Source organism: Tursiops truncatus, chromosome 8, assembly GCF_011762595.2.
Source record: "Tursiops truncatus isolate mTurTru1 chromosome 8, mTurTru1.mat.Y, whole genome shotgun sequence".
In the NCBI taxonomy this organism is placed as follows: Eukaryota; Metazoa; Chordata; class Mammalia; order Artiodactyla; family Delphinidae; genus Tursiops; species Tursiops truncatus.
In genome coordinates, this window is record NC_047041.1 from 4989862 (window position 1) to 5132155 (window position 142294).

Below are 142294 nucleotides of genomic sequence, written 5' to 3' on the forward strand. Positions count from 1 at the left end.
TGTATGTGTGGGGTTTTTCTTTTTTTTTTTTAGATTCCGGATATAAGTGAGGGCATATGATATTTCTTTTTCTGTCTGACTTATTTCACTTAGCACAGTGCCCTCAAGGTCCATCCATGTTGTCACAGATGGCAAGATTTCATTCTTTTTTATGGCTGAATAATATTTCATTGTGTATATATAATACGTATACCACATTTTCTTTATTCATCCATCCATCAATGGACACTTAGGTTGCTTCCATATCTTGGTTAGCGTAAATAACACTGCAATGAATATGGGGGTGCAGATATCTTTTTCTGAATTAGTGGTTCGGTTTCTTCAGATAAATACCCAGAAGTGGAATTGCTGGGTCCTATGGTAGTTTTATTTTTTTGAGGAGACTTCATACAGTTTTCCAATGATTGTAAATGTTATTCATATCTAACTATCTTCACAGCAGCATGTAAACTGGTTTTTGACCAAACAGCTGGGCACTGTAGCTTAGCTAAGTTGACACATAAAATTAATCATTACAGGGTCTCACTGTTGTTCATGTCCCACATATCAAACATTTATGCAGCACTTACTTTGGGGTTTTTTGTTGTGCTTTTTAATTTTTAAAAGAATTTTATTGAAGTATAGTTGATTTACAATGTTGTATTAATTTCTGCTGTACAGCAAAGTGACTCAGTTATACATATATATTCTTTTCCACAGTCTTTTCCATTATGGTTTATTACAGAATTTTTTGTCATAATTTTGGACATTGCATATTTCCAGAAAAATTTATTGCTTTTATTTTTAAAAAAAAATTTATTTTATATTGGAGTAGAGTTGATTAACAGTGTTGTGTTAGTGTCAGGTGTACAGCAAAGTGACTCAGTTCTACATATACATGTAAATTCTTTTCCCAATCAGGTTATTACAGAGTATTGAGCAGAGTTCCCTGTGCTATACAGGAGGTCCTTGTTGGTTATCTATTTTAAATATAGCAGTGTGTACATGTCACTCCCAAACTCCCAGGACTTACTTTGCATTAGGCACTTTTCTAAGCACTTTACAAATCTTCATAACAATCACTGAAGTATTTACTATCATTATCCCACTTTTCAGGTGAAGAAAGAGTGCCCAGAGTGTTCAGGTTGTACAGCTAGGTATGCCAAAGATCCCCCACCCCTTCCTCTTTCTTCTTCTCAACGCCTTGAAAAAATAAAGCCATTCTTAGCTTGCAGTCTGTAAACCGATGTCCAGGCTTCCCCCTCCAAAGATTTTAATCTATAGGTGTGGGTACCCGACTGTGACATGTGCTTTAACTTGCCCCTTGGTGACCCAGGAGCATCCCAAAAGTTGCAGGGCAGCAAGAAGTCATTCCTTCCTTCCTTCAGTCGTTCAACATGTATCTATTGAGCTTCTGTTTGGGACACACAGAGTGAGCAAGGCAGACATGATTTCTGATAGGCAGAGCTTACAGCCTAGCTAGAGACACAGACGAACCAGTGCCTTAAGTTCAGAGAAACCTGGAGGGCCTTATTTAGTGAATAGACCTGGAGCTTCTCGAGAACAGTCATGGGAGAGGAAGGCTTTGTCCAAGCAGTTGCATTTCTAAGGTGTGCAGATCATCTCCAGGCCAAAGGGATTCCCTGTCTTCCTGTTCTCTGCATATGGACCCTTCTGGCTTTCTGCTGCTCTCCCATTGGCTTCATAATGATTTGAATCTACTATTTTAATACATTTTTTCCTTTCAACTTTTCTCTTCGACTTAATCTCAATTTCAATTCCTGCCGTAAGCTTGAAAGTATCATGGTATAATTTGAAAAGAATTCACTAGGAAGGAAAAATAGTGAAATGGCTATCCCAGTGAAGTCATAGAAAATGTAGAATTTAGAATTGGAAGTGCCGCATTTCTCGTCCTGCAACTGTGTTCACTTCTGTGCCTTTGAAAGTCCTTATATTCTCATTCCTTTTCTTTTGGTTTTGAACAAACCGGGTAAAAAGACACACCCCAAAGCTCTGGGAGGGCCTCGTAAACTGGTATCTAGGCAGAGTAAAGCAGTTCTGCTTTCCGGGTATCTGGTTATGAGTTTCTAAAGCTCTTGCTTCACCCAGTCTACTCTGATGCTCAGGTCTCTAGAGGCAAGCTTTGAAAATGACCTGCTCCTTTTATAGTACGTGGCCCATTTTTAATCAGGTTGCTTGTTTTCTTATTACTGAGTTTTAAGAGTTTGTTGTATATGTCGGATAGCAATTCCTTATCAGGTATGTGTTTTGCAAATATTTTCTCACAGCCTGTGACTTGTATTCTCATTTTCTTGGCCGTGTCTTTTGTAGAGCAGAAGTTTTAAATCTTAATGAAGTCCAGCTTATCAATTATTTCTTTCATGGATCATGTCATTGGTGGTGTATCTAAAAAGTCATCGTCAAACCCAAGGTTATCTAGATTTTCTCCTATGTTTGGAATACTTCTCAGCAATAAAAAAGAATAAAATATTTATGCCGAACATGGATGGACCTCAAAACAATTACCCGCGTGGAAGACAGGCAAAAGCAGAGTACATCTTTTTTTTTTTTTTAACATCTTTATTGGAGTATAATTGCTTTACAGTGATGTGTTAGTTTCTGCTTATAACAAAGTGAATCAGCTATACAGTACATCTTGTATGATACCAGCTATATAAATCTTTAGAAAACACAAACTAATCTACAGTGATCGAAGACAGACTGTGGTTGCCTGGGGAAGAGAGTTGGGGGGGGGGAAGGGACTGGAGGAGAGGATTAGAAAGGGGGTGAGGGGACCTTTTGCGGGGTTGGATGTGTTCACTATCTTGATTGTGGTGATCGTTTTACATGTATATACATGTGTCAACACTTGTCAAATTATATAGTTTAAATAGGTGATGTTTATTGCATGTCAATTATACCTCAATAAAGTTATTAAAATAATACTTATGTGATAGATGCAGAGTTTAAAGAAGAGGGAATGAGAAGGTCTGATCTATATGGTAAATTTTTCTAAAAGTTGGAGGTGGGGCATCTAAAACACAGGTCAAAGCAGTTTTATATACAGGTAGGGACACCCCTTTGGTCACAGGAGGGAGAAAAGAGAGGCTGGGGAGAGATGCCATTTCCCGCATCGTGAATCTCTTCAGCTCCTCAGTTACTTCTTCTTCCTCTTGTCTCTCTTCGTCCTTTCTCTGGGCCTCCAATCCCATCAGGTCTTCATCAGTAAGCCCCTCATGTTACACAGCAAGGAGTTCAATGAAGTCGTCCTCTTGCAGATCTAGCTTGAAATAAAGATACTGTACTTCTGTACTCTACACAGTACTGCACAGTAAAGTGCACAAAAGCACAACCGCTTGTAGAGATGCACGCACGTGACAAGGTACGCCAGACACGTGAACCAACTTACGTGATTGGACATACGAACACACGTTCGCATCTTTGAAAGTTCGCAACTTGAAGGTTCATATGTAGGGGGCTTACTGTAGTTGAATTAAGAATGGGAGGAATTGTGATCAGTGATCAGAGAGCAGAGAGTAAACGCTTGAACTAGTTACGTTCAAGGTAGATAAGCTTTGGATGGTAACTAAGTTCATGGTGTGATTGTTGAGCTGGACGCTGGGGGCCTTGGAGTGGGAACTTAAGAAAGTCTATGTGGATGTACTATTGGGAAGGTTGTACTACTGGGAAGGTTGTACTATTGGGAAGGTTGTCTGGATTTTGCTGATTGCCATCACTGGAGCATCATTTAACATGTTCTCTCTTCCTTTATTTTCTGTAAATTGATATTTTGATGTAGAAACTTAATCAGGTTCAGGTTTGTTTGTTTGCTTTTGTTTCTTCGTTTTTTTCTTTTTTGCAAGGCTCCTTCACAGGTAGTGGTGTGTACTTTTATCAGGACATATGTGGTGTCTGGTTGTGTCTCTTTCTGTGATACTAGCATACGTTGGTGATCTTCACCGAGATTTGCTTATTTTGAATGGTGACGTTCTAAATCAGTCATTCCTTGTTCACTTACTATCTTCCATAAAGAGAAAACTCCCCTCATCAATTATCTAGTTACCTGAAGATTCAGTTCATAAGGGGTAAATGCTTGATGTTTTTCCTTTATTTACTAATTTTCAAAATCATGAGTTGCCTTCCTGGCATCCCTCCAAAGGTGATGAATTAGTTTTATTTTTAAAATTCTGAAGACGTGGATTTATACATATTTGACGTGCTTCAACCCATTGTAGTTTTTATTCTTACCAACACTTGCTTGTCCCGCTTCCGGTCAGTGGAAGCCTCTTCAAGTTAGCTCCTGTGTCCCTTACATCCTCGTCACATGACCTAGTGGCGTTTAATAGTTCCACTGCCTTCTGCAACAAGCAGACATTCCAAGACAGACTTATGTAGTTCCCGCCTCACACCTGGAATGAGCCGTTTCCAAGGAGTCCTGATTCCTTTCAGTGGGAAATAAAATATAGAGACCATCATCTAGGTGCCTGGAGTTTCCATTGCCACTGGGTTAGCCACTGTTTCTTGGTCTTTTCCGAAGGCAGAGCTAGGAAACACTTTTTTTTTTTTTTAAGATAAAATACATCATGAATTCATACTGATGTCAGTCACTTTAGCATTCATGGAAACAAAGCATCCAATTTACAAATAAATTGCAAGTTTGAAAAAAGAGATGGAAGGGAAACCTATAGATACAAAAAGACTTAAGGGATATGCCAGCTATGAGAATGTAACCCCAAATAACTTTAAATTAGTGCTTTTTGTTTCAGCATATGTAAAATAATATGTAAAAATGTAAAAGATACATGGAGCATTTTTTGTAAATCTTGAAAGAAGTGAAAAATGCGGTAAATTGAACATTGGAAACTCATCTGAATTGAGCGCATATACATTCTCTTATGCTATTTTTGTGAATACTTTTTTTCACCTTTATGAATAAAGCTAGCTTTGAAGCAAACTCTGTGTCAACCAGTGTTTTAAACAGTTACAACCTGACACTGGGTCTAAAACTGGCTTGATTCTGGAAAGTAAGTCTTGTACAGCTACCTCTGTGTCAAGAAGCTTTTTTTTTTTTTTTTTTTTGCGGCACGCGGGCCTCTCACCGCCGTGGCCTCTCCCGTTGCGGAGCACAGGCTCCGGCCGCGCAGGCTCAGCGGCCATGGCTCACGAGCCCAGCCGCTCGGCGGCATGTGGGATCCTCCCGGACCGGGGCACGAACCCGTGTCCCCTGCATCGGCAGGCGGACTCTCAACCACTGCGCCACCAGGGAAGCCCGTGAAGAAGCTTTTTAAAGAAATACGCACTCACTGAATTCTTTGATTGCCATGACGATACACTGGTGTTCCAAGGTCCAGACAGGCACATAGCCTTGATAGTGAAAGCAAATATTTGCCAATCCTTAGAAAGCAATAGAAAACAACCAGCTCCAGCGCATCTCAGGCGTTCGTGTGTGTGCACGAATACTCCTCCTTGCATGTTGAACGTCTGCTTTGATTGTCCTTGTATCTCTGTAGCTATGCTTTGATTCACAGTGACTTTCTCAAATAATGGAATTTATTTGCATTGAACACATACTGCAAATAAAAAGGAATAAATGGCTGAAGGAGAAGCCAAGGAAGAGGATAGGGGGGAACAGGAAAAGGAAGACTAGCTCTGGGACCTCTGAGGGCCAAAGCATGATGATCTGGGTCCAGAACCGGAGCTCCAAGGCTGGCCCAGACCTCAGGGTTCACCCAAGACTGCCAAGAAAGAGCAGCGCCCACGTCCGGAGCTCAGCACCGCAGGCAGCTCCTACCGAGGGTCTCCCAGCTTCTCTGCACCACTCCCACTTCTCTGCTTGCCACTCCATAGCGAGGACCGGTGCTGTCACTGTGCGTCAGATGTGACCCCTCCCACCGAGCTTCCTCCAAATGCTAGAACCCCTTTCCAAGGTCACTGCTAATGACAACAGACCCCCAAATCCCTACTGTTCCTAAGCTTCTGGAAACACAATAGAAGAGGTGGGAGGAGGACTGGCTCTTTCCCAGAACAGGTGGGTGGATGGAGGGCTTGATCGTTCACACTCGAGGGGCAGACTGAGCTCTGTTCTCTGCACCCCATGCTGCGAGGGCATGCTGAGACAGGTTACCCCAGTGACAGCTGTGGGAGGCGGGGCAAGGGCACCGGCAGGGGAGGCTGAGGACACGGGGGTCTGCCCACCTCAGATCAGGTTCAGTCACCTCAGCCCTCTTAGCAGCAAGCCCAGTTTGGTGGGGGGAGAAGGACCCACAGCTGTGTTAGGGAGACCTCACCATGTTGGCCCAGCTTCCCTGTCTCTGAGCAGAGATGCTAACAGTGCCAGCTTCACGGGCTGCTGAGGTGTTAGGTGTGATGATGTAAGTGGTCCTCACTGCGGGGCCCGGCGTCTGGTCAGAGTGCATAGAGAGACTCGGACCAGGGTCTGCTACTCTCAGCAGACCTACCTGTGTGTTCAGGGAGCTGGGTGCTTGGGAAGGGATGCCGCCCGGAGGAGGGGAGCCCCGGCAGCACCGGCACGTCGACCGAGGATCCCCGAGGGGCAAGGACTCGCCCGACAGGCCTTGGGGTTCTTGGAACCACTTGGGGCAGGTGCACTCAGCTGAGACAAAGGGGTGAACGCCAGACCCCGCAGTCCTGCCGGCCAGACGACACCCGTCTTGACGGACAGGGTGAACGTGAGGCAGCTCCCAGGCCCTGGCTGCATTCTTGAGCTGCAGGAGAGGCCGCCTTTGGGTTTCGGGTCGTTCAATGACCCGAGGCCCTACTTCCTCGTCCTCTCCTCCCCCAGTCCCTCCCCACCTTCTTGTTAAAACTGTTTCAAGGGTTCTGTCAGTGAATGATCTTATTCATAAAGCAGGGGTGATGACAGTTTGCAGAGCTAAATGGGCACTTAACTGTGTGTCTAATAAATCTGCAACCAAAGTAAACAGAGGGAAGAGGGTTTGGGAAGGAAAGGAGGTCAGGTATGAAAAGAGCCTGTCACAGTGATTTACCAGCCCTCGCAGCAGGCAGCGTCCACCCTGCACCCTCCTGGCCACCGCGGGCCCGGAGCAGCAAGGGACGGATGGTGCACGCGGCTGGACAGGCACACACAGATGGACGGGCACACACGGCTGGACGGGCACACGCGGCTGGACGGGGGAGGAGGTGGGGAGGGCCGCGCATCCACCACCCACTGGAGAGGCAAGTGCAGAAGGAGACTGGGAGGCCGAAACATGCTGGCGCCGAACCCCATCCTTTTCAGGATCCGCACCCGGATTACAGCTGTTGTTACCAGGACCTTTCTGCCGCCCCAAACCACCCTCCACCCAGGATTTGGGTGACAGTCTGGGATTAGAGGCATAATTCAGGTGACTTACCAAACACCTGTTGTCCCAGCGCTAATCACCCTCCCAGGTGCACAAGGGGCCAGCTTAACCCTCTCTTAGCGGCCCAGCCTGGGGAGGACATCGTGCGGATGCATCTTCCATGAGTCACCTTCCTTGCCCAGAAAGAACGCCAGCTCACAGGGTAGGGGCAGGGGCAAACACCACAGAAATCTACCTGGAGCCCCTGCCTTCGCTCTGAAACTCACTGAAGTATAAGTGTCTCCAGCAAGATGTTCGCTTATTTGAGGGCAGAGACATATTCCTTGGCCCCCTCCTGCCTCCCCTGCCCTGGGCAGGCACAGGGGAGACACTGAGGAAGCACCTGCTGACGCTGGTGGTGGCCCTAGAAGCCCGGGCAGCCGGCTTTCTGAGGGCAGAGGATGCCCCTGGCTTCCCACCTGGCTGCTGGAGCCTCTCTCAAAGGGCTGCCATCTCCCCCAGCCTCCCCCAGCCCCTGCCTACTAGTAGGAAGGGTGTGTCAGGCTGCTGCCCACCCGAGGCTTTAGAAGGAGGCGCCATGCTTGGAGCTGAGCCCCGGGTGCAGCTGTCACCTTCTGCCCTTGACCCGCCCCAGCCCTGCCCCATCCTCCAGGACCAACTCAGCCCCCTTCAGCCATCTCTGCACAGCACCTTGTGCGCCAGGTGAAGCCGCCTCTCACCCACCCACCACCAGCTACAAATATGATTTTGGTCTAAATAGGATTTAATTAACTTGTTTATTTCACATTATTTTTTACTGTGTATAAAATATTTATGTTACAACTAACTGCTGAACAATTATCGACAAGAAGACACTGGAACTCACCAAAAAAGATACCCCACATCCAAAGACAAAGGAGAAGCCACAGTGAGACGGGATGAGGGGCGCCATCACAATAAAATCAAATCCCATAACCACTGGGTAGTTGAGTCACAAACTGGAGAACACTTATACCACAGAAGTCCACCCACTGGAGTGAAGGTTCTGAGCCCCATGTCAGGCTTCCCAACCTGGGGGTCTGGCAATTGGAGGAGGAATTCCCAGAGAATCAGACTTTGAAGCCTAGCGGGATTTGATTGCAGGACTTTGCTAGGACTGAGGGAAACAGAGACTCCATTATTGGAGGGCACACAAAGTAGTGTGCTCATCGGGACCCAGGGGAAGGAACAGTGACCCCATAGGAGACTGAACCAGACCTACCTGCTAGTGTTGGGAGGGTCTCCTGCAGGGACGGGGTGACTCACTGTGGGGACAAGGGCACTGGCAGCAGAGGTTCTGGAAAGTACTCTTTGGCATGAGCCCTCCCAGAGTCAGCCATTAGTCCCACCAAAGAGCTTGCAGGCTCCAGTGCTGGGTTGCCTCAGGCCAAACAACCAACAGGGAGGGAACTCAGCCCCAGCCATCAGCAGACAAGCGGATTAAAGTTTTACTGAGCTCTGCCCACCAGAGCAACACCCAGCTCTACCCACCCCCAGTCCCTCCCATCAGGAAGCTTGCACAAGCCTCTTAGATAGCCTCATCCACCAGAGGGCAGACAGCAGAAGCAAGAAGAATTATAATCCTGCAGCCTGTGGAACAAAAACTACATTCACAGAAAGATAAACAAAATGAAAAGGCAGAGGACTATGTACCAGATGAAGGAAAAGATAAAACCCCAGAAAAACAACTAAATGAAGTGGAGATCAGCAACCTTCCAGAAAAAGAATTCAGAATAATGATAGTGAAGATGATCCAGGACCTCAAAAAAGAATGGAGGCAAAGATCGAGAAGATGCAAGAAATGTTTAACAAAGACCTGGGAGAATTAAAGAACAAGCACCTAGAAGAATTAAAGAACAAACAAACAGAGATGGACAATATAATAAGTAAAATGAAAAATACTCTAGAAGGAATCAATAGCAGAATAACTGAGGCAGAAGAATGGATAAGTGACCTGGAAGACAGAATGGTGGAATTCACTGCCACAGAACAGATAAAGAAAAAAGAATGAAAAGAAATGAAGACAGCCTAAGAGACCTCTGGGACAACGTTAAACGCACCAACATTTGCATTATCGGGGTCCCAGAAGGACAAGAGAGAGAGAAAGGACCTGAGAAAATATTTGAAGAGGTTATAGTCAAAAACTTCCCTAACATGGGAAAGGAATTAGCCATCCGTGTCCAGGAAGTGAATAGAGTCCCAGGCAGGATAAACCCAAGGAGAAACATGCCAAGACACATAGTAATCAAACTGACAAAAATTAAAGGCAAAGAAAGATTATTAAAAGCAACAAGAGAAAAATGACAAATAACATACAAGGGAAATCCCGTAAAGTTAACAGCTGATTTCTCAGCAGAAACTCTACAGGCCAGGAGGGGGTGGCATGACATATTTAAAGTGATGAAAGGGAAGAACGTACAACCAAGATTACTCTACCAGGCAAGGATCTCATTCAGATTTGATGGAGACAAGCAAGAGCTAAGAGAATTCAGCACCACCAAACCAGCTCTACAACAAATGCAAAGGAACATCTCTAAGTGGGAAACACAAGAGAAGAAAAGGACCTACAAAAACAAACCCAAAACAATTAAGAAAGTGGTAATAGGAACATACATATCGATAATTACCTTAATGTTAATGGATTAAATGCTCCAAAAAAAGACATAGGCTCGCTGAATGGATACAAAAACAAGACCCATATATATGCGGTCTACAAGAGACCCACTTCAGACCTAGGGACACATACAGACTGAAAGTGAGGGGATGGAAAAAGATATTCCATGCAAACGGAAATCAGAAGAAAGCTGGAGTAGCAATACTCATATCAGATAAAATAGACTTTAAGGGCTTCCCTGGTGGCGCAGTGGTTGAGAGTCTGCCTGCCGAAGCAGGGGACACAGGTTTGTGCCCCAGTCTGGGAAGATCCCACATGCCACGGAGCGGCTGGGCCTGTGAGCCATGGCTGCTGAGCCTGCGCGTCTGGAGCCTGTGCTCCGCAACGGGAGAGGCCACAGCAGTGAGAGGCCCGCATACCACAAAAAAAAAAAAAAAGGAAAATAGACTTTAAAATAAAGAATGTTACAAGTGACAAGGAAGGACACTACATAATGAACAAGGGATCAATCCAAGAAGAAGATATAACAATTATAAATATATATGCACCCAACATAGGAGCACCTCAATACATAGCTATAAAAGAGGAAATCGACAGTAACACAATAATACTGGGAGACTTTTTTTTTTTTTTTTTTGTGGTACACGGGCCTCTCACCGTTGCGGCCTCTCCCACTGCGGAGCACAAGCTCCGGACGTGCAGGCTCAGCGGCCATGGCCCACGGGCCCACCCGCTCTGCGGCATGTGGGATCCTCCCGGACCGGGGCACGAACCTGCATCAGCAGGCGGACTCTCAACCACTGCGCCACCAGGGAAGCCCCTAATACTGGGAGACTTTTACACCTCACACCAATGGACAGATCATCCAGACAAAAAAATTAATAAGAAAATACAAGCTTTAAATGACACAATAGACCAGATACATTTAATTGATATTTATTGGAGATTCCATTCAAAAACAACAGATTACACTTTCTTCTCAAGTGCACATGGCACATTCTCCAGGATAGATCACATCTTGGGTCACAAATCAAGCTCAGTAAATTTAAGAAAATCGAAATCATATCAAGCATTGTTTCTGACCACAGCACTATGAGATTAGAAATAAATTACAGGGAAAAAATGTAAAAACACAAACAAATGGAGGCTAAACAATACATTACTAAATAACCAAGAGATCGCTGAAGAAATCAAAGAGGAAATCAAAAACTACCTAAAGACAAATGACAAGAAAAATGACGATCCAAAACCTATAGGATGCAGCAAAAGCAGTTCTAAGAGGGAAGTTTATAGCAATACAATCCTACCTCAAGAAACAAGAAAAATCTCAAATAAACAATCTAACCTTACACCTAAAGGAACTAGAGAAAGAAAAACGAACAAAACCCAAAGTTAGCAGAAGGAAAGGAATCATAAAGGTCAGAGCAGAAATAAATGAAATAGAAACAAAGAAGGCAATAGCAAAGATCAATAAAACTAAAGCTGGTTCTTTGAGAAGATAAGCAAAATTGATAAACCTTTAGCCAGACTCATCAAGCAAAAGAGGGAGAGAACTCAAATCAATAAAATTATAAATGAAAAAGGAGAAGTTACAATGGACACCACAGAAATACAAAGCATCATAAGAGACTACTACAAGCAATTCTATGCCAATAAAGTGGACAACCTGGAAGAAATGGACAAATTCTTAGAAAGGTATAACCTTCCAAGATTGAACCAGGAAGAAATAGAAAATATGAACAGACCAATCATAAGTAATGAAATTGAAACTGTGATGAAAAATCTTCCAACAAACAAAAGTCCAGGACCAGATGGCTTCACAGGTGAGTTCTGTCAAACATTTAGAGAAGAGCTAACACCCATCCTTCTCAAACTCTTCCAAAAAATTGCAGAGGAAGGAACACTCCCAAACTCATTCTACGAGGCCACCATCACCCTGATACCAAAACCAGACAAAGATACTACAAAAAAAGAAAATTACAGACCAATATCACTGATGAATATAGATGCAAAAATCCTCAACAAAATACTAGCAAACGGAATCCAACAACACATTAAAAGGATCATACACCAGGATCAAGTGGGATTTATCCCAGGGATGCAAGGATTCTTCAATATACGCAAATCAATCAATGTGATGCACCATATTAACAAATTGAAGAATAAAACCATATGATCATCTCAATAGATGCAGAAAAAACTTCTGACAAAATTCAACACCCATTTTTTGGTAAAACCTCTTCCAGAAAGTGGGCATGGAGGGAACCTACCTCAACATAATAAAGGCCATATATGACAAACCCTCAGCAAACATCATTCTAAATGGTGAAAAACTGAAAGCATTTCCTCTAAGATCTGGAACAAGACAAGGATGTCTACTCTTGCCACTATTATTCAACATAGTTTTGGAAGTCCTAGCCGTGGAAATCAGAGAAGAAAAAGAAATAAAAGGAATACAAATTGGAAAAGAAGAAGTAGAACTGTCACTGTTTTTGGATGACATGATACTATACATAGAGAATCCTAAAGATGCCACCAGAAAACTACTAGAGCTAATCAATGAATTTGGTAAAGTTGCAGGGTACAAAATTAATGCACAGAAATCTCTTGCATTCCTATACACTATCAACGAAAGATCAGAAAGAGAAATCCAGGAAACAATCCCATTCACCATTGCAACAAAAAGAATAAAATACCTAGGAATAAACCTACCTAAGGAACTAAAAGACATGTACTTGGAAAACTATAAGACACTGATGAAAGAAATCAAAAATGACACAAACAGATGGAGAGATATACCATGTTCTTGGATTGGAAGAATTAATATTTTGAAAATGACTCTACTACCCAAAGCAATCTACAGATTCAATGAAGTCCCTATCAAATTACCAATGGCATTTTTTACGGAACTAGAAGAAATCTTCTTAAAGTTTGTATGGAGACACAAAAGACCCCGAATAGCCAAAGCAATCTTGAGGGGAAAAAAACAGAGCTGGAGGAATCAGGCTCCCTGACTTAGACTATACTACAAAGCTACAGTAATCAAGACAATATGGTACTGGCACAGAAACAGAAATATAGATCAATGGAACAGGATAGAAAGCCCAGAGATAAACCCACACACCTATGGTCATCTAATCTATGACAGAGGAGGCAAGGGTATACAATAGAGAAAAGACAGTCTCTTCAGTAAGTGGTGCTGGGAAAACTGGACAGCTACATGTAAAAGAATGAAATTAGAGCACCCCCTAACACCGTACACAAAAATAAACTCAAAATGGATTAAAGACCTAAAGGTAAGACCAGACACTATAAAACTCTTAGAGGAAAACATAGGAAGAACAGTCTTTGACATAAATCACAGCAAGATCTTTTTTGACCTACCTCCTAGATTAATGGAAATAAAAACAAAAATAAACAAATGGGACCTAATGAAACTTAAAAGCTTTTGCACAGCAAAGGAAACTATAAACAAGATGAAAAGACAACCCTCAGAGTGAGGGAAAATATTTGCAAATGAATCAACGGACAAAGGATTAATCTCCAAAATATATAAACAGCTCATGTAGCTCAGTATTATAAAAAACAAACAACCCAATCCAAAAATGGGCAGAAGGCCTAAATAGACATTTCTCCAAAGAAGACATACAGATGGCTAAGAGGCACATGAAAAGATGCTCAACATCACTAATTATTAGAGAAATGCAAATCAAAACTACAATGAGTTATCACCTCACACCGGTTAGAGTGGTCATTATCAGAAAATCTAAAAAATGCTGGAGAGGGTGTGGAGAAAAGGGAACCCCCTTGCACTGTTGGTGGGAATGTAAATTGATACAGCCACTATGGAGAACAGTATGGATGTTCCTTGAAAAATTAAAAATAGAACTGCCATATGACCCAGCAATCCCACTACTGGGCATATACCCAGAGAAAACCATAATTCAAAAAGACACATGCACCCCAGTGTTCATTGCAGCACTATTTACAATAGCCAGGTCATGGAAGCAACCTAAATGCTCATCGACAGACGAATGGATAAAGAAGATGTGGTACATATATACAATGGAATATTACTCAGCCATAAAAAGGAACGAAATGGGGTCATTTGTAGAGATGTGGATGGACCTAGAGACTCATACAGAGTGAAATAAGTCAGAAAGAGAAAAATATCATATATTAATGCATATATGTGGAATCTAGAAAAATGGTACAGATGAACCAGTTTGCAAGGCAGAAACAGACACACAGATGTAGAGAGCAAAAGTTTGGACACAAAGGGTGGAAAGCAGGGGTGGTGGTGGGATGAATTGGGAGAATGGAATTGACATGTATACACTAATATGTATAAAATAGATAACTAATAAGAACCTGCTGTATAAAAAATAATTTTAAAAAGTAAAATATGTTGCATAAAACATTTATTTACTTTTGGCCGCATGGCTTTATTTTTATTTGCCATGGCTTGTGAGATCTTCATTCCCCGACCAGGGATTGAACCTGCACCCTCAGCAGTGAAAGAGCAGAGTCCTAACCACTGAACCACCATGGAATGCCCTAAATAGGATGTTAATTCTCTTTTAGACAAACGCTTCTGTATGCGTCTTTTTCCCAGGCTGCTGGCTGCAACCCCGTCTGCGATCTCCTTGAAGGGGAATCTTCCGAGGGCATCTTCTTCAGAGCCCCATCAACACCTTCTCCCCCAAAGAGTTAACAAGATGGGGGTGAACTGACCCTTGGCCTTGCGGGCCACCAAGTTGGGGCTCCCCGTCACCCCCTCCACCCTCTGTCCCTGGGGAAGTGGCCTGACACTGCTTCCCTTGGCAGACGGGACTGTTTCTGCAGACGACAGAGGTGTGTTGCTCTGCCTTCTCTCTTGTCTCTGAAAAATGCTGGCACCCCCCAGCCCTGCAGCCAGCGAGCGAGGCCCGAACAGGGGTCAGTGCCCGGGAGAGCTGCTTCATGGCCAAGAGCTGGACCTTCCCTCCTGCTGAGAACTCAGAAGCTCTGGGCCAGGAACGGTGTCAGCAGGACACCAGGAGCATCTAGATCCTCCAGGTGCCTTGGGAGTCTCAGTGCAGAAAAAGAAACTCTGAAAAACAGCCTCGAGGAATTTACGTTCTAACAGGGAAACAAAACAAATCCGTGTGCTCTTTGGAAGTATGGCAGGACCACAGTGATGATGACAAACGATGCAGTTAGAGGAAGCAGCGAGAGAGGAAGGAACAGCTTAGACTGGGATAGAGGTGAGGTTATTGAAGGGACAGAAGAGGTGGCTTCAAACTCATGCTGAGGAGGGTAAGGGAGCAGAAGCAGGGCGGGCAGGGAGAGGGCATTGTCTCCTGGGCACAGAGCAGCTGGGGCGCAGCCTCACAGAGCAGGGCTGAAGGATCAGAAGAGGAGGGAGAAGCCTCTGGAGAAGCCTGGAAGGTGCAGCACTCGGTGAGGGTGGTGGAGAGGAGAGAATCGCAGGGGACGTTTGTGTATACACAGCAGCAGCCCCCGGTGCTCTAGGCAAACAGGTAACTCAGTGCATAGAAATCCTGAGAAGCAGGTGTTCTGTGTGTGTGTGTGCAAAGCACAGTTCAGCTTTCTAACCCCAATACTTCCTGCTCTTCAAATAGGATGGGGGTAAGGTTTCGGCAGCACCTACAGAAAATTACCAGTGGATCCGGCAAATGCCTAGAGGCTGACCAGGGCTGCTGGGGAAGCCACGGGGACAGTCTTTAACCCGGTCCTGCGAAGTCCCAGCTCATTTTCTGCTGAGACAACAACACGCGACCAGGCTGACAGAGCACAGCTTCTTGAGGAAAGAGCTTCGTGCCCTGCAGTCCAGCTCCAGCCCAGGCGCGGCCCGGGCATGGGGCAAGGCTGCGTGGAACGATGTTGAAGGGTGGTGAGAAGGGCAGGGGAATCTATAAACAACTCTGAGGGGAGGTCACTGAGGTCTCCAGGCCCCCTCTCTAAGACGGTTCTAGAACCGACCAGTCTCTGAGACAAACCTGAAACCAGCCCAGTTAAGGTTGGTTTCTGATAGATCTTTCTGGTCCAGTTTGAGGGCCAGAAGCGTGAGACCCACTGGGGGCGATCGTCTGAGTCAAGCTGGGTGAGTGTTGTCTCAGCAGACCTTTGTAGACTGTGGAGAAGGGGCGTGTAGGCCAGTCGGGGGCGCCGTGACCCAGAACAGGAGCGCAGTGCTCGGCAAGCACCCCTGGGCACTCTGGGAGGCTGGGACCTGCCCCAGGAACCCAGGCGGTGGAGCAGAGGCAGGGAGGCCTCCTCCAAACCCCTGCTTTAGCACGAAGCTAAGTGCAGGGAGCCTGTTGCCGTGGAAGTTTTTCCAGCCCCTGAAAAGGCGCAGGCGGTTTCCAGTGGGGGAGAGAGGGCACGCTAACCGTGAAAACCCTCTGCAGGGACTCAGGCCCCCTGGCTTGGTTTTCAGCATGGCCCCCGACCAGCTACACGACCCAGGGTTAGACGCTGAACCTCGCTCTGATGAATGGGGCTTCCTGTAAAACTGGAAGCAGCGGCCCATTTTGCAGCCTTAGGGGCAACACCAGCTAAAAGCGCGTGTAAAGAGCCTGTCGCGTCCTCACAGGGAGGCCGGGATGCCGCGTGGTCAGCTTCCCTCGGTGGTCAGTTTGCCTCGGCCCTCTCCCTTCCTCTGGAAAACAAAAGGCAGCAGGTGACCGGACTCTAAAATAAGACCCTGAACCCTCAGGGGTCACCATCCTGGATGCCGGAGAAGGGAGAGAATGCTTTTGTTCAGCACGGTCCTCAAAGGTAGATGACTGTAGGGGAACAGATGTCCAGAGGCCTCTGAGAAAGAAGGTGAAGAAGAGAGGAAATGGTCCCCCGTAGGGACCTGTGGAGCTGGTTTCCGGGTGCCGGTCACAGGGCTCGGGAACTGGAGGGAAAAGGGAAGGATGGGTGTGGAGAAGGACCAGGGCGTGGCCCCAAATCAGTGCCCACCTGCGCCGGAAGGGCCTCGCTCAGACCCATCTTTGATCCACGGGGCTGCGCTCTGCCGAGCTGTGGCTGGAGGATAAGCCCAGGGCTTGTCAGTGGAGGTGACCTTGGGCTCGGGGCTTCCAAAACAGGAGGAAAGATAATCCAGGCTCTTCAGCTCCCCACTCATCCCTTGAACCCTTAGGGCCAAGAAACAATACCAAAGATGACAGGCCAGGAACTCAGGGCTGGAAGTCAGAAACAGGGCCCAGAACTAGGCTGGGGAAGACCGAGTGTGTGTACGTACATCTGTACCTGTGCAATGGCAGTCACCGTCAGACACCTGAGAGAAGGACTGTGAGAGTCCAGACCCAGAGAGCAAAAACCAGCCTAAGAAAACAGTGTCCAAATGATGGCCTTTCTGGGGTGGGAGGGCAGGACGGAACAGTTCCTCAGGAGGGAGAATAAGCTGGCACAGACTCACCTGCTTGCTTTGGCCACGGTGACACCACCTGGTGGGCAGATCACAAAGCCGTGTGTGGGGTGGGCCGCAGGTGAGGGAGCTTCCCGCAGGCACGGAGCAAGAAGCCCTGCCGGCAGCTGGGGCGGGCTACACAGACTGGTTCTCAGACGCCAGACCCTTACCTCGTTGGTGTATTCACAGAGTAAGAAAGAGACTGCTTTCTCTTTGTTGATCTCAATAGCCAGGGGAAGGAAGGTGCGGCCTTAAGCAAAGTCGAAATGGTAGTCACTAGGCGGCTTGAATCCATTCCTGTCCAAAGGAGTTGTATGTTATAAGCTCTCAGGCTTATGAGTTTTTGATATTTAAATTTTAAACAAAAGCCACCCTGAATAGTCACCACAGTACCTGAAATTTTTAGCACTAATAAAAGATATAAAAACATGTCAAAAAGAAAAGCAATTGAAGTCACTGTCCATGTAAATGGAGGGAAGCAGGAAGCCAGATTATTAAAAACAAGCAGATATTCCCGTTTAACTTTTTAGAAAGAAGTATATGATTTGTTTTACAGAACTAGTGACAGGCTTTACTTCCTAGTTGAGGCAATTATTAAAGTCAGTTTATATTTCCCCAGCCCACAATCGGGAATTACTGAGTAATTAATAATTGGGGGTCCATAAAAGGGGCCCTGTGCCCTGTAGGACATCACACGTGAACATGTCAGGGGAACGGTGACACAGCCCCTGTGAGATCAGGCCTCAGGCCCATTTGCAGGATAGTCAGGCAAGAAGCAGAGTCAGAGTTTTCTCTTTCGGAAGCCTGGAACCCACCTCTTTCCTGGTCTTATTAAAAGTAGGACGTGATTTTTTTTTTATATATATAAATTCGTTTTATTTATTTATTTGACTGCGTTGGGTCTTTGTTTCTGTGCGAGGGCTTTCTCTGATTGCGGCGAGCAGGGGCCACTCTTCATCGCGGTGCACGGTCCTCTCACTGTTGCGGCCTCTCCTGTTGCGGAGCACAGGCTCCACATGCGCAGGCTCAGTAGTTGTGGCTCATGGGCCCAGTTGCTCCGCGGCATGTGGGATCTTCCCAGACCAGGGCTTGAACCCGTGTCCCCTGCATTGGCAGGCAGATTCTCAACCACTGTGCCACCAGGGAAGCCCTAGGACGTGATTTTAAGTTTAAAACCACAGAGCACATCTAGCCAAGTAGTTCTCAGTTTTTCTTTTGTTAAAAGTTGTAGAGCCCATCGTTCAAATGGCTACTTACTATAGAAAAATACACAAGAACCAGTAAAAACGGTTCCCTGTAGCAGGTGGGGGCATTGGGTGGAGAGGGTGGGAGGGAAGCAAGACTTCTTTTCATATAGCTTGACTTTTGAAACCTATGAATTTATTGTCTCTTTGAAAAAGTAAAACACTTTTTGAAAGCTGGACGCTCATCATGTAAAGTGGCTACAGCAGAGCCCCCTGGGCAGGAGACGGTGGGAGGTGAGGGGGGCAGAGGCCCTGCTCCCGTTTCTCTCGTGCTGTTTCCATTTGCTCTGCACTTGGACACCAGTGGGCCTGGCCTAATCTTACATGTTCCTTCTGGGGAAATTAAAGCCCAGGGAGCCAGGCCATCTCTCCGTCTCTCTTTCCATAGGACATATTCAAGAAGGGCTAAGTAGTACTCCATTGTGTATAGGTACCACATCTTCTTTATCCATTCATCTGATTCAATATCCTGTGATAAACCATAATGGAAAAGAATATGAAAAAGAATGTATATATATGTATAACTGAGTTGCTTTGCTGTATACAGCAGAAATTAACACAACACTGTAAATCAACTATACTTCAATTAAGAAATAGATTAAGAAAAAAAGAAGGGCTAAATACACTCCCCAGAAGAAAGAATACACCCAATCCTTTTTTGAAAGATTTCTTTTTAATTAAAAAATAAAAGTTATCTTAACATATCTGCATTGCAGCTTCAGGGATGGAAACTTAATGAAGCCAGAAAAACAAGGTTTATCAGTTCTTGGGTCACCTGACCACCTTACAATGGATACAAAGGCACACGTGTCTTCAAACAAACTTTATTCTATTAACTCAGAACTCCCTTCCCCCAACTCTTACTTGCCCACCCTCACCAACCCCGCCCTGCCAAAAAAAAAAAAAAAAACAACCAAAAACATTAAATTCTCTTTTAAAACTACAGAAATAAGTGCTGAGTCAGCAAGGAACCTGGGCATGCTGCCCACTCCTGCATCCCGCTCTGCTTTGACGGCTGGCTGTCCAGAGGCTGGCTGGAGCATCCTCTACCACACCGGGGGGCTTGGACCCGGACAGCCCCACGGCATCACCCCAGCTGGGGTCGGCAGTTCCAAGGCACTGTGTCCCTTAGTCAAGGGCATCCGTGGTTAAAGCAGCCTTTCAGGAAGAGCAGGCCAAAGGCAGCAAGTCTTCCTCAAAGTCTCGAGGTGAGACCTGTGGGCAGGAGGGAGGGAGCCGGCGGTGGTCTTCTCCCCCCAAGTTACCGGCTGTCGGAAGCTTTCCTCTCCCTGGTCTCCCTGCATTCTCTCTTTCCCTTCTTCCCAGTCTCCCCCTTCCCGCTCCTCGCAAGAGTTTTATTTTAGCTTGATGGTGGGGGTTCCGAAGAAGCTACTGGCAACTCCTGGGGCTGGTCTAGGGGCTCAGCCACCTCTGCGGGGACACCGTGCACTTTTGGTTTCTGCGTGTCACAGAGCCCCTCCTGGCCCTGGGAGGGCTCCCAGAGCTCCTTGCTCTGGGCCTGGCTGTTCAACTTCTCTTCAGCTTCAATCTCTTCTGATGTGGGGATGGAGTTCTTCTTGGGACGACCTTTGGGTTTTGTGGGCGCTTCCTGTCCACCTTTAAGAACCTACGTGGGAGAAAAACAGTCATCAGACCTGAGAAATAACTCCTTCCCTCCACTTTCCCACTCCCAAGGCCTCTAAACCATTCCTTCCCAGCAGTGAAGTCGCAAGTTATGGCAAAAAGTATTCTCCACGGGTCACCTGCAGTCTACAAAGACAGCTGCATCCATGAAAGACTCAATGCACTTTTAGTCAATATCACTTCTATTGGTATTAAATACGATGATCATAAGCACAGGAAAAAATCCAACTTCAACGACGGGGAAGGAAATGAAAATTAAAATATGAATGTGGTAAGTTGACAAGTTATAAGGAAAAGACAATACTTGTAGCAAACAGGAAAATTAACACGCATATGCTAGTGTAAAAGTGTAATTGGTACAGCTTTTTCAAAAGACAATCTGAGACTGCAAATCAAAAGTCTGAAAACGTTCATACCCTTTGACCCAGAAATTCCATTTCTAACAATTTAGCCTAAGGAAGTCATCAAAGACTGGGACAATGACTGATGTGCAAAAATGTTCATCATAAAATTGGTTATAATCGCAAAAATCTGTTCTAATAGCAAAAATACTCTAAGGTTTCCACCCTATGGTTGAATACATAATCATAGTACATGGCAAAGACAGAACACTCGAAAACCATTACAGCCATTATATCGGAGAATGTATAACAACATGGGAAATATTATTAATATATTTTTGTGAAAAACGGGTTCTAAACCAGCATAATTTAATTTGATTGCTAGACAACTGCACACCACCCTGTTTGTAGTCTCAGGATCATGGATAATTTAAAATATTTTCATTGTTTTTTTTTCTGTACTTTCTAATTTTTCAGCAATGCTCATGTATAAGTATTTCTGAAATCAGAAAAAAAAGACGTCATGAAACATGGTTTTGTAGTGTTCAAAGAGGCAGTAGTGCACAGAAGAGAGTGTTCTAGCTTTGAAAGTGGAATAACTAGATTAAATTCTAACTGTGCTCCTTATCCACTTTCTCTCTGGGACAGTCCTTGAAAGACTCTGAGCCTCAGTCTCCTAATCTGTAAAATGGGGATAAGCATACTTTCCTGCACAGGGCGATGGTGAGGGGAACCAACAGGTAATGTAGGGTAAGGGCCAGAAGTGTTCCTGAGTGTTCCGGAATCTGCCTCCCACCCTCCTTGCCTGGGTGACTCCACTGAGACAGTGCCTCTCCTGGGAGCCTGACCGGACCTCCCAAGTCCAAGTTAAATGCCCTGTGAGCATCCTATCAGAGCACTTTTCAGATACGCCTGTCACTGCATGTTTACTTGCCTGTCCCTCCCACCCAGTCCCTGCACGCAGCAGGCGTTCAACGGCTGTCATCGAATGAACTAACCTTTCTCAACAGGCCTTTCCACAGAATTGAAGAAAGATATAAAGTAAGCAAAATAATGATAACCCAATGGCCTTCACTGATTGCAAATGACTTGCACATTTATTATCCCAATTCGTGACTTACATGACAGTCCCATGAGGTAGGCAGGGATAATTTTTAAAATATTTTTATTACTTTGGGTTATAACAGGCACTCCTTCTTCCACTGGCTCTGCACTCTGGCTGGTGCAGCTGTTGACCTGGGCAGCTCGTGAGAAGGGCTTCAGGAGGACCTGGATTAGCAGATAATCAGAAGCGGGATGTACTTTCGCTACTTCCACGCCTTTTGTGATCTCAGCTTCCTCATTTGAACAGAAGCTCTTTGAAGGTAACTCCTGCATCTGTCCCTTGCTTTGTGCTCCAAGCATCTAACTTGCACCTAACTTTCTATGCAGTTGTTAAATATTTACTGACTGTATCTCTTTGCTCTAAGAGCAGCAGACCTCCGGGTGCTGAATTGTAAGAATGAATGTAGTAACTTGATAAACCATAAATTCTTTTTTTAGAAAAAGCTTTATTGAGATAGAATTCACATACCACACATTTCATTCATTTATAGTGCACAACTTAGTGATTTTTTGTATAGTCACAGAATTGTGCAGCTCTCATCAGAATCCGATTTTAGAACATTTTCATCGCCCCCAGAAAGAAAGCCCGTACCCGTTAGCAGCCTCTCCCCACTTCTCCCCTGCCCCCCAACCCTAGGCAACCATGACTCTGCTTTCTGTTTTTCCAGATTTGCCTGTCCTGGGCATTTCACATGAAGGGAAACACACAACGTGTCGTCCTGTGTGACTGGCTTCTTTGACTTACGTTTCCAAGGTTCATCCATGTTGTGGCATGTGTCAGTACTTCATCCCTTTTTTTGGCCAAATAATATCCATGGTATGGATATACCACAATCTGCTTATCCATTCATCAGCTGACGGCCACTTGGATTGCTTCTGCCTTCTGAATACTGTGAGTAACGCTGCTGTGAACGCGGGTGTACGGATACCTGTTTCCGTGCCTGCTTTCACTTCTTTTGGGTATATGACCAGAAGTGGAATTGCTGGGTCAAATGGTAACTCCGTGTTTAACCTTTGGAGGGATTTCCAGGCTGTTTTCCAAAGCAGCTGCCCCCTGTTCCATTCCAATCAGCAGAATATGAGGGTTCCAGTTCTGCTCATCCTCACCAACACTTGTTATTATGTCTTTTTGATTCTAGCCATCCTAGTGGGTGTGACGTTGTACTGCATTTTATTTTATTTTTTTAATTTTTTTATTTTTTTGCGGTACTCGGGCCTCTCACTGCTGTGGCCTCTCCCGTTGCGGGGCACAGGCTCCGGACGCGCAGGCTCAGCGGCCATGGTTCACGGGCCCAGCCGCTCCGCGGCATGTGGGATCCTCCCGGACCGGGGCACGAACCCGTGTCCCCTGCATCGGCAGGCGGACTCTCAACCACTGCGCCACCAGGGAAGCCCTGAATTTTATTTTTTAATGGATGGGTTGGTGTCTTATGGTCGCATCTCCATTGCCTGGTGAAAGTAAGTGCTCACGAGATGAAATGAAATGGAGTCTTGTTTCCCAAAGGGGCCTGAATCCGGTTGGCCTGTGGAATGCTCTCTGAAGTTAAATGTGCGAAGTTACTTCCATTTTGTTTCATACGACATTGATAACCATCGACACCCCGCCCACGGCTGCGCCAGCAGCGCAGTGGCTGGTGGAAAACAGGTGACGTCAGAGGCAGAGGCACACGTGTCCCCCACGGGCACCGGGCGATGCTGGCACAGATGGCAGGCTGTCAGTTCGTTCACCGTCTGACGCATGAAAAGGTCGTTGCTAACCAACTTAAACAATGCCTCTGCCACTCAGGAGACACTGATTTCGATGATAATGATGGACAGGGAAGGAGGTGGGTGGTGGAACTTGCACAGAAAGCAGTGAAGGGACTTGCCCAAAACCAGCCAGGGAGGGGCACGCCTGGGAACACGGCCCAGTGTTGCCAGCTCCCAAATCTGGTTCCCTTAGAGATCAATTCCCCAAAAGGTTTCATGGGTGTCTTAGCAGTCTAGAAGTTGGGGAGCAACAGTATATTTAATTGAATCTTATTTATCCTTCAATTTCACCTTCTCCCTGCAACCTGGCCCAATACCTCTCCTCTGGACTCTTATGGGGTTCTAAATCTATAAATAAACAACCAGCACTTAATTACAATGTGCTCCTTTGCTGCTTCCTGGACCTTGCTTCTTCAACTGGATCATAAATTCCCGAAGACAGGGCTCTATTTTGTTCCATGACTTCCTATAGTGCCTAGGACGAGGCGTGGTTCACAAGAGACACTGGATACGTATCTGTTGATGCATGCAATGTATGTGTGTTTGTACATGTGTCTGGCGTTGCCGCGTCACTGGGAGAGCATTCATGGGCCAGGCCGCCTCCATCTGAAAATCCTTCCACCTCGGGGGCAAGTCCCCCAGAGGAAATGATGAAATTTGCCCAGGAATTTTTTTCTAGGGATATAACAAATGCTACCTTGGTGGCTTTCTTCCCATTTCCATTAATATTCATTTGCAATTTATTTATTTAGTCTTCTCTTTCTTAGCAGGCAATAGCAAGAACTAAAGTTTTCAGAAAAAAAATATTGGACAGAAACAAAATTGAGAAAACTCAAAATCTATTACCTATTATCAAAAAACACTAACTTTTTTTTTTTTTTTCTGAAAACTAGGTGGTAGGGGGACCTTAGTTATTTGGTAATTGTGAAAAAAAATTCATATTCCATCCCTTGAGACACCAGGAAACATGGCTTGTGAGCAGATGCCTTAGCGAATTGGAACGTCATGCAGGCAGGCCTGAGCTCCTGAGAGGAGAGGGGGCCAGTGGCATCCAGCGAGGATGTGCAAAGGCCTGGGTCAGAGGCCGCGGTGCACATGGTCTCTAAAGAATCGGAGCAAGGCTTCTTCCCACCCTCATCCCAACCCTCCTCTTTTCTCTGGGCTTTGACCTTGACCCTTGGGGTTTACGAAACTGGAAGTGAAACCCAACTACTTTGGATTTAACTGTGCTTTTTCAGAAAAAGAGGGGTGGTAAACCATTATGAAATAGAGTTCCTCAAAATGCAGAGATGTTTATTCTTTTTTTAAAGAGATGTTTATACTAATATAAGTTCATTTAAAAACCAAATATGGAAGAGCTCATCAGCTAGGCAGAAGAGCAGTATTAGGGAAACCAGTCACTATACCATGTGTATCAGAGGAACCTGGGTGCTGGTTAACACCCCCTGTCCTGGGAACAGGACAGGGAAGCAGAATCCTGGAGGGGCCTCGAGTTCTGCATTTGTACCTGCCACCCAGGTTACTCTGACCCCGCCCACTAGAGCTGAGAATCACTGCATTAGGGGGACACACAGCTACAAGAGCAGATGTGCCCTGTATATCCTCTAAACAAAGAGAACTGGCTTCTAATTCTTAGCTGTTGGTGGGAGGTGGAAGGAAGTTCTTTGAAAAGTCTAGCAGGTGGGGTTAAAACCCACAACTGAGAAGCTTGGGGGCTTTCTTTTTATTTTATTTCTAATGAAACTGTGAAAAAGAATATCCTTCTGGTCAGGAAATCCAGGTCAGAAAGAAGGGCTTATCCTATTAATTCAAACAGCCTCCCTCCTAGCCAGCATCTTAAAAGGCCTTCCAATCTCTGGAGCTCAAACCACCAAATGGTCCTTCCTGCCTTCTTAGCAGCCCTGTAAGAAGAATTTCTCGTGTCACGATGGGCCCGTGGTAAGACCTACTCTCTTTCTTACCATTTTCTTCCATTTCATCCTGCGGTTCTGGTACCAAGTCTTCACCTGCAGTTGAGTGAGTCCCAGAGACTGGGCCAAGTCCAACCTACAAGGCACGAGAGACAGAGGAAGGATGAGGAAGAGGGGAAAGGGCAGCAAAGGTGGGGTCCTGTTGGCTACCTCTAGGCACTGCTACCAACGCGTGGACCTCCCCATTAAACCAATTCCTCCCCGAAGAGCTTTGCTTTCCTTCCAAGAATCCTATGGAGGAAACTCTGGGAAGCTAACAAACAGATGCCCAAGCCCAAGGACTGTCTACACTGGAACCGAAAAGCATTTCTGAGCCTTCACTGCAAAGCCCTCTTCCTGACCCGACAGGCTCCTTACTCTGATCCTGTACAAAAGGAAGGCTCTGCTCCAAAATCCAAACTGGGGAGAAAAGGTAAAGCCGTATTTTCCTTATCAGAATCCCGCTCATCACTCAGTCTGGCTCAAGCCCCACCTCCCGGGGGTGAGCCTGCTGCTGCCCCTCCCACCAAGCAGGTTGCCTCCTCTACCCAGGTTACCCATCACCCAGGTGGCTCTGAGTTCTCGCCGGTCTCTGATTGCTTCACATGAGTTATTTCTGCCTCCCTAACTGAACTGCAAGAGTTGACTTCCTAACTCAACTGCTGCTTTTACGGTCGCGAAAGTGCCGACCGCACTCTGAATCCAGAACAAGGGCTCACAAATACCTTTCGATGGATTGACTCATCCACCACCGCTGCCCTCAACTGTTATGATGCCAGCTTCCAAAATAAACATTACACCCGTAGCGCCGCCTCCTTCCCATTTCACGGCTGAGCGTGGTCCTGCATTTCTCTGTAGCCTCCTGCAAAGCCCTGAACGTCAAAGCCATTCCCGGGGAAGTATGCAGTTGGAGCTAATTCTAACAACACGGCACCTGTTTCCAGAGCACCACCACGTCCCAGGCTGTGTGCAGAGCCCCTGACATGTACCACCTCGTTTCTTCTTTTTTTAACATCTTTATTGGAGTATAGTTGCTTACAATGGTGTGTTAGTTTCTGCTTTATAACAAAGTGAATCAGTTATACATATACATATGTCCCCATATCTCTTCCCTCTTGCGTCTCCCTCCCTCCCACCCTCCCTGTCCCACCCCTCTAGGTGGTCACAAAGCACCAAGTTGATCTCCCTGTGCTATGCGGCTGCTTCCCACTAGCTATCTACCTTACGTTTGGTAGTGTATATATGTCCAGGCCACCCTCTCACTTCGTCCCAGCTTACCCTTCCCCCTCCCCATGTCCTCAAGTCCATTCTCTACGTCTGCGTCTTTATGCCTTTCGTTTATTCTTTTCACGTCTATTCCTTCCTGCTGTGAAGCAGGTATGATTATTCCCATCTTACAGGTGAGAGATCTGAGGCTCAGAGAGACTAGACTCTCTCGGCGACCACGGCGAAGTCCTGTCCACCACCTGTTTTTTGTGAATAAAGTTTTATCGGAACACAGACACATTCATTCGTTTACATATTGTCTGTGGTTGCTTTCGTGCTACAACCTCAGAGCTGAGTAGTTGTGACACAGACCGCATGGCCCACAAAGCCTAAAATACCTACTCTCTGGCCCTGCACGGAAAAACTGTGCTGACCCCTGCTAGGTGGTCCTAGAGAAAGAAGTGGAGGTAGGGCTCAAGTCTGCTGACGTCTGTGTGCCTCCCCCTGTACAGGGGCTCCCTCCACTCATCGGCCTTTTGTACGAGATAGGTCTGTCGGAGGGAGGCTCTCGCTCAGGCCTTCGGGGACGCTGCATCTGAAGGAGCCGCAGACAACCCGAGCGGAGCATATGAAACGGGAAAGGGAGCCAGGCTGAGGTTGTCCACCTCAGGCCCTGAGACTGTTGGAAGTGTTGACCTGTGTTTACTGATGACAACCCCAGGTCCACCTGAGCACCCGCTGGAAGGACCACCTCTGGCTGGAAGGAGCCCACACGAGCTGCGCCCCCCCCACCCCCCGCCAAGGTCCCAACCCTGGTCCCTGGAGCAGCGTGGACTTGTCACGCAGCACCCCTGACACAGCTTGAGCAGGGACCACCACTTTGGGAGGCCCCGGGGTATCTGAGGGTTGAGCTGTGGATGTAACGTCCACCATCTCACAGCAGCCTGCACAGCCGCCAGCCTGGGCTGCGGGGAATCTCGGGTGCGAGTCCTCAGCTGCAACTTTCTCTAAGCTGAGGAGTAACGAGCGACATCTCACCATCAGGGAGACCAGCAGGTACAGGAGTGAAGGTTCCAGGTACAGCTCCTGGCACTCCAGGTGCAGCGGCCCAGCCCCCCTGCTGTGACCAGAGAGCCCAATTTCAATCTCCGATAATAAAAACCGTGTTCCTTCCAGCAACTTCAGCTCCTGGCTTCAGTCAGCATTCACACATATCTGTTTGTCCCAGTAAAAGGGCCACTGGAAGGTGACAGTTTTACTGAAAGTGATTAACAGACTGAAGCTAGTAAATTCCCAGTGCCAGCAGCCCTTACTCTCCCCACTAACGAAGCCCTGCTTCCCAAGGAGCTGTTCGTTAAAGCATCAAGAGCCCAGGGGGCCATCCCACAGGTCTCCCAGGTCTCCCCCGGCTCCCCCCGTGCCTTCCCGGCCGGTTCACCTGAGGCCATCAGGTGCATTAGTGAACGGAAGGTTCAAGTTCACAGCTCTGCCACCGCATGAGCAAACGAGGTGAGCTCACTTGGGAAAAATGCGCCCCTGACTCACTCTGGCTCCAGAAACATGCTTCACTGTCATCGGCCTCCTCTCATTACCTGCCACCCTTACAAATTCTCACTACCCTGCATATTCGCTTAGATGGGGTCACCCAGGAAACCGGAGAAACAAACAAAGGGGAAGAGGGAGTGCACTGTGGGAGGAGGGCGTGCTCATGGCCCCGGTCACGTATGAGGAGAGGAACAGCTGGCAGGGTGGCTCGGGCTGCAGCCTCCACGCCCACCAGAGGGTTCTCCTACCCCAGCAAGTGGATGAAGCCCGCGTAGCTCACCTGAGAGGTGCCTGGGCAGGTATCAGGAAGCCCCAGGAGGTTTAATTAGAACAAACGTTTCTGCGAAAACAATTTGCTGACTTCCAAAGTAGGCCTAAAATGTCACCTGAGCACGCTGATTCTTAAATCGGGGTGCCCACCCTTCCTGGGTGACAAGTACATGAGGCTCTCCATTACACGCTCGGGGCATCAGAGTAGCCATTCGATACCTAGAGGTCCCGTTTATTAATCCCCAATTCACAGCCCTGTCTCCGCTGTCTGCCCGAAGGTGCCCCAAACTGCTCACGTCCGAAATAGAACATGCTCCCCTCCAAACCCACTCTGTCCTCAGTCTTCCAGCTTCAGATAATGTTTGTCCCCCTTACCTGGTGGCCCATCCAGGAACCACAGAATTCTCAGCTCTCTTCCTCATGCCAACATCTGTCTGTTCCAGCCTCAGAACTGTTCTCCGATCTAGTCTCTCCTCTCTGCTCCCACTGTCATCACCTTATTTCAGGTGGTGACATTCAGTGACCCTCCCTGGACTCTGTCCACCTGCTTTCCCTGCTCCATCTCTTCCCTAACAGCCACCTGTGGTGCTACCAGTGTGGGAATGTGAAAAGTAAATCTGGCCATGTTGCTTCCGGCTCTTCATGGCTGCTGACGCACGGCCTACATGACAAAGTCCCTAATCTTTGGCCAGATGTACAGGGTCCTTCCTGCCTCTGCGGCCTCATCTCCCACCATGCCCCCCCCACACACACACCTGAAGCTGGAGACGCCCGACCACCTGCAGGGCCCTCAGCACGCCCGTCGAGCCCATCTGTGCCTTTTATGTGTCGCTCCCTCTGTGGAGGGCTCTCTCCCTCCTGGGATGAAAGCTCTTTTGAAGAGGTTGCCTCCTCCGAGAAGGCTTCTCAGCCCCCGCCAACATGCTCAGCAACACCTCTGTGCTCCTGCAGCCCGCGGGAACGTGCCGGCACCCACACCCGGCGTCGTGATGTCATTACCACAGCCTCGTCCTTCCCCGTGACCTCCTCTAGAGCAGGTCTCTTGTCTGCTACTTTCTGGACCCATAATCCCTGGCACAGTGCCTGGCACACAGCCGGTGGGTGCTCAACTAACTGAATCGGTAAACAAGTTCCCTTCCAGTCAGTGATCTGCAGCCTCCTCTCTCACTTAAGTTTTGATTGAACAGCTAATAAAATAGCTTAAGAGATGCATTTGAGTTTCCTTCCCTTCTCTTTAACAGGAGTAGGGTCAAGCCTGATATGGACAAGGCAGTGAGCAAAAGAAGGGAAAAAGTACCTGCAAAATCCTCCCAATAAACAGGATCACACATTAGCTCAGCCATTCCAGAGTGAGTGTGAGGGACAAGGTAAGACACACACTCTCGCAGCGTATTTTTTTGTTAAGATGCTGAACTAAAGAAAGCGGAGAGGTATTGAAGCCTGTGAGTAAAGCAGGGGTCGCAGCTGCCCTCGCTGGGATCTCAGAAGGGTTTAAAGAAGGGCCCCTCTTCCAGGTCCTCTTAGATCTCAGCCAGATGCTTCTGACTTGCTACCTGTCAGATCTAGCGAGACACCTGACAGCTCCACAGTCCCGTCAATCCGGCGCGTCCAGGCAGGAGCCGGGCCGACCCACTGAGCCAGTTGGGGGTTGGAGGCTGGGGAGGGGCCTGAGGAGATCAGGGACCCCAGTTGTGGGTCCAGTCCCACTGCATCTGACCCTAAGTGCAAGTGGCTTTAAACACCAAACCTGTTTCCCAACGGAGAGCCTGGGTAAGCACTGGCTAAGCTTTGCTTTGCTGGTTGTACTGGAGAAACTAATATACAGGGATATAGGGAGAAGTATAAATTCAGTAGCAGGCAGGGTCCCGGGCTGAGATGAATGCACGTGGGCTGGCTTCTGTTAAACCCAGGCTGAGGTGGCACGAGCCGAGGGATGGACAGATTCCTGCCATACTGTCCTGCACAAACTCTAGAACAGTCCTGTGGCTCTCCGTCCCATGCCAAGAACCAAAGGAGTCCCCCTGCTCAAGGGCCTTCCCGGCAGACAGTCCCCTCCCCGTGTCCTCACCTGTCTGGGGTGGACAAGTACTTCTGCTTCTGGAACTTTTTCTCCAGGCCCATGAGCTGCAGCTCGGTGAAGATGGTGCGGCTCCGGCGGGGCTTCTTCTGCCGGGGCGTGGGCTGCTCCGTCTCCGACTCGCTGCTGCCGTGGTTCTCGCCCGCAGCCTCGGCAGAGGTGGCCTCGGCGGCCGGGTGGCGGGACAGAGCCTGGGCGACTCCCGGGGTGGCGGGGACCAGGTGGGGGATGACTGTGGGCTGTCGGGTGATCACCGAGAGGAGAGGATATGCCCGAAGGGAAGCGGGGCCTGGAAGACAAGCAGGGAGGCAGGTCGCACAGGAGCCGTGGGGGAAGGGGGCCAGAGGCCCTCAGAGGACCCCGGGCCGAGACCCATCTGTCTGGCAGGGCCTCCTGTTCACAGGGACGTATAAATGGGGGAAGGCTGGGTGGGCAGGGCACACGCAGATTTGCTCAGCCTGGTCTAGTTTGAAGTGAACCTTTCCCCATCTCTCCCGTTTGAACCCCTAAATGCTGGTTTCAGAGATACGGGTCAATGGCACTGAGCAGATGGGAAGAAGTACTCAGATATAGCTAGAAACACATACTTAAGGAAGCTGAAAAGGATCTGTAATATACAGTGCACCTGAGAAGCACCTCGGGTCTTTATAAAAATACGTGGCTGTAACTATAAATTCTCCCTGAGAAGTCTACATACCTTGAATCGTAACATTTTTCAGAGCTGGAAGGATGCTTAAGGGTTATTTAATTCAACTCCCTCATTTCAGAGACAAAAAAACAGCCCCAGAAAACCTGAGGGACTTGATGGTGTCACAGAGCTAGGAACAAGCAGACTCAGGAGTCAAACCAGGTTCTGGCTTGAAGTCCAGGGCTGTTACCACATCATGAATCACACGGATGCATCACTTAGAAGAGGAGGCCAAAAAGATTTTAATTCACATGAAAATTCAGATCCATTACACTGGCTGCCTCTGGCACTGTGTTAAGGAGGATTCTCAGGCTGGGTCGGAGCCTGGCTGAAGAATTCGAGCTGAGGTTGATTAGCGATGTCTGTCACGGGTGTGCAGGGGTAGGGGTGTGGTGGCCTCCACCCTAGTTTTGTGCCTCTTCTGCTTTAGGAATTTCAAGGCAAGAGGACTTTTCTGTCCAAGAATCTGTTCTGTCTTTTGTCGACTGAAAAAAATTGCACAACCTAAAAGTTGAGAATTATGTTTTATATTTTTGGACTTTCTGAGGACTTCAAGCCAGGGAGGCAGCCTCTCAGATAGCTCTGGGGGACTGCTCTGAAGAGGTGAGGGGACACTAGGATATACAGGAGTTTTTGCAACAAAGACCAGGTGGTCAGAACATCAAAAGATTAATTCTGTTAATTAAACAGAACCATGGATAGACCTAGAGACTGTCATACAGCGTGAAGTAAGTCAGAAGGAGAAAAACAAATATTGTATAATATCACTTATATGTGGAATCTAGAAAAATGGTAGAGATGAACTTATTTACAAAGCAGAAATAGAGACACAGATGTAGAGAACAAATGTATGGATACCGAGGCGGGGAGGGAGGCGGTGGGATGAATTGGGAGATTGGGATTGACATATATACACCACTTTGTATAAAACAGATAACTAATGAGAACCTACTGTACAGCACAGGGAACTCTACTCAGTGCTCAGTGGTGACCTAAATGGGAAGGAAATCCAAAAAAGAGGGGATATATGTATACATATAGCTGATTCACTGTGCTGTACAGCAGAAACTGACACAACATTGTAAAGCAACTATACTCCAATAAAAACGAAAAAGAAAACAGGACGTCTCAAGTCAATGAATTTAGCGCTTTTCTATGTATGAGAAGAAAGAGTCTGGGCTCATTGAAATCATTCCTTTGATGTGCACCTCAGCTCTCTGGGGCCAGTGTCCTGTTCCTTCCCATCCTGAGTCCCCTCAGGGGGCACCGTTGGTGGGGGGGGGGGGGCGGCTGCAGTGGCCGAGGGCTTGGCAGCAGGCAGCCAGGCAGCCCATTTGTCTCCACCCTGAGTTCCCTCAAGGCTCACCACCGGGGTGGAGATAGATAGTGGCTGATGGTTGATGGCTGCAACATCCTTTGTTTGCTGATACTTTAAAGTTCAAGTGAAAAAGCTCTTCCTTTTCATTGTTCCATAGTATTGGGTTTAAAATGTCACCATCATTACCTATGGAAACAGTTTTATCCCTCTGGGGCTCAGTTTTGTCATTTGTACAAGTGTGTAAAAGTAGGTAACTTCGAAGAATTTTTCAAACTCTAATATACCGATGTCACAAAAGCACATCATCCCAAGCCCATCTTGATATCTGATGAAAACAGAGAAGATTCTGTGGCTGCCCTTTGGGACTCAGCCCAGACCTGACAGCTCACTACAAGGGCAAGGTGAGCGTTGGAGCCAAACATCACTCACACTCGTCCCGGGTTAAAACCAACCAAGGTCACAGAAGCACCCAGGTGCTACGTGTAAGCTCTCTCTCCTCTGGGTTGGCATTTCTCTTCTTACTCATTTCCATGCTTCTGTTTTGGACCCCAGTCATAGTTATTAAAAGAGATAACTTCTCTTGTTCTTTGACTACATGTCTAGTAAGGCCCAGTAGAAACCACAAAGCTATTAAACAATAAATCATGACTTCCATTGACTCTCCAGCCAAGGCTAACACTTGAGGGTTTTTGTCATGGATTCTTTTAACGAAAAAAAATGATATTTTATAATGAGAAAATCAGGATACCTGGGACAGTAGTTTTGGATCTGTATACATTATGAAATGCTACTTTTCCAAAAAAGTATGTAGGTCTTCCCTGGTGGCGCAGTGGTTGGGAATCCGCCTGCCAATGCAGGGGACACAGGTTCAAGCCCTGGTCCAGGAAAATCCCACATGCCGCGGAGCAGCTAAGCCCATGCGCCACAACTACTGAGCCTGCGCTCTAGAGCGTGCAAACCACAACTACTGAGCCTGCGTGCACAACTACTGAAGCCCACGCGCCTAGAGCCCATGCTCCGCAACAAGAGAAGCCACCGCAATGAGAAACCTGTGCACCCCAACGAAGAGTAGCCCCTGCTCACCACAACTAAAGAAAGCCCGCGCACAGCAATGAAGACCCAATGTAGCCAAAAATAATAAATTAATTAATTAATTTTAAAAAGAATAAAGTTATGGGGCTTCCCTGGTGGCACAGTGGTTGACAGTTCGCCTGCCAATGCAGGGGACGCGGGTTCGTGCCCCGGTCCAGGAAGACCCCACATGCCATGGAGCAGCTGGGCCCGTGAGCCATGGCCACTGAGCCTGTGTGTCCGGAGCCTGTGCTCCGCAACGGGAGAGGCCACAACAGTGAGAGGCGCAAAAAAAAAAAAAAAAAAAAAAAAAGAATAAAGTTATAATATATTTTAAAAAGTATCTAAAAGCTTCTTATACTGCTATTTTGTTTTCATTACCAAAGTAGCACAATTTCTTATAAAAAAATTTTTAAAACAATTCAGAAATATATAAAATAGAAGTCTCCCCTCCCAGTTTTCAATCCCAAATCTTAGAGGTAGACTTCCATAATTGTTCCTGTGTATATACAGACATATATATGTTCCAAATCTAGTAATAAGGTATTCTAATCTACTGAAACACATAGTTACAAAGTGTTTATTTTGTAAAGTATAAACATGTCACTTTATTTTTTCTAAATGGATAGCCAACAACCCCCAGACCCTTTATTGGGGTTTATTTAACCCCATGACTTAAAATGCCGGCCTTAAGGTACATTAAGTTCCCAATGAAATGAAGTTGGGAATTTTTGTTTATCAGAATTCTGAGCGTCTACTGGGGAATTTTAGTCACCAGAAGTCTGAGAATCTCCTGCTTTCTAGACAAGCAGCCAAACTGGGACAAGAACCACCCTTCCCAAGGGCTGCCCTCTGTCGGGATGGTTATAAATAGGTGAGGTGCCTCTACGTGGGGGCAGTGGGTGTGCGGAATGAGGAGGCGTCGGGGAGAGAAGAGTTAGGAAATCAGGTGGATCAGAGAGGGGGGGCAGATTTTTTTTGAGGCCGCCATGAGTCTGCAACTCTGGGGAGAGTGAAGGCTACTTTGAGAGGATTTCTGAAAAACATTTTAGGGGTGTACTGGGTAAAATCCTTGAATATATTCCTTTAAGTAAAACTAAAGATCTTCCCATTCAAGGCTTCTGTAATCAGATTTCTGTTGTCTTTGAGTATAATTCTATAGATACTGGGCCATATGGGGCCCTAGAAATAGCTGGGTTACGTCATGAATGCATGTGTCTGTTTCTGGACTCTATTCTACTGAACTAATGTGTCCTATGATAGGACCATTCCACTTTTATTATTGTAGGGTTTAGGGAGTTTTATTATCTGGCAGAACAAATTTCCCCTTTTTATCTTTTCTACAGAGTTTTCTCGGCTATTGTCATTAATTAATTTTTCCAGTTGAATTTTAGAATCAACTTGTTAGTCTCTTAAAAAGCAAATCCCACTGAAAATTTATTAGACTTCCATTGACCTTATAGATTACTATCAGGAAAGATGATTCTTTTGATGATCCTGTTCTCTGGTAGGTTGAAAGAAATTGCTAGTAATTAAAAATAGCTTTTGGAGATTTATGCCACTTGGTTCCATAAAGCTTAAACCCAATGAAAACCTTCATTAAAAACCAAAAACAAAACAAAAAACTTCAGAAGAATGGTAGTGATTTAAGGCAACATTCCAATCACCAAAGTCTGTAGTTTCAGGAATCCTGACCCAATGTTCTGATGCAGATTCAGTGACAAAACTGCACCTCTCCCCAGGGGCAGAGAGCACCTTCTGATGTTGGAGATGCACCCACAAGGCCACTGGGATGCTGATAAATATTTGGGGGATTCAGGAGGACCATCACTGTAGTAAATAAATACAATTGCCGTGAAGCACTGTGTTGAGGTTTTAGTATTTGACATGTGTCCCTAAGGAAGGAACAAGTGTGGCTGGACCAGGACACAGGGTGGGTAATGCGTGTGCAGCAAAGCACTGCGTCTCCTGAGAGGCAAACCAACGGGACCAGAAAAGTGGGACCAAACATATTCTCGCCAGCTGCTCTATGTCTTTCTTGTTTTAAAATACGACCCGATTTCCAACAAAATAGGATCGGCCCAGAGCTCTCATTTCACAGAGCACTTACACACCCACATCTGATATTCTCACAAAAGCACTGTGAGATACTCCAGCCATCTATTTATATTTTGGCTAAAAATCAAATTTAGATTTTAAAAATAGGGGGGAATTATAACTTAGCTCATACATTGTGGGGTGGGGGACTTGGGTTACTGAGAAGGCAAGTAATGTATAACACTATGTATTAAGTATGTCTTTCTCTTTTCCTGAGAATTATCACTATGTGAAAACGTGGACTAAAGACAGCTGTCCCGCCACCCTGGCTCATTTACATACACTTGTGAAATTCAAGCACATTATCTGCTACTGAGAGGGAGTCATGACTGTCATGAACCAAAGACTTTGTTTAAACATTTTTAGTTGACAAAAGGAGTGTAAACATGACCACAGTGAATGCATTTTCTAATAGCCGCTTTCCTTCAACCCATCCCCCGAACCAATGTTTGGCTGTGGGATGGATATCACATAACCGCGTGTATCCTATACCTAGAATAGCTGCCTGCCAAATGTTTGGCCGTCTTGAGAATCTGTTTTTGGATTAGAAAACCTGAGCACATTCGTGGTAGGCTGATGCCCAGGGACATCCCAGGGAGCCTGGGGAGATGCAGACCATTTGGGAGGCTAAACAGAATTTTCCGTCACGTGGATTCTGCAAACTGAGTGTAGATCACGCATACGAACGCACTTGGGCCAAGCATGGGCACGGTCCAGGGTGGCAGATTCCAGGCACATCTCCCCAACATAAGTCCTCCTTCCCCGCGGAGGCCAGTCGCCCCAGTTACAGCTGGACGTGAACCCCAGAGCAGAGTCCCCAAAGCACAGTGTTGGCTTCCACACACCTCCTGGGCGCTCCTCTTCCATTGCTCCAACACGCCAGTCCCCAAAATGGCTCTCCACGCCCACTATTCCGGTTGACACAAGCGAGGTCCAAATGTCTGAGTGGATAAGGATCTCTAAGCTGCCTGCTTTACTGAGTTATGTCCCGGGAATGTGTGACCTGTATACCCGCAGAAAGCTTCCAAGGGACAAGCAACACACACAAAGCCACAGGTAGAGATGGTATCCCTGACGGTTAACCTGAAAGAAAGACTCAGTGGAACAACTGGGTAGCTCTGGCTGAGTGTCCTGGGAAAAATCATAAAACCACCCACACCGAAGTATTCCCATCGGCTCACGTCCCTGCAGACTGGCTGGTAATTTGGGGCAGTGGAAAGAACAGGACCTCACTGACTTGTGGAGTGAACTTGAGCAGGTTATCAAAACTTTCTTCATTTCAATTTCCTCTTCTGTAAAGTAGGGCTAATAACAGTTCCCCCTGGTATCTTACTGGGAAGATTAAATGCATTAGGGTATGTGAAGTACCTGGTGGGAATTTCATCACTGTTAGTTCCCTTTCTTTTCCTCTTTTCACTTTAGTGGTTTGGTGCTCTGTGAATGAGCCAAAAGAAAACAGATGGATTTTCGTATCAAGAAAGCAGACCTGCTTGTGAACTATGCAGGTGCATCTTCTTACCCTCCGTGCATTCGTATGCAAAGTAAGACGAAACAGCACTAGAATCTGCTAGCTTCTCTTTGCCACATGAGGGTCTTCAAATGCCCTGACAGCAACAAGAGAGCTAAAGGATATCAGTGGGAGGGCTAACCAGGCCAGACATCCCCCTAAAATCATCAAGACTCCAGAAATAACTACTGTGGTTCTGCAGACCTGTATAAACAATTCACAGCCCTTCCCAAGATTAGTCGTAGGCAAAGAAGGATGAAGTTAGTGGGACACAGGACTGTACCCAAAGTCAATTTCTGAACACTGCAGAGAACACAGAGATGGGGTGGTTAAAATGGACTTGCCTGGTCGTATGCTGAAGGTGGATTAAGGAAAGGCTGAGCTGAGGGTAAGTAGCAACCAGACATGAAAGTTCAGTGCTTGTTTGTCTATGTGCTAATCTGTAAGAATGTCAAGGAAGGGAGGAAATACAATGGGGCTGAGTGGCCTTTTAACTCTGTGATACACTAAGTTTCTAGCCCAGTAAGAGTTAATGGAATACGTGCCCCCTTTACAGGTTATGGCTTTGTATGACTAAAGAAAAGAGAAAATGTTTCAAGAGGCCAACTCAAAGGCTGACAAAACATCTTAGCCATTAATTACCTCATTAAAAAAGAGCGGGTGGGAACGTTGATGAGTTAAGTGTAAATGAATTAGAAACATGTGAAGTAAAGTTATTCCAAAATCCACACACGACTGCCATAATGTAGACTCTGGAATAAGGATCTAGTTAAATTAAAAACTGAAGAAGGTTCACAAAGGTTGATGGATAAAGGGATGAAAACATTTCTGGGGATTTGGAAAAATGAAGATTTGGGAAATAAAGAGGAGACCAGAGCAATGATAGTAGGCTTGACTGCATCACGCCATCTTTTCAGAGTCTTGATTTTGCAAAGAGACAAGCTCCGTCTTACCACGTTCAACCTGCAATGTCATCAAAATTATAGACACCCACAAAAACGCTGGGCTGCACTGGGATCTCCGTGAAATCAATTAAGCTAGCCTGGCAGATAGGTTTATGGTCCTTCCCACGCTGCCTAAAATGCCCTACCGCCCAAACGTGGTCATCATCCCCCCTCTAGCCATCACCACTCCACATCTCCCTCCGCCAAAGAACACACTGGAAATGGCACTGTCTTTCTCCTCCTGGCCATTCTGTTGTCTCCACACACCCACACCTGCTTTCAGCCATACCTCATAACCACTCACGGACAGAAGGCTTCCAGAACAGCTGTTGTTCAGTACAGAGACCGAATTAATCACTCCCACCTTCATGCACCCCCAGCTTTGTGTTTGTGTCCTTATTCACCCTTACTTAATTCAAACCTTGGAGCAAGGGTTAATGTGTTTACCCATTTATTTCTCACTAGACTGCAAACTTCTTTAGGACAGAGTTAAAAAGTGCATCTTCCTAGTGAAAACTCCATGCCTGACTCGAACTGATTTTACCTGGAATCAGAAAACTGGGGCTGGAGATGTGGTTCTGACACCTTCGACAACTTTGGGCTCCGTGGCCTTGCTTAAACCATACTTCCAAACTTCTGCTTTCTCTTCTAAAAAAAATGACACTAATAATACTTCTCCCAAGCTTGTTGAAGGATCACATTGGATAATGAGTATAAAAAAATTTTTAAACAATGAAGAACTATACCCAAAAAGGCAGTAATTTTTTCCAGCAATCAAAAAGCACTAACTTTCCAAATTTTAGAGACGTCTCTATTCACTAAGAAACCATACCCCTGCTTCCTGTGCTAACGTAAACCATCGCTTTGTCTCGTCCCTTATCCTTCATAATTTCTAGTTAAGGTCCTATTGTCACAGGGACAGAGGCTACACAAAGCTGACCAGGAGAAATCTTCTAGTTCACTGTCACCATCATCTGTGAACTCTACCAAGTAGCTACTCAGCTCTGTGCTAACTGCTAGAGACGGGAAGAGAAGCGATTCCTCATCTCTGTCCTCAGAAGCTAGTTATCGCACTGGAGACATGAGACATTACAATAAAAGGTAAATAAGAGAACAAAGAAGTTTTTCTGTGGCAAATGCTGAGTGGCAGAAGACCTACAGGAATTCAGGATGGATTGCTGCGCTCCAGAGCGTACAGTGCCTCGTTGTGAAAAGAGGAGCCGGGGTTCTTCGGGGAAAGGAAGAACCCACAGGACCTGGAGAAACACTAGAGTGCAGTGGGAGAGGCGGGCAGACACACAGAAGGTGCCAGAGGACTCAAGACTCCAGCAGTGTAAGCTGGGACGAAGTGAGAGAGAGGCATGGACATATATACACTACCAAATGTAAAACCGATAGCTAGTGGGAAGCAGCTGCATAGCACAGGGAGATCAGCTCGGTGCTCTGTGACCACCTAGAGGGGTGGGATAGGGAGGGTGGGAGGGAGGGAGATACAAGAGGGAGGAAGATGCGGGGATATATGTATATGTATAGCTGATTCACTTTGTTATAAAGCAGAAACTAACACACCATTGTAAAGCAATTATACTCCAATAAAGATGTTTAAAAAAAAAAAAGACTTCAGCGGTTAAGTGCTGGGATCGGAGCACCTCTTCCTCTGCCCAGTGACAACGTTCGGGTAGAAAAGATAAGGCTCGCAAAGGCTTATTTAATTTGCAGTAAAATCAGACAGTGAAGTGATGATTCCTGGCAGGCCTGGACGGTCACAAACTAGGGTTCCCCGAAGGACTCTGAGATGGGTCTGTGGATTTTACACAGAACAAGAGTTGAAGGGTTGAAAGCAGAATTTGTCTCCCAAGAAGAAAAACTTAAGACCAACAGAGGATGAAAGACTGGGTCTTGGGGTACATCTTCATCAATGGAGCTGGAAAAGGAAATAAGACCAATAAACCAGGCAGACATTGTAGCCTAAGAAGCAAGTAAGCGCACAGGGTCAATGAAAATGGTCAGAGAATTTCAAGAAGGATACACTTTCAACAAGGTTACTCACTAGGAAATCTCGTGACGTAAGTTTTGAAAATCTCCCCCCTTCTCTGATACTTCCAGACCTGTCTTCACGGTATAGGAATCTCCACAAAGCAGGCTGGGAAAATGGGCGTTGTGCCAGGGCCCGGGGTGGTTTCGAGGAAAAGCCACAGGACATTACTTTCTGCAAGTGGCCCTGTGGGTCCCAGGCAAGCTCTTGATTACCCAGGAGGAGAAGCATCCACCCAACTCAGAACTTCTCCTGCCAAAATGTAATTTTCTAAATTCAAGTTAATTTCCCTTGTCTCCCTATGCATCCTAATTCTGGCTTAAATATATTCTCTGTAGCTTGCCTTTGGTTGCAAAGAATTAGAAACAAAGTGGGATAAAAGAGAGTAAAATTCAATTAAGTTTAACAAATTATGGAACACTTAGTGTAGACACTATGCCAGGAACTGGGGATAAAAGAGTACACAAGACAGACTGGGTCCTTGCCCAGCCCAGCTGATGGACAGCGGACAGTTAAGGAAGAAGTACTTCAGCAAGAGGATTTAATCAAGTATAGGTGGTGAGGATCCACCTGAAAGAGTGTCATTTAAACTGAAGGATGACGTTAGCTGAGATTCTAATCAGAGAATAAAAAGAAACAGGTAAAAGTCTACAAATTTGCCAAATACTAACTGTGAAAAGAAATTTGTTTTTTATGTATGTATGTATTTATTTATTTATCTATCTATCTACCTATGTTGGTTGCACTGGATCTTCGTTGCTGCGCGTGGTCTTTCTCTAGTCGCGGCGAGCAGGGGCTATTCCTTGTTACAGTGCATAGGCTTCTCATTGCGGTGGCTTCTCTTGTTGCGGAGCACGGGCTCTAGGTGTGCGGGCTTCAGTAGTTGTGGCACACGGGCTCAGTAGTTGTGGTTCGCGGGCTCTAGAGCACAGGCCCAGTAGCTGTGGCACACGGGCTTAGTTGCTCCGCAGCGTGTGGGATCCTCCCGAACCAGGTCTCGAACCTGTGTCCCCTGCATTGGCAGGCGGATTCTGAACCACTGCGCCACCAGGGAATTCCCGAAAAGAAATATTTTTAAGCAAAACAAAAAACACAGGATGAAAAGGCATTTGGGCCTTACTGAAGAATATCTACAGAACTTCTGATGTCGAAATTGGCTCTGCTGAGTGTGGACAAGTGGGAAAATGCTCTGCTGGAACGTGAAGGCAGAACAGTAAACTGGAGGCCTCTCAAACAAACCAGTGTCTGGTAAGGCCCCCAAGTACTGTCAGTGACCAGAATATCGCCCTCTGCTGTGATGACCAGCATAATGCAGGCAGTTTCCATCAGGATGCCTCCATGTCATGCAGACAGTCATGTGATTTCGATGGTTAAATCTCTTCTTCCTGGTACCCCACTATTTTCTTTTTTAAAAATTTTATTTATTTATTTAGTTTTGGCTGCACTGGGTCTTCGTTGCTGTGCGCGGGCTCTCTAGTTGCGGCGAGGGGGGAGCTACTCTTCGTTGTGGTGCGCGGGCTTCTCACTGTGGTGGCTTCTCTTGTTGAGGAGCACGGGCTCTAGGCACGTGGGCTTCAGTAGCTGTGGCTCACGGGCTCTAGAGCGCAGGCTCAGTAGTAGTGGTGCACGGGCTTAGCTGCTCCGTGGCATGTGGGATCTTCCCGGACCAGGGCTCAAACCCGTGTCCCCTGCGTTGGCAGGCGGATTCTTAACCACTGTGCCACCAGGGAAGTCCCCCCATTATTTTCTGATAAAAGTGTGCCCTTAAAACTTATGCAGATAACTCAGCCCAGGGGCACAGAACTATGTTGCAAAATGGACTCAAACTCTGGAGGAATGTACTTATTGAAGATAGGAGGATGGAGCACTGTACTTGGGGGAAGGCTCTTGTTGGAGAGAATGAAAGAATTCCTCTCCTTTCTCTTTTACTCAAGGTGTTAAGATTGAATGGCAACGAGTGTACCTCCAAACAGTAGCGGGAAAATTATACCACAGACATCAATATTTATGTGTTTGAGTCTTGCTCTTGTAGGTAATAAGGGAAAACAGTAATAAGGAGTAGTAGTAGGAATAACAGTGACAAGACTCTGCAACACAGTGAATGTGAAGCATATGGACCATGGTACCCAACTGTCCAACCAGGACCAAAGACAGTTGCTCCCTGCAGCAAGATGCCCCCTGCACTGAGCCACGTCCTGTCTATTTAAGATCCAACTCTACCCTCAACAACGCCATTCAGCTTGCTTTAGCTTCAGTCCACAATGAGGTCTCTCTTTCTCTGAATTTTCCTCATCAGTAGATGGGGGAGTTGGCTGGGTTTTAAGGTCCCTTTTGGTATCAAGATGCAATGACTTTATCAGCAATATCACACTCAGACACAGTTGAGTCTCTCTTACATTTCTCAACTCGATTGTAAAGTCTTTGTCTTATATTTCAGTTTCCCACAATGTACTTCCCATACTCTGCAAATGGTATCAACTAAACAAATATTAGCTGAATTTAACGAGTGAGCTAAGGGAAAGAGTATTAATGCCTTCCTGCACGTAAACCTCCTCAGTACTACTAAATCTTGTCAGTTCACAAGGGAGTAGAGTGATGAACTAATTACTCATCTGATATCCTCTTAGGGGATCCAGATCTAATTACAAAGGCAAAAGACTATCTTTGCATAAGTCTCACTAGGCACAATTAAGACTTTGAGGCTATGTGATTTACAGCGAATGACACAATGAATAACAAAACAGAGAGATTATTTTTTTCTAACCCAGGCTTTGCTGGGATAAGGTGTTAAAGTCACACAGAAGGTCCACGTCTGAACTAGGAGCAGAGCGATTCACTTCGTTACGCAGCAGAAACTAACACACCACTGTAAAGCAATTATCCTCCAATAAAGATGTTAAAAAAAAAAAAACCTCCAGAGGAAAGGACAAATGTGCTGTTCACGTCACTGTACTGTGTTTCTAGGCAAGGGCCACCAAAATGCTGAGTACTGTTTGGCCTCAGGTAACTTGTTTTTCCTCATTCATGTGGTCTATTTCTTTTAATGGTTAACTCTTTCAGTCTGCAACCCAGTGTGAAAAGCACTATGATTTAAATAATCTGAGAAGACATGGTAAATATTAACCTTGGAAGTTTCTGGGCTTTTGCAATTTCTCTCCTTTTCTTTCCAGCTTTACTGAGGCCTGATTGATAAATAAAAACTGTATATAATGAAGGTACACAGCGTGCGATTTGATGCATATATATACATACGCTATGCAATGATGACTGCAGTCCAGCTAATTAACACATCCATCACCTCACATAGTTACCTTCTGGTGTGTGCTAAGAGCCCTTAACATCTACTCTCGTAACAAATTTCAAGTATACAATACAGCACTGTTGACTGGAGTCAGCATACGGCACATTAGGTCTCCAGAACATATTCATCTTATAACTGAAAGTTTGTACCCTTGGATCAACGTCTCCCCATTCACCCCCACTATCAGCTCCCCACAACCACGCTTCTGTTTCCGTGAGTCCTACGATTGTAGACTGCACCTATAACAGGAGGTCGTGCAGTCTTGGCCTAACTTATTTCACTTTGCATGATGTCCTCCAGGCTCATCCATGCTGTCACAATGGCAGGATTTCCTTCCTTTTCTTTTCGTTTTTCTTTTCTTTTTTTTATTGGGGTATAGTTGTTTTACAATGTTGTGTTAGTTTCTACTGTACAGCATAGTGGAGTTCCCTGTGCTCTACAGCAGGTTCTCATTAGTTGTCTATTTCATACATATTAGTGTATATATGTCAATCCCAATCTCCCAATTCATTCCACTCCCCCTTTCCCCCACTTGGTGTCCATACATTTGTTCTCTACGTCTGTGTCTCTATTTCTGCCTTGCAGACAGGTTCAACTGTACCATTTTTCTAGATTCCACATATAGGCATTAATATGATATTTGTTTTACTCTTTCTGACTTACTTCACTCTGTATGACAGTCTCTAGGTCCATCCATGTCTCTACGAGTGACCCCATTTCATTCCTTTTTATGGCTGAGTAATATCCCATTGTATATATGTGCCACATCTTCTTTATCCATTCGTCTGTCAATGGACACTTAGGTTGCTTCCATGTCCTGGCTATTATAAATAGTGCTGCAATGAACATTGGGGTACATGACTCTTTTTGAATTATGGTTTCCTCAGGGTATATGCCCAGTAGTGGGATTGCTGGGTCATATGGCAGTTCTATTGTTAGTTTCTTAAGGAACCTCCATACTGTTCTCCATAGTGGCTGTATCAATTTACATTCCCACCAACAGTGCAAGAGGGTTCCCTTCTCTCCACACCCTCTCCAGCATTTATTGTTTGTAGATTTTTTGATGATGGCCATTCTGACCAGTGTAAGGTAATACCTCATTGTAGTTTTGATTTGCATTTCTCTAATAATTAGTGATGTTGAGCATCTTTTCATGTGCCTCTTGGCCATCTGTATGTCTTCTTTGGAGAAATGTCTATTTAGGTCTTTTGCCCCTTTTTGGATTGGGTTGTTTGTTTTTTTAATATTGAGCTGCATAAGCTGTTTGTATACTTTGGAGATTAATCCTTTGTCCGTTGATTCATTTGCAAATATTTTCTCCCATTCTGAGGGTTGTCTTTTTGTCCTGTTTATAGGATTTCCTTCTTGTTCAAGGCTGAATAATATTCCACTGTGTACAGAATAGTTATTTATTTATTTCACATTTCTTTTTCTATTTATCTGTCAACAAACACTTAGGTTGTTTCCATGTCTTGGCTGTCATGAATAATGTTGCATTGGACATAAGGGTGCATTTTTCCTCTTCAAGAGAGAGATTTTATTTCCTTTGGATATATACCCAGAAGAGGGACTGTCAGATCATATGATAATTCTATTTTTAATTTTTTTAGGAACTTCCATACTTGTTTTCCATCATGGCTGTAATCATGTGGTCCATTTTTTAGGAAGCTTGAGCATGTTAGAGATTAACAGCTAATAATCTGATATTTTAACAGCCAGCCTGAAAGACTTCTGCTTGGAAATTTTTCCTAAATTGAACTAGTAGATGTTTAAGAGGGAAGGAGGAAGTAAGGGTAGACCTCTGACTATATTACAGTTCAATGGCCCACAACATTGGCATTGATTTGTTCCTAAAAAAATAATAAGTCACCCTACGGTAAGGGTCTGAGAAAGGGTCAATCTCTCCAAAAGAAGAGAGGCTCAACAAGCTGCTAAGTCAATCTCATGTCCCTTAAATTCCACCCATAATCTCAAGGCGATGGACTGACGGAAGGGACAAAGGAAGGAAAGCTTACTGCGCGCCACCATGGGCTAGGCTTTGCACATACCGTACCTCTTTTACTCCTCACAAAAATTATCCAATGACGAGGGCACATATCTGGAATCTGAATAGAAATCTGTTTGATTCATGGCCATGCTCATAATTATATCATGCTACCTTTCAAAATCCTAAAATACACCTTCCCAGGGACTTTCCTTTCTGACATTCTAGTGTTCCAGACAGTGGATGTACATTCATGCACCATTCAAACCCACCGCCTCTTCCTGGGTGTGCTTGTGACTCAGGTCCTGGCATTGGCTCACATGGCATAAAAATAGTAAGACCTCATAATTTTCATGACTCAGCACCCTATTCCCCCTCCCCAGAAAAGACAGGCAAAGGATATAGTATTTTTGTTTCTTCTTAAATCACAGTAATTTTTTCCCAATAGAAAGCAACATGTTTCAACGTAGAAAATTTAAAGCTACAGAAATATAGACACCAAAAAAGGTTGTGTACACTCCCACGTACAGAAAAACCAGTGAAGCGCACAGATTCCTGGAAGATGTAGGAGGTCCTATTTGGAGAAGCTGTGCTTTGCCCGGAAGAAAGATGGCATCGTGGTTTTAGTCCAGCAAGAAAAAGAGGACAAACAGTTGTGTTTCCTGGGGAACAGCTTGGGTTGAAACAAAGTATGAGTATTGTTGGGTTGAAACAAAGTATGAGTATGACATTCTGAAATTCATCTAACACAGAAATAATGGGCCTATTACCAAGACCAAAGAACTGAGCCAAGCCACACACATGGGCAGAGAACTCGAATTTGTAGCCAGATGCCCAGGTATTTTCTAATTTTCCATGAGCCATTTCCCCACTGACCATGTGAGAAGTAGAGAGGCATTTTTATAGAACTTGCAACTACTCCTAGAGATACATATCAATACTGCTTCTCCCAATTAGTCAAATTTACTTCCCCAGCTGGTAGCAAGTTAACAAATGCTGTGGACAAGTTGTACAAACACAAATAAATACTGCCTCTCCTCACTAGATTCTGAGCTCAGGATTATCGGTTCAAAAATTGTCATTCTATTAACAGAAAAAAAAATAAGGTCGATAAATAGCAGTGCAGAATTTTACCAAGATTACTTCAAAGCACAGATATTTTTTAAACTGAAGTAAATTTACAAAAACACAGATTTTTAAAATAAGCATATGTAATTCAACATCCTGAGATAAACCGTAACGGAAAAGAATATAAAAAAGAATATGTATATATGTATAACTGAATCACTTTGCTGTACAGCAGAAATTAACACAACGTTGTAAATCCACTATACTTCAATACAATAAATAAATAAATAAGGATGGATATTTTTTTAAATTAGGATCTTTTCTGCCTATTTAATAAGATGAACATTAGAACGAGATTTTGAAATTTAATCAGAAAATGGAAAATTATACAAATGTCAATGTAATAATTGATATATTTCACTTTAAATACATACTATTATAAACTGAAAAGGGCAATACACCTGTAGGCTGATAGCATCATCTGGCCGGGACCCCTGGGAAAGCACAGTCCTTCCCAGAACATCTCCCTTCCTGCTGTCAACACTACAGAACCCAAGCAAAGCATAACTAACCACCAGCGCAGACTCAGTGCGACTCTGCAGCAGGTCCACATCCCTCCAACAATCGGAAAGTATTCACCTCTGCTGTTCGGATTCAGCACAGAAAAGACGATTTTTGACCAAAGCAACTTCTAGGCCCCAATGAGAAGAGCTTAGCACACATGTTGTCCTGCAGGCATGAGCTCTCTTCGGGCCCAACCCCGAAGGCCCTGTACCCAGCACCCCTAGGTCCCTTTTGGAGGCCAGATCCTGCCTCCCCTCTCTCATCACGCATCTGACAGCTGAGGTAAGGACTGCCCCAGGGAAGCATCTTCCCCGTCCAGGAAGCGGAGCTGAGAGTGAGTCAGAGCACAGCGGGGTCCGTCTCTGGTCCGCTGTGTCCACATCACTATCCCACTGCTCAGCAGAGGACTGGCAGAAGGCAGGAGTGTGGCAATGTTGTTCAAAGTACAAATTAAGACATTGGATGGGTGTACTCCCAGGACACTGCAAAAGCCTCCAAAAAGCCTCACACAGCAGCCAATCTACACCCCACCAGTATCTCAGTGGCAAAAGCATCCATTCACAGAGGAGAGGAAGAACCGCAGTTGGTCTTTTATATTTTGAGGTCTATAGCGAAATTATCAGCGTCAGGTTCGAGCTGTCACTCTTCTAAGGTAGCAATTAAATACAAACAAGCGGTGACGCTTGTTAACGCGCTCACTTACTGATTAGGGCACCTGGCCGGTCAGAGTTCAGAGGGGAAATAATCAGCCCCAACACGCCAACTCCAAGTACAGCTGACGGGCGCTACATTTCTTCTTATTCTTAACGAGCAAGGATCTAGAGGATCCTTAGTTTCAAAAATCTCTGGGCATTACATCCAAAGAGAATCCTTCAGAAACACTGAGGCAGCTCGTTTCTCCTGAGGAATTTCTGAGAACGTTCGTGTAGGAAGGGCCTGTCCTGACAAACTTCTCCATCCCCAGCGCTGTTCTTTCTACTGTCCACACACTCACGTTTGCTGCTGTTTCTTAACCAGCTTTCCTACCTCCGCCCCTAGCCACACCCAACTGTCCCTACACCAGCGTTACGTCCTGTCAAGGCTGGCAAGCAATGTAGGACCCAGACACGGTATGACTCCCAAGCGCTGAGAGACACGAGGCCCAGCTCAGAGTCACACGTGAGGATTTAAAAAGCACCTCCAGCCTTACCCTCTGTGCCAGCCCTGGCTCTGAACCCACCTGCAGACCAAATGGAGTATCCACGTGGAGGTCAGCCAGCCCAACTACTCCAATCCTTCCCGCAGACAAAGATGAAACGAGAGACAGGAGATGTGCAAAAAACCCACATCTCTGAAACTGGAAACTGGGTGTGGATTCAGCCTAAGAAGGGAGAGAAGAGCCCCGGGGAGGTCGGACCCCGGAGCAAAGAGTTTCCAGAAACAGCATCCTTGGACGATTCAGGGAAATTAGTGGGTCTGCAGCCATACTTTTACTTCAAAACCATCTAAGGTCAGCTAAGGCTTCAGAGAAGACCTAAAATGGCCTGTTGGCCTCTTTCCTGCAGGAGGAGGAGAACAAAGAAAAGTTGGGGTGAGGGGAGAAGAGTTTATTAAAACAAGTCTTGATAAATGCCTTGTCCAAACGTATCTTGTGCAATGAAGGACATGGTCCTCCTTAGTTTACAACTCTTTGAACAATTTGGTTACAAAAAGGAGACAAAAGATTCCAAGAGTCAGTGCTGTGCGATCTGGGAAACGGTTTGCAAGCATCTGGTCTTTCTTGAGGAGAAGGGAGAGAGGCCGAAGGTGATGGGAGATGCACTTAATATACAAGTTATGAGAAATGGGCTCAGCAGAGCAACAAACACTGCTCATCTGAAATCTCTGGACAGCTGGAGAAAGGGAAGCTTGCTGCCCGGAATAGTTCCGTGGGGCACTTCCCATGACATCCTGGAGGTTTGCCTAAAAAAGTCAGGTGAAAGGCGTTTCCTGATGCTCCTGGATCTCAAAGGGGAAAAGGGCTCCGAGGAGAACAACTGGCCGGCCGGCCCGACAACATGAAGTCCCAGAAACATCAAAGGGTCGGTCTTACTGGGCGATGCTAGCCCGCTGATAACTCATCATCATCTCCAACACCATCAAAACGCCTATTAGGACCCTAATGATGGGGCCTGTCACAGGGAAGGAACTGAAAAACTCACAAAGCACCAAAATCATTCTTGCTTGTAATGTTTACCATGGGGTGGGTGTGGGGGATGGAATCATCTAACTTTCTAATGAAAACAAAAGACTTGATATTAAATTAAAAGTAAAAGAAATGAAAAGTAAAACAACTATTAAATAAAGGTATAAATGAGCAATACTGTACTTGTCATCATGACTTAAAATGAGAGGCTTAATGCCTCAGAGCCAAAAAGAACAGCGAGCCCATTCATTAACTGCTATCTCATCATTCGGGAGATTTGTTGACAGCTCTATTGCTCACTCTAATTATTTTTGGCCCGAACACTTTAGCCCTTAGGAAAATCATTAGTGATAATACACTGGAATTTCTCACACCTAGCTGAGGTAGTATTTTCACACACCCAGGATCCTTGTAACCAGGCACAGGGTCTTTCTTAAGCTAGCACGGGACAGCAACTGCAGAGAGCTCCAAGCAGGCTCTATCTGTCCCCTGCTTTCCCCTGCTGTCACCCCATGCAATGCAAACACAGGACTTGAAGATACGCGTATCGACAGAGCATTATGGAAGTCTAAGAAGGGAACTGGAGACGTTTCCCATCCAAGGCATGGAGAAGAGCTCATTCGGTAAAGTCTTGGGTTGTTAAAGAAAGATCTGTACCCAACCTAAAGAGCTGTAATTAATACTAAAGAAAAGAAAACAGAGGAAATGAGAACTAAGGCTTATTAGCTCCCTGAGAAACATTACCGGTCCTACAACAGAATGAAATATGGAACTTACGTAATTCCTTTATCTCAGAAGCTTTAAGATAAAGCCATATAAAGTAGCTGAGTCACAGGGCCTAACTTAAATAATACCCAGAACTGAACTGAATCAAAGGTCATATAACCCTTACAAGCCTAGAGCTAATGTACATAAAAGTCAAACAATTTAAGAAAAATTGTCATTTGCCTTTTTCTTTCTTTTTTTTTTTTTTTTCGGTACGCAGGCCTCTCATGGTTGCGGCCTCTCCCGTTGCGGAGCACAGGCTCCGGACGCGCAGGCTCAGCGGCCATGGCTCACGGGCCCAGCTGCTCCGCGGCATGTGGGATCCTCCCAGACCGGGGCACGAACCCGTGTCCCCTGCATCGGCAGGCGGACTCTCAACCACTGCACCACCAGGGAAGCCCATCATTTGCCTTTTTCTTAAAAGAAGGATACACATTCTCAACTCCAAAACCTCCCTACCTTAGTGAAATATAAGGAAATTCAAATTCAAATCAAACCAAAATGACCCCCGAGGTATTTATTGTCCAATCCCACATGCCCTGCTATCTTTGGATATGAAGAACGGTCATTCTTTTCCAAAGTGCCCTACACCTTTCCCATCCTTCCCCATCCCTCTGTCACTGACCTTGTTCAGGACCTTAGGCCTTCATGCCTTGAGCACTGAGACATCATTTTTTTTCTCTTTTATTTTATTAGAGTATAGTTGATTTACAATGTTGTATTAATTTCTGCTATATAGCAAAGTGATTCAGTTACATATATATATACATCTATATATATATTCTTTTTCATACTCTTTTCCATTATGGTTTATTGTAGGATATTGAACATAGTTCCCTGTGCTATATAGTAGGACCTTGTTCTTTATCCATTCTATATATAACAGTTCGCATCTGCTAATCCCAAATTCCCAATCCAACTCTCCCCTGCCCAACCCTCCCCTGCCTCCTCCTCCTGGGCAACCACAGCCTGTTCCCCATGTCTGTGAGTCTGTTTCTGTTTTGTAAATAAGTTCATTTGTATCATATTTTAGATTCTACATATAAGTGATAGCATATGGTATTTGAATTTCTCTTTCTGACTTACTTCATTTAGTATGATAATCTTTAGGTACAACCATGTTGCTACAAATGGCATTATTTCATTCTTTTTCATGGCTGAGTAGTATTCCATTGTGTATATGTACTGCATCTTTTTGATCCATTCATCTGCTGAGAGATCTTTTTAACTGGTCTCCATATCTTCAGGCTTTAAGGTCTTCCTAAAAAATGCTTTTTATCATGGAACTTCCTGCCTCAAAAACCTTCACGGACTCCCCAGTATCCAGATATAAAGTTAAATTCCATGTAATGGCAATCAAAACCCCTGATAAATTAAACTGGGCCCCAACTCACCTTTCCAATCAAAGGTCTACTCAACATCACCTGCTACTTACTCAATGTGCAAGAAATATTCTTTGCCTACCCTGGCCTCCCTTCTCTGTTCACACTGGCCCTATAGTTATGGTCATAAGCCCAGCCCAAGGGCCATACAGCCCTGGTTTTGAGTTTAACTCCACCACTCAGTACCTTGTGTGGCCTCTGACAAATGTCTCTAACCTTGATAAGCCTTGGTTTTGCCACCTGCACAAGAGAGATAATAATAACACATAGCTCAGAACTATACTGTGAGATTGAACGTGAGAGTTCCCGTGAAGTGCTTAACACGGTTCCTGGGAAGAAGTATGTCCTCATTGTTTGCCCTTTAAACTGTAAAATTAAATTAATTATTTGCAGTTCTCTAAGGCAAAATTCAAATTCCACCTGCAACTAGAAACTTTTTCCAAAGATATCTAATGATGTATCTTCAATATCTTTTTCTTTTGCGGGGCGGGGGGGCATGCCGCACACCTTGCAGGATCATAGTTTCCCAATCAGGGATTGAACCCAGGCCCACCGCAGTGAAAGAGCTGAATCCTAACCACTGGACCGCCAAGAAATTCCTCTTCAATATCTTAAATTCTCAACCATAATTTAGCAGCAGCAAATAGCCTTCTGGTTATTTTTGTTTTCCTCTATTTGAAACAGAAGTCTCTCGTGTGTTATTCTCATCTGTATCTCCTTCAGAGCTTATCCCATGGCTGGGTACATACTTGGCATTCAATTAATTGTCCCCAACTATCCCAAGTGCAAAAATATGTCGCTATTCCAACCTCGTCCACATGTGTTGCAAACTACTTATGTGGCATACCTTGTATTATTACTTAAGTTTTTCCTGTTAAATTCCAAGATCCAGTCAAGCACGTTAAGGACAGGGGTCCTACTGTATATCTGATTATCTTCCAAAGAGACTCCACGCCTGTGAGTCTCAATCCCAGCTGCAAATTAAAATGATCTTGGGAGCTTTTAAAAATATTAATTCCCAGGCCCCACTCCCAGAGGTTCTGATTTAATTGACCTGAAGTGAGGCCTGGGGAGTCTGTTGTTACAGCCAGGGTTGAGAAGTAACTTATCACCAAGTACAAACCGTAAGTCAACAAATTCTTATTGATTTACTGATTGACATGCTTATAAACTATACTGAAGCCTCCCAGTCTTCCTGTCTCTAAGCTAATAAACCTCTTTTCTCTGAACTTTGCCTTACAGGAGCCTCAGGACAATTCCACTCCTCCCCTGATTTCACACAGCCCATCACCCCAAGATTCCATTACAAAATCCCCATATAAGCACAGCTCCCCAGTGATTTAAAGGGCTACTTACTGAGCGTAACTCCTTCATGTCCATATTATTCTCATTTATATCTACTCTCTGCCTTTCTTTATAGACTCAGCTCTACAGGGAGGGTCACCATAGCACAACCAGAGAGACTGTGACATCTTCTGAATCACAGACCTATTTCAAGCCTGTCCAGGAATGTACTTGGAAAGAATCTTGCTATAATTCAGCCTTATCTATAATATGGCCATCACTCTGGATTCTGGATAATAATTAGACTCCTCCTTGCTTAGCCTGAAGTCAACAAAGGTCATTGTCCATATCTTAGGGCTCATGTTCAATCATATTTAATGGGTGTTCATGTAGAAACCTCCACATTTAATAGCACCTAAATAGGGAGTTACCTGGTGGTCCAGTGGTTAAGACGACACGCTCCCACTGCAGGGAACACGGTTCGACCCCTGATCGGGGAACTAAGATCCCACATGGCCAAAAAATAAATTTAAAAAAAACAGGGGCTTCCCTGGTGGCGCAGTGGTTGAGAGTCCGCCTGCCGATGCAGGGGACATGGGTTCGTGCCCCGGTCCGGGAGGATCCCACATGCCGCGAAGCGGCTGGGCCCGTGAGCCATGGCCGCTGAACCTGCGCGTCCGGAGCCTGTGCTCCGCAACGGGAGAGGCCGCAACAGTGAGAGGCCCGTGTACCGCAAAAAAAAAAAAACCAAAAAAACAGCACCTAAATATTTTCTGAGCACTTGTGGTAGACAGAAAAGACATGGTCTCTCCTCTCAGAAAGCTTACAGTCTAGAGAGACAGCACATGGATGAACAAATAATACAATAAATGAATATATAATCATACTTACAATAAGTACTATGAAAGAAGTATTCAGGTTGAGTGGTGGAGAATATCTAGGTGAGGTTTGGGGGTAAGAGGGCTGAGATACAGTCTCTGAAGAGGAGACCTTTTAGAAGAAATCTGAAGGGTGAGACGAACCAGCCATAGAAAGAACGAGTGTTTCAGGATGTGGAATGACAGAGGCGAAGGACCAGAGCGGGGGTGGTGGGGGGGAAGCTTATTAGCACATTCCAGGAACAGCAAAGAGGATGTGCATGAAGCAGAGCGGGGCTCTGGGGAGGCGGGAAAAGCCAGGTCGGGCGGGTGCAGCAGGCTCTGCAAGGCCTGCACGCTGCTTGCCGACCGCCCGTGTTCGGCGCTGTTCAACGGCTACCTTCACGTTAGGGGCCTCCGTCCTTGTTTTATTATTCCTTTTCCAACATTTTAATCCACAATTTGTCTGGAAACAGAAAAGGTATTCTTATCAAACCCTCTCATGTCACAACAAAGTAATAATTGCATGACATCATCAGAATTTGTAAAGCTTGGCATGGGCTAAAATCAACAGATATAAATATACAGATCAATGGCTTTTCAGGACAAAATCCAATCTCTCTAGCACAGCGTGCAAAGCCCTGCCCACCTCTGCAGCTTCCTCACTCATCATGGAACCTGTTCTGGTCAGTCCTCCAAACACCCCCGGCCTTCTCACACCCCAGCTCTTAGGAAGGCTGTTCTGTCTGCCTGGTTCTCCTCCTTCGCCCGGTTAACTTTTTTTAATGCTCCAAGCTTTCACGGAGGTACCAGATCCTCCAGGAATCCTTCTCTGCCCTCCCCCCAACCCTCTTCCATTCCAAGAGGTTGGTTAAATGCGCCTCCTTCGTGTAACATCTTGCAAACATGTCTATCACAGCACTGTCGCACTCTATTGGTAATTTCTGTTTATCTATGTCTTTCCTACTAAACAGAGCTCAATTTCAGAACTGCATCTTAGTCCCGAGCTGTATCTTAGAGACAGCACCTGGTAGAGTACTGCATATTTAGTGGATACTCAAAGTTTACTGAATGAATCAATGAATTAAATACATGTAACATGGAAAACATCTGATTTATCAGCTGTTTGTGGAGTGTGGATGGGTGAAAGGGGGAATGTGAGTTGATCACATTTCAAAGAGAGCCAAGCCAAGGCTTCCTTAATAGAAGTGCTAAACACAGACCACTGCAGAGTGTTGGGCCCAACTGTTGAAAGCAGTTTTTAAAGTCTCCTTTAAAGGAGACGTCACTCTCCAGGAGAGGGTGATGGGAACAGGGTAATTAGAAACAACGTTGTAGCAAGACTTGCTAATTGAATCAGGCTATGAGCTCTTGGAGGGGAAAAAGCCACGTCTCAATAAAGTTGGAAAAAGAAATGATGGGCAGGCACAAGGGCACAAAATGATGGGCACGAAAATAATATTATTTTTTAATTGTATTTTAAATTAATTTTTATTGGAGTACAGTTGATTTACAATGTTGTGTTAGTTTCAGGTGTACAGCAAGTGACTCAGTTATACGTATACATATATCCACTCTTTTTTAGATTCTTTTCCCATATAGGCCATTACAGAGTATTGAGTAGAGTTCCCTGTGCTATACAGTAGATCCTTATTAATTATTTGTTTTATATATAGTAGCATGTATATGTCAATCCCAATCTTCCAATTTATCCCTACCTGCCCCACACACAAGGGATATTAGATGAATGTGTGGTCATCATGGTTGGTACCGTCCCTCTGTTTTTAAAGTATTTATTTAGGAGTTACCTTATGCAGGGCACCATGCTATGCTCTGTAGGTAACAAATACGTTTAAGGGAAAAAAACTTCCATCAACAGATGACTAGTTTAAGAAGATGTGGTACATAGATACAATGGGATATTACTTAGCCAAAGAAAGAATGAAATAATGCCATTTATGGCAACAAGCATGGACCTAGAAATCATCATATTAAGTGAAATAAGTCAGGCAAGACAAATATTATACGATATCACTTATATGTGTAATCGAAAAAATAATACCAATGAACCTATATACAAAACAGAAACGGACTTACAGACATAGAAAACAAACTTATAGTTACCAAAGGGGAAAGGGAGGGAGAGGAGGGGTAAATTAGGAGTATGGGATTAACAGATACCACTATACATAAAACAGATAAGCAACAAGGACTTACTGTACAGCACAGGGAACTATATTCAATAACTTATAGTAACCTATAATGGAAAATAATTTCAAAAATATACATATATAACCGAATCACTTTGCTACACACCTGAAACTAACACAATATTGCAAATCAACTATACTTCAATTAAAAAAACACAATAAATAAAATAAAAACCCCTCTTGTCCAGGAATCCATAACTTAGTAGGGAGACAGGTAAGAAGTATACACAGGAACCTATAAAGCAAGGTATGCAATTAAACGTGGAATAAAGAATATACAAGTTCTAGGGCTTCCCTGGTGGCACAGTGGTTGAGAGTCCGCCTGCCAACGCAGGGGACACGGGTTCGTTTCCCAGTCCGGGAAGATCCCACATGCCGTGGAGCGGCTAGGCCCGTGAGCCATGGCCGCTGAGCCTGCGCATCCGGAGCCTGTGCTCCACAATGGGAGAGGCCACAACAGTGAGATGCCTGCGTACCGCAAAAAAGAAAAAAAAAAAAAAAAAAAAATATATATATATATATATATATATATATATATATATACAAGTTCTAGAAATTCAGTAAAGGGAGTGAAGACTTCTGCCTGGAATGTTCTGGAAGGACATGGCCGTGAGCCACTCTGATTAACAGAGAGGATTTTGATGGGCAGAAGGAAGGAATGAATGCAAGTATTCTAGGCAGAGGGAGCATTGTGACACAGGTATAAAGACAAAAACTTGCAGGACAGGTCAGGGAGGAAAAGCCACAGAAAATAACCAGAGACCAATGTTAGACTGTGAAAAAGGTTTTTTTTGTTTTTTTTGCGGCACACGGGCCTCTCACTGTTGTGGCCTCTCCCGTTGCGGAGCACAGGCTCCGGACGTGCAGGCTCAGCGGCCATGGCTCAACGGGCCCAGCTGCTCCACGGCATGTGGGATCTTCCCGGACCGGGGCACAAACCCGAGTCCCCTGCATCAGCAGGCGGACTCTCAACCACTGCGCCAACGGGGAAGCCCTGTGAAACAGTTTCTAAACGTTTAACCTCTGCAATCTTTTGAAAGTCATTGTTTCTTCTCTATTCCCCCAAGCGTCTAAAGGGTGTGTGTGAGCTTTCTATCCTATCATATTATTATCCAAACAATTTTATGTATCATCTTTAAATGTTAAGTTATATTATCAGTTAGGAAACTGTTTCATTAGTCCTGGTCAGGTCCACGGCCTGAACTCATAGTGTCAAGGAAGAGACAGACTAAAGAGAAAATTTTCGGAGACCGCTCCGAGGTTGGGAACAAAGGAGACAAATCTAGGGCACTCCAGAGCTTTGTGCCTGTCAGCAGGCAAATGGTGATCCCATTAAAGAAGTGACAGGTGTCAAAAGAAAGACCTCCTTGGGAGGGAGGGGCACAGAAAAGAAGATGAATTTGGCTTCAGACTTGCAGACTCTATCATCTAAGTGGAAACTTAATCACCTCTACTGGACAATCAAGTTACCTACCCTCTAGAGTGTGAGTAGACTGCCTTTGGCATATTAAGGAGGGCTGTCTTATTATACTTGTAAACACTGCAGTTGGAATGTCTCAGAACTGCTGCATGTCCAGGGGAGAAAAATGCTTCTGCCCAAATGCTCTGAGGCCTTAAACCCGTCGAAGCATTAAGGGACTGGATTTTACTGTATCCGATGGAAATCTCTCTCAGATCAAGCAGTGGTCACAAGGATGCAAGACCAGATCAAGAGGATATACGTACGAATGTATATATAACCCACATATTTTTTGCATACTTCCAAATTGCATTGTTTATACAGCTGTTCACAAACTCAGCTTCTCTGTTTATTTTTGTCCTTAGAGGAAACAGAGAAGAGGGTTCTGCCTATTAGGCAAAGGGAGATCAAAGAGTCCCCTTCCCAGCCTGAGAGGGGATTCCACTAAAGCCTCCCATCTGAGCGAAGATCAAAACAAGCCTGGTGCCCCCCGAATGGCTCCCCCACTGAAAGCTCCGGAGGGCACCTGGTGGCCTCCTCCTTCCACGGCTCACACCAAATGGACAGGCTCTGCGTGCTCCTGGGAAGGAAACGTGCAATAACAGCTAGGCTCTCCAAAGAGAAAAGCATTTCCCACCGGGTTCATTAAGACAACGTGACTCTCACTGAGCAGGTAGCATCTCGGTTGTTTTATGAACCAAGGGGGAGAGGAGCCCGGAAAGGTCAGCCGACAAGCTGAAGGTATCCAGCAGTTCACAAGGGCACTTGGGAAGCAGGCAGATGGCAAATGCTTGCTCTCTCTCTTGGGCCAAGGGAAACAAATCGACACCCTCTGTGTTTTCCTTCCCCATCTCTGCTATGTGTCACCCTCTTAATTGGTTCTCATCACCTGAAGCAAGACAAGAAGAGTGACATCTATTCCCGGCACCATTTTGGTTGGCTCATGAGACAGGCCTGCCCTTGTAACCTGTGAATAGGGCATTGTTCCCCAGGTGAGCCTGCAGCCTCCTGCGATGACCCCTCCGATCTGGGTTTCCTTCAGGATGTGACAAGAGCAGTCAGAAGTGCAACAAAAATGGCTGTGTCAGCAGGTGTGGCTGTGAGTCTCAACAGTTCTCCTTCAGAAAAATTGCAGGGTGAAATGGACACTAGATAATCTTTCATGGAAGCTTCGATCAAATCGTTGTTTAGGACAGCTTCCTGCAGACGTTTGGTTGCCGTGGGGGAGGGGAGGTGGGGGAGGGATGGAGTGGGAGTGTGGGATCAGCAGATGCAAACTGGTATGTTTTGGATGGATAAACAACAAGGTCCTACTGCATAGCACAGGGAGCTATATTCAATAGCCTGGGATAAACCATAACGGAAAAGAACATGAAAAAGGATGTATATATGTGTATAACTAAGTCACTTTGCTGTATGGCAGAAATTAATACAACATTGTAAACCACCTATACTTCAATTTAAAAGAAAAAGAATGGGTTCCTGGTTCAGCATCCCATCCCTTGTTCTGATGCTGTCCTTACCCCTACTGACCTTTTGTTGCCTACAGAATAGTACAAATTTCCATTTGATCCAAAATCCACTTGCAGTGGAAGCAATCATGAACGATCTCAGCAAGAAACAGGGATGGAGGCTAAGTTCCTGCTTTCACATCCGGCACCCACAGTTCCATATCAGTTCTACAAAAGGAAATGCCAGTCAGTTATACGGGAAACATAAGATGGACTCATCACCACCAGCTTGAGAAATACTCGTGCTGAGTGAGCACTGTGACCAAAGGTGGGGGGACAGGTTGGGAAATGGTGGTCCAAGAATGGAGGCTGCCACCTGGGAGGCTGAAGCTTGAGAAACCAGCAGCAGCCTGGTGGATGAACTGGGAATAACAGTTGCGAGGGAGATCCAAATTTCACACAGCCTTCAAGGATGGCCAAGACGACAAGGCAGCAATCACCCCATTACCACGATAAACATGAAGTTTGCAACAATGTCCTGTTATAGCCACGCCTATTTCTCCCACCACCTATTCTGTAGGTAAGAAGTAGTGGAAAGGAAGAAATTTCAAAGGAATCGACCAACAGTGACCACCATTCCAAACCAGCTCATTACTAACTACGAAACATAAAGAGGCTGAGGAAGCCACTGGGCTCAGAGCTCCGCAAAGCCATGAAGCTGCCAGGGAGGCCATCGCAGCTCAAGGGACGCAATTATTCCAAGGACACCACTGGTCTTAGCAGTTGCCAATTTCTCCAGACACTATGCAGTTGCAAAAAGAAGTGATTTGCAAACGCCATCCTCCTCCTCTAAACAAGTTCTTTACTGTGAACCAGTGGAGCTCCTGACGTGGCCAGAATCACTTCCTTCCTGCAGTGTCCTGTCTTTTGTTAGACTTTAAGCTCCCCGTGGGTTCTCGCTGTTGTTTGTTTTGGATCTCCCTCAGTGTCTAGAATGTTCTCTTACATACGTTAGACATTTGATGAGCAACTGCTGACTGATTAATTGATTTCTCTTTTAAAGGATCTACCAGGAAACTGTTACAGAAGGAGGTAACCAGCCAGTTAATTCTCAGTACTGCGAAATGTTTCCTTTCACTTCTGAAACATCAAATGTCATCAAAGTGTTTCATAAATAGCTCCGTTTTCTCTTTATAAAATCCTGTAAATGAAAGGGCACTACTATTCGCCCTTTTCCACAGATGGGAAAATAGCAACATTCCAATATTAAACAGCCTGCCTGGTCATGTGCTGATTTTTACATCAACTCCCTTAGACATTCCTTCATACGGTTGTTGAGTGCTTATCCCATCTATGCTAGCATGGGACACCCAAGAGTTTTCATACACACTCTATTATTTAATCGCCATGTTCACCCACCATAGTGTGTATTACTATGCCTTTTCTAGAAACGAAGAAACAAGCGTTAAGAATGTCTAAATAGGGCTTCCCTGGTGGCACAGCAGTTGAGAGTCTGCCTGCCGATGCAGGGGACGCGGGTTCGTGCCCCGGTCCGGGAAGATCCACATGCCATGGAGCGGCTGGGCCTGTGAGCCATGGCCGCTGAGCCTGCGCGTCCGCAGCCTGTGCTTGGCAACGGGAGAGGCCACAACAGTGAAGGGCCCGCGTACCGCAAAAAAAAAAAGTGTCTAAATAATTTGCCCACATTTACACACTTAATGGTGAGGGACTCAGAATTCAAACCAGGTCTGTGCCTTAAAAAGCTGTGGGCTAGACGTAGAAAATAGACTTGAGGACAAGGGGAGGGGGGAGGGGAAGCTGGGATGGAGTGAGAGAGCGGCATGGACATATACACACTACCAAATGTAAAATAGACAGCTAGTGGGAAGCAGCCGCATGGCACAGGGAGATCAGCTCGGTGCTTTGTGACCACCTAGAGGGGTGGGATAGGGAGGGTGGGAGGGAGACACAAGAGGGAGGAGATATGGGGATATATGTATATGTACAGCTGATTCACTTTGTTATACAGCAGAAACTAACACACCATTGTAAAGCAATTATACTCCAATAAAGATGTTAAAAAAAGAAAGCTGTGGGCTATTATTAATACACAATGTATTATGAATACACAAGGTTTCTCAAAGAAACCTTGAAAAACAGAGCCAGATCTAAACTCCAAGCCTCACAACCCCAGGGCAGCAACCATTTCAGTCCATCCCACACTACAATAATTTACATTTATTCATATACTTCTATGGAAGGATATTTATGTCTTCTACATATTTGTTTGTTCTTTATCCACCTCCTTATCATAAACCTCAATCTTCCTACTTTCCTTTAAACCGAAAAACAGGTGCTCAAGTCTTGGCCAATGCTAAGAAACGTGTCCTCTTGACTTACATCCACCTCTAACAATTTTGCTTTCCTATCTTGTCCAAGTTTCTTGCAAGGCGATATTATCTCCACTTTCTCATTTTATATCAACTCCCAAACTGTCTGCAGTGTTGATTCTGTCCCAGCCATTCCAATGAAAATGATCTGTCCAGGTCATCGACAACCATCTCCACATTTAGACTGTGTCTCTGAAGTGTGGGTCATGAGTTTGCTTTCGTAACCAGGTCCCAGATACTGCTGGCACTGCCAGGTCACAGACCACCGCTCTGGACACTTCTCAGCCTTTAATCAACTGGATCCCTCAGACTCGTTCCCTCTGAAATTCTCCTCTTGACACTCTTGGCTGATCCTTTCTTCTATCTCCCTGACCAGGGTTTTGCTTAGGCTCCTAATTTTCTCCTGCCCGTTAAACACTGGGATTCCCCAAGGCTCCATCCTTGACCCAATCCCACCACTGTCCTAGCTCGTCATCTTTTCCCTGGATGATGGCAAGAGCCTCCTAACTGGTTCTCCTGCCTTCAGTCTTGTCCCTGTCAAAGTCATCCCCATAGTGATTCTCCTCAAACCCACATCCAATTGTTATTTCCTTTCTTGGACCCGGGCAGGGACTCTCCAGAGCCTACAGAACGAAACCCCTGTGGCGTGCGCCCCTTCCTTTCTGACCCCGCCTCTCAGCACGTGCTCTCTGCACTTCACACCCTGTTACTATTGAGATGCCTGCAGTTCCCAGATGCACACTATGCTGTATCAAGCCACCTCATCTGTTTTTGTTTTTGTTTTTGCGGTACGCGGGCCTCTCACTGCTGTGGCCTCTCCCGTTGCGGAGCACAGGCTCCGGACGCACAGGCTCAGCGGCCATGGCTCACGGGCCCAGCCGCTCCACGGCATGTGGGATCTTCCTGGACCGGGGCACGAACCCGTGTCCCCTGCATCGGCAAGCGGACTCTCAACCACTGTGCCACCAGGGAAGCCCAAGGATAATTATTTTTATCACCAGTCTTTATATAATGTTGTAGATGAAGTTGTATCAAATGTAATAGAATATTAATGATAACACTGTCCGAAATGCATCTTCAGAAGTTGTGTTTTAAAAATAAGCCAGCAGGAACTCAACATCATATTTGTGTAGTAGAAGAACAATGCAAACAATTAGGGTGAATTGTGTGTTTTTGAATCATGACTTATTGTTGCTTCATAAATCCATTTTGTTTGTTTTTTCCTTTTCATCATTTTTGCCTTGGAAGGTCGGGATATTATTCATATCTCTTGATGAAGTTAGGGCTTTGTGTTTTACCAGGAATGGAGGTTCATTTGCTGTACTGAGTTTACTTTTAATTTTGTAATGAGCCCCTAGAGTGACAGGGGTAAGTTGTTTCACTTCTTTTGAACTCTATTCCTTTTGAACAGAGACAGTATGCTCGTTAGTCAAGTGCTTGGAGGTCCTTAAATATCAAACAGGAAACTTAGGAGAATGCAAAATACGATTCTGTACATACAGTTGTTTTCTTCTTCCAAGCAGATGTTCAGTAAATGTGTCCTTATGTAAATTTGATTGAGAATTTAACAATTCACAGTTCATTGTAAAGCATTGGAATCCTAGTTGCAGCAGGTGAAAACAGTATCTCATTGCTGTTCCCATTGGACTTTCAGGTGTGTGAGTATTTTTTTTTTTTTGCGGTACACGGGCCTCTCACTGTTGTAGCCCCTCCCCTTGCGGAGCACAGGCTCCGGACACGCAGGCTCAGCAGCCATGGCTCACGGGCCCAGCTGCTCCACAGCATGTGGGATCTTCCCGGACCGGGGCACGAACCCGTGTCCCCTGCATCGGCAGGCGGACTCTCAAACACCGCGCCACCAGGGAAGCCCAAGCCACCTCATCTTTGATCATATTTCCCCTCTTCCCAGGATGCCCCCAGACTCACCCCGGGACTCTTATTCCCCTGGCTAATTCTTTTTTTTTTTCTTAATTCCAAGATTTATTACCATAGGTGTATCTGATAGTTCAAGTTTGATGGAAGAATCCTCCATTCCATGATAATGCTATGCATGGCAATTAAAATAAAATAGCACAGCAATTATTCCCAGGAACCTGAAATGTCATATTACAATGAAACATTTAAACCTTATAAGGTCAGAGCTATTTTATTTTAGGAGACCGGTGTCAGCATAATAAGGACTAGTTAAGTCTTTTGATAATAAGGTTAAATATCAGCTAAGGTTCAATTTGCTTCCTATGAAGTTTTTAAGTTAATAATGTGGAAAATGAAGCCACATTGTCAGAGTGAATCATTTAGAGATGCTACAGTGAAAATTAGGGGCCCTGGGGCTTCCCTGGTGGCGCATGGGTTGGGAGTCCGCCTGCCGATGCAAGGGACACGAGTTCGTGCCCCGGTCCGGGAGGATCCCACATGCCGCGGAGCGGCTGGGCCCGTGAGCCATGGCCGCTAAGCCTGCGCGTCCGGAGCCTGTGCTCCGCAACAGGAGAGGCCACAACAGTGAGAGGCCCGTGTACCGCAAAAAAAAAAAAAAAAAAAAAAATTAAAATTAGGGGCCCTGAGGACACACTGTGTGGAGATTAAGCCTAGATTCCCCATTTACTAGTTGTGCGACCTTGGGGAGAGCTACTTAACCTCAACCACAAATGGTTGTAGAGACCCCTGGCTCATTCTTATTCATCCTTTAAGGTTCAGCTCAGGTTTTCTCATCCATAAAGCCTCCCCCAGCCTTTCCTGCTGCTTCCTACATGGATGGGGCTGAATCCCTGCCTCTGTGCTCCCACAGTGCCTCCGTGCTGACCTTTCACAGTGCTCTCCACAGAGTATTCACATGCACTTATAATATGCTTATAGCCCTTTACTACTCAGTAAGCTCTTTGAGGGGATAATTCGTATTGTAGCTGCTCCCTCATCCTGGCAAAGAGCAGGCGCTCCATGAATGTTTCCTGAGCTGACGCACACCTGTTTCTCCTCCCCCAAATAAAGGTGCTTGAGATGATCAGCATTAGCACATGTCAGGTCTAAAGGTCTATGGTTCTAATCAAAGAGCCACAGACGCTCCAGATGCGGGAGACGCAGCAGCTGGCTTACAGTCTAATCTGTTCTCTTGGCTCTCCAGAACCACTGGTCCACCCACTCTGCCCCTCCAGTCAATCTGGAAGTCTTCCCATAAGAACAGTAATCCAAACAATAAGCTGTCTAATTAACTCCACTCCAGGAAAGCCTAGTGTGCTGAGGCATGTGTGTTACAAATGCAATACTGATGGGCTACTCTACCAGGTGGGTGTGAGCTGGTCCATGGACCGTCAAGTGGTCCATATGATGTTCCTTGAAGAGCTATTGAAAAAAGTGCTTATGCTTTTTCTCTTTCTGAAAATATCCCTAGAGTTGAACTGTAATCCCAAAAATGGTAGGTTAAGGAGGTAAAGTAGTCAGAAAGGATTTTCTCCAAACCACTGTATTACCAAGGAACAAAACACAGTTATCCCAAGCCTTCTGAGGACAAGAAAACTCATAGCTGCACAGCCCTCTTCTCTCACAAACCCCATCATGGCCACTTGGCTCGCTTGAGGTTCCATAAGCCAAGTATTAGAACTCAAATCAAACTCATCTTTCGCAAATGGTGCTGAGCTGTGTTCTGTACAAAGTGAGCTAATACATTTCCTGACTTCCCATGCAGGATCTGATGAACTGAGCTAACCAAATGATTAATGCTCCAGAATCAAAAATACTCACACAGGCTTCCCTGGTGGCGCAGTGGTTGAGAGTCCGCCTGCCGATGCAGGGGACACGGGTTCGTGCCCTGGTCCGGGAAGATCCCACATGCTGCGGAGCGGCTGGGCCCGTGAGCCACGGCCGCTGAGCCTGCGCGTCCAGAGCCTGTGCTCCGCAGCGGGAGAGGCCACAACCGTGAGAGGCCCGCATGAGATATTGTTTTCACCTGCTGCAGCTAGGATTCCAATGCTTTACAATGAACTGTGAATTGTTAAATTCTCAAATTTACATAAGGACACATTTACTGAACATCTGCTTGGAAGAAGAAAACAACTGTATGTACAGAATCGTATTTTGCATTCTCCTAAGTTTCCTGTTTGATATTTAAGGACCTCCAAGCACTTGACTAACGAGCATACTGTCTCTGTTCAAAAGGAATAGAGTTCAAAAGAAGTGAAACAACTTACCCCTGTCACTCTAGGGGCTCATTACAAAATTAAAAGTAAACTCAGTACAGCAAATGAACCTCCATTCCTGGTAAAACACAAAGCCCTAACTTCATCAAGAGATATGAATAATATCCCGACCTTCCAAGGCAAAAATGATGAAAAGGAAAAAACAAACAAAATGGATTTATGAAGCAACAATAAGTCATGATTCAAAAACACACAATTCACCCTAATTGTTTGCATTGTTCTTCTACTACACAAATATGATGTTGAGTTCCTGCTGGCTTATTTTTAAAACACAACTTCTAAAGATGCATTTCGGACAGTGTTATCATTAATATTCTATTACATTTGATACAACTTCATCTACAACATTATATAAAGACTGGTGATAAAAATAATTACCCTTGGGCTTCCCTGGTGGCACAGTGGTTGAGAGTCCGCCTGCTGATGCAGGGGACACGGATTCGTGCCCCGGTCCAGGAAGATCCCACATGCCGTGGAGCGGCTGGGCCCGTGAGCCATGGCCCCTGAGCCTGTGCGTCCGGAGCCTGTGCTCCACAATGGGAGAAGCCACAACAGTGAGAGGCCCGCATACCGCAAAAAAAAAAAAAAAAAATTATCCTTGGGGTTAACAGATGCATCCTATCCATAGACAGGATGGATAAACAACAAGGTCCTACTGCAAAGCACAGGAAACTATATTCAATATCCTGGGATAAACCATAATGGAAAAGAATATAAAAAAGAAATTATATATAAGTATAACTGAATCACTTCGCTGTATAGCAGAAATTAACACAACATTGTAAATCAACTATACTTCAATTAAAAAAAATACTGAAAGGGATTCCCTGGTGGTGCAGTGGTTAAGAATCTGCCTGCCAGTGCAGGGGACATGGGTTCGATCCCTGGTCCGGGAAGATCCCACATGCCACGGAGCAACTAAGCCCATGCACCACGACTACTGAGCCTGCGCTCTAGAACCCGGGAGCCACAGCTACTGAGCCCGCATGCCACAACTACTGAAGCCCGCATGCCTAGAGCCCCTGCTCCGTAACAAGAGAAGCCACCGCAATGAGAAGCCCGCGCACCACAACGAAGAGCAGCCCCCGCTCGCCGCAACTAGAGAAAGCCTGCGTGCAGCAACAAAGACCCAACGCCAGCTAAAAATAATTAATTTAAATAATAAAAATAATTTTTATTTCCAAATGGGTCTGCACTCTTAAATGATGCTTTCAACATTTTTCGGGCATTTTCCCATATCCACTAGCTTAGGACAGATTCTTTCATGAGAAGATGTTTAATGCCAGTTATGTTCATTAGGTGACTTAACTTCTTTCAATTTCTTATCACTTTTCATCTCTGAAAGTTTTAAAAGGTTTTGCAGTTATCCTGATCATCAACTTTATGGCTCATGAAGGGGGCAAATCTGTATGTCTCTATCATAGGGAACTTTAAGGAAGAAAGGAACAGGTGGTGTGTGATGACACAGCGTAAATAAAGGTCCATGAGCTGTACTGGAACCCTGCTGGTAATTCCAGCAGCCCTTCTTCTGGGGCTGAAGGTTCAGGAGCCCTGTCTTTGGAAGCGCAGTCATTGTCTGCAACTGTATGTGCACATCCCATGTCCTGTAGCACTCACCGTCCTCACCAAACTCCAGCATATTCTACTATTCCGACTCCTTTTTCATGTTTAAGCCTTTGTGAGGAGGTGCTATGCACTGTTTAACAGCTGCCATTCAACTCCGGTCCCCCACCAAACAGGTTACACTTCAGTCTCACAGATTAACTTGAAATGAACCGTTATCCCTCATGGTAAAGTACAATCAAGAGGAACTGAGAGAATTAAAAACAACAACAACAAAAAAAAACAAAACAGCGGACACTTTAAAATAGGTAAATAAGGCCTTCCACTTAAGGATTCTCACGCTGGAGCAGGCCATTCCAGATAATGAAGTCTATTACCTAGACGTGTCAAGCTGCATATTATAAATAATTAGACCAAAAAAAAAAAAAAGTGGGTATGGAAAGGAGCAGCTACATTTGAAAACCACAGGTGTAGGATCGGGGTGGTCCCCAGAAGGGGAGAAAGGTCAGTGGTGTGGAGGAAGCAGGGAAGATTGAGTGAGAGAGAAACCTATTAACTACAGTAAAAAAAAAAGTCCTGTAAAGAAACACCAAGCACAGACAAATCTCAACAGTTCAGTGACTTGTAAAACTACTCTGCTTTTAGCACCTCCCATATGACACTAATATGCTAGATGCTTGAGGCACAGAGGAATAAGGCACAATCTCTGCCCGATGGAAGCTCAGAGCCCCACAGGAGGGGCAGTCGGACACAAGGTCTCAACATACTGTCCCGACTGAGCCCGTACTGCTGGGGCACAGGGAGGGGGCGGCTGGTGTGTGACGGGGCTGGACAGACTGGGAATCCAGACACCACTCCCACCCTGGCCTCTGGCAGATGGGTTCCTGTCTTTGATGCAGAAACATAAGGAAACACGTAGGATTTTTTTTTCTTTTTCTGAGATGTAATTCAGAGGTGAAATCCTTTGTCCATATAAGATTCAGGGGATTCAGATCATTCAGATCATTCAATCTCTACAGCAAACCCAGGAGTATCGGTGTTATTATACCCACTTCACAATGGAAAAGGAGAGGCCCAGGAAAGGACCACGATTTTCCAGAGTCACCAAGAGAGGAGCAGAGGTGGAAAATCGGTCTCCACGGTGGGACTCCAGGTTCCTATCAGGTTCTTTTTGTGTGTGTGTGTGGTACGCGGGCCTCTCACTGCTGTGGCCTCTCCCGTTGCGGAGCACAGGCTCCGGACGCGCAGGCTCAGCAGCCATGGCTCACGGGTCCAGCCGCTCCATGGTATGTGGATCTTCCCGGACCGGGGCACGAACCCTCGTCCCCTGCATCGGCAGGCGGACTCTCAACCACTGCGCCACCAGAGACGCCCCCTATCAGGTTCTTAAAACAGATTTTAAGCTTTCAGGGATTCTCCCGAAAGGAGAAGAAAGTAAAAACCCGTCCCCTTGGCAAATGCAGGACTCATCAGCTCCTTAGGATTAGAGGAGCACATTTCTTCCGTGCTGAGCCATGGCTATTTCAGGATGGGGCAGCGGGCGAGGGCTGGAGGCGGCACGGGCGGAAGGGATGGGAGGGCTGGGGCGATTCCAGGAGCACAAAAAGCCTCACACCCCGCCCCAAATGCACGGTACTCACTGCCCACGACCGAGGCCTGATATATACACACTACCAAATGTAAAATACATAGCTAGTGGGAAGCAGCCGCATAGCACAGGGAGATCAGCTCGGTGCTTTGTGACCACCTAGAGGGGTGGGATAGGGAGGGTGGGAGGGAGACACAAGAGGGAGGGGATATGGGGATATACGTATGTATATAGCTGATTCACTTTGTTATACAGCAGAAACTAACACACCATTGTAAAGCAATTATACTCCAATAAAGATGTTAAAAAAATAAAAAATAATAAAATAAAAAGATTGCTCCTGCAAAGCTGCTGCTTCCTTAAGAGGGAAAGCCCCAGGACCAGCTGCTGAGCCAGGCCTGGGCCATTACCTGTTGACATGACCCAGGATCCTTCGAGCTCTATGTCTGTCTTCCAACAGCTTCAGCGGCCAGGGTGCAAGACAGTGGGAATATTGTTCACTGCCAGAAACCGGGCTCTGGGAACCAAGTGGAAACCTCTCCAGGGTCAGCAGTGGACACGGTGCAGAAAAGCAATTTGAAAAATCAAACCTCAAATCGTCATGATAGATTGTGTTCATGGTTTTCTTTTTGGAAGGTTACTAAATAATTCAAGATACATTGAAGCAAATATATATATACATGTTTTTATGAAAAGAAGCTGGTGGCTTCTAATTTAGAAATGAAACTACAGATCACATCGCTGTTTTAGAGAAGTTGTATTCAAAAGGCTGACGGGCCTCGCTGTGATCATGGGTAAGTCATTTAATTACTCTGAGCTTTGGTCTTCTTTCCAGTCCAAAAAAGCAGACTGGACTCTAGTTCCTTACCAGCTTTAAATCTCTGTGCCTTTGCACAACTCTGTAAGTGATTTCAAAAGCTTTTTCAGGCCTATCTTTTTAAGTTGGAAAATGTTAAGAATTTCTTTTCTAGTCTCCAAGTAAACAGGAGTGGGCAAAGACCCTCTGAGCTACATAATGCAATAGTGTTTGTTTGTTGCTCTGGATGACAAAAGCTTATCTAATGTGTAATTTAGAGAAGAAAGTACTTCACGTTCTAATTTACACTAAGTATTTTCAAATTTGCTTATCAAAATATTTACAAAGCCTTTACTGTAAAATTGGGCAGAGTTTTTTGCCAGTGATTTTTACAATAAATCCTTCGATTTGTTTACAAAATAAAATACACAGATCATTGACAATTCTGGAAAATAATTAACCCAAACGGCAATTAAAAATAAACCCACCGGGGACTTCCCTGGCAGTCCAGTGGTTAAGTCTTTGCCTTCCAATGCAGGGGATGCGGGTTCGATCCCTGGTCAGGGAGCCAAGACCCCACATGCCTCGCGGTCAAAAAACCAAAACAAGAAACAGGAGCAATATTGTAACAAATTCAATAAAGACTTTAAAAATGGTCCACGTCAAAAAAAAATCCTAAAATAAATAAATAAACCCATTTAATATGTAGTATGTGCCCCCAAATGAAAATTACATTTATCTGTGCAAGGAATAGACATTATAATTTTCATTAAGCTCTAAGACTATGCTTTTTCATTGAAAAACTAATTAAATAAGTCCTCCTGGCCACTGGTTTTTAAAAAAGAATTTAACAAGAATGTTCAAGCAGCAATATCTATACTAAGAACTGGAAGCAACCCAAAAGTCCATCAATGGAGTGGGTAAATACATTGTGTAATATTTATACACTGGATTCTATATAGCAATGAATATGAATGAATTGCAGCTACACACAGCATAGGGGATTCTTGGAATCTATGTGATTCCAAATCTTGGATGCTACATGAAAAAGCAAGTCACAAAAATACATGCAGTATGATAACATTTATGTCACGTTCAAGAACGAGCAGAGCTAAACAACATGTGATTAAGAGATACAAACATACAGTAAAACGCCAAACAAAAGCAGGCTATGCACAGAGAACTGAGATGTGGGTTCCCTCTAATGGGCAAAGGGCTGAGGACAGTGCCAGGGAAGGGCACAGGCAGACTCAGACTAAATGCCCTTTTTCTTAAACCAAGTGGTGGGTACACAGGTGTTCACTGTATTGTTATTCTTTGTGTTGTATTGAAGTATAGTTGATTTACAATGTTGTGTTAATTTCTGTTAATTTCTGATTCAGTTATACGTGTGTGTATATATATACTTCTCATGTTCTTTTCCATTATGGTTTATCACAGGATATTGAATATAGTTCCCTGTGCCGTACAGCAGGACCTTGTCGTTTATCCATCCTATATATAATAGTTTGCATCTGTTAACCCCAAACTCCCAGTCCATCCCTCCCCCAACCCCTCTGTATTGTTATTCTTTTTATCCTACATATATTTTATAAATATTTTTATCTACCCAACATTTAGTTTTTTTAAATATTAACAATCAGGTGAAATTTATTTAAATCACACGCAGCCTGGAACAATGCCTAAGGCAGTGAAGCATAGTGGATAAAATAGTGAACCTCATCCACCACTAACTCACTTGGCAAATTTAGGCACCAAGACATTCCCTAGGGCTCCAGCTGTGTAAGAACTTTACTGCTCCTTAGGAAAAAACAAAACAAAACAAACATGTCCTCACCACTCTAGGGGCGTATAGCCTAGAAGTAAAGAACTAGGTAAGGAAAGTCAAATGAGTTGTAATATAAGAAAAAGTATTTTTAATATTGCTGAAGATCTACTCTGTACCCAATCCCATGCTTCTGAAAATAAGTAATTCTTCAGGCGTCTAAGCTCCAAATGAGGCAACACCGTTCCCTACGTGTGACAAGGTTTGACTTCTCCTCTGCTTTTCCTCCTGTATCTTTTGCGTAGGGTTTTTGTCTTTCCACGTTAGCATCATGGAGATCAGAGATTCTCCCTTCATGTAGTCAGTCTGTATATGACTTAGAATGTTACTGCCTGTCCTCTTCTTTTCTGTACTCTCCACCCAAGAAGAGGTCTATCTCCCTACTTCTTTCTGCTTTCTTCTCTATTAAATGAGAAGAATAATAGTACCTCATATGATTGGGGTAGGAATTAAATAAGTTAATTCATGTAAGGCATTCAGAGCTGTGCCTGGTACATAGGAAGTATTATGTAAGTGTCTGCTGTTATGTTCATTTGTTTTTATATTTATTTTATTATTGTTATTATTGTCGTCTTGTGACTTCAACTCTGAAAGAAAGTCAGATGTAGCGTGTCCCACACGTACTTCTCTTTGAGGTAGAATTTTACCTGCAACATCAATCACTTCTTCCTCTGAAGGTACTCTACCTTCCTCTTGTCCTTACCCCTCTCCACTCCATCCCAGTGAGAAGGGCTAAACCTAAAGGATTCTCAGCCTAGTGGCTGGAGAAACCCAACAACAAATAGGAAGTTATCGCCAAGTCAGATTAATTTCAATCTCCCACTTAACTAGCGCTTCATGACTCAGGGGCTGCCATAGAAAATATTGAAGGCTTACCCATTCCCAAGTGCCTAAACAAAAGTGAGAATGGGACAGAGGCACCAAGAGAATCATGCTGGGTCCTTCCCGATAGGCCTGGCAGCCCTGACCCTCACGAGGTGACAGTTCTGACAGGCACATATAGATGTGCATTTCCACCGCAGAAAGCACCCCAGCAATAAGTGCTTTATCCAGTGATGCACACCCTTCCGGATGGGCCTGTGTGATTACACAACGTTCAAGGGCCAGGAAACAAATTAAAGTCAAAGAAGAAGCATATAAAAGTCACCCAAACCTCAAATGGAAAAAGGTCAGTAATTCTGATGCTCCCAATGTCTCATCAGTTGTCATCCTCAGATTTCCTCTGGGAAAACCAGGGAGGGTTAGAAATGCAGAGAAAAGTCCCCCAAATTCAGTGGAATCCCAGCCACCTTCCTGGAAATATTTTTCACCCCTCTCTCTGTGCAGAAAAATCTAGTGTTATTTCTAGAAAGGTTTGGGAATGTTTCCGTAGAGCTAAGAGCCTGATCTCAATTTCAGAGAGTCCTTGTAAAATTCCCCACCAAACTGACTTTCACGCCTCCACACATCACGGATGACAAGAGACCCCGATCTGTGACACAACAAAGGAGGTATCTGGGGGCTGAGAATGACATCACATGTTGTGGATCAGTAACAACCTCATTTCACAGCCGAGGAACCCTGTTTCCAACAGTCTCGTTCAAGGGTCTGTAAACTTCTCCCGAGAAGGGCCAGACAGTAAATATTTCAGGCCCGGTGGGCCACACTCTCTCCGCCAAAATGACTCCATATGTACACAAAGGAGAGTGGCTGTCGCCAGTAAAACTTCGTGGACACCAATATCTGGACTTCATATCATTTTCACATGTCACAGGAGATTGTTCTTCCGATTTCTTCTCTTCTGTGCACAGATGTAAATGCCATCCTTATCTCGTGGCAGCAGGAAGAGAGCTGGCCATCCAGGTTTGGCCTCCCTGGGGTCTAGTCGTCTAGAAAAGTACGAAATGACCCTGACACTTAACAGCTTCCCTCATGTGGAGTCTGTGCTTGTTCACCTCACCTTGATCTCCTCAAGGCATTACACTAATACTCCTTAATCAACCCCTCTTCCCCACACACAGGGGAGGAGGGTCTATTTTATCAATGGCAGAAACTGAGGCACTGAGCCAGCCCAGAATGAGCCCGTGCGGAGCCCTGGGGGTGGCTTTCTGACAGCTCTTCTACCTTGAACTCTGCGTCCCCATTGCCTGCTCACTTCAAGTGCACACACCTCCTGCACTGGGCTGCATGAACACTATTACTGCATCTTAATAGGATAATAGTGATCTTCTGTGACCCGGGATGGTGCAACTCTTTATTGCATCATTAATATATATCATCATAATATATATGATGATGAGACAACTGTGTGGCTAGGCGGGCCCTGGCCCAACCCCAAGCCATCGGCTGGCTGTCAGTTCTGAGTTATGCCTCTGAGAAGAAGCACGTACTCACGGGGCAATTTCCCAAATGAAATGTTCCATCCTCATTTTCAGATTTGGACAACAAATGCTGAACAAGCACGTAAGGATCCCTGTGTCAGGAGGATAATCGTTTCGTTGCCCCCGACTCTCCTCTCCCCATCATTGCTTCTCACTCCTCACCCACTCCTGCCTACTCCCCTCCTACCAGAGTAGAAACACTTGGCTTCTCTGAATTCACAGACTGAACAGAATGGTCTCAACAAGTTGCCAAAGGTCCATATCTCCAGCTCAGTCCTATTTCCACAATGGTTCTGAGGCACTTAGGGGACCACGCCGGCGTTCTGTCCACGAATCAATACCACCCCACGGCACCAGAACGACACATCCACGTGTCTTAGCCCACCTGCTTCCAGCTGGCCCCCACCCACCCCTGAACCTGGATGATTTCACTAGAGGTTGCTTGAAGGAATCATCAGTATAAACGATTGGAAGGGGTTGCTGCCCTGGTCACCGGGGCTTCCTTCAACCCATGGAAGAATTCCATTCACCCTCATCAAAAGGATTTTTCTCGGGCTTCCCTGGTGGCACAGTGGTTGAGAGTTCGCCTGCCGATGCAGGGGACACGAGTTCGTGCCGCGGTCCGGGAAGATCCCACATGCCACGGAGCGGCTGGGCCCGTGAGCCACGGCCGCTGAGCCTGTGCGTCCAGAGCCTGTGCTCCGCAACAGGAGAGGCCACAGCAGTGAGAGGCCCGCGTACCGCAAACAAACAAACAAACAAAAAAAACTCATAGCCTCTTCCAAAAGAAAAGACTATCCCTAACTCTACTCTTCAAAGGAAAAAAAAAGTTAAACGTGCTGAGAAATTCTGCCACTTTTCTAAAAACGGTTCTTGAGAGGCACAGCTACATGATGAAACACTTCCTAGGGGTAATTAATCCTGAGCAACTCTTGTAAAAAAAAAAAAAAAAAAAAAAGAGTAACAAAGCACATTCTGTGATGCTGTCGTGTTTGACCAGTTTTTGCCACTCATGTATGAATTTGCAAAATTCTGAATTCACACTATAAAACAGAAAGATGGGGGGAATGAAACATACCTATTCATGAAGCCTTGAACTTCAACAGCTCACGGACCCCACCCAGGCTGCAAGAGGAGGCCCTAGGAGGCAGCCAGTGTAATGACATAACCCACAAGAATGCCCTAGAGTGAAGTGGTTTTTAAAGGATATCTAATTTTTCTTGAGTTTCATCCACCACGAATAGTAATCTTTCTCTAAAGGGCTGTGCTTCGGCCAACCAAGATGAGGTTATTATTATAAGATAATCATTTGTAATAGAAGCTATAAATTACTGAGTACTTATGTGCCAGAAACTACGCTAAGTGCTTTACACACACTATTTCATTTAACCTACATGACTAACCCTATTAGGTAGTTATTACTATCTTCCATTTATAGATGGGGAAGTTGAGGGTCAGAAAGGCTAAATGACTTGCCTAAGGTCACACAGACAAGAAAACACAAACCAACCCAGGACCATCTGACTCAAAACCTATCCAGTAAGATCACTCCACTAAACTGCTTCATAGATTTGAGTCATGGCTGTAAATTACCTCAAGCTCATCTTTAAGCCGTCATCTACACTACAGTGATTCTCAAACTTGACTTTTCATTATAATCTCTTTTTAAAAACACAGATTCCCCAGAACCCACACCAGCCTGACTGGATAGAATGTGGGCGAAAAAAATTCATTTCTTATTCTTTTGTTTTAAGCCATGCCAAACAAATGGCCAGACTTTTTTTTTTTCCCACTGAACTTAATGAGTATTTCGTGAAAAATATTCCAAGTCTTAAGTCTCAAGGCGACTGGCTGGCATTCAGTTGTTAAGTACTTTCTCTCTGGTTCACAAGAATGAATAAATGAATGAACGCACGCGTGCCTGGGAATTCCACCCTCGACTCCCATAGAAAAGCTTTATCCAGAAGAAGCTTCCAAAGCTCGTGGAAGCACTGTGACCAAAGGAGACTTGGGAATGTTACACAGATACGGACACTGACGTCCAGGAGCAATGGGATGAGTTCAGGGCCGCCCAGCCGGATGGCAGCAGGCCCAAAATCTCCCAACCACCCACTTCCTCCAAAGACAGAACTGCTGCTTAGAATTCGTCTGGAATCATTCAGAAACACAAATAATCACAGGAAATGAAAGACAGACTGGCACATGTCAAATGGTTATAAATATGTGTAAAAGAGTCAACAGGTTCAAAATATACCCCTCGGCAGCCGGCACACTCACTGGACCTTTCTTTACATAAAGCATGGGGCCTCCGTGGAAGAAGACAGACGTGACTCCTAATTGACATACGATTGTGTATATTGAAAGAGACAGACCTGAGTTCCAACCTCAACTCTGCCACTTCCTCATGTGGCCGTGTTGCCATTTACTCAACCTCCCCGAGTGTCGCTTTCCTCCCCCAAAAACCAGTGATAATAGTAACTACTTCCTAGAGGGTCTCCATGCAGTTTAAATTCCTTAGTGAAGAGAAGCACCCGGCGTCTGGCTCACAGTTACCATTTATAATTGTTGTTATTTTTACTTCCCAGTTCCCTGAAAAGTGAAACACGTTCTGTTTACGCAGCTAATTGTTCTGTCAAGGCTCAATGTCCCAGTTTAAAAAAATCAGCCCTCCAATAGGACATAACTTTATGCCACCCTCCAAACCGAGGACTGAAAGCATGCTTCCAAGACACACAGCTGTCTAACGTGCTAAGAGCAATAATGAATTGTATAATATCCAGGGATAACAAAATTAACAACATCTTCCCCAAAAAGTCTCCTCTGGGGTGATTTCAATCAAATGTTTCAACCAATTATTTCAGTCAAATGTTCAGTCATGAAAAAGAGAGGATTTGGATTGGAACCTTATTAAAATATATCCCTCTCCCTCAGTGAAACTTGTTCAAAGTTAACCATAAATATCCCCAATCCTCACCTGTACTTTCCCAAGTCGTTCCAAAGGGAAGATCCACGGTGGAGCTGTCAGATTTGCTGCCAGTGATCGACTGTCAGGGCAGCAGGGGCAGCACCTGCATGTTATCTCCCTCAGACGCACACAGCCCTTTGGAAGATCTCTCCTGATAACATTCACTCCTTTCATAACCCCGAGCCTGGAGAGTCCATTTTACGAGGAATAAGGTTTCACTGGAGAGACGCAGGAAGGGGACAGAGTAAGGCACAAATGACGTTTCAATCTGTTCCTTTCACTGCAGCCGTCCTGTGCATCCATCCAGGTAAGACAACATGCAGAAGGCCTCGTTCCTGCAGCCCTGAAAGCCTGTCCACTGACAGCAAATCTGATAGATCCACCGGCCTTTCGGTCAGGTCCAATTTGGCCACCCTCCTCTAGATGCAGTCATTAGATCCTGCTGACCACGGCTGCACTGCCAAGCACCAAAGACAGCACAGCGACCCTGGCTGTTGATAGCTGGCATGGGACGTGGGCTCCGAGGGCTTTGATCTATTTGCTTCTCTGTTTACATATGGATTTAGGACAGAGAGGGGTGGTCTCAGAAGGAGAAATGCTTTGGCAAACTCTTGACTGTACAAACTGTTTCATTCACACCAAGGACTATTTTCCCTCTGAAGGGACACAGAAAGAGCTCCCAAAGGATCAGGTTTTTGTCACAATATCTTAAAGCAATATTTCTACATTGGAACTATTTTGCAGAGAAAAGAAGAATGCCTTGGCTGTTAAGATAGGCTGAACAAAACACCTGTCACCAGAGTTGTCGCTGGGGAGTAATGTGGTCCAGGTTACCCCCTCCAAACCACAGGACCACCATTCATCATCCCTAACAGACAGCTCTCTGTGTGGTTACCATGGTAACAGTTCTCATCCCTTCCTAACCATCCTGATACCACACACCAAAGTTTTAAAATCAAATCATGTTTACAGAATATAAAGAAAACTCAGCCAGCTTATATGCCAATACCAACATGATTCTTCCCTGCCAAGAAGCTACATTTTAATATATTTTTGATTCTTTGGTGTTCACTGATGTCCCTAGACAATTTTTTAAGTTAAATTGTCAATAGCAGCGACCATTGGTCAAAAGCCAAGGGTGGGGCTTCCCTGGTGGCGCAGTGGTTGAGAGTCCGCCTGCCGATGCAGGGGACACGGGTTCGTGCCCCGGTCCGGGAAGATCCCACATGCCGCGGAGTGGCTGGGCCCGTGAGCCATGGCGGCTGAGCCTGCGCGTCCGGAGCCTGTGCTCCGCAACGGGAGAGGCCACAACAGTGAGAGGCCCGCCTACCGCAAAAAAAAAAAAAAAAAAAAGCCAAGGGTGGTATATCATTTGAGCAGTTACATATCAAAGCAAGATGCAATCAAAGGCAATCTACTGGGATTTGCAACATCATTAAGAAGAAGGGGAAAGAACCTACTGACTCTTCCTTGCATGCTCAGTAATGGATATTTGCAGAAAACAAACACACACTTCATCAGCACTTCCTTCCAGCCCTAGTGCCCAGCTCAGAGCCCATTTATTCACATGCCAAAGCATTACCTGGGGGAAAGCGGTTATCTTGGTGAAAAATGACATCCCCACCCAGCCAGGGGAGGTAAGTGAGATCCAAAAGCCAATTTCAGAAGCCGCAGTGGTTGTTTCAGGGTGAGTTGTACACATGTGTCTAATTATAAAGTTCTTTCCCCACTGTGAGACTGTATACAAGAAGCTTGTACTTAACAGCTTCTCTCAGGATAGAAAGCTATTAAGAAAACCATCAAAAGTCCCCCAAGGGGTTTCCCTGGTGGCGCAGTGGTTGGGAGTCCGCCTGCCGATGCAGGGGACACGGGTTCGTGCCCCGGTCCGGGAGGATCCCACGTGCCACGGAGCGGCTGGGCCCGTGAGTCATGGCCGCTGAGCCTGCGCATCCAGAGCCTGTGCTCCGCAACGGGAGAGGCCACAACAGTGAGAGGCCCACGTACCACAAAAAAAAAAAAAAGTCCCCCAAGATCAAGAGTTTTATGGATATGTGGGGTCTCCCATACTATCATTTTTCAATGTTTTTATTATAGAAAATTTCAAACATACAGAAAAGTACAAAGAATAATGTAAGGAACATCTTGTGCCCATGACCAAGCTTTGCCCAATCTTAATGCTTGGCTGGACTTACATTAGGCCTTTTCTTTCCCTTAATAAATTACTACACAGGAAAGTAAAAATCTGTATATAGCCCTCCCAATCCCATGCCCTTGCCTCCCTAAACAATATACAGTATTGGCCTGCATGTTTTCCAGCGTTATATAAATGGTATCAGACTGTAAGTATCAATCTACAACTTGTGTTTTTTTTCCTCAGCCTTGTATTTCTAAATCTTATCTGTATTAATACAAGTAGATCTGGGTCATTCATCTTCATCCCTGCGTAGAATTTCACTGCTTGTATATAATACACAGAATTCTGTCCTTTTTCCTCTGAAGGGCAGTTAGACTGAGATTTTTCACTATCATAAACAACATAGAAATGAGCATTCCTCTACCAGTGTCCTATGGCACACATGCAGTGATTTCTCAGGGCATAAACAGAGGTGGAACTGCTGGGTTGAGGGCATGTGTGTATCTGCTTCGAGGTGTTGCCACGCTGCTTCCAAAGCAATTGTGCCAAATAACCCTCCCACCATCGGGGAGTGAGAACATCTATTGTTCCACCACCTTGTCATAGAGCGATACCATCAGAGTCTTTCATGTTTACCTGTCTGACTGGTATGAAATGGTACCTCGTTTTCATTTGTGTTTTCCTGATTACCAGGGCCATCCTTTCATGCTCACTGGACACCTAGATCTTCACTTCTAGGAGTTGCCAATTTTTCTACGTGCCTTTTTTCTTATTGCTTTGGAAGAGATCTTTATACCTTCAGTGACTTTATAAAGTTACTTAACTTCTCAGCTTCCATTAGTAAAGCAGAGATACTATCTCTTAGGAATGATTGGAAGCTGAATGAAAATCACTGGGTCCAGTGCCTGTAACATGCTAAGCCTCAAAACAAGTCACTATTTCTATTACAGTAAGTGCCCTACATACGAATGAGTTCCATTCCGAGAGCACGTTTGTACCCAATTTGTCCATAAGTCCAACAAAGTTAGCCTAAGTACCCAACTAACACAATTGGCTACAGAGTACTGTACATAATAGGTTTATAATGCTTTTCACACAAAGAATACATTAAAAAAAACACAAAAAAATAAAGAAAACAGTTTTAATCTCACAGTACAGTACCTTGAAAAGCACAGGAGCACCAGCTACATCACCGCTGCTTTTACGCTTGCTTCCGGACATCCTAGGCTTGAAATAAAGATACTGTACTACTGTACTCTATACAGTACCGTAACGTACACAAAAGCACAACCACTTGGAGAGGATGTGCGCGCGTGACAGTGTCTGCCAGACACGTGAATTAACACGTGATTGGACCTGTGAACGCACTTTCGCATCTTTGAAAGTTCACAACTTGAAGGTTCGTATGCAGGGGACTCACTGTGTCGTTATGAAGATGAATAATGAGGTTCAGGGTTGAGAGTATACGTTTCTAGCCTTTCTCCCCAATTTGTAGCCCCCTTTAGGATAAACACTGCAGAACTCGGGAAGACGACCCTGAGTACCTCTGGCTCCGATCTCCCCAGGACACAAAGACATAATATTAGGACTCTGTTGTTTATAAGTTACCACGAGGAAAGTGTGCAACGTTGACTCTCTCAGATAGTGCTTAAAAGAAACATCAGAGCTACACATCCTCCAATCTACAAGTGGCTGTGATCTTGTCTGTGAGACCATGATCCTGAATTTCAGCAATGGTTAAGTACCTGCATGAAAAGACCTCTGGGAAGAGGGAAGTGGGTGGTGGAGAATGGCAGGTAAATCAGTATTAGGGACCTGTCCGGTATTGCCGGGGTGGAAACACAGCCATGACTGCATGCGATACCACCAGGCCCAAGACCTCGCCATGTCCCCACACGTCATAAGTGATCCTCGCATAAGAAAAGTGAAAGGCCAGTCATCCTATCGCTTATCAACACAGAAGTGTGTTTTTCAATAATGACCAAAAGGACATTGACATCACCGTGGTGGCAGGCACACTGTGAAAATACGTCTCCAATATTTATCCAATATCCAGAAGCACGTGTTCCTAAGGACATGGTGGTGAGCTAGAGAGACGCAAAAAAAAGGAATCACATAAGCTTCTCTGCCTGGACCCTTAAGATATTTAGTTTTGTGCTGAGATCCTCCAGATCGGCTTCTACTCAGTTGCATCCTGGCCTCTCCTTGGAGAAAGGCCATGTTCATTTTTATGAACTCTGCCAGTGGAGTCAGGGAGCATATACAGCTGACCTCCAGGCCGATCAAGCAGTCCTGACACCAGCTTCAACCGGTGACTAGTGGAGTCCCTTTTTACACGTACTTGCAGCTCATCTAACATTCAGAACGATCTTCCTCCATATTCAATTTCCACCGGCACTAAAGGAACCAGAGACTTTCCTTAGTGACCCTCTGCCTGTCTTTTGCATAGTAATCATAGGTAAGAGTCAACTCCAGACCAAATATAATTAAGCCATCTTCTGACATCTATCTGGGTGTACTGCTTTCTTCCTTAAATGTGTGCCAAGTTTCCACTTCCAAGAAGTTAAACTGCCATGTAGCAATGCCGTGGTGATAAGTAATCAGACACTGTAATGGAAAATTAGCTGTGTTTTTATTTAGAGCATTCATTTTAACAAGACATTTCTTTTTCCAACTGTTATTAAGCTGCAATAAAAATAAATTAAATCCTAAGGATCTGCAAAGGTTTTCTGGTTAAATAAAAACAAAAACAAAAAAGAAGAAGAAGAAGAAAAACCGCCTCTTCTCCTAGAGTCAGAGTATTTCTTATTTTGTTAACATCACTAAGTTGGTACACGGTCCTGGTCTGAACCCCATTCCCGGTAAATTCTAAGGCCAATTCTAACCCTGTCACCCGTGCTGTGGACAGAGGAACAACCCTTCCACCGTCACGGCAGCTGACCCGGAGGCAGTCATGCCAGGCGGGACGGAGGGCCTTCGCCACATGTGGGAAGTCTTCACCCAAATGTTCTCTCTCCTCTCTCTTTTTTCCTCCCTGTTTTGCTGCTCCCAAGAGACTTGCAGCCAAGTGATTCGCAACAGTCTGGCAAGCACCTGTGGGCTTTGGCAAGTCCTGGGTTAGAAGGCGGCTAATCCAGCTCAGTGGGGTCCGTCTCTGATGCCCCAGTACAAACACCACCTCCTCGAGACAGGAATGGAAAACAGCATTCCCCAAGAGAGAATGCAAAGTGAGGCCTCCACCTGTCCACCTCATCCAAAGCCTTGCAGCCCTCTAACCATGTTCCAGCTAAGGGTTCAGCAGCAGGTGTAGCCAAGGGACGCGAACTGACTTCACTGGGGGCGGAAGAGTGGCCGGCGTGGTCCGCAGGCTCCGCAACCCCCATAGAAGTTCCCAGGCTTTGTACTAAGGCGGGAGCCTCAGATCCGTGCCCCACCTAACTTCCGTCTCTGTTCCTCTTCCTCCCGACCTCAAAACAAAGTGCAAACAGCACCTAAAAATGCTTCTGGGTTAACCCTGATTCAGTCACGCTAAATGCTGGGCAGGGCACTCCCCACCCCCCCACCCCCACCCCCGCCCAGGCTCTTCCCTGAAGGCGCCCCAGCAGGTGTCTAAGTCAAATCAACGTGGGCATTTTACTCTCCAAGCAGGGACAGAAGAATTTCAGAAGCCACCTTCGTGTTGCCCCCAGGGTCATTCGGACGCTGAACTACATACCAGGCGGAATCAAGTGGCTTCAAGAACTTCAAAGAAACCCACGCTTTTTCTTTTTCCCTATTCCTTCCCTTTTTTTGTTTTCATCTCTCTTTACAATCTAAACAACAATTTACCGTCCTTACTGCTTTTCAAATAGATTCCTGGGATGGAAAAACCTAACAATCTTCTCATTTAGATTCCTGAGGTACGTTAAAACCAGCAGCTATATACCAGCCACGCTGGGATCACAAATTTTATTTTCAAGCCAGAGGTAACAACCAACCCTGCAGGAAACTGGTTTCATAAAAGATCTACTGCATATACAATTTCAGTTGAGTTGTATTTAAGGAGGTTAATATGACAATTTTGGTGTTGATAATACCCTTTAAGTGGAGTTCAAAGAGAAAATTCCAGACGGTAAGCAAACGGATTAAATTATCATAATGTTTCACAATTCCAAAGTGCCCACATAGACTCTAGAGGACCACAAAAAAGAGCTTGGCAGTGGCTCTACAGGTGTTTCAGAGAAAGATTTAAAATATCCCAACTGTTAGCCAAGACTTAGAATAAACTTAAAAATAATGGCAGTGGACTTCCCTGGTGGCTCAGTGGTTAAAAATCCGCCTGCCAATGCAGGGGACACAAGTTTAAGCCCTGGTCCGGGAAGATCCCACATGCCGCAGAGCAACTAAGCCCCGTGCGCCACAACTACTGAGCCTCCGCTCTAGAGCCTGCGAGCCACAACTACTGAGCCCATGTGCCACAACTACTGAAGCCTGCATGCCTAGAGCCTGTGCTCTGCAACAAGAGAAGCCACCGCAATGAGAAGCCCGCGCACCGCAACGAAAAGTAGCCTCTGCTCACCACAACTAGAGAAAGCCCGCGCAGCAATGAAGACCCAACGCAGCCAAAAATAAAAAATAATTTAAATTAAATAAATTAAAAAAAGTAATAATGGCAGTGCCGTCAACAAGCAAGTGTAAATATTTGTTGAATTAAATTATTGAATTAAATGATACTGAAGATTATAGACCTTTGGAAAGGCATTTTAACTTGCTAAATTTCTAATCATTTTCCCATTCGCTGTTAGAAAAATGATAACCAGCGAATAAATTGCTAATAAACTATTCACTCATTAAAACTGACCCCTAAGGAATCCCTCAGTGTCTCTATTTAACAAAGGTGTCATAAAATTTAAGGAGTAAGGAGACAACAGCTGAGGATCCTGAAAGAGCTCAGCTCCAAATATATCCTGACCTTGGATGAGTCCTCTATCCTGGGCTTCCCTCAATTTACTTACCCTTAGAATGGGAACAGGAGAGGCAGTGATGAGTGATTTGCTAATGAAAGCGTATTTGCCTCTGGTAGAAATACAAATGCTTGTTAATAAAGATCATTTTCCACACCCCCAGTTTGCATTTCTCTATCAACGTTCCAGTGCCCAGGATCCAGGCTCCCAAGATACTCCAGGTTTTGGTCTCCAACTAAAAGACTGAGCTAGGATTGGGGGAATCACTGGAGCCAACTCATGAAGTGGCAGCAGACTCCCTGACCCCCATCACAGGTCCACACCTCATTTCATTTTTCACCAGGATGACACCCAATCTTTGTGATAAAAATGAGCCCAAGGACACCACCCCAAAGAACTTTTTTCTCTTGGACCCACCAAAGACTAAAATGTTCTCAAAGCCCGCTCCTAAGATAAACACCCTTCCCCACATGCCCCTTTTAAATGGCTGGTCAACTGTCCCTCGGGTGTGACCGCACAGCTTTATCCCGGGTGTGTAATGGAGCTGGAAGAATCTTCCTGATTTCTCAGTACCCTAATATGAAAGACGGCGGTGTACAGTGCGGGCTGAAACTATGTCTAAGCCCTGATGTGACCCTAGCACTTCGCAAAAAAAAAAAAAAAAAGTATGTTCTGCTTAGGAAGGCTGGTCTGTGGTCACTGTGATTCCTCCCAGTCAGCTCTGTAAGACTGGCCGCTGGAGGTCACGGGGAGAGCCTACAGAACCCTTCTGCCAGAGGAGACAAAAAGAATTAAACTATAGGTTTTAGTGAAATCACTAAAAGTCATGCAGGGGCCATGGGTTGTAAAACGTACAAATACCTGTATTCACCTCCCCCCAAATGTGCGTGTACAAGTCCTAGGGTAATTCTAGGTTATAAGTATCGGTAATTATAATAAGTTGTAAGTAATTATGCACAGTACTTAGGTTTCTCAGTATCATCTTATGAAAACTCTTAGGGTAAATTGTTACATCCTTGTTTTTGTGAAGCAAGTTACTCATTTTTTCCAAACACCCCTCAAATTTAGAGAGTCTGCCTATTTCTAAAGATCAAACTGAAAGAGAGATCCCTCAAAGGGAACCGTGCCGCTACCTCTGCAATCTATTCCGTCCTGAGAAGCCAGTTCAAGGGACTCTTCCACCAAGAAACATTAATCACAACCAGAAAAATAAAACAATGCACCTGAGAGTTAAACAATATTTATGATATCATAAACTGCAAGTCATTTTTGGCCCTCAATCACCGTCAACGTTCTAATGTTTATGAGAGATCATCACCGGCTTCTAAGGGGCAATACAGTTCCATTATGAGTGAGGATTACTGTTACCAGATTTTAACGTAAGAACAACATGTCATAACTAAATTCATTCTAAACACGTTCCATACCTCCTCAACAGTCTGAATAACAAACTTTTTTTTCAAATGGAGGATCTCTTGGGGCTTGGTTTTTAAATTTTATTTTAAATTTAATGACAAATGTTCCTTTAGTTTGGCTTTAAGAGGAGGATTCCTTTACTCAATATCTATTATGTGATGCAGGAGATCTGTTAGGAAACTTAAATCAATCTGGAGATTGCTCCCTAAAACTAAAATTACTCTATTTTAATAAGGAAGGGCCTGTTCAAATAAACAATTGTTTTTGAAGATGAGAAGTCCGTCAAGGTTAGGGTGTCTAATAATAAATGACTGTCAAGTGATTACCTACCAGATGAGAAATGTTTCCATTTCTCAGTTTACTTGAATATACATGCTCTCCTGCCCGAGATCAGCATCATAAACTGACATTAGGATTTTGCTAAATCTGAACGACATGGTTTGCCTAATTATGTAGCGGCTTTTTAAACGCTGTAGCTTTTTTTCCACCACAATTTCATGTATTTACTGTGCACGGTGGTCACTTTATTATCTTAGTTTTCATTATTTAAGCTGACAAAGGTCACTTCTGTTCGTTATATAAATCTTAAAACAGCAAACCAAAGGATGAGATAGTTCAGTAACTTTAATTCCAATTTATGCCTTTCACTTGATTTGAACATTTTATGCATTGGTTCCACCAAAAGTGCTAAATATTTATCTCTACCCAGAAAAAATATATATATATATATATAGTTTCATTATGAATGCCAGCAACTTATTGCTGTTTTTTAATTAATAAAAAAAAGATTAAGTTCATCCAATTTAAGATTTGTGATCCTGAACATAACTGTTAAAAGCAACAAAAATGCTTTGAAAGCATGGTATTTGCAAAACCTTTGAGAAGTCGCTAATGGTATTCCCATGATCTAATACACGTAAGGCTTTAACTGTAATCGTAAACCCACTGAAAGCTTATGATCTGAAAGGATGGACTATTGTAGCCAGTTTTTGTGGGTTTAATTCCACTGGCAAATCCCAGTTTCTATATTTTAAATCTCAACTAGAGCAAAATCACAACACATTTTCAAAAGAACAACCTAAAGAAATCAAGCATGGGAACAATAAGGCAAGAACGCCAGTGCCAACAACCACCCTCTCCCACAAACCATCAAAGAACTCCAAAAACACGAGGCTGAGCACAACTTTTAGTTCGTGAAATATGTGCGATTCACTTTTAACACTCACAAAAGTACATATGAATCGCTGTATTTTCCTCCGATGTATGTCCCACACAAGGTTCAATAAAACACAAAACTTAGTCAGCCTCGACTGATGACTGGGTCATTGTTTTTGGAGGCTGTTTATTACTCTTCCTCTGGCATGATTTCTATGATCCAGTTCTGTGACTGCTAAATAGGCCAGGAAAAGCTGCCTTCAAGTCAATGCATGGCGCGAAGTCGCTAAAAAGTTTGCCCGCATCAGGCTATGCCTAGGTGCTTAGGAGAAGCTGTTCTGCTTTGTCCTAGGGACCTCCAGGTACGCAGTGTCTTTTCAGGGTGCGAGAGATTTACGATTAAAACGGATCCTCTCTTTTTCCTTTAAGGGATTTGAGTTCTCATGGCAAATGATTATTTATGCTCAAAACAAGAATCAGCCTAGTTCCCCGCTCCAAGATCTACGCAGACAACTCATCCCAGGTGTAACGCATGGCAGACATACAAATGTAAAAACATCAATCACATCTATCTTGTTTTTCAAATTTCTTCCTCGTATCTTGTTTCGTATATTTCTTGGCTTTTAAAATGCAGTATTACAAGTCTTGTTCTGGGCTACCAGGCCTAATTCCACCTTACAGACAAAATGTATTTTACAAAGGAGTAATTGAGTATAATACTCATTTTATTACCAAATACATGTAGGAACAAGTTGGTTGTAAAAGAACTTTACTGTATGTACTTACACACGTATTTACTGATTGTCCTAGAGAGCCTATCAATGGAATCAACAGAAAATGCAGTATTCCAAGCACAGTGTACTAGCAGCCTCTTGGCCTGAACGTTCCAAAAATATCTTTCAAAGCCACTGCTATCTTTTCAGTTTACTTTTTCAAAGTAAGTACAATTAAATTCATTTATTTCATGCTACCCATGCAACAAATATACCGTCAAAGGGTCTTTCGGTTTGGAAATACTAAATTTTTACCTTCAGTTGAAAGCAGGGTCAATAACTTTTTTGATAAAAATTGCTTCAATTTTTTTTTTTTCGCTATACCCACGTCTGGAGAGCCTAAATCCTTATAATGCCAGGGCACTATGAAACTTGGAGCTTCTTTTAATGCAAGTTTTTTAGAAATAACTTTGGATTTATTTTCTACATAAACCTATGGCTTTTCAAGTATATTTATTAAGTGTTCTTTATTTTTACTACGGGTCTCGTTCTTGTGGAGAAAGCAAACCAGATTTGAGGAGTGTTTTTATCGTGATCATTGTTTTTTAGTCACTTAAAACTCACAGGGTTGACCTCCTCAGCTGGCTCCACAACACGACACATTCCAGAACTACTTCCCCAGAGGGAGATCCTTTTAAGTAAAGTTCAGCGGATTTTGCGGGGAACCTCGGGATACTGACTTACTTGTAAAATTCCCAGTGGAGACAGGAGGAAGTTGGACGAGTTAACTCAAGGTGAGAAGCAACGCCACTTCCTGAGACAATGATTTAAGTGCTCAACCAGGTCAAGGGTTTGAACTTTCTTCCTGAAAACCACAGCAGCGCTGGGAAGGAGGAAGGCTCTCCTGCCAGCAGATCCCAGGCGCTGCGGGGCGCCGGCTCTCGGGGGCGCGCTGCCTTGACTGCCTTTGTAACCTTGCCATTGACACCTTGCCGGGCCCCTTCCAGGTTGCAGAGGCCTCTGCAATGCTCGCCTCGGACAAGTCTAGTCCTCTTGCAGGGGCCCACAATTCCCGGGCCCCTTCCTCTCGCCCTTGGGTGGGAGGACAGAGGTGGTCAAGCGCCCGACCCCGGCACGAAAGCGGCCACACCCCACTGCGCTCCCGCGGGCCGTCTTACCGGTACAGGAATGCAGGGGCTTGGGTCGCACGACCAGCGACGGGCACATGGAGTAGAGGGAAAGTTTCTCAAAGTAGTCGCAGGTCTCCTTGGAGAGGATCTCGTCGATCATGAAAGTCTTGTAGCGCCTCCTGGCTGCTTTGAGCTGGCCGGGCGAGCTCAGCCTCAGCTCTGCGTGGCAGTGCATGGTGAGCCCGGGCGAGCGCCCGCCGCCCGAGGCCGCGGGGCTGGCGCGCCGGCGGGGGCCTCCGGCCGGCTCCTCGGCGACCGGGAGGCGGCGGGGCTCAGGAGGTCCGGAGGGGAGCCGGCACCGGGCGCGCGGGCTGCGCGTCTAGACCCACCCGCGGATCAGCATCTTCGCCGAGCCTTTTGGGGACAGTGCAGCTGTCAATCAGCGCGCGCTTCCCGCAGGGCCTGGTGCTGAGCCGCGCGGAGGGCCGGCCGCTCGGCGCCCACCCCGCCCAGCCCGCCTGTGTCTCCCGGGGCGGACCTGCGCGCCTCGTGCCCGCCGCTCTTGATAGCCTTCTCCAGCCTCTCAGCGTCTCACGCTTGTCTGCGTGCCTATTTTAAGACACTCGCTCCGGCTCTCCTCCCCGCCCCCATCCTGGGACGAGCTCCAGGTGTGTGTGTGCAGTGTGCGCGCCCGTGTGTGCGCGCGGTGCGGGGAGCGCGCGCCGCCCCCGCCAACGGGCTAGGCCTCCGGGGGCCGCTGCCCACGCGGAGCCCCGCGCGCCACCCTCGCGCCGGGCCTGCCGCGCTCCCAGCCGTGCTCCCATCGCCGGCAGCCGGCGGGCGGGCACGTCCTGGTCTGTTAGTAGAAAGAAGTCGAGACTTCGCCGAGGCTCCCGAGACTGCGGGCCCCAGAACCGGCGCCCCCGAGGAGCTGAGTGCCTTCCTGCCTCCCCACGTGGACTTCCGCGCGCCGTTTCCCAAGGACGGCGCCCGCCCCTAGCGTCCCCTACGCTCGCAGCCGGCTCCCAGCCCGCGCGTTCTGGCACCCGGAGCCTACGCCGCGATCGCGAACTTGACCGTTCCACGGAGATACCAAACCATCAATGACCTTTGCCCTGTCCGTTATCCCCATAGTAAACTGTTAAAAAAAAAAAAGTAATCAAAAGCACGTGTTCCCTTTTTATTTTTGAGCTCTGTTTATAAACCTTTTTTCGTCCCCAGAAGGGCCAGCGCAGCGGGACTGCCGGGTGCGGCGAGTCAGCCCGGTCGTGGCTCCTGGTGCCCGATACTCTGGCACCACGGCTTTCGTCCCCCGGGTCCCTGGCGACGCGTAGGGTTGGGGGAGCCGCGAAGACACGCGTTCATTAGGTGGTTTGTCTTCTGCCTCTTGGGCGCCTAACTTCCGAGTCTGTCCCAATCAGTATCTGAACGAACTTTTGTTTTCAGTTGGAATTGTTGGGCGAGGGGCGAGGGGACCCCACCCAGCCTCGGCACCCGGACCTTCCCGCTGCCCGCGTCCTGCCCCCTCGCCCGCTCTCGGCAGAAACTGCCGGTGCTGCCGGTTTCGCGCAATTATGCCTGGGAGTTAGTTTGCACGGGGCCGGAAGGGAAACGCACGGTAAGGAGACTGAGAATTACAGACGCGGATGGTCTTCTCCGAGACCGAGTTTGGGTATGGTGACATCTCGCGGCCCCAGGTAACGGCGGGCTCGCTGCAGAGCTGCTCGCCCTGCAGCCCGAGTCGCCGCGGAAGCAAGTGGACGCGCGCGCCAGGGCCAGTGGTTCAATTCAGAGGGAAGGGGAAAGCCTGGAGAATAGGCACTGAGAGAAAATAGTAATAAACCGAATCAGAGCCTTGCATTAGACGTGGCCCGCAACGCGCCTTTGAGGAACTTCATTCCCGAGGTGTTTGCGTGCGCCCTGGCTCCCCTCCCCTCCTCCTCTCCATTTAGAACGGTTTTCGTTTATTCTCATGATATCTCCTTATGCTTATTCTTCTCCTCCCGGAGCGGCGGCTTGAGGGCCCGCGAGAGCTGCGGCCGGGTGTCCCGGTGGCTGCGCGCGTCCCGCCGCAGAGCCCAGAGGTCGCCGCGCTGGGCCCGGCGCGTCCGCGGCTGCGGTGGCCGGTCCCAAGGCCTGTCCGCTGCCCCGCGCGGGGCCGAGAACGCTCCCAGCTCAGCCCGGGCAGCGCCGCTCGGCGCTGCGACCCAGGGGTCCTCCTGGACGCCGGCGGAGCAAGGACTCGATTCACCACGAGCGGGGGACCGTTCCCAGGGGCGCGGGGTTCGCACCGAGGACATTGTTGGGTGGGGAGTTATATGTCCCGCTGGAAAGTGCAGAGCTGTCGACAGCGCCGAGAAACTGCGTGTTTGGTGGGATTGGAGGGCGCGGCGTGGCGGAGACCCCCGAGCCTCTGCACCGCACCCGGTGACCCTGGAGAGGGACCGAGCGTTAGCCCTTCGGACCCTCTGTCGGGCCCTCACGTTACGCGCGCGCCCCGTTACTCTTCAGGCCCAGTCTTTTCCTCCACCTCTTGTCCCGTCCTCTAGCCTCGCCGGCTCTTCCGGTTCCTTCCACCGCCACAGGCCCCTTTCCTCCGCTTCCGTCCATTTCCCCTAACCCACTGTTCCCAGCACCCCGGGCCTCCTCTGCTGGATCGAATTCCCCCATCTCTCCTCCGCATCTTCCATCTCTTTCTCTTTTCCTTTCTTTCCTCTCTTCCTTCCCTCTCTTCAGACCCAATAAATTAAATAATAGCTTATTGGATTTTCCATCTTTTCTATTTTCTACCACAGAGGCAAGAAATCTCATAGGGGGTCTGAGAGCACAAGTCCCCAGGTATTGGAAAGAGAGATTCCAGATCTTGGGAGTCTGGAACCTTCAGCTTTCTGTCGCTTATAATCAAAGCTGAGCCTCAGTTTTTTCATTTGTAAATGATAATCATAATACGTACTTCACAAGGTTAGCCTTTCATAATCCATGGCTACACGGCTCTTCCCTTCAGTGGGAATGCCCACGGCACCCCATCCCCTCCCTCCTTCGCTGCCTGGAAAACTAATTCAAGGCCCATCTCAAATGTCACCTCCTTTGGGAAAGATCCCACACTCCCCAAGGCTGTCCTTGCTGTTCCTACCTCTATCTTAGAGGTTCCTTTACTGTATTATTGCCTTCTGCATATTTCTTTCACCCACTGGACAATTCGTCTTGTATCACCAATACCAGCATAGCACTGGCACATAGTAGGTTCTCAGTACCCGTCATGAATAAATTAATGCATGAGAGCTGGGATAATTATATAATGTGTGTAAGACCCGAGCACACGGTGGGACTTCAGATCTTCACTAGTTGTACTACATTTGTCTTTCTCCTTAAATGAGCCTCTCTTTCCTTTATATTTTTGGTTTTTCAGTAACGGCATCCAGCCCAATTCCCATTTTGCACTCATCTCTCTCTTTTCACTCCCTCTCTCCTGATCTCAGACTGTAAAGGGCTTTCGTGGGAAGAAGCACACCCCAGCTGTCAATCATGAAGTGGGGCTTTGGTCAGGAATAGTCAGGGGTTTTGTTTCCAACATTAATGAAGTGGCTGAAACAGCAAACATCTGCCTAAGAGCCTCAAACCTTTTCCAGCTGCTGGAGACCCACAGACACTTCCCAGCCTCCTGTGACTGTACCCCGGCAGTGTCTGCCCCTCTACCGGGAGGAACACACATGGAGAGGAACAGACCTGTCTGTACCCAGCCACGCTTGCTCAGGCAGGAATGGAAGGGGATAAAAATGAACATCACCAGGAGGCTTCAGGAGATCAGCTCCCCTCCCCCATCCGGCGCCTGATTCCTGGGGATAGAGCCCAGCCAGAAGGAAGGAGGCAAAGACACCTGTGCAAAGTTAAAAGGTTCTGACAACTAGAAACCAAAGAATCACTCTTTCCCATTTCAGCTGACAGCCAGTGTCTCCATTCAACTAGAACACATGAAATTTATTAAAGCAAAATGGTATTTGAAAACCCTAGGATGGCATTTAAATAGGATCTAACCCTAGGTAAATGAGCTCAGCTTCATTTTTTGTGTAACTATCCTTTTATAATCCTGGGCTTTGTGTCGAGGTAGATGTCAGAAGCGGCCGGGGCACAAGTCTTCCGAATACATGAACTCATTTGCAATCATCTTCTACAAGTGGGGGGAGTGGAGCGGAAGCCCTCCTTACACTCCAGTAAAGTGTGTTTAATAACTTGTATTTCAGTTGCTAAGATTTGAAATGGTTTCAGACATGTAAAAACAAAATAGGGAAAGCCTTGTAAGTTAATATTCCCCTGGGCCCCAGGGCCATGCCAAAACTCCTGCCTGTGGAGCCCAGCACCGCAGACTTGCACAACAAGAAGTTGAAGGAAGAGAAGAAAGCCAGCTTATTTTTAATGATGATATTAATTTACAAAAACTGCTCTCATACACTGTAAAGCATCTTTTTAAGAGAGGGCACAAATGTAATCCACTTGACAAATGGGCTTGGAAATGTCTGAATAGGTCTTTCTTTCTCAAAACATCTTCCTGGAGCAAAAGTTTACAGAAAAAAAAAAAAAGACGATGGCTGTATCTACAAAGCACCTAACAGTTATGTGAAGAGTGAAAATGCAGTAAATCATCCAAAAGTTTCCAACTTTTTAGAAGCTTGGTATACAGATTAAAACCATTCGTTAAAAAATTTTTTTAAAAAGCCATTTGTTTTGCTGATTATTTCCCTTTTAAAATTGTGCTATCCTGACATGAAACAGCCTTACTTCTGCCTGTGTGTCTCAATTATCCCATTGGATATAGCCAGGAAAATAAAATTGAATCACTCCTATCTTTTCCATAATATTGTAGAAATGGATATTGATGTTTGGAGTATCACTGATTTTGACTTTTTTTTTTTTTTTTTTTTGTACATGATACCCCTCGCTAATGAGAAAGCTTCCACAAGAGAGGAGAATCACTTTGAACATGTCATGGAGCAGTGCCCTGGCTGCCTGGGGCAAGTGGAAAGAACTTTTGAGTCAGGCGAACCTGTGTTCCATTCCCAGCCCAATCACTTAGTAATTTCCCTGACCTCTGGTCTTCAACCACAACATGGGGTGACGATAGCCAGCTCAGCTTTACTGGAGGATTCTATGGAAGATTGTGTGCACCGCACTAACTTATGAAATGCCAGGCTTCCCACTGCCTTCACGTTGAGTTCAATAAAATAATCAATTCGCTTTCAAAAACCATCACAAGATAAAACTGCCTTTTTAAAAAAGCATCAGGGCCACTGCTGTTTCATGTGTTTGGGGTTGGTTTTTGTTCAGTGTTCAGAACCTGGGAAGCAATTCTCTTTCAAAAACCATCACCATATAAAACTGCATTTTTAAAAAAGCATCAGAGCCACTGCTGTTTCATATGGGTTTGGGGTTGGTTTTTGTTCAATGTTTAGAACCCAGAATCAACGAAGAAATAAAGAGTGAGAGGAGCTGGCGTTAGAGTGAGGGACTATCGTTAACCGAAGGAAATGGCCCTGGCCACCAAGCGTCCCTAAGTGCTACTCAACATCTGGCACCTGCAGCCACAGACTCAGCACATCTGCAGGCGTCAATCATTCTAACCAGCACTTCACAAGAGAATGGCTCATATATCGTTGTTATGGCTTCTGTCTGCAGAAAAAACCCGCCATGATCCTGCACCCACTGGGTGACATCTCATCCAAATCATCTCGTAAAGTATTTTTATTCTCTTCTCTGCATCACGCAGGCCTCGATTAGGTTTCATGTGAATTCTCTGTAATCCGCCCTAACACAGCCGGCCAGCAGCAATGAACCCAGCGAGGCAGGGTTGCAAAGAAAATGAGCAGTCAGTCTGTCGTTGACATGGGCTGTTATCAAGGACAAGAAGGTTCCTGTGTCAGCCAGCGCAGGAGAAGACTTGTGGAGCCAGTCTGCCTCTGACCATACGAAGGAAAAACAACGCTCGAATGATTAACTTGCTGGTGTGATTGTTATTATGCTAATAGACAACAATGTTTACCAAGAGCACTGGGTGCAGAGTGCCAACCAGAATGGAATGGTCTCTGCTCTCCAAGCTCTAAGGAAAAGGAAGTTTGTATGCACTCTTGGACACAGGTGCTAATCACCCACTTAGGTCTAAGTGTAGGGGGCGGCGTGTGCACGCCTGCCTGTGCCTAGGTTCTATAAACGTTTTTTTCTTTAATATAGGAATGAAGAGAGGGGTAGGAAAGGACAATGGAAAAAAAGGGAAATAAGAAACATTCGGAAACCTTGTTTACTAAACAAATTCAAGAGGAATCTTTAATCTTAGAGGAGGGAAAAGAAAACCGAGGCTAAGTGAGTCGTCCAGCCCAAAGTTTGACATTTGTTGTATCTTTCCGTCCCACGCTCAGCCTAGGTTAGCAGGCTTTTAGACATGGAAAGATGTGCAGACTGTTTCCTTTTCTAAGGAATAAACCACAATTTGAAATCTTTCTTCTGGTGATAGGCTTTTAAGAGAAAGTTGACCTCGGTGAGTTATTTATAATGAATATTTTTATCTTCACTAGAGATTACAACACAGCAATTGTGCTCAAAGCAAAATGGAGAATCAAAAAATAACGTGGAGAATTCTGGCATTAAACATTCTCATAAAAAACACTCAAAAACTTAAGGAAAATGCAATTGTATCATTTTCTAGATAATCTGAGTCAAATGAAATTCTGCTGCAATCTTTTCATCTGGGGATTTTTCTGCAGAGAAGTATTTCATTTCACTTTGAGCAGACAGCCTCACAGACAATTTTTATAGGTCTCTAATACTGAAGCTTTTCCTTGCTTTCTTTCAAAAGTTACAGAGATGCTCAGATCTAAATAGGCTATAAATTACTAAAGTAAATGACTGAGATGGTGCCAATCTCTGCGCATTTCAATTACACAAGCAGCCTGCCTTTTAAAAAAGGGATTTGAAGTCATCACAGAACAGAGAATCCTCAAATTCTATTGCCAGTCCACATCCTGATACGTTTACTTAAGTCAATTATTGAGTCTCTTAGATTATGTCTACATAAGCTGCAGAAACATCTGGTCATTTCAATCAGTTCAATAAAAGATTCTGCCAAGCCAGGGGAAAAAAATTAGTCAAATTAGTCATTTGTACAGCAGAACAATGGGTTGTTTTCTCAGGGTAGACAGTAAGTGGATATAGCTCAAAAGGTTTTAATTTTCTCTTCTGAAATCAGTTCCTGAAGGAGGTTTTGATTTTTATCAGTTAATGTTTGGGAGGGGTTCTGACAGATCTTCAGTCCAAAATGTCATGGGTATGAAGATGGCGTAGCCATGTCTCTGAGACAATTCTGTGCTCATTTGAATTCTACATTCTCAAGGTTGAGACCACGCCAGAACTAAGCCAGACTGGTGTTTGTTAAATGTTGAAAAATAAAATCAGCAGTACTAGAAATCACCGAATAGTGTTTATTCTCCTGGAATTTACTAGCATTCCTGTTCGCCTGTGTCCTCATTTTCGGGAAATCTGATACATTATTTGAATGACCAAATATAGGCGAATACAGCTTTTTCTTTAAATCGCTGTTGCACAGAATGCTTCTCTATAAAATCAAAACCATACAATCCTTTTATTTTTTTCAGTCTCATGTGAAATTGTCAAAGAATATTTGGAATTTCAGCTCACTGTCTTTCCAGATCACATAGAGACAGCCCCAGGGAGAAACAAATGCTCAGAGAAGGGAAGAGAAAGTTTCAGGTCCCCAGCCCAACATTCTGCTTGTATTAACCCATTTTTCCTTTCACATTCATGTTCTCATTCATGGATTTAACATCCTCTGATCCAAAAGGGTTTATAAAATGATTTGGTTCAGAAAGCTGTATTAGAATGCAAGCTCCCACTTGCATAAATGTATTAGAAGAAAAAGACATTTTTATATTTTTTTGGGCAACATGAAATACAGATAACCTACCTATGTCTAGTTTTACACAGCTTTATTCTCTGCATAGATTCAAAGGTTGTTTTTAAGACACAACAATTAGAAATAATAATTGTCATAAACTGACTAATGTAAACTTTATATTAAGTCTGAGATGACCCACCCTCCTACTAAATATTCCAGGGTACATGACCTCTTAGGCTGCTGTGTATACCTTGTAAGATGTCTGTATCTTAATTGTCAAAGGTTAGTTGTTAATGAATTAGTCAAAAAGAAAAAAAAAGTCTTTCTGTCTCCTTTAGGAGAGGAAATAGCTCTTTACTTTGAGGACAAAGAAATTCAAAGAAATCTAGTTTCCTAGGTAGGAGGAAGATAGTTTTTGAAAAGGAGAAAAAGTTTTATTTAGAACTTTAGTACGAGGAGAATCTTGCTTTACAAAATCTGGAGTTCAGTAAAGGAACGATGCTTACGTAGCTAAGGGGAAGGATTTTAGTTCTGACATGGGGAGACTGGAAGTTGGTAGGATTAAGACTTTGGAGAATTCAGCAGAAGGACTCTAGATTAGGAATAGGATAAACTAGGGGGATCCAACGGGGGCCAGAGGGTAGACTGTAGTTGACTTCTTGTGGAAAGAACGAGAATTTGTTTTCCATCTGGAGGTACTAATTGTGCAGAGTTTATACCTTCATTTATCCACTATAATTTTAGAAAAGTAGGTTTTACAGCCCCGAAGACAACGGCTTAGAGACCAGACAGAGAGCAGCACACGAGGCAAGGTGTTGAAGAGATGAGAGAGAAAGAGAGGGTATCATTAAACAGAATATGCAGAAAGCCTCCTGAACCTCAAAATAATTAACATATTTGAAGAAAAGTGCTCAACCTCAAATTGAAACTTTAGTGGGTGCACACACACGTGCGCTAAATAGCCTACAAGTACGTTACTGTCCTGACGACAAACTAGGAAGCAATGTACAAGGTAATATCGTGGAATACAGAGAGATCCAAACAAAAGAGCCTAAATTAGTCACACACGGTTTGTGGGAATGGAAACTGGTTGACATTTCTGAAGGGCCGTTTGGCATTATGTCTCAAGTTCAAAATCGATCCAGCAATCCCAATCTAGGAATTTAAACCAAGGTTGTGGTTCTCAAACATGATTGTACATATAACAACCTCCAAGGACAGCTTGTTTAAAAATTCTCAACCCATGTCTCTTCCCCTAGAGGTTTGTAGGTGTGAGAATTGACATTTTGGAACAAGCAGCCCTCTTGATTTGTCTACTAACAAACAGAATGCTGAAGACATAATAAAAGTGGGAAGAGCTGTAAGCAGAAGCAAATATGTTTGTTGTAAGATTCCTTAAAATGGCAGGAAATCGGAAAATCTGTTATTTCGCTTCTCTGAACCTCAGTTTCCTGTCTTTACAATAAAAGTACATACTCAGACAAAAAAGTACACACTCAATGCCACTGCTCTGAGATTAAATAAGGACTCACTTAAAAGGCTTAGACAAAGCCTGACGCATTATTAAAGATCTATAAATATTGGCTATTACGCAATGTTGAGGGTGTGGGGGGAGGCATTTAAATATCAGAAGGTATAATACAATTCAATTTTTGAAACATTGTTTATATACATGTGTATATATGTACATGCAGAGTTGTCTGAAGACATGTTCAAATGTTGACAGTGATAATTCCTTGATAGTGAAATTTTGAGGGATTTACATTCCCTTCTGTAGTTTTGAGTATTGTTTGAATTGTTCTACAATTAACCTCTATCATTTTTCCTCAAAAACATTTAAGTTCAAAAGTATAAAGTGTAATTCAACAATACCTTACATGTGCAGAACACTTCCACGTACAGAAAAGTTCCAAATACCTTGCTTCATGGGAGCGTCACAAAGTCCTGTGAATGAAAAAAGGACATATCTCATCGTTTCTGTTTCACAGATGAGGAATCAGGGTAAGTGGTTTACTTGAGGACCCCATGCACAGCTAATGACTTTGCAGACCCGAGTCCAGCCCCAGGTCTTCTGAGTCCAAGTTCACCATACCTCCCACTGGACAGTGATTCCTCAATGATCTCAGTTATAATTTTCAACAACAACAAAAGCAGGGGGAGGGATTACAGTTAAACAAATGTCTATTTTTCATTTATCCTCCACATTTAAAAAAATGCCCAGCACTAGATAAAACTGAGATATATTGAATACTGAGAAGGCTGATATGAAAACATATTAAAGTCAGGAGATACCCAAGTTAGGTCTCAGATAGTAACCCTAAGCATCTCATGTGTTCCACAGCTTTGGTTACTCTAAGTACAGACAGTCTCAATCACGTGTTAAAAGTTAACAGAAATCTCATGAGCAAGGAAACTGATTTGATAATCATGTAGAGTGTAGACTGTCAAGCGGGCTTTCTCTGAGTTCTCACAGGTTTTTCACCTCTTAGCAGTTCAGCCCGGCGCCCGACGGAGGTTTAAGGCCGAACCGCCTCGGCTTTGTTTGGAGCGACCCTGCGCTGGAGTCAGGAGCGGATTGTCAGGGAGCCGCGGTGTCTCGGCCTGCGGTGTGGCCTGCACTGCCCCCTCCCGGAAGAAAGCCAGAACTGCGTCTGTGCTGTGGAGCCACGTCTCCCCCTATCAGCAGAAAAAACTCCCATCACCGAAGACCGGCTTCAGCGAGGGGCCCGTAGGCTCAGAGCATCACCTGGGCCCAGACCAGCTCCCGAGGTCCTCAGGAGGTACCATTCGATTGGTTTTCAATGCAGACGTTTAAGGAATTCCCCCATTGGCTAACAAGTTCCCCTCTTCTCCACTCCGGGGCCTCCTGGACCTCAATTCTGTGTCAGAAGTGCCACGAGTTGCTATTCTGTCCTGAAATAGTGAAGCAGATCAAGGGACACATTTTCTTTGCAGGTCCTAAACTCTAGTTTCCTTTCTCCCATGAATCTGAGTTGGCCTTCTGATTCATTTTGACAAGTCCTTACAGCAGAAGTGGCAGCTCTAGGCCTAATGCTTCAGAGAACCGGCAGTTCCACTCTTACTCTCTTGGAAGCCACATACCAGGTCGGAAGTCCAGCTACCCTGACAGACCACAAAGCTGTGAGGAAACCCAAATCAGCCACGTGGCAAGAGAGTGGCCGTGTGAAGGAGCCCTGAAGAGCCCAGCATGTGAAGGAAGCCCTTTCAGATGATCCAGCCTGAGCACATTCATGACCTCACAGCACGGAGACGATGAACTGCCCAGCCAAGTCCTGCCTGAATTCCCAGCCCACGGAATCATGAGAAATAACAAGCCCTTGGTTTTTGTTTTTTGTTTTTAATTGGAGTATAATTGCTTTACAATGTGTTAGTTTCTGCTGTACAATGAGGTGAATCTGCTCTATGTACACCTATATCCCCTCCCTCTTGGACCTCCCTCCCACCCCCTCCCCCATCCCACCCATCTAGGTCACCACAGAGCACCGAGCTGAGCTCCCTGTGCTATACAGCAGGGTCCCACTAGCCATCTATTTCACACAGGGTGGTGTATATACAGATGAACCTATTTCCATGGCAGGAATAGAGGCGCAGACGTAGAGAACAGACATGTGGACACAGGGTGGGAAGGGGAGGGTGGGACAAACTGGGAGATTAGAATTGACATATAGATAAGTGCTTGTCTTGAACCACGAAGTTCTGGGCAGTTTCTTGCACAGCCATAGATAACTTGAAACACTTGGGCCTTCTGGGCGTGTTCAGGCTTGACCTCATAGATACTGTTTCCATCCTACACCGTCATGCTGCTCTGTAGTTGAATTTAGTTGTATTATGAGTGTTGTAGTTTAGTCAAGCAGTTAAGACTCAGTTCAAGGTCAGTAGTTCAGGCTGCATACTCACTTGGTGTCCTGTAAGTCAGACATCTCGTCTCTACCAGGGCCCAGCTGCAAGTTGGCTGTATTTTCAAATAGAGAATCGTTGTTCACGGAACAGGCATGGCCTTGCCCTGGGGTCTCGTATGGGAGCTGGCTGGAGGTTGCATCTCTGTCTGCCAGAGATACAATAATTTTAGGTCTGCTGGATTTTACAGTGAAATTTGTGGGACAGTTTGAAATGAAGACTGGACCTCTGCCAATGCTTCTTGTATTGGGCTCCACTCAAAACTGGCGACCTAACGGGTTAGCCAGTGCTTGAGTCAGAGCAGCACGGCCAAACGTCAGATATGAAGCCCCAAAATCCAAAGAGGCCCACAAACAGCATGTCCTTCCTTTGTGGAGAGCAGTGCGAGGTGCAGCATGTGCCTCGCTTAACAGTTCCATAAAAAGGAACGAAATTGGGTCATTTGTAGAGATGTGGATGGACCTAGAGTCTGTCATACAGAGTGAAGTAAGTCAGAAAGAGAAAAAAAAATACCGTATATTAACGCATATATGTGGAATCTAGAAAAATGATACAGAAGAACCAGGGCAGGAATAGAGACACAGATGTAGAAAACAGACGTGTGGATACGGGGGCGGGGAAGGAGGGGTGGGATGAATTGGGAGATTAGGATCAACACATATACACTACCATGTGTAAAATAAATAGCTAGTGGGACCCTGCTGTATAGCGCAGGGAGCTCAGCTCAGTGCTCTGTGGTGACCTAGATGGGTGGGATGGGGGAGGGGTGGGAGGGAGATCCAAGAGGGAGGGGATGTATAATTATACATATAGTTGATTCACTTCATTGTACAGCAGAAACTAACACAACATTGTAAAGCAACTATACCGCAATTAAAACAAAAAACAAAAAAACAGTGGCTGTTCCAATATGCCCCAGACCACAGGACCCTAGAAGTTTCATTGATAGAGCAAGCACTTTTGAGCTCCCACCCTCTAGCACACATGCATCTTACCAGAGTGTCTTGTAATTCCATCTTCCAGATGCAACTAGAAAAATGTCATCAATGTCAAGGGCCAGCATGATGTTCTGTGGGAGATCAGGATGGTCAAGTCCTTCTAGACTATATGTGCTAGAGAGCAAGAGACTTGGCGAGGCTCTGAGACAGAACTGTAAAGGTAATCCTTTATTCCTCCCAGGTGAGCGCAAAATGCTTCTGCTTATCTTTTCTGATAGGAGTGGAGGTGGGAGCTTCCCTGGTGGCGCAGTGGTTGAGGGTCCGCCTGCCGATGCAGGGGACGCGGGTTCGTGCCCCGGTCCGGGAAGATCCCACATGCCGCGGAGCGGCTGGGCCCGTGAGCCATGGCCGCTGAGCCTGCGCGTCCGGAGCCTGTGCTCCGCAACGGGAGAGGCCACAACAGTGAGAGGCCTGCGTAATGCAAAAGAGATGGACGAAATTAACACCACCTGCTACCAGATGCGATCCAAGGGGAAGAGCCCAGCATCACTTTTGTGATATTCCTGTTATCAAGTCAAGAACACAGGGAGTATGGTTCTCATGAGGCCTCCTTGAGGACTCTTTAAGAGAATTTGTTTCAGGTGACTAAATTGATTAGCGAGAGAATGATACAAGGACTGTTGAAAGAAAATCTTAAGTGTTCTCAGAACATACACAAAAGATGACCATGTGAAGTGATTCATGTGTTGATTAGCTTGACTGTGGTAATCATTTCACAGTATAGATACAGATATAAATATTGTATATATATTAAATTAACATATTATACACTTTAAATAAATACAGGTTTGGGAGACTTCCCTGGTGGTCCAGTGGTTAAGACTCTGCACTTCCACTGCAGGGGGCACGGGTTCAACCCCTGGTCGGGGAACTAAGATCCCGCATGCCGTGTGGCACAGCCAAAAAAAAAAAATTAAATTAAAAATAAATAAATAAATACAAGTTTTACTTGTCAATTATATGTCAGTAAGGCTGGAGGAAAACTCAAGATCCTGGGCACCAGATGCATAGAAAAATAAAAGATGGGTGATGAGCATTAAGCCCATGCTTACTTGTAAAAGTAAGTCTAAATGAAGATTAAAAGGGAGAGAACATTGTGTAATGGCAATTCTATGCTCCCTAAAAATACAGTACAGCTATCTGGGGAAAGTATAGGGAAAAGCTTTCAACCTTTTAGTGATTATAACTAAATCACTTTTTAGTGAATTAGTGTTTAGTGACAAAAATATTCTATTATATAATCTAGTTGGTAGTTTCAGTGTTTTTATCCTGGGGCCGTAAACTGTATAATGTGGAATAAAGTTTACTTGGCCTTGTCCGTTAAAGAAGCTAGAAGTAATCACCAATCCAGGAACAATAAGCACCCCTAGTGTATTAGTCTGCTCAGGCTGCCATTAAAAAAAACTAAAAATCACGGACTGGGTGGCTTAAACAACAGACAATGATTTCTCACAGTTCTGGAAGCTAGAAGTCCCAGATCCAGGCGCTGGCTGATTCACTTCCCTTCCTGGCTTGTACATGGCCACCTTCCTGCTTTGTCCTCCCATAGTAGAACTCTCTGGTCATCAGGCTAGGGCCCCACTCTTATGAACTCTTTTAACCTTGGTTACCTCCTAAATGTCCTGTTGCCAAATACAGTCACATTGGAGGCTAGGGTTTCAACATATGAGTTTGGGGAAGTGGGTGGACACAATTCAGACCATAGTACCTAGTATCAGATTTCAAATTGAAACACTGTTTCCCACTAAAAGAAGCTAGTACTTCTTGACAAAAACAGCTGACGTTCAGGTCTAGGGAAGGAAATGTATAAGATAAGCCTAGAACATCTTGTCTTTCTAGATAGCAAGGAAGCCATCAAATACTACTAGGATTTTGCCAAAAAGAATCAGGAACCAAAGTAAAGAGGCTTTCGCTGGTCAAGAAAATACAATTTGAGCTTCAAAAATGAAAATAATTGCAAGTGTTTGGAACCCCTCAAACAGGTTTAAGTATATGAGTTCAAAATTCTATTTTTTAAAATTAATGAGTTCTTTGGAGAACAGTTAGCTCTCCATATTTGCAGGTTTTGCATCTGCAGATACAGAGGGCTGACTATCCGATGCCACTGCAGAAATGAAAGAGGAGTCATCACAACTGATACCACACAAATAGAAATGATCATAAGAGACTACTATGAACAAATTGAACAATTCAGAAGAAGTGGATGAAATCCTAGAAATATACAGCCTACCAAGACTGAATCATGAAAAAAAGGAAAATCTAGACAGACTAATTAGTAGTAAGGAGATTGAATCAGTAATCAAAAACTTCCCAATAAGGACCAGGACCAGATGGCTTCACTGTTGAATTCTACCAAACATTTGAAAAGAATTAGTAGCAATCTTCTCAAACTCTTCCATAGAATAAAAAAGGAGACAACACTTCCAACTCATTTTACAAAGACAGTATTACCCTGATACCAAAACCAGACAAGGACACTACAAGAAAACTACAGCCAATATCCCTGATGAATATGAATGCAAAAATTCTCAACAGGGACTTCCCTGGTGGCACAGTGGTTAAGAATCTGCCTGCCAATGCAGGGGACATGGGTTCGAGCCCTGGTCTGGGAAGATCCCACGTGCCGTGGAGCAACTAAGCCCATGCGCCACAACTACTGAGCCTGCGCTCTAGAGCCCACGAGCCACAACTACTGAGCCCATGTGCCACAACTACTGAAGCCTGCGCGCCTAGAGCCTGTGCTCTGCAACAAGAGAAGCCACCGCAATGAGAAGCCTGGGCACCTGAACAAAGAGTAGCCCCCGCTCGCCGCAACTAGAGAAAGCCCACGCGCAGCAACGAAGACCCAAGGCAGCCAAAAATAAATAAATTTATTAAAAAAAAAATTCTCAACAAAATACTAACTGAATTCAACAATACATTAAAAGGATCATACATCGTAACAAGTGATATTTATTCCACCTAAAAGTTCATTTTTTTGGTTCTGATTTTAAAAGAATTAAAACATTTTCACAGGTCCCTAAAAATATTGTGGAGTCCAGGCACTGGGCCTTGTGTACCCAGTGGATTAAGGTGGCCCTGGTCTTTCCATCTCTGTGCCCCTAGATGCCAGTATTGAGCATGATCAATAGTCAATAAATTTCTGTTGAATGAGGGTAATATTCTAGACCAGACTACTCCAAAAATCTGTTTGAGGATCAAATGAGAGAGTAGTTTCAGAAGAAATTTCTAAACTGTGAGTTCTATGCAAATAAAGGGGATTTGGGGGAGGGAGAGAGATGTTAATATGGTGAATGGGATTCAAGTTTTCATCCAAAAACAGGGAACACCAGGCTGCTAGCATCATTGAAAGGCAAAGCAGGAGAAAATCAAAGACAATTGTTGCCTCCTGCAGTATTTTGCAAAGACCTAGACCTGCATGGATCTCGCCCTTGGATTTGGACAGCTGTCAGGAAAAGCAGCAGGAAACGGGAACAAACATATGTCAAGACACAGGCGCATCAGACTGTGAAAGGCGGTCCACAGGCCCTGCTCCACCAGATGGCAGTGTGTCAACAGGGAGTCAGAGAGTTTCCAAGAGGCCCCAATTAAACGACCCTGTGCTGATGCCAAAGCAGGGGCACTGTTTGTCTGAATTATTGCTGATAATTTCTCTTTTTATCATGTAATGAAGATTTTTTATTGACAGCAAAGAATACATAAAGGAGTACATTATTATAGTCCTTGCCAACGACAAGACTACAATCAAGATAAAGACATGCAAATAAGCCAGTAATATTTATCGACTGTACCCAAATTAAATCACCATCGTTATTATCAATGAATAAATACCATTGGTGTCAGCTTTTCATTGAGTTGACTTGGTGAAACTCCTTCGGAGTCTTGTGGGTACCAATTGATTCATAGGGTGTGGTTGTACATTGTGTAGGCACTCATTCCAAGAGTCTTCCAGGGCTGGAGAAGGGCCGTGTCAGAGGCCTCTCCCTGTGCCAAGTGCAGGCCCCAATCTCCCCTCAGCAGCTGAGGACTTGCAGAAAAATCCTGCCGGGCATCCTGGCCTCATCTTACTCATCTGTAGAGGTAGTTACAAGAGTGTGAATCCTGCAGTTGGACATCTGTATTAGTTTCCAGGGCTGCCGTAACAGCCCACCACAGATTGGGTGACTTACACTACAGAAATTTGTTTTCTCATCGTTCTGGAGGCTAGAAGTCCAAGATCAAGGTGCCAGCAGGTGGATTTCTTCTGAGACTTCTCTGTTTGGCTTACAGATGGCCATCTTCTCCCTGTATCTTCACATGGTCTTCCCTCTGCAGGTGTCTGTGTCCAGTATCTCCTTCTAATAAGGACACCACTCACATTAGATTAGGGCCCACCCTGATGACTTCATTTTAAATTGATCACCTCTTTAAAGATCCTATCTCCGGCTTCCCTGGTGGTGCAGTGGTTGAGAATCTGCCTGCCAATGCAGGGGACACGGGTTCGAGCCCTGGTCTGGGAAGATCCCACATGCCGTGGAGCAACAGGGCCCGTGAGCCACAACTACTGAGCCTGCGCGTTTGGAGCCTGTGCTCCGCAACAAGAGAGGCCCCGATAGTGAGAGGCCCACGCACCGCGATGAAGAGTGGCCCCCGCTTGCCACAACTAGAGAAAGCCCTCGCACAGAAACGAAGACCCAACACAGCCCTAAATAAATAAATAAATAAATAAATTTAAAAAAAAAGATCCTATCTCCAAACACAGACACATTCTATGCTCCTGGGGGAATAGGAATTCAACATATGCATTTGGGGGTACACAACCCAGCCAATAACAATACCCCAGTTTTCATCCTGGCTCTCCCACTAACCAGGTGATGTAGTAACGCTGAGCAAGTTACTCTCTGGGCCTCAGGCTTTTGGCTATAAAATGAGGTCACTGGATTATGTCATCTCTGTGGTCTAAAAGTCTGTGATCACGACAGTCAATACAAGTCTGAACTTTACAAGACCAGGAACAGGATGATTTCCAAACCAACCACAAAGGACAATTGTCTCCATGCATAGAAACTGGCATGCGTGTGGACATAGAAGTGTCTATATACTCTTGTAGGTATAAAGACAGCTTTCGTCAGCTTATGGGGGTTGCCTTCACATATACACATGCAATCAGTGCTTTCAGGACAACGGCAGAACAAAACACAGTAAGAGTATATTTTCTCCAAGTAAGTTGGTAATTTTCCCTTTTTTGCATCTTTGAAAGAGAAGAAATGTATTTAAGGACCTACGAGTAATCGGTCGACTGTTAGTCTTCCAGTCACCCCATCCTCTTTCATGAGTCCTTGTTCATGCATGCGATGTTCTGTCTGCATGGATTAACCTCTCCTGTACCTATTCCTGCCCTATCTCTGCCAGCAAACAACTATATTAAGGCTCAACTCAAATGTCATCTCCTCTATGATCTTCCAGAATTATCTGTTCTTTCCTCTGTGCCCATATGGTATACTCGTCTGTAATAATAACTATTGTTGCCAACACATACATAGCACTTACTTTGTGCCAAGCAGAAGTCTGTATGCTTTATGCATAACTCATTCAATTCTCACACTTACCGGACGAGGAAAAACGATACTGTGATTATCCCCATTTAATAGACGAGGAAACTGAGTCACAAAGAAGTTAATTAACATGTTTACTCAGAAAGTTTCCATTCACTCCCAGTCATCCAGGGGAATCAAGTTAAAAACACAATGGTCTCATCAGCCTCTCCCTGCTCTCCCCTATCCCCATGTCTACATCAGGCAGATGCACCTAGAGACTAGCTAGACATAAAGCATAACCAGTTGCAACCTGCCTACTCTATACTCACCTTGTATTTTTCTCTCAGGCATCCTCCACACCAATATTCCCCACCTGATTTAGATGATGTGTTAGAAATAGTCCCTAAATCTCTCTGCGTGGTCTTCACATTTCTTGTAGAAAAGGCAGAGCCTCTGTTCGTTCCAAGTGTGTACACTTGTTGTAATTAAGAGGAGGCAACACTGGAGCTGGGGAGGAGAGATGGAGGACTGGGAATTCTGGCACAGAAGACGAATTACCCAAACAAACGCCAGAAGTCTACGAAAAGGCATTACAACACTCTCTGAAGTGACTAACAGTCGGCTAGCAGCTAGCTGTGTAACTGCAAGCAAGTAAGCAATCTCTGGTCCTTTCATCTGCAATGAAATAATGGTTGAACTCGATGATTGCCAAGACGCCCATCTAGCTATGGAAGCCTCGTTCTGCTAAGCCATCCCAAGGAGGTTTTTCTGAAGAAAGAAATTGTCGAGACAAAGGAGAAGAGATAGTGATAGATAGGGAATTAGAGGCTCACTGCTTTCTCTTGATGAAAAGGGACCAAATGCACAGCAAATTATCCTACCAACTGACCAGGAAAAAAACTATAGGTATAAGCCAGTTATTTATATTTCAGCTTTTTACTAGTGAAAATATTTGCCTATTTGAATTGAATTGAAGACTGAATTTGCTTAACTAATAGGCTGGCGTTAGAATAGGAGATCTAACATGTATCTCTGTAATTTATCATTTTTTATTCTGAATTCAATCATACATTTTGTATAAGTGCAAATGTAAAACATTTTGATGCAAAATTCATAGAGCAGAAGCCTATGAAAATGAAATTAAAATGGAATCCTTTTTCTTTGACATTTAAACTCAATAACTGTAGCGTCAGATTTAGTTCAGAAGTTGCCATTTCGAAGACTTTTTAAGCACTGGACTATGGGCGAGGGGAAGGTTCTCTCGGCACCCCTCTCTTCCCCGCCACACCCCCAGGCCTTTCCTCTTGGCCTCCTGGCTGGGATGACCTCCCCAGGCACCCCTGCTCCTATTTCCTCTTTGACTTTTCGGGATCCCTTCCCTTTCCCCATTTCTCCGCCCACGATAACTCCCAACTCGGCTTTGCCTCTCCCACAAAACTCCAACTCCCCAGATAGTTCTCCATCCTATTCTCATCAAAACTCAGCCTCCCAGTCCTGCATTTCCCCAGGGCTGCATTCCTGTGAATCTGCACTCTATTGTGGTGGCCTCTTAAAAAATCTAAGTGCTCTGCGGGTTCCTCCATCAGTCCATAGAAAAAGAAAGCAGAAGGCAAAGGAGGAGATTACACCCAGCTACTCCGCCTAGGTGAGCCTGCCCCAAAGCCTGGAGGGCAATTCCTGGCACTCACCTTAAAAGGGTTATTAATAAGCAGGAGTGGGGCTTCCCTGGTGGCGTAGTGGTTGAGAGTCCGCCTGCCGATGCAGGGGATACGGGTTCGTGCCCCGGTCTGGGAAGATCCCACATGCCGCGGAGCGGCTGGGCCCGTGAGCCATGGCCGCTGAGCCTGCGCGTCCGGAGCCTGTGCTCCGCAACGGGAGAGGCCACAGCAGTGAGAGGCCCGCGTAATGCAAAAAAGAAAAAAAAAAATAAGCAGGAGTGGTTTCAGGGGAGAATACTCAGACATATGCTCATAAATATGAACAAATATTCAAAGAGAGTCACCCAGGCAATGAGCACTAAGAAAGCTTGTCATGTAAGAGAAAATTCAAGGAATTAGAAATGTTTAACGTGGAGAAGAAGAGACTTAGAATATCAAATATCACACAGGAAGAAGTATTTGATTTGCAGTTTTGACCCCAGAGGGCGAAGTAGGAAGAATATTTGAAAGTAATAGAAAGGCAGATTTCAATTCCATGTAAGAAAAATCTCCTAAAAAGTTAATAAGTGCCTGTTAGTGGAATTGAAACAGGAGGGAAGGGGGCAGGGTGCAACCTTTAAGAGAATGACGTAGCCATAGCACACGACAAAAACTGGTTAGAACCAACTAGGTCCAAGATGGTGGAAGATTCAACTTCCAGCGGACCTTGAGCCTCGTTATATGTTCACTGTAATGCCTTAGCTACTGACACACCTACCAACGCCGTGACAGTTCCGAGGCCAACCCTGAAAGGCCAAAAGGTGGGCGGTGGCCCAATTCCTGGAAATCCCGCCCCTTCCCCAAAATAGTTGGAATAATCCTCCCACTCATTAGCCTATGAAATTACCCAGCCCATAAAAGCTAACCGCGCCATATTTGGGGGCCTCTCGCCTTCTGAGATGGCCCACACTGTCGGTGGAGTGTCTTCCTCCCAAGGCCGTTCTTGCCTTTTGAGATGGATCGCATTCTGTCTATGGAATGTGCATCTCTCTAAATAAATCCACTTCTTACCTATCACTTTGTCTCTCGCTGAATTCTCTCTGCGATGAGACATAAAGAACCTGAGCTTCGTTAAGTCCTGAGGCCAGATATGTGATCCCAATTAGAAGACAGTGGGCTCAAGTCCCAATCTGAATTTTGGCTGGTTTCGAGTGCCGACCAGCGCATTCGAGGCCCGTCTGAGTTGTGCAGTTCCAGCATGGGCTAGTCTGTGAGGTCAGAAACTTGCCCTGTGCTGCAGATAATCACATAGAGTTAACCGGTCACATTGAGGGATTATTTTTGAAGAGGGAAATGTGTTCAATAACCATTCATTGAATACTTTCTATGGTCAAGCACTGGGCTAGCTTCTGAGGATGTAAAGCTGAGTATGGTATGGTCTCAGTCGGGTAGGAAAGTAATATCAACAAGTAACAGCGCCACAAGTAATTCATATGCCACTGGAGAACAGAATGATAGCCCACTCACTTCTCTTTTTTTTTTTGAAGGTATATAAACTTTTTTTGGCTGCGTTGGGTCTTCGTTGTTGCCAGCAGGCTTTCTCTAGTTGCGGTGAGCGGGGGCCACTCTTCGTTGTGGTGCATGAGCTTCTCACTGCAGTGGCTTCTCTTGTTGCAGAGCACAGGCTCTAGGTGCGTGGGCTTCAGTAGTTGTGGCACGCAGGCTCAGTAGTTGTGGCTCGCAGGCTCTAGAGCGCCGGTTCAGTAGTTGTGGCTCACGGGGCTTAGTTGCTCTGCGGCATGTGGGATCTTCCCAGACCAGGGCTCAAACCTGTGTCCCCTGCGTTGGCAGGCGGATTCCCAACCACTGTGCCACCGGGGAAGTCCCCCACTTACTTCTTATATACTAAAGTTATTTCAGTACCAATCCCCACCTACCTAAATTCCAGAAATAAGCCTCCTTTAAAGTGTCTCTCCGGTTATTTCTCAGTCTCCTAGGATAAAGCCTTCTTATCTGGCCAACCAGGAAAAGGAGGCTTAAGAACTGAAAACCATGGCAATCCTTGCAGAGCGAGCTCCGGAATTACAGTCACAGCTGGAGGGGGAAGCTTGCTGGGGAGCTGGTGTGGGATTGGAGGCTACTGGATGCGGCCAAATCAGCATATTGGAGGGTGGAAAAAAGAGCTTCAGAACTTAGTGGCTGAGTAGATGCAGTTTTGACCTGGAACTGGGCTTGGTACCTGAATCCCAACCCCAAAGAACCTGGTTTGCCCAGAAAATTGGGCCAAGAATGTTGGAATCACAGGGCAGAGGTGTGGACAGGAGAGAGGCACCTGAATGTGGTGAGCTTTGTGTAGCAGACGGTTTCCAAGCCAAAGGTCTGTTTAACCCTCAAATTCCTCCCTTTTATGAACGCTTCTTAATGGCCAACCAAGCAGAAATGTGCTGATGACACCGACCTGCTGAGGAAGGAAAAGAGAGCAGACCACGTTTGAAGGTCGGAGACAGACGAGGACCAAACTCTAACTGCAGATGGCAGCCCTGCCAGGAGCCCAGGTCCGGGAGCTTGCCCCGTGGGTGGTTCCTCACAGCTCTGTCATGTGAGTTAACAACCAGATTTTCAGGAGAATCCCCTGGTGGATTTTCTTTATGCATGAGAGTGACTTGCCCAGACTTAGGGAAGTGGAACCGGCCTGGGCAGTCCATTTTCAGTTCCTGAATCTCAATGGCTAACACAGTCTCGTGGCCTCTGGCCGTCCCTGAATCACTCTCACCTGCACCTACTCACATCACAACCCAAACGTGAACCTGCAAAGTCAGCATCGCCTCTGCTGGTACGATTTCCCCTTCCAGTCCAGACACGTCTCCTGGGTCAAGATGCCGACCCAGGACAGATGGGATTCCTTCTGGCAGAAGTAGCCTGAGGCTCCTTAGTGATCCTGAGGGGGGATCTCATTTTACTGTTTGCCGTGCAAACAGGATGCCACCTATTTCAAGCACAACAGAATAATATGTCTCACGGAAATGCCAAGAAGTCCTTGAGGGGGGGAGAATAGCCTTGAATCTGGAGAAAAGGAAAAATTGTAATAATAATACTACCCCCAAAGAAACCACTTAGAGAAGTCAGATGATTTTCTAACACAGAGAGGCCGAAGTAAAACACCATGACCTAGAATGGATGCCAAAAGGAGGTCCCTTGAAAGAGTCAATATTGTAACATTAATATCCAGATGGCTCTCTCTAGGGCAAGCAAACTCTGTTGGAGAAGGAAGCGTGTAGGAGGCAGGGTGAGAAAGGCAGCTTCACACCAGGCACGGAAAGGGAAATACGCATTTCATTTTAAGCTGTCCTCCCGGGCTCCCCACTGCTTGAGCCCACCAGCGAACAGAGGAAGGGAAAACAGTAACATTCTGGGCTGTGTGTGTGTGTCCTTTTCTCTCTGAACTGTTTGTACGGTTCACACATGTACCAGGGCAGTGGATTCCAGAGGGGTCCTGCCCAACAGAGGCTGTTCTTCGAGATGTTCATCTGTGTTATTGCTGGGGGAGGAGGGGGAGGGATGTCCTGTGATCAAACTATTTCAGAAGTACTGGATTTATCAACATTTTAACTATTTGTTTACTGCAGAGTTCTTAGACTGATTTAACCTGTTAGCGTACATCATGACTTTTCAAACAGGGAAATACGTGGCATTTCTCAAATTTAGATGAACAGGTACTTTTCATGTCATGGAGTGTTTCTGGATCTAGTGTTCTAGAAAATGCTGCTGTGGAAATTTTCAGAAGCAGTTCTCTTCCCCTGTATCTGATCTGTCATTCAGTCTCGAGATCTGTCTCGCGGCCGCCCCACCCCCATACCTTGATCCCAGCAGCAGCCTCCTGGCTGGGCAGCCCGGGGCAGGTTCTTCAACCCAAATTCTATCCGGTACACTCCCCATCGCCTTATCTGACCAAGCCCAGCCTAACTCCTCCATCTGCCTTTGAGAGTCCACACAATCTGCACCAATTTACCTTTACTCGAATATTTCTTGAGTGCTACGTGCACAGAACTATTCTCAGTTTACTTCTAGTGGCTCGTGCAATTCCTGCCCCACCCTGCCCCCGCCACGACCTCTTTTAAAACCTGACAAATGGGAAAACCCAGATACAGAGAAGTTAATGGACCGAGGTAGGAAACTCTGCAATCCAGCTGCCGGACCAAGGCTTACGCACAGCCACGAGCTGCCTGCGTCTGCATCCACCTGCCTGTCTCTGCTTCTCAGGAAGCCTTCCCAGCTGGAGGGCCCTCTCTCCCGGGCCTCGTTCCATCGCATAGGATGGATGAAACTGGGTCCGACCTTGGAGGCTCTAGTTAAGCCCTGTTGAGGAGTTGGGACTTTGTCCCGAGGTCAATGCGGAGCCAGCAGAGGATTTAGGGAGGTGCGTGACAGCATTCAATCTGTACTGTGGATGGCTCGCTCTGGAGAAAGAGGAGAAAATAGACTGGGCTGTTTGACAAAATTAGAGAAAGCTAGAGAATAAGGCTAACACACACAGCCTGTAAATGAATGAATCATTCTCTCAGCCCCATGCGTGCCCGCTCTCATCGCCCCCATTTCATCAGTGAAGACACTAAGGTATAGAGCAATCAAGGAACTTGCCTCACGTTGCCCAGCTAGAAAGTGCTAAAACCAGGATTTGAGCCGAAACTGTTTATTACTAAAGAGATCGTCTCCTACTAGTTCCCAAGTGAGCCTTACTGCCTCTCCTGACAGTTTTTATACTATTCCTTAAACTTTTCTCCGTGCTCACAATATTCTGAAACTGTTTTTAAGTGGACAGGAAGGGGGCAGGTTGGCTGCAGTGAACCTGCAAGAAGCTGCTGCAGGTGACCCCTCGGGATGCCCTCATGAGGTCCCGAACTCGGGCAGAGGCCGGGAAGATGCAGACGAGTGGACAGACTTGAGAACAGACCAGCAGGGAGACCCCACAGGGTCTGAGGTTGAATGAGGTGTGAGGAGACGAAGGGAAGGAGAAGAAAGAATCAACCTCAATGGTCAGGCTGGAAAATTGGGGGCCTCTCAGCTCTCAGTGCCTTGTGCAGGGGTCACTACAGCAGCCTCCTGGCAGGGTCACCTGGCTCCCCGTTCTTCAACCGAAATTCTACTCTGGATGGCCAGTAGGCACATGAACAGATGCTCCACATCACTAATCATTAGAGAAATGCAAATCAAAACTACAGTGAGGTATCACCTCACACCGGTCAGAATGGCCATCATCAAAAAGTCTACAAATAACAAATGCTGGAGAGGGTGTGGAGAAAAGGGAACCCTCCTACACTGTTGGTGGGAATGTAAGTTGATACAGCCACTATGGAGAACAGTATGGAGGTTCCTCAGAAAACTAAAAATAGAACTACCATATGATCCAGCAATCCCACTACTGGGCATATACCCGGACAAAACTATAATTCAACAAGATACACGAACCCTTATGTTCATAGCAGCACTATTCACAACAGACAAGACATGGAAACAACCTAAATGTCCATGGACAGATGAATGGATACAGAAGATGTGGTACATATCTTGATGTGGTACAAAATACAATGGAATATTACTCAGCCATAAAAAAGAATGAAATAATGCCATCTGCAGCAACATAATTGCAACTAGAGATTATCATACTAAGTGAAGTAAGTCAGAAAGAGAAAGACAAATACCATATGATACCGCTTATATGCAGAATCTAAAGTACAGCACAAATGAACCTATCTACAAAGCAGAAACAGACTCACAGGCATAGAGAACAGACTTGTGGTTGCCAAGGGGTGGAGGCAGGGAAGGACTGGGAGTTTGGGATTAGCAGGTGCAAACTATTATATATAAGATGGACAAACAACAAGGTCCTACTGTATAGCACAGGGAACTATATTTAATATCCAGTGATAAACCATAATGGAAAAGAATATTAAAAAGAGAATGTCTCTATGTGTATAACTGAGTAGCTTTGCTGTATAGCTGAGATGGGCACCGCATTGTAAATCAGCTATACTGCAATTAAATATATATATATATATATATCTCACACACACACACAAAGAAATTGTATTCTGCATGCAACTGACAGCCTTTTCTTTACCAAATATGAATCAACTATGAGTATTTACAACGTGTCCCCTTATTATTTTTCTTTTTAACAGAAACCGAAATTACCAGGAGGCCTATATTGTATGCCATGCACAGTGCTAGCAGTTAGAGAGGATGTGTGGAGACATGGATAAAAGTACTAAAAAAAAAAACAAAAAACTGCTCTATTGATAGCCTAGCAGGTCCATGGGAGGCATGGTTGCCTACTTACGACTTGAAGGAAAAGGGAGTTTTCTCTGCCCCCCAAATATCTCCCTACTGTTGCCTGAAATCCTCCATTTGAGTCCATAGAACCTCCACACAGGAGACCTTGGAGCTCATGGTATCAAATATTCTAATTATTCATATGAGGAAACGGGACCCAGAGAGATTATGGGATTTGTCCAGCAGCACCCAGATTGGTACTGGACCCAGATTTAGAGTACCTGAATTCCCTTGATGTTCTCTCTCTAGAATCTTCTCGGATAATGGAAGGAGAGGCAATATTTTGACATTCCCAGGACCTTGGAGTGAATTTCTGAGAGGCTTTCCTCTGTTCCCAAAAGAAAGTTTGCACAGGAAACGGCTTAAGAGGCCACCGATGTTTCACCAGAAGAATTCCTTTCTCCACAGCAAGCAGCTAGGATGGTGCTTCTGGTTCTTCGCCAGGTTGCGAAGGGACATTGCCCTCGGGGACACCACTGATCCCTCTGCTCAACCGTTTGGGGACAGTCTGCAGGCCTCCTTTAAAAGCCTAGGAGTCCAGCTATGCCTTTGCCCAAGCAGATGGGCCCCAGTCCTGGAATCATAAATCTTTAGCAAGGAGGGATCTCTATCTAGCCCAGATCCCTGCCTGGAGATAAGATTTTATTATCCCTAATTTTGCAGATAAGGGCCTGAATCCCAGAGAGGTTAACCGACTTGCCCAAGGTCATTTCTCGAGTAATTAGAACAGTCACTTAAGGCTATTACCTACTTAGAATCCTATAGTGGCATAGAATGTCAGTGCTGAAAGTGATCTTAGAAGTACAGGGACCATATTTGCAGAACCCAAAACTAGGACATTCAGTCTGGCAAACCCAAGTGTACTTACAGGGACAGCGAACAGATTATTTGAATTGGTGATGCCCCAGAAAAGAGGGATTTATGGCTGTGGTTCTCAGAGATCATCCAGTCCAATCCCCTTCATTTCACAGAGAAGGCAACTGTAACCCAAAGAGGCTCAGTGACTTGCCGGAGGTCCGTAGGCAGAAATGTTTGCTGTTTTCTCAACTCTGAAGGTTGAGTCAACAGGGTGTGGGTGGGAGGAATAAAGAAGGGGCTGTTGTTGCAGGCAGCTTGCCCTCCAGTGGACTAATCTGACTCCACAGTGCCTGCTTTAATCCAGAGTGGGTGTGGCTGTCCCCTACACACCAGAGAAATAACATTTGAAGCCAGATAAATCTTGGGGTCTTGAGCTCTTCCAGACCTAGGCAGCTAGGCCGAAAGGGATCTGGAAAACTAAAAGTCCTTTTCCTTCAGGGGGTGGCATTCTGTGGAAAGGAGATGTTATTTTCTGGGGTTTCCTTTGTTTTTTCCTCCCAGAAACAAGATGTTAAAATGACAAGATATAAACTAATCACTCCTCTGGCTTTCTAAATTCTGGTGTAAATCAAAGAAACAAGTCAAGTTGACAAGTATTTAATAAGGATCTGCATAAGCCCTGTCATGAGCTAGGCACTATAAATATGTATTATTAAATCTTCAATTTGCCCCTAACTCTTGCCTCGTGCACTGTGTGACCTCATTTTATATTTAGTAGGAGAAAAGCAGACCAAAAAATCAGCTCAAGGGCTCAGGGTGAGTCCATTCCCAGACAGTTCCTCTGGCCTGGAGGCCCCCAATCTCTAGACCGACACTCCTTCCCATATTAAAAGTGCATTTCATCGTGTCCTTTTAACACTGTGGAGTCCAAATTAGGACTCCAAGTAGCAGATGGACTCCTTCCAAGAGTCTGCCTAACCTCTCCTCTATGCAAAAGCAGAACTACTCTGCTGATGGAGAAATTGCTTCCCGGAAAACCAGTTTCCTCCTTATTGTCCTACAGGCTGCTGGGAGACACCCCGCTGTGTAGGATGGGGCTCCCGGCTCGTTTATTCCTCCCCCCCAACCCCAGAAAGAGGAATTGCCGCAAACACACGCCACTCAGACTGAGATTTAGGAGACAATTTTGAATGGGAGCTGTGTTCCCACTCCCCAGTTTAGAAATTGTTTTCTTGATGCTTATTTCCCAGTGTTCCAGTTGCTTTGCACCCTCCGAAGCCCTGGAGCCAGCTTTCTCAAAGCGTCACCGCCCTCGATCCACCCGCTATTGTCGGGGTTCAACAAGTATTTCATTCATTACTTCGTTCATTCATTTCCTATGAATTTGTTTCCAAAGAACCGTAACCTGCCATTCAAGCCCACCCTCTATTCCACTGGCAAAGAGTCAAGACGGAGGTGAATGGCCGGCCTCCACAATGGGCTCCCCAACTCTGTCCAAATGAGAGCACGTTTCCTTGTCCACCATTCACCCCAGCCTTCAATCCTGCCTTGGTGAAACCAAATGACGGTGAACTTGAGAAGAGCTAATAAAAACCTGATCTCCCAGATAGCAGATTCTTTAATTATTTAAAGAAAGGGACAGTCGGTTTAAAAACCCTTCCTGTTCCAGTTCTTTTGTTAAAACTTCTCTTAGAGTCAGTGACAGGTTGCGGAGCTGAGAGCCGGAAGGGGCTGGCCCTGGGGAGGAGGTCCAGCAGGAAAGATGCTTTCTGGATGTAAAGGAAGCGTGATGCAAAAGACCCTTTGTTTACAGGGCAGTTATGCACACGGTCTCTCTGACAACCAAAAATGCCAGCAAGGACACCTTATGTATTTTAAAGAGCAGATTGGAGAAGGCCAAGAGAACAGTCAAGTGTAACTTCTATGGGAACTTGCTGGTTCCTGTGGATATAAGAGAGGAAGCATGACCTTTGGAAGCAGGTTTAAGGACTGGCTCTGCCACTGACTAGTTGTGTGACATGGGATGGGTTATTTAACTTCTGTAACCTTCAGTTTCCTCACCTATAAAACAGACATCATAATAGCTACTCTATAGAGGTGATTTGAGGATGAGACGGGAAACGGCTTAGGGCGCACCTGATTCATAGTAAAGGCACCGTAAACGTTATCTTAATCATGAATAGGGCACTCTGTGAATTGGGAAGAAAGAAAGTCAACAGAGTGACTAAGTGGACTGTTCTAACACTGTTTCTGGGGGATTTGTTTCCTTGCTGGACTTCGTACCCTGGAATATGCATTTGAATTCCTCACCCAAATTTAATAAATATGTACTTCATAAGGATGAGACACTTCATTCAGTGGAAACTCTGGGTCTTTCAATCTGAGGTCACAAAAGGAAATGCAGATGGAGAGCTGGACGGTCACAGGCTTTCTCAGTAGATGCGGGGAGCCTGGAGTCAGCTGCTCTTCCTTCCTTAAAAGATGAAGTACCAGCCAGGGGGAATAGGGGAGAGGGCTGGTGGGAGGGTACAGACTAAGGAAACAGGAACAGGAGAATAAGCAAGGAGAGGGAGAAAACAGAAGCCTGCTTCCCAGTCGAATCAATAGCCGCCTTCCTCGTCTCTTTCCTGAGCTTTATGGCTGCAGTGGACTCATGTCAGCAACACTTATGACAGCCCCTGCCTGGGCAAGGCAACGTCCAGATACTGTAGAAAGTGACGGGAGGATGAATTTTACTTACTAACACCATGTGCGAGGCACCTTTCTAAGAACTGTATAAACATGAACTTAGTTAATCTTCAAAACAACTCACAAAGATGGGTATTTTATTATCCCTATTTTACAGCTGAGGAAACTGAAGCCTGCCTGTCATCGCGACATTTATTAAGTATTTACGATGTGGCAGGGTCTTGATGTATCTTAAACATAGTCCTCAGGACCCTATAAAATGGAGTTATTATTATTCCGTTTATGATTACTCGTCTTTTACAGATGAAGAGCTGATGTTCACGGAGGCCCAGGGACTTGCTTGCAGTCACGCAGACACTAAGTGGTCGGATTCCACCGCCCCACACACCCCCTGCACCTCCAGGACACGCTTGCTATCCTCAGGATGCTCAGATGAGACCAGGGATGACGACTCCATCTAAGACAGACACAAGCGCCATCAAAGTGTAGCAAGAATGTCCTAAATCCTATCCTTCCCTTTACCCTCACCACCCCCTTGTAGGATTGAAGCCCCCGTCTTGCTGTGGGAGGCGGGGGTGGGGTGGGGTGGGGAATGGAAATAATCAGACTTACAGAAAACCTTGAAGTGAGATTCTCTCTCCTCCTCCCAAAATTGCCCTCTGTCCTGGAAGTTTAATGACAGACATTCCATTCTGTTGCTGTCACAACTGTGACCCCAGCCTCTCGCTCCCCACCCCAGGCTTTCTCTGCCCTTACTCGTCCTTTATCCCGAAGTCCACGAGATTAAAAAGTAATCATCTGGGGCTTCCCTGGTGGCACAGTGGTTACGAATCTGCCTGCCAATGCAAGGGACACGGGTTCGAGCCCTGGTCCGGGAAGATCCCACATGCCGTGGAGCAACTAAGCCCGTGCGCCACGACTACTGAGTCTGTGCTCTAGAGCCCGCGAGCCACAACTACTGAGCCTGTGTGCCACAATTACTGAAGCCCGCGTGCCTACAGCCCGTGCTCCACAACAAGAGAAGCCACCGCAATGAGATGCCCGCGCACCGCAAAGAAGAGTAGCCCCTGCTCGCCGCAACTAGAGGAAGCCCGCGTGCAGCAACAAAGACCCAACGGAGCCAAAAATAAATTAATAAAATAAATTAATTTGTTAAAAAATAATAATAATCATCATCTGGCCACGAGCTGCAACTAAGGAGCCTGACAGCCGCAACTAAAGAGCACCCCTGCCATAACCAAGACCTGGAGCAACCAAATAAATAAGTATTAAAAAAATAAAAAAATAATCATTTGGGAAGGGAAGGGATCTCAATGAGGCAAGAGAGCCAGGAGGAGAGCGATGGCTGGGAAGGGTGAGAGGGTGGGGAGCCAGGGACCCCGAGGTGGGGCTCAGAGGTGCGTTCCCTGCGAGACAGCCAACCCAAGGAGGTTGAGGCCACAGCTCACGCTCTGTGGGCATACTGCAGCCCGGCTTCCAGAGCTGGAGCTGGGGACCTGCACTGGCAGGTGCCTTCTCCAAGGCAGAATGCCCCTCAGTTATGAGGCAGGAAGGGTGAGAGGACGGCCAGGGTCTCTAGGTTGGGCGGTGGTACCTCTTGCGCTCTCCTCCCTCATGCAGTAACTAGAGGTCCCAAGTTCGGCTCATGCTGCTTGCAAGCCTCGCCCTTTGTCCACTCCGCAGGGGCTGAGGCAAACCTGGCCCAGCAGGTTGGCGCTGGGGCGGAGCCCTGAGACTGACCTGACCCAGGGCAGTTGTTACCCAAAACAGCCAGAGTGCAACCATAAATCACGCCTCACCTGCTGTTTACACTCCCTTCCCCCAACGCAGGGGCTTGGGTCCTTCTGGGTGGGACTGGGAGGCGGAGTCTCTTAGCCAAGGCTTGGGGAGGATGAATTCAGACGATGGGAAAAAAGATGGCACACAGCAGAAGGTGGGGCGTTGGCAGGGAGTAACCAGTCTGGGACAATTGCCTAGAATAAACACTATTGTCTGCCACAGGCTTTTCTGTGCTAGCCAGGGCCTGCTGAGCTGACCATGCTTAAAGGGTCAGTTGCCATGTTCACAGAGGCAAGCTGAGATCAGTCCTGGAGGAGCTGATGGTCGCAGTGAAGCTGAGGGCGGGGGCTCATGGCCGCAGGAAGAGTCAGGAGATGGGGAGGGAGTCACAAGGCAGAGCGTGGTCCAGGAGGAAGACTAGGAGTCAGACTTGGTGACAGATCGTTCTGACCCCAGGCTGGCGGCCTGGCGTCATCTCGGATTGTTCCGTTTAAAAGAATGAGACACGACCAGAAACCTGGCAGCCTCTCTAGATGTTTGGGGCTGGACTTGCCATGTGCCCGCTGCTTTCTCGTGCCTGGGAATTCACATGCTTCTCTGTTTGCTCCTGTGATCCCTCCCAGCTTTCATCCTCCTCCCAAGTGCTCTTCTTTTCTATCACAGGAAACTTGCATCCTCCTATTCTTTTTTTTTTTTTAATAAATTTATTTATTTATTTTTGGCTGCATTGGGTCTTTGTTGCTGCACGCGGGCTTCTCATTGTGGTGGCTTCTCTTGTTGCGGAGCACAGGCTTCAGGCATGCGGGCTTCAGTAGTTGTGGTGTGTGGGCTCAGTAGTTGTGGCTCACGGGCTCCAGAGCTCAGGCTCAGCAGTTGTGGCTCACGGGTTTAGCTGCCCCGCGGCACGTGGGATCCTCCCGGACCAGGTCTCGAACCCGTGTCCCCTGCATTGGCAGGCGGACTCCCAAACACTGCGCCACCAGGGAAGCCCTGCATCCTTCTATTCTTATCTTCATTCCTCTGAAACCCAAACTGTGAAGACGAAAGATTTAACCATATTAAAATCCACCCTTTACCCTCATTTTGCCCACAGTGATGTAATCCATCTCTTACTTCCTGAGGGAGGATTTATGGCCTCCTTCTCCCTCTCCTTGAGTGTTGGGAAACTATTACCTGGATTCAAGACCCATTGAGGACGGTGCTGTGCTTACCTGGAAAGTGATTTGCAGGAAATATCCATCCTGATCTGAACAGGGACTGGTTGGTCTTCTGGCAAACTGGTCCCACCTCATCCCCGCCCTGCCCTGAGGATATTTTAATTCAGGACCAGTAACAAGGATGTTCTCGAGCAAAGAGGTTTCTTAACCACAGTCAGTCAGGTGGGAGTTCATGTGGAGGAAAGAGGGTGTTCTCTAAGGGAGAACCAAGGAGATCTATCTGTATTGTAAGAAAGAGTAAGGCAGAGAGAAAGCAAGACAGGAAGAACGGAAGAAAGAAAGAAAGAGAGGAAGGGAGGGAACGAAGGAAAGAAGGGATGGAGGGAGGGAAGGAAGAAGGAAAGGAAGAAAAGGAAGGAAGGAAAGAAAGAAAAATGAGAGAGGAAATGGGGAAGAATAAAGAGTAAACACAGAGTAATAAAGCTGGGGTAGCTGGGTGCCACACAATTCTAACTTGTCTGCCTGTTTTCAAGTTACAGCTTTCACCTGAGAGGTAGTTACAGAAGAACAGGAACTACACAGGGCAGAAGAAAATCATGGGGGCAGGGCTTGGGGGGAGGGCATGGTCAGAACAGTGGGGTTATACTTCCTTTTACTTATTTCCAGCCAAAGAACAATCAGTAAAACCCTCGATGTTTCCTTTCAGGAAATATGTAGGACTTGCTCTGTTTCAGCTTCTTTGCATCTCTTCATGGGAAACGCGGCCTGAATGAATGTTCCTGTCTTCCTTGAAGGCAAGAGCCCACCTGCCTAGCCTAATACATCGCATACAAGCAATTAATGAACATTTCTAACTTGAAGACTGCCTGGCTCGCTGGGCTCCTTTAATTTGGCTTCACAGTAGCCTCTGTTATGACATTCCCTGGCAGATGCTCTCAGACACCTTAGCCATGTCTAATCTGGAAGCTGGTGACAGAAGGAGTAGCATGCTCCTCATTAAACCTCTTTGCACTTTCCCACCTACCAGGGTAGGTACCACCAGCCCAGAGGCCAGCGCCAAGGCGCCAAAAGCAACTTCAGAGTTTTTGCCTAAGTGCTGGCAGAAGCAGCTTCCCAAAGGACCTACGTGCTGGTTATCGTACGAAAGTTCTGTGCTAAAAGGAGGAAACTAAATATGGTGTCTGATGCCCCAAAAGGCTCTTGGAAAAGTTTTTGCTGCCAGAAATGGGTCTTTTCTTGAGGACGGTACTCAGCCAATCAGAGTTTTTTCTGATGATGTAATGCTGTGCCAACAAGTTTTATTGGTGGGAAAGCTCTTGGGTGTTTTGGGTGTAGAGTTTCCACTGCAGCTCAGGGAAAATCGTCTGTGGCTTCCTTTAAGGTTCTACAGAGTTCCATTGTGCTTATATTTCCAACCAAGCTGAGTTTGTATTTGGCACTTGTTAAAAATTTGGGAAATTGAGAAACTTTCCTTTTCCTATGATGTCAAAAGCTGCTGATTTCTCAGTGGTTGCTATTTCCCTGGACACACCTTCGGCAGAGGGCTTAGGAAGTTGCCCAGCAGAGAATCAGTATATGACAGTGGGTAGAAAATGATGTCACCACAAGTTAGGTTGTAGAAAGGCATCTTTTGGTTGGAGAGGACATTCGTGAGCAGGCTGTACGTGAATATATTCCCATCTGATGAATTTGCAGGCATGCACGTGCCTCAAGTCCGCTCTGCGCAGAGATGCAGCACTAAAAATAGCTCAAAGCTCATTTCCCTCCTTTCCAATGTGTTGTCTCCAGCTCTCCTAGACAGAGCCCCTGCTGTCTGCCAGCCTGGGCTGGAATTAGCACATCAGTGTCTATGCTGGAGGCTGATACTCTACAGTTTACCTTGAGCAGCTGTGGAGTTCCTTGGTTACCTGCATCCAGGAGACTGGGAGCGCCCACCCTTAACCACAGGTTAAAAGGATGTTACCGACAGATTCACTGTCTCTGTTATTTCAGACAGCAGGCTGTTCCTGCCACTACCACCTCTCCACGAGGTCCCAGCCTGTCCCCCCGGGATAATCTGCTCCACCCTCACCTCATCCGGGAAAGCTCAGAGGAGCTCCACCTTGCTTCACTCTCCCCACCCTTCAGTCAATTCCCTCTCCCAGCTTTTATCCTTGTCACCCCCCTTCCCAAATACGTGACACTTAATTACAATGTGTCAAGCTGTGTTAGTGACTCATGAGTATGTTTATGTATCTCAGCTCTTCAAGATTCTGTGTACTGACTATATTACTCCCCACCCCACTGTAACATAGTAGAAACAGTGCTGGGCTTGGACTTGAATGCCCTGGGAATAAGAACTGGGATAATAATACTTATATTATTATTATGTAGGGATTTGGTAAAATTAAATGAGATGATATATACTTAACACATGAGAGGAGCTTGGTAAATAATAGTTGAATCTGAATCCTAGAATGTAAACTCTATAGGAATTCTCCATATATATATATATATATATATATATATATATTTCCCCCAATGCCTAGTCTCTCTGAGGATAGAGACATTTAATAAATACCAGCTGGCATACCCTGATTTTTATCTTATTTATTTATTTATTTATGGCCAAGCCGCGCGGCCTGTGGGATTCTAGTTCCCCAAGCAGGGATCGAACCCAGGCCCTTGGCAGTGAAATCGTGGCGTCCTAACCACTGGACCACCAGGGAATTCCCATACCTTAGTTTTTAGGATACCTTTTTGGATCAGTCATCCTTTGCAACTGGGTGATTTGGGGCATCAACAAATTACAATGACAATGAATTAACACCATTTGATAATTAAGCATCTGTATCCAATGGTCCCCGTAGTTTGGGAAGGGGAGAGTCAACTACTTTCGGTGGCATATTCAGGACCAAGGCAAGCAAAACTGCAGTAAGCACATTGTGATGCACTTACTTGTCATGACAAAGGACCTTTTTCTCCAACTACTTCCTCCTTCTCTTCTGATCCATTCTTACTTTCAGCTGACACTCAGCTAATTAATTCCTACGGAGGTGTTAAGAGATAAGGCATGACTGATAAGGCATTAGTTGATAAAGGCTTGAGAACCCAGCCTGACTTGTTTTGCTAGACCTCCTATCACACCTGCAAAGTGGCTTCTAAAACGTGAAAATCTTTTGCAGTCTCAAAGGAAACATTTTACTCCGGGTCATAGCGGAGGGAGGGGCAGTGAGACATGTTGATCCCTAAGGCCTGCCAGGTGTGGCAGCTCAGAGGCAGAGGGAGGTTTTCTCAGCCAGGAATGGTAGGTGAGACCGTGCCCCCTAACCTGTCCCTTCTGGCCCTTCCGGGCATCCCTTACTTGCTGCCAGGAGGCCAAATCACACTGACTCAGTTTACTGGGCTTCTCTCTGCCTCGCAATCACCTCAATGCTCAGCAGCTTCTGGAAGGGTTACTTTCAGAAATCTGACCATTCCAGACAAGCCCCGCCCACTGCTCTTACTCCTGGAGTCCCAGCCGGGGACACTTTTTCTGAAAGGCTGCCTGGTCTTGCACATGGCTCTCATTCACTTAGCAGGGTCCCTGCATGACCCTGGGGTGAGATGCCCTCGGCGCCTTATTCGTATCACACTAATGCAAAGTTGCTGGATGGGTAGATACCCACACACACCTCACTTTTTGATTACATTGGGTCATTTAAACTTTGCTTTCTTTGGTCCTCACTAGAACCATATGAGAATTTGGAATCTTTGATTCTTAATCCAGAGCTTTCCTTCCACACCGTGCTGTCCTGAGCACTCAAGCCCAGGCATTCATGCACAATAGATACATTCAGCTAAAGAAGTAAAAAAAAACCAAACAAACAAAAAAGCTAACTTTTTAAAAAAAGGTTATCTGTGTCTTAAAATATCTTTCAAGGAGACAAAACATGGGATTTTCACTCAAGGTATTCAATAAACCAATAGCAGTAGCTTGGTAAATAATGGTAACTCGGCCAGTCTAAGTGTTTCCTCCCACCCTACTTCTCTGTGTCAGTAACTGGTGATACCTAGCCACGTGGACGTTGTTGTTGGGTGAGTGGAAGAACCTACCTACAAGGTGAATAACCTCTTTACAAGGCTGTCTCGGAAAAGCTTTTCTGAATTGTTGGGCAAGTTCTGTTAGTAGATATGCATCCAGCCTCACCAAACCTGCTTTGATTCAGGTACTGATGCCTTCTATCCATGGGCCCAACTCTACTCCATCCCGAAGCCAATGCAGACCAAGTCAGGCAGGAGAGAAGCTGCCTCATCTATAGATCTTTCTGTCCTCCCCCTTTATCAGAAGTGAAGCCCTGGGCAACCATATACCCTCAAAGCTGCGTTCTCCCTTTCTCCTTTATCCTTGCCTACGATGACTATTTTCCTTGCTTTCCACATAGGTATTCTAGTTCTCCTTCTCGGGTGGCACTTGTTGTGAAGCCCTGTCCCTTAGTAGGACCCCAGTCACAGTCTCTCTTGCTAGAACCTTTTGGGGAGCTGGACCCTCCTCTCACCATCCCCAGCTGCTTGCTGGGGTCCTGATCCAACCATTCAGTTCACCTGGAGTCACTGCTGCCTTCCTGATGTCAGCCATCTTTCCCCACTGTCTCCACAGCCTGCCCCAGTCTATGTCTGGAATGATGTCTGATTCAGCCTTCAGTTTTCCATGTAGCCCTGGTCCCTAATTTAGACTGTGGGCTCTTCTTGTAGGCCAGGGTACTGCTGAGTTGGTTTCTGTTGTCTGTCTTACCCATGTCCCTTTAAATCAAACTGATGACGAGTCGCAACCTGCAGTTTCTTGAGAGTATGAACCAAATGGTAGGGCACATTTGAAGGGAGTTGCTCAAATTCCACTTCCATCCCCACCCCACATTCTTGGCTTTTTATTCCGACATTAATTCCCACCTTGGGCACTGCCCAGATCTGGCAGTCTTCCTAACTTTTTCCATCCTACTTGGACCAGCTCTCCTCCCCAGTTTCTAGCCAGCTCACGCTTCTGCCTGGTATTTCCATGGTCTACGAGGAGAGGTCCATGTTCTACCTCCTAGTCCCTCAGAAATCCTCATTCTTTCTCCTGGCCAGCCCTTTCCCGTCTCAGTCCTGTCTTCCCTCTCTCCACTCGGACTACGGTTGAGACTTAACTTTATGCATTAAAGAGCTAGGAGGGGGAAGAGGACACCTTTAGTCTTGGCCTCATCTTTTCCCAGTTTCCTCCCCCTTCCTGACAGCCGAGGCCATTGTTGACTATTTTAAAAACTGTAGTACGCAACCATTTATTGTTGTGTGTGTACTTTTAAAAATCAGTTTTAAAGTCAATTATTTACTTGTCATGCTTTAAATTTGGGGTTTTGGATGAGAAAAACATAATCACCGTACGTGTATGTGGCAGAGACAGTGCTCACTTAGTATACCCCATAGACTCTCCCAATTTCCCAGCCTCCCTTGCAGGTAGGTAAGGGCTATGCGCCAGCTCTGACAGGTCAACTAGAAATGAAAGTGTCTTCTCTACCTCTCCTTTTCCCTGCATTGACCTTGAGACCTGCAAGCTGAGATGGATCCCTGAGCCACACCTGATGGACAGATGTCCCCACTGACCCACACATGCATAAGAGATCCACCTCCGGTGTGTTAAGGCACTGAGATTTTAGGGGTTTGTCATCACAGCATAACTTGACATCGCTCTGACTCATGCAAATGTGGAAGTTTATTCCTGCCACCACCTAAGAATTGCCTTTATTTTTCGGCCGAGCAGCATGTGGGATCTTAGTTCCCCAACCAGGGATCGAATCCGTGTCCCCTGCATTGGAAACGTCGAGTCTTAACCACTGGACCACCAGGGAAGTCCCAAGAATTGCTTTTTAAACAACTTAAAATGTATATAAATCATATGTGTTGATCATGGAAAATTAGAAAATACAAATAAACAGAATAAAAGAAAATAAAAATCATCTATAATCCTACTAGCCAGAGATAAATACTGGTAACATTTTGGTGTCCGTAGCCCCTGTTTGTTCTAAGTCTATATAAATATGTATTTATTTATTATACTGGAATCTTTTTTTGTTTTTTGACAATGGGATGGATCTCATTTATTTAAAACACTATTTCTCACCTTTCTCAAATGGAAGACTGTGAAAAATAAAAGCAGTGCCTTACTGAGCTGTCGTTGACCTGGGAGCAGTGCCGTGCGCGTCCACACTCCAGACCGCTGTGCCCTCAGCTCCTCCTGGCAGTGCCCAGTCCCACCTCACTTTACAGAACAGTCCTGAAGCTGAATCCCATAAAGCTATTGTACACGACATTTACATTAGAAAAAGAGAGCTGGGTGTGGGGAAACCAGGTGTGCTGTTCCCTTTAAGTAAAGTTTGCTCCACAGTTGGGCCATCTTCGCTTCCTCAAGGCAAAACAGCAGATGAACCCAAAGGGGCACAAGACGATGGCCAGGAAGATGCCCAGGAAGGTGAAGGAGTCCTCCAGAGCCCCGACCCTGCAGACAGGGCAGCCTCCAACGACAACGATGGAACTGGCACGGTGCCGGCTGACATTTCGACTGTGGATGTTGCAGACCCTGAGGTGGTGATGGGGTAACCCTGTGACGAGGCAGGGGGAGGGCGGCCGCGGGGAGGGCGCCGTAGCGGTGCGGGCCGCACGCTTAGTCGCCCTGGCCGGCCTCCAGGTGGTAGGCGGGCGGCCGCTCGGGCAGCAGGGGCTTGTGGTCCAGGGCGGGCGGCTCCCGCTCGCGCTCGGCTCCGGCTCGGACTCGGCTCCGGCTCGGACTCGCGGGGACGCCAAGACGCCCGGCGGCGGGTCTGGGCCCCCTGGAGGCGGGCGCCGCGGGCTTCCCCCGTCGCGCCTCCCCACGCCTGGAATCTACTTTTTCACTTGACAAAATATCCTGCAGATTTCCCCAAAGCAATACATGTGATTCTAGAACACACTCTTTAATCATTGGGGAGCTTTGCATTATGGCTGTATCATAATTTACATACTGCTGGAGTCTTATCTTCCTCTGCCTAAACTGCTTTCAGTAACATTGCTGCTCCTTTTCCACGTATTTTATCCCTTACTTCCCTTCCCACTCCCAGAATGACTCTTAATCATCTACATTTATAGAATGCAAATGAGACCTTCCAAAAACTAAAGTGGCCGTGAAATTCACAAGGTGATATTTTCCGATGGGGAAGGAAGAAGCAAAGTTTTTGCAACGTATTTATCCTTTTGATTATTATTTTTGTCATTATTATTCTTATTTGCTTGGGAAACCTTAGTTTTTATTCTCTGAGTAGTAACAAATGACTTGGAGGGGACAAAGGAGATGTCAGGATGGGTAGCAAGACGAAGCCATTTAAGTTAGGGTTAGGTGTGGCTGCAAGAAAAAAAGCCACAACAGACTCAAAACTAACAGTAGCTTAAATGAGCAGAAGTTTATGTCACTCTTACATAAAAGTCTGGGGACTTCCCTGGCAGTGGGAAGACTTCACGCTTCCACTGCGGGGGAGCATGGGTTTGATCCCTGGTCAGGGAACTAAGATCCCGCGTGCTGCGTGGTGTAGCCACAAGGAAAAAATTTAAAATAAAAAAGGAAAAGTCAGGAGGTAGGCACTCCGATACAGTACTCCATGGAGTATCAAAACCCAGACTTCTTCTACTTGCTCTCCTAAACATTTTCTTCTACTCCCGAATTCACCTCACAAGGTTCACATGGTTGCTTTAACTCTAGCCATTACATCGACATTCCATCCAGAGGGGAGGATATGAAAAAATGGAGAAGAAAATGTCATTCTTTTAAAATGCACTGTTTTTGGAAATTGAACATGTCATGTCTGCTTAGTCACCTGGCCACCTATGGATGTGTGAGAAGCTGGGAAATATAGTCTTTATCCTCAGTGTTCATGGGCCCAGATAAAAATCAAGAATGCTATTGCTGGGACTTCCCTGGCGGTCCATTGCTTAAGATTCTGTGCTCTCACTGCCGAGGGCTCGGGTTCAATCCCTGGTCGGGGAGCTAAGATCGCACAAGCCTCACAGTGTGTCCAAAAAAAAAAAAAAAAGGATGTTATTGCTATAGAAGAAGGAGAGAATGGATATTGGGGCAGAATCAGATATCTCTGCCATGAGAACCACCAGATGATTAGTAAATGTCAAAATTTTTCTAAAGTAAATTATTTAATTATACGTAGTTTAATTGAAAGTAACTATAAAACTAGTCCTTCGTGGAGGAGGATCAAACTCAAGGAAAATATCAATTACATTAACAGTCAAATGTAATCAAACTCTCGCCATGAACAGATGGGCTAAGTAAATACACACTCAGTACTTTAATCCCTGCTGGATTTCTGAAATCAGCCAGCTCCCTCTGAAGGAACATGTGTTAAAGGAAAGAAAAACGGATATCCCTTGAGCATCTTCATCAGCACCTGGTTTCATCAGAATGGGGCTCTATAATCCATCAGGAGCTGAGAGCTGCAGATTCCATGGCACACCCAGATCCAATTCCCAAATCCCTTGGGTAAAGGAAGTGAGAAGAGTAGGCTATATGGAGAGAGGAAGAAAGCTAGTCGCCTTGACAACCCAGTGACTTTGCTCCTGCTGCTTCAACTGTCTAGAATCTCTTGTCCCTTCTCTACAGGAAGAAATGCTGCTTTTCTTTCTCAGCGTTTAAGGTACCATTCAAATATTTATTTGCTTCCCATGATACTTGTTCCCTGACTCTTTAATTTTGGGACCCATTCAATCATCCGTTCGGCAAATACTGAGAAGTCTATCACATGCCAGGAGCGGTACTTGGCACCGGGTGGGGGGACTCACTAGTCAGATAGACGAGCCTGTGCCTTCAAGCCACATATAGCACCAATTAGGATGGCTATAGCCTAGGGCTCCCCCAGTGTGCTAAGCTAACTGTCTAAACAAAGGATGGAGAGCTTCTGCAGAGCAGAAACCTGGTGTTTTAATTGACAAATACTTACAGAGAACTATGTGCCAGCCACTGTTCTGTTCTGTGTGCATTAAGTATATTGATTCTTTCAAGTCATATAGCAATCCCATGAGTTATAGTCTCATTATTACCTTATTTCGCAGACAATGAAACTGAAGCATAGAGAGGTTAAGTGTGCCCAAGGTCACACAGCTAGTAAGCAGTGAAGCTAAGATAAACGCACATTCAGTGCTTTACTGTGAGTCTGGCTCTAGTGTACATGCTTCACTAATATGCCATGTTTTATAATGATTCATGCTACCTGAATTCCTAGTATTTACTAGGACGCCTGGAACATAGTAGGTATTCAGTAAACATATGTTGAATAGAAATGAGCCAGCTAGGGCTTCCCTGGTGGCGCAGTGGTTGGGAGTCCGCCTGCCGATGCAGGGGACGCGGGTTCGTGCCCCCGTCCGGGAAGATTCCACATGCCACGGAGCGGCTGGGCCCGTGAGCCATGGCCGCTGAGCCTGCGCGTCCAGAGCCTGTGCTCCGCAACGGGAGAGGCCACAACAGTGAGAGGCCCGCGTACTGCAAAAAAAAAAAAAAAAAAAAAAAAAAAAAAAAAGGAATGAACCAGCTGCTTGACATTGGGCAAGTTATCCTCTCTGAAACACAACTTCTACAAAGAAGAAATTGGACTGGGAGATCTCTAAGGTTCCTTGAAACTCTCAATTTGTTCCCTGTTCACATACTAGGTAACTTAGGTGTGGCAGAGCTCTTGAGGGATCATCAGACAGAGTCCTAGGGTTCAGTCTGATTTCATCTACAGCAGGCAGGTGGGAATTCCTTCAGTTGACTGCATTTTTCAGGATGTCCCACCTTTTTGAGTCTGAGGAGTAGACGATTTATAGGTTCTGTGAATGGCATACTGTAGCAGGATAAATAGGATATCTAAAAAGCTCCTTCATTGGGTGCAAAGGTACACACTTTCCTCTTGCATGGACAGTAGTTTTGTGACAGAGAATGTTTTGGTCACACTTCACTTCGATTTCAAGCGGCCTTGGATTATATTCTGAACTCTATGGCTTCGTGATCGAGGGAACACGGTAACGCTTCTCAGACCTCTAATCTTTGTAAATGTGGCTACAAACAACGCATTATCCCCGATAATAGACTGCTCTGACTTACCTTTTCAGATGACACATTGTGCCCCAAAGACCTAAGGGTACACTGCCAGACCTTTGACCAAAGACCAGCAAAATCCCCATCCTCTGACCAAATGCCAGCTTCAGTCACTGTACTTTGGCTGGTCTTCTCCCCCCTGCAGCGTCAGCTGGCCTGCACATTTCCCTTCCCCACTCAGCTCCTGCTGCCTGGTAATCACTGAATTGGCAGGACTGCCGACTCTGGTGAGTAATGGTCAGACAGGGGCAGTGCACTGGGCTAAGACTGACTGTATGGGAGAACATTGGTGGTCATGAGCTTCCCTAAGCCTCCATCAACAGTCATATTATTTTCTCTGTGGAGTAGGACCGTGTGCCCTTGCACTTGAGGACCTAATGTACCCCGACTGGTTTCGACTATTTGCTTGACTCTGAAAGCCTCTGACGTAACACTTTATTGTTTTGCTGAGGCAGGAATTGAACGCACACCCTGTGAGATTGGTATGAAGTTCAGAGTGAGTCTCTTTGCCAGTTAGTGTTAGTCAAACACCTAACAGCTGGGCATGACTCCTTTTAGGCATCTAAGATTTGATCTCCATTAATTTTCCTGACAACCCAGTGAGATTCTTCTTACTATTACCCCAGTTTTACGCATGAGAGAATTATATGTTCTAGTGCTAATCATACATTTAAAAATTCTTGGAGGTCTAAGAGTGTCTCCTTCCCCCAGAGGGAGGAGAGGTAAGGGCAAACGTTTTGTGGGTTAAGGGGCGAGTTCCTAGCACACACCATTGTATGGAGGCTCTGCTCTTCATTGATGGATGAATTTCTTCCCTTCATCCCCAGTCTCTATTTTTATTCCTTTCCTCCATGAGTTCTTGTAAATAATGTAGTGTTTTGTATGTATGTGGTTTTAATTGACTTATGTGTCTAATTGTGCTACTCCACGTTTCCACTCTAGGGGGCACGGGTTCAATTCCTGGTCAGGGAACTAAGATGCTGCGTGCTACACCACAGCCAAATGAAAAAACATTTTTTTTTAAATTCAAAACTATGTTTTTAATATCCAACCATGTCACTAACTGTATATCTAGTTCAGTGCTTCAATCTGCAACATGTTATTCCATAGGATACATTCTTAGCATTTTATGTATCCAGCCCCCTAGTTATGGACACTAGGGGAATTTTATATATATAAATCATATATATATCTCATATCTATATATGTAGAAGTGATGTGTCACAGCACATATGTAAACCGCACTTTACTAAGTACCGCCAGATGGCTTTCCAAGTGACTGACCTGTTTATACTCCTACCACCAATACCTACCGTGATATTATCCATCAAAGTTTTATTTGAATTGGTTTCTGATTTTCTTAAGTTTTTGTATGGCTGGACAATTACCTGGAAGTGTTAGCAAAAGAAAGGTGAGGGGAGTTGGGTGAGTTAGGGCCCCCCCCGGTCCCCTCCCCACACTGATTTACCTCTCCCATCCTCCTGTCCTCCCCCATGTCCCAGAACCTGCTGGAAGAAATTTTCTCTCTTAACCTTCTCTCTGAACAGCTTTTTCCCTTTTTCTCAGAGTTTTCACCACACATCAACAGAGTGTCCTCCTCGTTCCCTGCTCTCAGAATCCAAATTCTTCCTACTTTTGTGAGGTCCAATTTAAGACCTAGTTCCTCCATGAAGCCCTGTCTAATGATTCTAGCCTACATGTGTCTCTTCTCATTTTGACTGTATCTCTCTCATTTGGGGGATTTGTTTATATTCAATGTAACTCTCTTTTATGTTCTATGTTGTTTCCAAAAGAGAGACCGGGCAAATTAAATGTGTCCTATCTGGTCAGCCCCATCATTAGTTTCTTCACTTCATTTGACTTATACTCTCCCAGCACCTGTGGGAAAATCCGATATTCCCAGCCCATCTCATCCACCCCCTCAAGTCAATCCTCCCTAGGATTATAGAAAGATTTCACTAGCCGAAGAAACACAGAACAAGCCTTATATCTGCAAAGTAGACATCCCGGGGGCCTTGCAAAATTCCTCTCACTGGTTACCCATATCCGTATTGACTCAGAGTTTGTGCAGTTAAAATGTGTGAGGTAAATCCCAGGTGTGTCTGTGGAACTCGCTGCTGAGCTTCGGCCTGGTCCCCATGGTGCTGTCCCCACTGATCCTTCAACAATCACCTGCTCATTTCCTGAGCAAACACGGTTCCTAGCAGAAAATGATCTCTTTCTCTCTCTTTCCCATAATCCACCCACCGAAATTAAATGAATTGGGAAAAATACCCTTTCCCACCACTGATTCACTATACTGTTTTCCATTCTTAGTTTTCACAAAAAAAAAAACCTCCAGTTTTTGTCACCAAAATTTCTAGTTACTAAGCCAAAATTGACTTTCTTCTTTCTTACAATCAGAATTTTGACGTTATTCAGGACGGCATGAATCTCCTGTAAAAGTACATTTCTCAATCTGTTCGGCAGCTGAAGCTTTATGTGACGGTTATTGTCTTTAAAATGAAAGCCAAAGTTACTGCGTAAGACTTTCCGTGATGTTCCTTAAAGAGAAATAACTCAGGGGCACTCACCATTGCCCCTCGTCCATTCTTATTCCTCTCAGACTGTGGTCATGATGCCTGGGGAAGAGGGTAGAGTAGGTGCCACCTGGGTGTCATGAAGATGGAGACAACATACGCTAAGGATGGCTTAAAGGAAAGATAAAAGGAAGCTGGGTCTCTGATGACGTCGTGGAGCTACCGTAGCCACCCTGGACTCTGTTCCTCTAGGTGCTTTGTAACGTAAGAAAAAAATAAAACTTCTAATTTGTTCAACCACTGATTTTTTCGGTGTTATCTATCACACGCTGTCAAACGCAAATCCTGATTGCCATTTGTCTTTGACAAACCGCTTCTCTGGAAGAATCTTGTCCTGGTTCAAAGGCAGCTTGGTAGGAAAAAAATCTGGTGTTTTTGGAGAGCCCAAAGTTTCTCCAGGTCAGACCCCAAGTGTCCACATATCATGCTGTGTACTCTGCCTCTTTCTTCCATCTCATGAACCTTCTGTAGGTGATATGGGATATCACCCAGTGGTTTAGACGTTTTCGGCATTCTCTTCCTTGCTGGTGGAGAATTCCTGCAAGGATAAAGCACTTTAGTTTCTTGCAGTGGCGGAGGGTGAGCATATGGCCTGCTTCTGTCCAAGGAGATCCAGAAGGGAAGGCAACTGGGAAGCTTCTCTCACAGAAAGGGACCCGTGAAAACCAATGTCCCTTCCTCTTCACTGGATATGTTGCTTAGAAATGCTGAGTCATCTTGTGATTAGTGACTCCGTGAGGGGAGTGAAGACCTGGGTGGGAAACACTCAGGCTCTTGACCTATCTCCAGGTCACACCACCAATCCTGGACACAAACTGCCTTTGAACATCTGGTTAATTGTTTTTTCCACTTTCGGGTATATTCTGTTACTGGCACTTGAAAGAACTCTAAATGATACAGGGTGGTCCGAATAGGGCTGGCTGCCATCTTCACAATTTCTAGATCTGTTTCTTTGAATTAAGCTCCTCTGTTCCCTTGCCATGTAGATCCCTGAACTGCCTGGGTTGCTGGTCATCAGACAAACCCAGACAGGCCTGAATCTGCAAGGCGTGTAGTTCAGGCTTCATGCCGGGACCCTGCGTTACAAGCGCAATGTAATTCCTATTCGAATTCTTGACTTTTTTAGTATTGCAAATTTTAATACAATCACCACTGTGTGCTATGTTATTTTTTAAAATAGTAAAACAATTTGGATGCTTGATAAAAAGTCTTTACAAGGGAAACAGGATTGTGATAAAATATCAGAATTATATTTTAAAAAATCCACAAACAAGAATTAAAATACGTGGAGTCAAACTTTCATTACCTAATTGAAATGTTTGAAAATATTTTGCAGGTTTTTAGGAACAATTAATAGCCTTCAAACAAGATACCAAAGATAAATATTTTATTTGCTACAAATAAGTGTTGTCTTATTTCCGTGGGTACATCCTGATATATCTCCAGATGAGATATTTGCTGCTAGTTAACCCGGTGGTATTAATTTATGCTTTAAATCAAGTAGGGACTTGCAAGGTAGATAGGCTGAATATTTAACATTTCCGTTCGAATCGTCAAGATACATATAAATCTTACATCGTTCTTCAGTCTCTTTTCCCACAGTGGCAGGAGTGCTGTCTAGATGGTCAGTTCTAAACCGAGTCAGTCCAGCTCTGTCTACCTGCACAGAACACTTGCGTGAAACATGAAAATTTCAGTCAGTCATCTGATTAGTTTCAGACTCACAGGCAAAGCGTTGGAATGATTAAACTTCTCACTTTCCACAGAGATTTGGGCAAGTTAGTGATACAGTCTTTGTTTTTTTCCTGAAGAAGATACCACATGACCAAGAGGAAAGCTCTGACCTGTTATAATTAAGGAAAATAATCCTGTATCTCTGTGTATGACAACCACACATTGTTACCAAGAATGTTCAGCTTCCTGAATGTCGAAGTGGTATTCTGAGAGGAAAGACTGCTAGATAGAGATTTGGGAATTATCTTTTAGACGAGATTAACTAAATTAGTAAGGAAATAGGGGGTTAGCCTAGGATTCTGGGTCAGTCAGAAACCAACCCTGGTCTAAATAAAAATTAGATAAGTTCTTTGTGTAGCTATTACTAGAGGGCTTTGAGCCCTATTCAGACAACCCTTTGATTTTTATTCTACTGGCAAGAACCCCAGGGAGGGAGTGGGCGACTGGTGTCTCTAACCTAAACCCCAATAACCCTAAACTGCCAATATTAAGCTAGTTCAAGAGGTCCAGGAGAAAGGAGAGCTTCTGAGACTTGAGTGTGGTGTGCCTCCCTTGGGAATACTCAGACCATGGGAGAGCATGTGACTGAAGCACTGTAGCCATGGAACCAGAGCAGAAAGTACTCTGAAGAGTCCAATCATCTTCATTGTCACAAATGAGAAAACACATCCAGGCAGATTCTGGATGAAATCTCAGATCTCTTGCTCCATTTACTTCCACGTTCTTCCAGTACATCATTGGACCAAAAGACTATTAAGAGAGTAATGAAGGAAAAAATAAAAAGGAGATGCTCCAGCTTTGGATATCCATGATGTATATGAATTCACTCCGAAGAACACTGGGCAATAGAAAGGAATTTGCTATGGGTCTCAAAATCTACGAAAGGACTTCACCAAAAACGCCAAAATAGTGCCCCAAATAACAGTCTCACTTGGGTGTGAAAGACTACTACAAACGTCGTGATCACTGTAATAAAGTTGTTCACACCTCTCCACCTTCAGGGTCTGGCCAATAGTGTATAAAAACAAAGGACTGGGCTACACGGGAGTTGAAGCGTAACATTATTAGGACTTTGGTGATGGCTAGATTGGAAACGGTGGGGCTGGGTGTAGAGGGAGCGGCAGGGGGGAGTCAGCTTGCTTGATGGAAGCAGGTCTGAGAGAGACAGAGAGATAAAGACAGAGAGACAGAGACACAGGTGGGAGCAAGCAAGTATTTATTGCCCAAATTTCAAAGCAGGGACGGTTGGTGAAAATGGATGTCATGCTCTCTCTAATCCCACCAAGGTAAGGCACTCTCCTCCTATTTATTATAGGTATTATTACCTATTATTATTTTTTTAGAAATCGTTTTATTATTTTAGTAGGTACGGAAAATTGCCCTTCCCTTGTTTTTGTTTTGTTTATTTTATTTTTCAAAATTTACCTAGTTACTTTTAAGATTATTCTTTCCATGACCTTTAGAATTTTCAGAAAAATCATCCAAATACTGGAAATAAGACAAAGGTGAGCAGCACATCTTTTGAACAGCATATCACTTTAGAGCTGTAGAGAAATGTACTTAGTTCATTGTTTACTGTTGATTAAGGCCCAGACTTAGTGAAATTACTTGCTAAATTCTAGATTTTTGTCTGGTGGAGATGCAAATAATTTCTGTCTTGTGAAACAGAATCTCTAAGATTTACAGCCTGTTGGGAATTAATCAGTTTAAAAAAAAAAAATCAGACTTGGCAACCTTGGGACTTCCCTGGTGGCACAGTGGATAAGACTCCGCGCTCCCAATGCAGGGGGCCCGAACCAGCGTTCGATCCCTGGTCAGGGAACTAGATCCCACATGCATGCCACAACTAAGGAGCCTGCCTGCCGCAACTAAGACCTGGTGCAACCAAATAAATAAACATATTTTTTAAAATCTCATTAAAAAAACCCAAAAGGGCTTCCCTGGTGGCGCAGTGGTTGGGAGTCCGCCTGCCGATGCGGGGGACGCGGGTTCGTGCCCCGGTCTGGGAGGATCCCACGTGCCGCGGAGCGGCTGGGCCCGTGGGCCGTGGCTGCTGAGCCTGCGCGTCTGGAGCCTGTGCTCCGTAACGGGAGAGGCCGCAGCGGTGAGAGGCCCGCGTACCGCAAAAAAAATTAAAAAAAAAATAAAAATAAAAATAAAAAATCTAAAAAACCCAAAAAACTTGGCAACCTTATCCTAACATTTCTTTGTTAAATTGATTATATATACTGAAGTTTTCAGATACTCTCTGAATCAATCATAACATCTTACCGGTTACCTCATTAATGAACTTTGACGTGTTCATTTTGTATTTGCTGGATGATTATGCTGTTACCTTTTGAAAATTATCCTTTAACAGAATATTTTTTTCCTAGTATCCCTCCAAAAATATCTTGTTGAGCTTTTGAATGGAATTCATTTCATTTATAGATTCTTTTGGGGAGAATTGACATCCTTACGGTACTGAGATTTACTATCCAAGAACTAGCCTTTTTTTTACTTTGCTTAGTTTTCTTCATTTAGGTACTACAGATTTTGTGTTCAGTTTATTCTTGGGTAATTTATGTTTTTGTTGTTAATGGGAGTTGTTTCCATTTTTATTTTCTAACTGGTTAATTTTTGGAATAAAAGAAAGTGTATGTGCAGGGTATGTTCTATAATTATGCCTTACTTTACTGAAAGTGAGCTATACTTTACAATAAAAAGGTTTTGTTTTTGTTTTTTTGCGGTACGCGGGCCTCTCACTGTTGTGGCCTCTCCCGTTGCGGAGCACAGGCTCCGGACGCGCAGGCTCAGCGGCCATGGCTCACGGGCCCAGCCGCTCCGCGGCATGTGGGATCCTCCCGGACCGGGGCACGAACCCATGTCCCCCGCATCCGCAAGCGGACTCTCAACCACTGCACCACCAGGGAAGCCCCAATTAAAAGGTTTTTTAAGCCACCTGATCATGTAAATAGTCTAAATATGACAATTAAAAGACAAAAACTTTCTCATCACACACCAAAAAAAAAAAAATTGCAACTGTGTATGGTGATGGGTGTTAACTAGACTTATTGTGGTCAACATTTCACAATATATATAAATATCAGATCATTATTTTGTACATCTGAAACTAATGTTTTATGTCAATTATATCTCAATAAAATAATATCCATAATAAAAATGTGTATTATTGGATAACCTCCCATCTTACTGAATTCTTATATTATTTCTAAAAGTTTTTTTTAGTTTTTTTAGATATACTATATTATAATCAAATCATGATAATTTTGCTGCTCCCTTGCCAATATTTGTAATTCTTATTTTCATAAAGCACATTTAGAACACTGTTGAATAATAAATGGAATAGTGGGCACCCTTGTTTGGTATAACATTATCATACTTAGTTTGAGGTGCCGTTTTTGAAGGCACTAGAGAGAAAGCGTGTTTTTAGGAAAGGTCTCCTTAAATAGCTCAATCTCTATTTTCACTTAGTTCTCTTCTCCTATTAATCATACCTCAAACATTGACTCCTCTGTGTGTTGAAGACAGGTCGGGAGCTCTGCTGATACTCACATGCTAACATACCAGCTTTATTATTGTTACATTAATCAACTCCATATAAGCAACTGTAACGCTCTCTAAATTTACCTGGCATCTCAAAAAAAAAAAAAAAATTGCTGCTTTTGGAGGTAAAAGAAGGTTTTTTTTCCTTTTTTTTTTAAGGTTGGACGTGCACTTAGAGAAAGTGGTAGGAACAGGATGTACCATTCCTGCTGCTCTTTCTACCAGGGTACCCCATCCAGGTGAAGGGAAGGGGCCAAACAAACAGCTTTCCCATGTCTGCCAAATGGTCCTTGTCACCGCTGTGGCCTTGCCAAGGGCAGGGCCCCTGCTATAGACTCTGTGGAGCTAAAAGCTGAATGCAGAATACTTTCCCGTGCTTTTGGCCTGTGGAGCAGGCTTGTCTGGCCCAGATCACACTTGAATAGATGAAAAGAATCTGTTTTTGCCTTGGCCCTCGGCCTGCAGTGGAGGCCACAAAGGCTAGTTCAGACACACAGGAGTGGAAGGGCAGCTAAGAAAGGAGAGAGAATACTTAGGAGATTTTGAGACGAAATAAACAAACCCTCAAGAACATTTCCAGCTGATGTAGATTACGAGTCATTCAAATGGCCCCTTTCCTCTTATTTGGAGAAGAGATGAAAATTGCAAAGAAACTAGTTATAGCCTCCTGTGGTTTCACTGGAATCCAGTCTCCCAACCTCTTTAAGGAAACCTAGGTAAAAATAAAGTTACAGGCCTAAAGGTGGGACCCTGGGAGATGAGAAACATCATGAACAAGATGGATTTCTCGCCCCTCCCCGCCCCAGCTTGATTCAGGAGTGCAAGAGTTTAACCAAAGTAAGAGAAATGCCGGTTTCGTGCATGATAATGATGTTGGGAAAACTAGCAGTGGTTTTTATCAACGTGCTTTGTTTGGTGGGTAATTGTGAGAAGCAGTCCTTTTGTTTAAAAGCTGTCTTTGGAGTAGCTGAGAGCTTTCTACTCTGGTCAGAACCAATGATATGGGATTTTTCACTTCTGAGCAGTGACTGTGCCTAATGTTGCCGCCTGCAGGGCTTTGAACACAGTCCCAGGGATGCACAGGGGGATCTGTCTGCAGCCCAAACCCAGGATGCAGCAAGGAAGTAGGGTCTGTGGGACATGAGGAAGCTCCATCCTTCTACTTACCAGGTTGGTTACTCTTGGTTATTTCCACATGATGGGAAACACGTGTTTTGGGAAAAAATAAGCAGATGATCAGGACTCGCAGAGACTATCAGGTGAAACCTCTTTACATTTTTTCCACCAATGTAGTTCCGCCCTTGTTGTCCGCATGCTTGTTCCTGGTCTTTGCTGCTGCGCGGGGTAGTATTTTGGTATGTCAGGCGTGGGGACTGGAGTCCCCATGTCAACACCCCCTGGGATGCACGGTAAAATGCAGACTCCCAGGCCCCACCCCGGAACTGTTGAGTCAGAATATCTGGGAGGGAGGAGGAACGTGCATTTTTAGTTATCTCAGGTTTGAGAAGAACTGGGGCTCTGATGACACGGGGATACGCCTTTAAACCATAGTGTTGCCGGGTATTATGTGGTCTTAGGCAAATTATTTAACCTTTGTCTCAGTTCTCTGGGCTGCAAAGCAGGGATCATGATACCTACTTGATATTGTCGTTGCAAATATTAATCACATTTTTAATGAATGTACACAGGATAGCGTGGAGCAGAGTAAGTGCTGATTCTACACCAGCGATTGTATTTGCTATCATCTCGATAAACATTGAAGGTCAGAGCCTCCTGAGGGGCTGCAGGTCAACTGGTTTACACCTTGCGTGTCTGTCCCCCTTCACCCTTTGGTACCCAGTCGTCCCCCCCCCCGCCCCCACCACCTTCATGAGCCAAGAAAAGCCAGCTGATAGAAGCCTTGGTCCTGACCTCGGGTGGCCCCGGCCTGCAGCAGCTTGAAGCAGGGTTTCGGTTCCTGGCCAGAGACTGAGGTCGGGTCGTGGCAGTGAGAGCACCGAATCCTGGCCACTAGACCAGTGACCAGTGACAAGGCCCTGGCCCTTCAGCTTTGCAGAAAAGAATTCCCACAAAGATGGAAAGTAGTGAAACAAGTAAAGCGTTTATTAGGAGAAAACAAGAGTACAGCACGTGTGGTTAGACACACTGGCTGGCTCAGAGAGGGAGTCGCGCCCTCATGGTAGTTTAAATCACCTATATGGGGCATTTCTTCCGGGTTTCCTTTGGCCAGTCATCTTGCTTTGCCTGGTTCAGAGTCCATATTTGGTATATCTCAGGGTCCTCCCCTGTGTGCGTGCACATCTCTCAGCCAAGATGGCTTCCACTGAAGAGGGCTGTGGGTAGTTGACATCACTCCGCTTTTGACCTCCAAGGAGCTTTCTAGTTGGGAAGGTCTCCTTGACTTCGAGAATGAGAAATATGTGGTCTCTTATCTTCTATCTGGGCAGGGCCCAGTCCCCTCTCTCTATTGTCCTGCTATTCTCTTGGAGTATTGGTCCACAGGGAATGAATCTCCAACTGCTTACCCTGGGGGCGGGGGGGCGCCCATCTACCTCCTGCCTCAGTCCCAAGGTCAGAACAGACTCTCTTTTAGCTGTCGACCCCACTGCTCCCTGTCTTGGTCCTCTTGTCTCTCTGCCCCTTGCTCTGGTCTCTGGCTTCCTCTTCAGGCTCCCTTGGCTGGCTTGTGATCCTTGCCTCTCTGTATCTGCATGCTGTCTCTGTTTGGCATTACTCACAATTCTCTGGGGAAGACTCCTTCATCCGTTCTCCTTCCTGTGGATCTACCAGTGGTGTGACTACATCCTCAATCCCTCGTCAGAGGAAGGGAATCCAGACCAACCACACTTTAAGCCCCAACTCTCTGTGAATTGACACAGACAGAACAGTAAAAAACAACTGGAGTATTTGCTTAAAAATACTGACCTTCTAGAGCTAGAGCCTTTGGTCCTTACTCCATATTATGAAAGCCTTTGTATTTCCTTTCAAACTCCATTCCACTCTTTTGCTTTTCAAAGCTGAAAAGTGGGTCTGTGCTGAGCCTTTTCAGGAAGGAGGGTAGGCTTGGTAGAGTGTGTGAGAACATTTAAAACAGCATTGTAAGCAAGACAGCTTCCAACCTAAGGAGGTGGTTATTAACTGCTCAAAGCTTGAAATGCCAACTATGTGTGGGTGGGTGGTGATGATCTCTTTCTCTTTTTCTTCTTATAATTGTGAAGCTTCAGCGACTGGGTACCCTTCCCAAGACAGCAGTATAGAAAAGAAACATCTCCAGCAAAGTTGTCCTTCCTCAATGGTTGAGTGAAAATCCAAACGATATAAAAGGAGCCTGAAATACTAACATCTTCATTGAATCTCAAAACCCCAACTGTAAATGAATTCATTCTTATGCCTTTGTGATGGAAGGAGTCAGAAAATATTACTGTCCTTGGTGTCCAGGTGTGAGATGGAAGGAATGGAAGCATTCAGTCATTTCCCCAAGGTTGCCCTGTGAGTCTCTGGTGGAAAGAGAACTTTAGTAACAGCAGCAATTAGCACTTAAGTACCTGGCAGGCCTTGACATTGCTGACCCTCAGTCTCTGGAGATGGACGCCACTTCTCATGAGAAATAACTCTTTCTCTTTCTCTCTCACACACACACACACACACACACACACACACACACACACACACTCGCTGACACGCAAATACACACAGTTGCACAGAAACAGGAAACTTCACTTCTCCTTAGGCTCTGCCTTTTACAGAGTAACCAGTATATTCTGATCACACACCTCAGAGACACACTGATTGGGACATGTGAATAAGAAG

General features: G+C 45.4%; 1 protein-coding gene, 3 long non-coding RNA genes and 1 pseudogene across 4 annotated transcripts; 2 read left to right on the forward strand and 3 right to left on the reverse strand.

Annotated features, from left to right (window-relative positions):
• Nucleotides 1-19251: 19251 nt before the first annotated feature.
• Nucleotides 19252-88767, reverse strand: BARX2 (BARX homeobox 2). The gene is made up of 4 exons (XM_019942065.3): nt 87851-88767; nt 30477-30774; nt 25400-25484; nt 19252-20227 (listed from the first exon to the last, which is right to left on the reverse strand). The coding sequence occupies exons 1-4, from the start codon at nt 88035-88037 to the stop codon at nt 19961-19963; spliced, it is 837 nt and encodes a 278-aa protein (XP_019797624.1). The 5' UTR covers nt 88038-88767; the 3' UTR covers nt 19252-19960.
• On the forward strand, nt 20225-22858 carry LOC109551002 (uncharacterized). Its single transcript, XR_002177709.3, has 3 exons — nt 20225-20515; nt 21773-21949; nt 22358-22858. It is a non-coding gene; the product is annotated as an uncharacterized lncRNA (long non-coding RNA).
• LOC141279298 (uncharacterized) lies at nt 82325-87066 on the forward strand. Its single transcript, XR_012333264.1, has 3 exons — nt 82325-82344; nt 86389-86508; nt 86770-87066. It is a non-coding gene; the product is annotated as an uncharacterized lncRNA (long non-coding RNA).
• Nucleotides 88768-103468: 14701 nt separating the features above from the next.
• Nucleotides 103469-107810, reverse strand: LOC109551001 (uncharacterized). Its single transcript, XR_002177708.3, has 2 exons — nt 106464-107810; nt 103469-104955 (listed from the first exon to the last, which is right to left on the reverse strand). It is a non-coding gene; the product is annotated as an uncharacterized lncRNA (long non-coding RNA).
• Nucleotides 107811-126759: 18949 nt separating this feature from the next.
• LOC101324887 (membrane protein BRI3 pseudogene) lies at nt 126760-127490 on the reverse strand (annotated as a pseudogene).
• Nucleotides 127491-142294: the final 14804 nt, after the last annotated feature.

Excerpts from the sequence above, each read along its gene's own strand:
- BARX2 (XM_019942065.3), bottom strand. The coding sequence starts at position 88,037 with ATGCACTGCCACGCAGAGCTGAGGCTGAGCTCGCCCGGCCAGCTCAAA. Across the intron at positions 25,485-30,476 it reads TACTTGTCCACCCCAGACAG|GTTGGACTTGGCCCAGTCTC; the intron begins GTGAGGACACGG and ends CGTGCCTTGTAG. Across the intron at positions 20,228-25,399 it reads GGATGAAATGGAAGAAAATG|GTTCTTAAAGGTGGACAGGA; the intron begins GTAAGAAAGAGA and ends TCTCCCACGTAG.